The sequence below is a fragment of the Budorcas taxicolor genome, chromosome 16 (assembly GCF_023091745.1).
Source record: "Budorcas taxicolor isolate Tak-1 chromosome 16, Takin1.1, whole genome shotgun sequence".
NCBI classification, from domain to species: Eukaryota; Metazoa; Chordata; class Mammalia; order Artiodactyla; family Bovidae; genus Budorcas; species Budorcas taxicolor.
Window position 1 is genome coordinate 74,544,199 of NC_068925.1, and position 141,381 is coordinate 74,685,579.

Sequence of the window (141,381 nt, forward strand, 5' to 3'; positions counted from 1 at the left end):
TAAAACTATAAAATACTGATGAAAGATATCAAAGATGACACAAACAGATGGAGAGATATACCATATTCTTGGATGGGTAGAATCAGTATTGTCAAAATGATTATACTACCCAAAGCAATCTACAGGTTCAATGCAATCCTTATCAAATTGCCAATGGTGTTTTTCACAGACTTAAAACAAAAATGTTGACAATTTGTAAGAAAATACAAAATATCCCCAATAGCCAAAGAATCTTGAGAAAGAAAAATGGAGCTGGAGGCATGAGGCTCCCTAACTTCAGCCTGTACTACAGATCTATAGTGACCAGGGCAGCATGGTTCTGGCAGAAATCAGAAACAGAGCTCAGTGGTATAGACTAGAATGCCCAGAGATAAACCCATGCACCTACGGTCACCTAATCCCTAACAAAGGAGGCAAGAACATACAATGGAGAAAAGACACTCTCTTCAGTAAGTGGTGCTGGGAAAACTGGACAACTAAATGTAGAAGAATGAACTTAGAACGCTCCTTAACGCCAGACACAAAAACACATTCAAAATGCTTTAAAGACTTAAATGGAAGGTTGGACTCTATGAACCTCTTAGAGGAAAACATAGGCAGAATACTCTTTAACATAAATTGCAGGAAGATCTTTTTTGATCCACCTCCTAGAGTAATGACAATAAAAATGAAAATAAACAAATGGTAACCTAGTTAAAACCTTTTTCACAGCGAAGGAAATCACAGACAAGATGAAAAGACAGCCCTCAGAATGGGAGAAAATATTTGCAAATGAAGAAACTTGCAAGGGTTTAGTTTCCAAAACAGACAAACAACTCATGCAGTCAATACCAAAAAACAAAAAAAAAAAAAGAAAGCAATGAAAAAAATGAGCAGAAGACCTAAATAGACATTTCTCTAATGAAGGCATACAGATGGCCAAGAGGCACATGAAAAGATGCTCAGTATCCCTAGTTATTAGAGAAATGCAAATCAAAACTACAATGAGGTAACACTTCACACTGGCCGGAAAGGCCATCACCAAAAGCTCTACAAACAGTAAATGCTGGAGAGGATGTGGAGAAAAGGGAACCTTTCCACACTTGGTGAGAATGCAAATTGGTACAGCCACTATGGAGAACAGTATCAAGGCGCCTTAAAAAACTAAAAATAAAACTACCGTATGACCCAGCAGTCCCACTCCTGTGCTTATACCTGGGGATAATTCCAAAAGATACACGCACCCCAATGTTCATTTCAGCACTATTTACAAGAACCAGGACATGGAAGCAACCTAAATGTTTATTGACAGAGGAATGGATAAAGAAGATGTGATACCTGTATACAGTGGAACATTACTCAGCCATAAAAAGGAGTGAAATTGTGCCATTTGCAGAGATGTGAATGAACCAAGAGTCAGTCAAGCACAGTGAAGTCAGAAAGCGAGAAACAAATACTTTATGTCAATGCATGTATGTGGAATCTAGAATAATGTACAGTTAAACCTAATTGCAAAGCAGAAATAGAGACATAGATGTAGAGAACAAACATGGGCACCCAGAGGGGAAAAGAGGGGTGAGATAAATGGAAAGACTGAAATTGACATATATACACTGCTAGGCACAAAACAGATAGCTAGTGAGAACCTACTGAGTAGTACAGGGGATAAAAGGTACACTCCGTTTGTAGGACATATATTAACCTTAAAAGTGTATTCCAGTATATATATATAAATGAAGTAAGTGAAGTCGCTCAGTTGTGTCCGACTCTTTGCGACCCCGTGGACTGTAGCCCACCAGGCTCCTCTGTCCATGGGATTTTCCAGGCAAGAGTATTGGAATGGATTGCCATTTCCTTCTCCAGCGGATCTTCCCGACCCAGGAGTCGAACCCGGGTCTCCCGCACTGCAGACAGATGCTTTACCATCTGAACCACCAGGGAAGTCCTCATAAAGTGGCATGTCTGTGTCTATGTGACTTTAACCACACACACACAAAAAACCTTTAAAAATGTGAAAGTCACAAAGAAGACTGAGAGAGATGACCACCCCTGTAAAACAACAGGGACTACAGAGTCCATTACTGTGTGATCCACTGTGAGACCCAGACTGAATGAACTCAGAGGAGTGACAAGGTCAGTGAGGACAGAGAAGATTTTGGTGGCTTGGATTTAACTGGGTTGGGTAGTTTGTCCATGTATAGACATGAGGCACAACCTTCAAAGCTAAAACTACATCAGCATTTCCTGTATATTTAGGGACACATGTAAAATTTATGTAGTTTTATGTATAGGCAAACAAAAATGATAGGCATTGCCTTCTAAACCAAAATCCGGAATACGTGAGTACAGTTTGACAAGAAGCGCAATATTTGAAACTATCCCTCTCTTGGGGAACCTGAGGTTTATGGTTGCAAAAGGTGTGGGGACTGTGGGTGGGCATAGGAAGAGGAATGTGTGCAAAGGTGCGAAAGACCAGAAGGGACGAGGAGGGTCCTGGGGGTTCACGCAGGGCATCAGGTGGGAGGGCTGAGATCTGAGCAGATCGTGGAGACACTGGAAAACCTGGACGGGAGCTTAGGCGCTCATGCCTTTGATGGAGGAACAGCAGGATGAAGGAAGGGTGAAACCCCGGTCCCGCAGTGAGTGTTTTGAGGTGAATATACTAGAGACTGCGGGTGGCGGTTTGAGATGTTGACAGCTGGACCAAGGAGCGGCTTCATCAGTGGAAGAATAATAGAGTAAGAGAGGTGCTTGGGAAGGAAAACGGGAAGAATAAGATGGGGTGAACTGAGACCTTTTCTGGACATTAAAGACGAAGTTGCTGCTGTCGACTCTGTGCGACCCCATAGACGGCAGCCCACCAGGCTCCCCCGTTCCTGGGATTCTCCAGGCAAGAACACTGGAGTGGGTTGCCATTTCCTTCTCCAATGCAGGAAAGTGAAAATTTAAAGTGAAGTCGCTCCGTCGTGTCCGACTCTTAGCAACCCCATGGACTGCAGCCTACCAGGCTCCTCTATCTACGGGATTTTTCAGGCAAGTGGGGTGCCATTAAGTCTCCTTAATACAGGACCAAGTTTCCCATTTTGAAAACTGGGAGAACAGTGGTTTCGTTGCTATTCTTTCGCTTTAAATCCATGTCTTTTCTCTTGATTAATCTCACTGCTCTTTTGTTTGGAGTGATAAAGATAGATTTCAGGCAGACATGCCACTTGATGAGGGGTAGGATGTGAGCTGGCAGAAATAAAGTGAAAGGGTGTGTGTGTTGGTGGCGGCTGGGGGGTGCGGGGGAGCAGAAGAGGGTGGTGGTGGAGGGACAGTCTGGTCAGAGGCAATGGCAGGATCCTTGCTACATTTGGCAAAAATCCACAGCCATGGATGGTGAGAGTGAAATGTCCGTACCTGGTGAGGGCAGGTGGAGAGTGGCTTCAGGCTCCTGCCCCTAGCTACTTCTTTAAGAGCCACTGTTTATCACTTTTTATGCTTATATGCTGAGTCCTACAGAGCCACGGAGACTAGTTATTAGCACAAAAAGGGGACTCAAGCCTGTGATAACCAGTCTTTCCCCCTCTTAAATGAGAGCTTCCCACTGTGATTCAGTTTGTGAGGAGGAAGCCTGGGTGGAGCTAGACATTCAATGAAATGTTCTGGGGAGATCGCCTTCCCTCTTCTCCTCGCAGCTAGCTAGTTTTCCTCCCTGCCCCGCCCCCCCCCCACCCCCCCCCCCCCGCTGTCCTCCGCCCCGCCCCCACCCCGCCACCCCAAATACAGTTAGGAAGGAAGAGCTGTTAACAGGACCCTCTGGTGCACAGGTGTGAGATGGCAAACAGGTTTTCTGCCCTAGAGTTAAACAGCATCTCTCTTTCACTTACTCTAGCTTGTTTATCTTCTGAGCTTGAAATGCTAAGTCTGGTGGGACTTCGAAAAAGCTTCTGTCTTGCCATTCCTAACACAAAGCAAAAATAAATTCTCAACAGGATTACAAGCCTGTAACATCAATATCACAGTCGGGGGGCGGTGAAGCAAAAGTTGCCTGGTCTCCACTGGACGCTCAGTCCACTGGCCTCAGGTAAGACCCCAGCAAGCCAGCACCCCCCGCAGCCCATGCTAGGTAATTGTGCCCTCCTCCACCCCCCTCAGGAATCAGATGCTGAGATATATACAAAACGGTTTTTTATTTCAAAACGCAATCACTGTAATAATAATAACAACAACAATAATATAAAAAGCGTTTCTCCTTTCACCCTCGTGCAAAATGTTAGATGCACTCAGGTGGCTGGAAGGTACCTAGCTTTGGACGTGGCATCTTCCTGCAGTGCTGCACAGCAGCGAACTCAGTCCCAAGCTCCTTTTGGCGGATCCGCGTGGTAGTTCAGTTCTAGAAGTCGGTGGCTTCTCAGAAGCAACTTCAGACAGCACAGCACGCCCACTCGAGCCTGCCCTTCCGACCCTGGCTCACTCGCCCCTCTCCGGGGTCTCTCTTCCCTTCTCTCCGCCGGCCCCCGAGCTCCTAGGAGGCGTGCAGCCGGTTGGACAGGGCCCGGCAGGCCTGGGCGGCCTCCAGTGGCTTGCCTTGCTCCCGCGGGGCCGGCTCCGCCAGCTCGGCCAGGGTCGCCTCGCGCTCCCGCCGGGGGCCGGCGGCCGCGAAGGGGCCGCACACGGCCTCCATCAGGCCGAGCACGGCGCCGAAGAGCGCCAGCACGCCGCCCAGCAGGTACATTCGCACCAGCTTCGCACTGGGCTTCTGCGCCATCAGCTCCTTGGCCAGGGGAATCAGCTCCTGCACCGTCTCCATCTGGGCTGCGGGCTCTCGGGGTGGAGGTGACCTGCGGGAGCAGCGGATCGGGGCGGGCGGGGGGGAAACCTTCAGCCTCCGAAGGCTGGCTGCAGCTCTCGGCTCTCTCGAGGGGAGGCCCGCAGGGAGTGGGGGGCGCACCGGGGACCCCGCTTTCCGCCGCGCTCCGCCGCGCTCCTCCGCGCCGCGCTCACCTACAGGGGCGCCGCCTGAGCTGGGGCGGCGATCGCCGTGTGCGTGGGCCCCGCGCCTCTGCGTTCTGCTTCTCCTCGCCTTCCTCCTAGCCTCGGGATGGGGACTCGGCAACTGGCACCTGGTCAGCGCCCCCGGGGCCGCTTATATTTGTTTCTCCGAGCCCCGCCTCCTGGGCTCCCGGGCCAGCCAGAGAGAGGAGGGGGAAGAAGGGGAGAGGCGGGGCAGGGACCTTGGGGGTGGCGGCCACGAGCTGTGCACACCCTCCCTGCAATTGCGAGCCCGGAGGCTGGGGGCGGGGGCCTGAGGCCGGGGGCGGGGAGGAGGGCCTGGATGTACAAAGGTGAGGACCCGGAGCCCGGGGAGGAATCCGCGCCCATTTCCGACCTCCTTAATGGTGTGGCTGGATCACAGCTTCCCTCATCCGGAGAGGTCTGGAAGGACCCCTGGTGAGGACGCCTGAAAGTGAAGTCAGAGTCGCTCAGGCGTGTCCGGCTCTTTGCGACCCCATCGACTATACAGTCCAGGGAATTATCCAGGCCAGAATACTGGAGTGGGTAGCCTTTCCCTTCTCCAGGGGATCTTCCCAACCCAGGGATCGAACCCAGGTCTCCTGCATTGCAGGTGGATTCTCAAGGGAAGCCGGGGTTCTACTTAACTGAAAAATTAGTTTTCATAAAGTTTGTCATCTTCCCGCACGTATAGGGATTTGAGGTACAAGGAAAGGAGAGGGATCCGGTTATGAAAACAGAAAGGGTCTCCAGGCTCTGCATAAGGAATGAAGTTTGTGCTTATAGTTACATTTCTCTCTGGTCTAACTGGTTTAGTCATGGGCGCTTGCATTGCTAGGGTCACCTGATGGGTAACTATTCATTGAGGCTGCCCTTTATGCACAGATGTGTGTGTGTGTGTGGTGTGATGTTTGTGTCTGTAGGGGTTTGTACTTCTGTGTATCAGAGAACTGCCATTAAATCCAAACTCTCCCCACTACCACTTAAGACGTGGAGTTGAGCACTGGGGCGAGGTGAACATGGAAAGATGGGCCTTGGGGAAAGTTTGCTGGCCTGAACTGCAAATATTTGCTGCGTCCCTCAACAATTATATCCCACTTCCCTGGACCTGGGGAGCAGCACGGCTGTACCAGCTCCATTTGGCAGAAAGGTGAGAATAGACAGTTAAGGTAAGAAGCTAAGGAGTAGAGAATACCCTTGGAAGCATGAAGAAGGTAGGGTCGATTTTAACCAGGATCACCTTAGGCGAGGGAGGGTTCTGGTTTAGCCTTGGTTATTCACATATAAGAGTTAGTTAGCAAGTAGGGGAAAAGGAGAGACCCTGGGCCAAAGCCCTTCAAGCAGAGAAAAGGAGAGGGCAGAGAGAGGATAGGGAAATTGGACAGGCCAGACAATTGCACAGGTCAGTGATGCAACCTTGCAATAGCCTGGCAACATCAGTCAGGCTGAGCCCCGAGGGGAGGGACCCGGAAAGGGCTGTTGCAGGGATTACATATTGGGCTTGTTGGAAGTTTTAACAGTAATTTTTCTTGGGAGTCTGAGGCAATTTCCTGGACAAATGAGTTTAAAAAGACAACAGTAACACCTGCCCTTCACCCCTGTAGTTCAGTTAGTAGGATTTGTGTGTGCAGCTTGGGCAAGGTTACCTGAAGAGCTTATTTGAAATTCTACATTTTAATCTGTACACAAGCAGGCAAGGTGACCAGGGGCCAAATGGGGATGATTCTTGGAGCTCGTGTCCCCTGCTTATTATTCCTTTACCCTTGTCAGGCAGGAAGCTTCTGTAACCAGGGAGATGAATATCAGTCTTGGGCATTTTCTTTGAACCTTTCTTACAATTTTGGTCTTTAATAATCAGCAGAAGTGATCTGTGAGCTTTCCCAAGAACTATGTGAGTCTGAAACACTGTGACTTCTGAATGAGTATGTGCTGTCATCTTAAAATCAGGACTTTCACGTGGTTTCTGCTCTGAGGGTGAGTCAGCCCCGTGGAGATTTGGCCTCCAAAACTCCAAAATTGACACTTCAGTGAGCATTTCCGGTATTTCTGTAACTCAAGAGACACAAGCCACATGTCTCCCAAGGTCAGCAAGCTGTAATTTATCTGGGGTTCCCCTTTCTTGTGACTAACTCTGGCACATCACATCACCTCAGATGAGTTCCCCTGTTTCCCTCTCTGATAACCCAGCCTTGACCCCGAAGGTCTTACCAGCTTGCTGGCCAGAGCTGGGCAGAGTAAAGGAGCAAATGGCAAGGACTGGGGTCACTGGTGGATTTGCTGTTCCTGGTTTAGGTGGTAGCTAGGGCTGAGTGCAAGACGGTGGGAATAGAAGGTTGAGAAATCCAAGGTCACCAATGCTGGGAATTTCTGACTCTGCTTCTCTGTCTGGGTGGGGAAGAGGCCAACCAGGGTAGCAATTTGGCTAACGCTTGGGAAGCTAAGCATGTGATTTGACTGTGCTGATGTCCCTTTAAAGATGCAAAACCTTGTGTTGAATCCTGCAGGTCAGACACAGGGTATTTAAGTCAAGGTCACAGTTGTAGGGCAACAAACCCTTTGCCTAGGGCTGAGGGATTTCTGGAAGATGCTGCATTTGCACTGCTGAAACTGGAACAGTTCCAGGCTATCCAGAGCCTCTTGCTGTTGTTCAGCTGTTAAGTCGTGTCTGACTCTTTGTGACGCCCATGGACTGCAGCATGCCAGGCCCCTCTGTCTTTCAGTATTTCCCAGAGTTTATTCAAATTCTTGAGTTACTTTCATTTCATGGGCATTAATCTTAAACACCACTTTATCCTACCATTCCCTGCCCAATGCCCTGCTTTATTTTCCTTCATAGTGCTTCATGCTTGGATTTATGTTGATGTAATTATGAATTTGCTTCTGTGTTTTCTTCTGTATCCGTCTGAGGATAACCTTTATGAAGACCAGAACTTTGTTTTATTCTGCACTGCATCCCCCAGGCCCAGTATAATCCTTGGCACATAGCAGGTCCTTAATAGGTAACGATGGGATTAATCGAAGAAGGCAATAGCACCCCACTCCAGTACTCTTGCCTGGCAAATCCCATGGACGGAGGAGTCTGGTAGGGTGCAGTCTAAGGGGTTAATGAGTGTCTTCCCTATTGGACTGGCAGGAGAAGAGACTATGTTTATGAAGTTTGCCTGCAGTCAGACTGTTAGTAGATACTCAAAGAAGCATTCAGGGTTTATTTGTGTATTTTTTTTTCTTTGGGGGCAGGTTTTTTTTTTTTTCCCTTTGTTTTTTGTTCTCTGTTTTCTAATCCACATCAAACACTACCACCAAATAAATCTTCCTAAAATTAAGTTTTTATACTTAAGTGCCTCTTGAAAGCCTGGATGGTTTCTCATTGCCCACGTGATGAACTTTTGGATTCTGCATGTTCAGTTTATTTGGTCAATATTCTTGGTTCTAGGAACTCTACTGTCTGATCTTCCCTATTCACCCAACCTCACATCTCATCTTCTCCAGCAAGTTGCCTTTGTTCCCCAGACTGGTTTTGCACAGCCCAAGAGACAATTCCTTCTTGTTGCTCGTGACTCACCTCTGCTGCCCCTCTTCTTCCTGCCTGAGAAGCTCTCCTCTTTCTGCTCTGTCTTCCTCCTTCCAGGTTAGGTGCTCCAAGAGGCCCCTGCTGCCTGTGCCAGCACAGCCTGCCCTCTCCAGCTCTGTGAATTCCAGCTGCCTTTGTGGCTGGAACTGCCCAGGTTGGCACTGCATTGTGTACTGGATTGTAGAGCACTTGCCTTGTGTCCCGGGGGCTTTCCCCCTGTCTGCGAAAGGCCAGGCCTTTGTAACATTCACAGTCCTGACATCTAATAGGAGTCGAATCAGTGCTACTCTCATTGACCTGCAAGTCAGAGCGGGGATAATGGTTGCAAAATGTCAGTAAAGACTCTTTGGGGAGGTTATTTTAGGTACAGTGTTTTGTCCTTGGCTCAGAGCCATAGGCTTGAAATTGCCCATGACCTGGCAACTCGACTGAGTCCCTTCCACTCTGACTCCCTCACCTTTCACTTCCATTTCCAACTGAGTGTCTGACATTGCAGTGATTGGCTCACTCTCAGGCACCCTTCCAACCTGCTCCCAGGACCCCTGGGCCTTGACACATCAATACTGAGGAACAGATCGCCCATAGACATTTTGCTTTTGTCCCTCATGGCTTCTGGCCAAGCAGAGCCACTAGCTGCTGGAACCAGCAGCATGGGCTGGGAAGGGAAGTGCCCTGCCACCCACACAGCACACACCCAGTACTGTACTCTACAAATTTGTTTTTTTTTTTAATTTATCATTTTTTGTGGGCGTATACTTGCTTTGCAATGTTGTGTTAGTTTCTGCTGTACAACAAAGTGACTCAGCTGTATGTATACATATATCCCTTCCCTCTGGAACCTCTCTCCCCACATAACCCCTATACTTTACGAGTTTGAATCCGTGCAAGGAACTTCCTTCAAGCTCAAGTACTAGCTGGACTTAGTATGTGGTTCTGGAGTCAATCAGACTTAGGTTCCTTCAAGTCCTGGCTCCTCTTGCCAGGGTCTGACCTTGGACAAGTGAACTTCCCCAGTCTCCATTTGCTCATCTGTGAAAGGAGGGTGGTGCTTGCACTAGGGCGCTATGGTGGGCTTGGTGGTCTGGCACGAATGAAGCAGTTGGTTCAGCCATTGCTTACTCTTCAGTTGTCTTTGCCTCCTGCTCCACGTCAGCAATCCTCGCGGTCCTTTATCCCGGCCCAGGACATTCGCATTCCCTAGATGGTAATGGCAGCAAGAAGGTCCAGGACCTTTGCTGAAACTTGGCTGAAGTATCAGCTATGTGTCTGATACTATGTCAAGTATAGTTATAAAAAAAAGCAGAGCACAAAATCCTCCTTGTCCTCAAGCAGCTTATAATCAAGTCGAGGACCCCAGATATTAAAGAAGTTATGACGGTCTACTAGAATGAGCACAGCCAGAACTGTGTACCAGGGAAACAAATAGAATGAGAAATGTATGGATCCGATTTGGGGAGGAGATGGTCAAAGAAGGCCTGAGAGTGGATGATGTCTGAGCCGCTTAGGGTATTAAAGCAGGGTCCAGCAGAGTCCACGGCCTGTTAGGAACCTGGCCACACAACAGGAAGTGAGCGGCAGGTGAGTGAGCGAAGTTTCATCTGCTGCTTTTCTTTGCTCCCCATCACTTGCATTACCGCCTACCCCATGCCCTACCAGCCCCGCCCCGATATGTGGAGAAATGGTCTCCCAGGAAACCGGCCCCTGGCGTCAAAAAGTTTGGGGACCGCTGTGTAAAGGATACATAGTGTTCACCAGGTGAGGGAAAGGAGGGGTTGAGGATTGGGGATTCAGGGTGAGAGAGGCCTGCACAGGAGAAAGGGAGGATGCATGAGAGACATCACATGGTCCAAGAGGAGGTCAGCGAGGTGGGTGTTAGAGCATAAAGGCTTGGTTTGGGGAGACAGCAGGAAAGGAGGAGGAAGTCTTGGTAGGAAGCAGGAGGCCGACAGCGAGCAGTTATGTAAACGATCACCGGCTTCTGCCATGCCTGGGAATGGTCGCACACTCCCTTCTTCTAGAGGCACATTCTCCTTGGCTTCCATGATATCAGATTCTCTTAGTTTTCCTGCCATCCTATTATGGACACTCTTTAGTTCTTTTTCTCACTTTTGCTTTTCATCTAACCTCTCAATGTCAGCATTTATCAGGGCTTAGCCCTGGAGCCACTTTTCTTATCCTGCATGCTCTCTTTAGGTAATTCAGGGTGCTCCCAAGCCTTCTATTACTGCCTCTTTGTAGATGACATACAAATCTGAGCTCTAGACCCTTTCTCTCCCTTCCTAGTCTACGTTTCCACTTGGACATCTTTCAGATATCAAGGTTACCATGTCTAAAGCTAAACTCAATATTTTTACTCCATGAATTTGCATCACTATCTTTCTTAATCTAGGCCTTACTATTTACTTAGCTGCTCAGGTCCTAAGCCTGGGAACCATCCTTTGCTCCCCTCTCTCGGTCACCTCTCATTTGCAAACACTCAGCAAGACTTGCCATTCTACCTCTTAAATACTTCTTGATTTTATTTGCTTTGTATCCTCTTAGCTACCCTCCTAGTCAAAGCCCCCATCCTCTTAGCTGGACTGCTACTGTGTCTCCAAGCTTATCTGTCTGCTTTGGGTCTTGATCCATTCAATCCAATCCAATCTAATCCAGTGTAATCTTAAAAAAAAAAATCAAACCATGTCACCTTTTTCCTTAAAACCCTTCAGTGGACCCCACATTGCCCTTTGGATAATGGCCCAGATTCTTGTAAGTTCACCCATGATCTTGTCCTTCTCTGTTTTTTCCCAGTTTCATTATATATACAATTTCCCTCAATCTTCACTCTCTCAATACCAACCACAGTTATGTTCTTTCACAACTTCAGGTCCTTCCTCATGTTGCTCGTGTCTCTTGGAACACTTTCTTCGTGTTTTCCGCTTGATCTTGTGAACTCTTGTTCACCCTTCAAGTGTCACTGTCCCCCACTTCCTCGTGGAGGCGTTCCCTGCTGCACAGACGAGGCTAGCTCCCTTTGCCGCACGTGCCACACAGCCACCTCATGTTCCCTTTCATGATCATTGTCTGTCTCCGTTGCAGGACTGTATGCTCTGTGAGGGTAGGAACTGTCTCTGTCTTGCTCAGTACAGTGTCCTCAGCCTAGTACAATGCATCACTCCTCGAGGTGCGGCGGCGGCGGCCGGCGAACTGAGCGCAGGCGGCGGACGGCGCACTAAGCGTGGTCGAGAGGAGCCACCCCGCGTCCGAGGCCAGGGGCGGCGGCCGGGAGGAGCAACCCCACGCCCAAGGAGTGGTGGCTGTGCGGGCGCAGGAGGGCCTACAGGAGCCATCCCACGTTGAAGGTCAGGAAGGGCAGCGGGAGGAGATACCCCTCATCCAAGATAAGGAGCAGTAGCTGTGCTTTGCTGGAGCAGCCGTGAGGAGATACCCCACGTCCAAGGTAAGAGAAACCCAAGTAAGATGGTAGGTGTTGCAAGAGGGCATCACACTGAAACCATACTCACAGAGAACTAGTCATTCTAATCACACTAGGACCACAGCCTTGTCTAACTCAATGAAACTAAGCCATGCCCACAGGGTAACCAAAGACAGACGGGTCATGGTGGAGAGGTCTGACAGAATGTGGTTCACTGGAGAAGAGAATGGCAAACCACTTCAGTATTCTTGCCTTGAGAACCCCATGAACAGTATGAAAAGGCAAAATGATAGGATACTGAAAGAGGTACCCCCCAGGTCAGTAGGTGCCCAATATGCTACTGGAGGTCAGTAGAGAAATAACTCCAGAAAGAATGAAGGGATGGAGCCAAAGCAAAAACAATACCCAGCTGTGGATGTGACTGGTGATAGAAGCAAGGTCTGATGCTGTAAAGAGCAATATTGCATAGGAACCTGGAATGTCAGGTCCATGAATCAAGGCAAATTGGAAGTGGTCAAACAGGAGACGGCAAGAGTGAACATCGACATTCTAGGAATCAGCGAACTAAAATGAACTGGAATGGGTGAATTTCACTAAGATGACCATTATATCTACTACTGCGGGCAGGAATCCCTCAGAAGAAATGGAGTAGCCATCATGGTCAACAAAAGAGTCTGAGATGCAGTTCAGTTCAGTTCAGTTCAGTCGCTCAGTCGTCTCCGACTCTTTGCGACCCCATGAATTGCAACACGCCAGGCCTCCCTGTCCATCACCATCTCCCAGAGTTCACTCAGACTCATGTCCGTTAAGTCTGCTTTTGAATATACTATCTAGGTTGCTCATAACTTTTCTTCCAAGGAGAGGGAAGAGACATTACTTCGCCGAGTAAAGTCCATCTAGTCAAGGCTATGGTTTTTCCAGTGGTCATATATGGATGTAAGAGTTGGACTGTGAAGAAGGCTGAGCACCAAAGAATTGATGCTTTTGAACTGTGGTGTTGGAGAAGACTCTTGAGAGTCCCTTGGACTGCAAGGAGATCCAACCAGTCCATTCTGAAGGAGATCAGCCCTGGGATTTCTTTGGAAGGAATGATGCTAAAGCTGAAACTCCAGTACTTCAGACACCTCATGCGAAAAGTTGACTCATTGGAAAAGACTCTGATGCTGGGAGGGATTGGGGGCAGGAGAAGAAGGGGACAACCCAGGTTGAGATGGCTGGATGGCATCATGGACTCGATGGACCTGAGTCTGAGTGAACTCCGGGAGATGGTGATGGACAGGGAGGCCTGATGTGCCGCGATTCATAGGGTTGCAAAGTGTCGGACACGACTCAGCGACTGAACTGAACTGATCTGTTTTTCCAGTAGTCTCGAATGGATATGAGAGTTGGACCATAAAAAAAGCTGAGCACCGAAGAACTGATGCTTTTGAACTGCGGTGTTGGAGAAGACTCTCGCGAGTCTCTTGGACTGCAAGGAGATCCAACCAGTCCATCCTAAAGGAGATCAGTCCTGAATAGTCATTGGAAGGACTGGTGCTGAAGCTGAAACTCCAATACTCTGGCCACCTGATGGGAAAAACTGACTCATTGGAAAAGACCCTGTTGCTGGGAAAGATTGAAGGCGGAGGGAGAAGGGGACGACAGAGAATAAGATGGTTGAATGGCATCACTGACTCAATGGACATGAGTTTGAGTAAATTCCGGTAGTTGGAAATGGACAGGGAACCCTGGCGTGCTGCAGTCCATGGGGTTGTAAAGAGTCAGACATGACCGAGCGACTGAACGGAACTGAAATGATCAGTTTGTCTTAGTTGAATTGGTTATCTTATAGGTAGGGGAAATCATTGATGAATTTTAGGCAACAAAACAGTTCTGGCACATTACATCGAGCAGAGGTCCGTGTGCTTTACAATAGGTTATTGTTGGTTATTCGTTTAAAATATAGCAGTGTGTACATGACCTTCCCAAAATCCCTAATTATCCCTGACAATTGTGTTTGTTTTCTAAGTCTGACACAGCTACTTTTAAGAAAGGGAGATTATTCAGATAGACCTAAACTAGCAGGTGAGCCCTTCAAAGGAATTGGGCTCTTCCTGAAGAAGAAATTCAAAGTGTGAAAGGAATTCAAAGTGAGGGAGAATCTCCTTTGTTAACTTTGAAGATGAAGGAGGCAATGTGGCATGGAATGTGGGTGAGAGTGGCTCCCAGCCAACAGCCAGAGAGAAAATGGGATGTGTGTCCTACAGCCATAAGGAAGTGAATTATCCTATAGGGACATCAGCTTGGAAGAAGACCCTGAGCTCTAGATGAGAATGTAGCCATGAATATTAGCCTTGGGAGTCTCCGAGCTGCTGTGCTCAGACTTCTGAGTTACATAAGTGGGAGCTTATAATTGAATATTATTTTAAGCTACTAAGTTTGTGAATTTGCTATGCAGCAATAGGGAACTAATGCAAGTAGCATGCTAGGAGCTCCCGCTGGGATGACGGGAGAAAACCCAATGAAAACTTGATGAGGATTGTGGAAGATTCCCCAGGATAAGGAGAATCTGGCTTCAGTTATATGGCCCATCATCATAAGCACTTTCTGAAGACACCTTATACTTCCTTGCCTTTCTCTGTTTCTTTCCCGTTTACCCAGAAAGATTTAACCATGGTTGGAGTCAGCTGTCTGCTCTGTATCTATTTGCACCCAATAAATTGGAGACATTTGTCCAATTAGGGTGTTTATTTTCTATAAATTTAAGATCACAAATTGAAAATGAGCAGTTAGCTATAACTTAATGTTTTCCTAGTCATTTTTATTATTCTCTAAAAAGACTTTCCCAGACTTTCTCCCCTCTTCTCAAACAGGCTATATCCTCTGCTTTCCTGATGCCTCACACCCTGGAAGGAATGAATAGGAGGAATCAGAGAGGAGCAACTTCATTTTTCAACCACCAAATCTATCTGCATCAACACATACACTCTCTACCTTCTGTCACATTACCAGGGAGGAAGCATCCTCAGTTCTTCCTATAGAGAGCTGCCCCTTCATTTCATCCTGGCTCATCTATTTAAGGTCTTGGAAATTTATGAGTAACTTAGGCTGCTTTGGGCTGCAAGTGAGAATCTAATTCAAAACAGTTTAACAGTAAGAAAGTGCTTTAGTTTCATGAGACAGGGTTTCCAGGTTTAATTCAAAAGTGTGCATGCATGCATGCTAAGTCACTACAGTTGTGTCCAATTCTTTGTGACCTTATGGTCCATAGCTCGCCAGGCTCTTCTGTCCATAGGGATTCTCCAGGCTTTAGTACTGGTGGCTTGCCATGCCCTCCTCCAGGGGATCTTCCCGACCCAGGGATCAAACCTGCTTCTCTTATCCCTGTTGCATTGGCAGGTGGGTTCTTGACCACTAGTGCCACCTAGGAAGCCCTCAGTAGTGTAACATTATGAAAAAAACAAAACAAAACACGGTTCTTTCCAGTGTTCCATCTTCAGCATGGAGATTGCCACAGTCTGGCTCACAAGATATTTTTAAGATAGCTTCCACTGTTCTAGGCATCGTGTTCACTATGACAACACCTGGTGAAAGGACAGAGGCTGTTTGTTTTCTTTTATCACCAAAGAAACCTTTCCTAGAATCTTCCTAGAGACTCACTCTCATTGGTCAGAACTGGACTAAATGCCCATCCCTAAAACTGCATTAAATGGTGATCTCCTGTATTGCAGGCAGATTCTTTACCACCTGGGCCACACAAGGGAAGCCCAAGAATACTGCAGTGGGTAGCCTTATCCTTGCTCTAGCAGATCTTCCTGATCCCAGGAATCGAACCAGGGTCTCCTGCATTGCAGGGGGATTCTTTACCAATTGAGCTATCAGGGAAACAAAAACTACTTATGAAGGAAAGGATAACCATCATGACCTTAGATTCAGTTCAGTTCAGTTCAGTCGCTCAGTCGTGTCCAACTCTTTGCGACCCCATGAATCGCAGCACGCCAGGCCTCCCTATCCATCACCAACTCCTGGAGTTCACTCAAACTCACACCCATCAAGTTGGTGATGCTGTCCAGCCATCTCATCCTCTGTTGTCCCCTTCTCCTCCTGCCCCTAATCCCTCCCAGCATCAGAGTCTTTTCCAATGAGTCAACTCTTCCCATGAGGTGGCCAAAGTACTGGAGTTTCAGCTTTAGCATCATTCCTTCCAAAGAACACTCAGGACAGATCTCCTTTAGAATGGACTGGTTGGATCTCCTTGCAGTCCAAGGGACTCTCGAGAGTCTTCTCCAACACCACAGTTCAAAAGCAACAATTATTTGGTGCTCAGCTTTCTTCACAGTCCGACTCTCACATCCATACATGCCCACAGGAAAAACCATAGCCTTGACTAGACGGACCTTTGTTGGCAAAGTAATGTCTCTGCTTTTGAATATGCTATCTAGGCTGGTCATAACTTTCCTTCCAAGGAGTAAGCATCTTTTAATTTCATGGCTGTAATCACCATCTGCAGTGATTTTGGAGCCCCCAGAAATAAAGTCTGACACTGTTTCCACTGTTTCCCCATCTATTTCCCATGAAGTGATGGGACTAGATGCCATAATCTTCGTTTTCTGAATGTTGAGCTTTAAGCCAACCTTTTCACTCTCCTCTTTCACTTTCATCAAGAGGCTTTTTAGTTCCTCTTCACTTTGTGCCATAAGGGTGGTGTCATCTGCATATTTGAGGTTATTGAAATTCCTCCCAGCAATCTTGATTCCAGCTTGTGTTTCTTCCAGTCCAGTGTTTCTCATGATGTACTCTGCATAGAAGTTAAATAAGCAGGGTGACAATATATAGCCTTGACGCCCTCCTTTTCCTATTTGGAACCAGTCTGTTGTTCCATGTCCAGTCCTAACTGTTGCTTCCTGACCTGCATACAGATTTCTCAAGAGGCAGGTTAGGTGATCTGGTATTCCCATCTCTTTCCGAATTTTCCACAGTTTATTGTGATCCACACAGTCAAAGGCTTTGGCATAGTCAATAAAGCAGAAATAGATGTTTTTCTGGAACTCTCTTGCTTTTTCCATGATCCAGTGGATGTTGGCAATTTGATCTCTGGTTCCTCTGCCTTTTCTAAAACCAGCTTGAACATCAGGGAGTTCACGGTTCACGTATTGCTGAAGTCTGGCTTGGAGAATTTTGAGCAATACTTTACTAGCATGTGAGATGAGTGCAATTGTGCGGTAGCTTGAGCATTCTTTGGCATTGCCTTTCTTTGGGATTGGAATGAAAACTGACCTTTTCCAGTCCTGTGGCCACTGCTGAGTTTTCCACATTTGCTGGCATATTGAGTGCAGCACTTTCACAGCATCGTCTTTCAGGATTTGAAATAGCTCTACTGGAATTCCATCACCTCCACTAGCTTTGTTCATAGTGATGCTTTCTAAGGCCCACTTGACTTCACATTCCAGGATGTCTGGCTCTAGATGGGTGATCACACCATCGTGATTATCCGGGTCATGAAGATCTTTTTTGTACAGTTCTTCTGTGTATTCTTGCCACCTCTTCTTAATATCTTCTGCTTCTGTTAGGTGCATACCATTTTTGTCCTTTATCGAGCCCATCTTTAGATCTCTAGTCTTTCCCATTCTGTTCCTTTCCTCTATTTCTTTGCATTGATCACTGAAGAAGGCTTTCTTATCTCTTCTTGCTATTCTCTGGAACTCTGCATTCAGATGCTTATATCTTTCCTTTTCTCCTTTGCTTTTTGCCTCTCTTCTTTTCACAGTTATTTGTAAGGCCTCCCCAGACAGCCATTTTGCTTTTTTGCATTTCTTTTCCATGGGGATGGTCTTGACTCCTTAGATTAATGATTCTTCCTGGGGCAGGAACAGTGTTACCTGAGTACTCAGGAGAAAAGTAAGAGTTTTTTTTGTTTTGTTTTGTTTTGGAGCCCTACTCCAAACCTACTGTATCAGAAATTCTGGGTGCAGGAGTAGCTATTTGTATTTCTAAAAGCCCTGTAGGTCATTCTGACACATGCTAAAGTTTGAGAACCACTGGCTAAGGCTAATCTTTGAACTGAGGAAAGGACAACAGCCCTGGGGACTTGAAAAGCCCTGGGGATCTTTAAGTAAGTAGGAGGGAGGCTAGGGATTTTGGATAGGAAGTCAACTTCCTGCCAGAGCCTTCCTCTTTCCTGAATAATCATTTTCTCCTTTATTATGGGATCCCATCAACATACATACTCTAATATCTGCGTCTTAAGAAACCTAGTCCGTGACCCCAAATCACTGTCCAGCTGCTACCAGCATTCTTTGCCTCTCTTCATAACTGGAACTGTTTACTAACAGTTGTCTGCAATCACTGTATTTCTTCATCAACCATTCATTCTTTGGTTCACTTCCAAATGGCTCCCATTAGCACCATCCCAATAAAATCTAGTGGGAAGCTTACTAAATGAACTGAATTTTGTCCTTCAACAGATAGAACCGTTTCTTCCTTCTGGAAACATTTTCTGTCTGCTGCAGGGTCACTGCACTCTCTTCTTTTTTGTCCCATCGTACTGTGCTAGTTGCTTCTTCCTAGCTCCTCTTCGTTATATCTTTCTCCTCTCTCAGCCAGTGGTTCTCAGTCTTAAATACCCATCAGAGTAACTGGGTAGCTTCTAAAATTTCTGAAGACCAGGCTGCATTCTAGACCAATTAAATCAGAAATCCCTCTAAGCAGAACCCAGGCATTAGTAATATTTAAAGCTGATTCCAGTGTTCAGCGAAGATTGAGAATCACTGCCCTTGAGATCGGGGTAGCGTAGGGTTCTATCATAACCTGCTTCTCCACCTGTTTTATCTCCGTAGGTCTGGGGTTTTCAGCTCTGACTCTACTTTAGAATCATCCTGGCAGCTTTTAGAAATTACCTTTGGCTGGAAGTTCCCCCAGATGAACTGATTCCTAATTCCTGGGGTGATTCCAATGGGTAGCCAGAATTGTGAACCACTTCATAGAGGATTTCCTGTAATTCCGTGGACTGAGGCACGGTGCTTTCCTGTAGGAATTTCTGTAGTGATGGAAATGTTCTAAATCTGTGCTGGATTTAAATGTTCTAAATCCAACATGGTAGCCACTAGCTTCATGTGGCTGTTGAGCACTTGAAATGTGGCTAAAGTGTCTGATGAACTGAATGTTTAATTTTATTCAATTTTAATTAATCTAAGTTTAAATTAAATAGCCTTGTAAGTGTGGCTGAAGTCTACCATGTTGGATGGAGTGCTATATGCTGACGATGCTGAAATCTGAGCTCCAGGGTGACATATTAAGCTGTCTTGGTAGCTCTTCTTGGGTATCTAATATAGTGTCTTTAATTTAATAAACACATAAAAATGGAACTTTCTGATTTTCTTTTTAAAAACATATTCCTCTCCTAGTCTTCCCAATCTTGGTAAAAATTTAACCACTTCCTTCCCAATTTTTAAAGTCCCAAACATAGAAACCAGCTTTTATTCCCTTCTTTGCCTCATCTCTTTCAGTCAGTTTTCAGCAAGTCTTGTTTGTTTCCAGATATGTAATTTGACTCTGCAAGTCTTGTTTGTTTGTTTCCAAATATGTAATTTGACTCTGCCTTTTCTCCTCTAGCACCTCCCACCTGAGCTAAGCTTCTCACAAAGAGTAGTCAAAGCTAGTCTTTGCATCCTTAATACATGCTTTCTAAGACTGTTGTATGCATTACCTCGTTAATCCTACAAACCACTCTACAAAGTGGGTAAACTACTGTCCCCACTTTTCAGATGGGTAAACTGAGGAACAGAAAGCTTAAGTAGTGTGCTTTGGATCACACAGCTAGTCAGTGGCAGAAATGGGATTCAAAACCAGATTGTCTGACTCGAGGGTCCGTATTTTTCACCTTCATTTTTCTTTTTCTCTAATTGGTTACAAGGCCCCATGTCAGTGGTCTTAATCCTGGCTACAACTTGGAATCACCTGAGGAACTTTAAAAAATGCCAACTTCACAACCCCCCACCCCATGTGTGTGTTACTGTCTCAGTCGTGTCCCACTCTTTGTGACTCCATGGACTGTAGCCCACCAGGTTCCTCTCTCCATGGGATTCTCCAGGCTAGAATACTGGAGTGGGTTGCTTCTCCAGAAGGTCTTCCTGACCCAAGGATCAAACTTGGATCTCCTGTATTACAACAGATTCTTTACCATCTGAACCACCAGGGAAGCCCCCACCCTCCTAGGCCTGGGGTCAGGCCTAGGCATCAGAAATTAAAAAAAAAAAAATTAGGGAATTCTCCTAATTTAAACACATAACCCAGTGTTTAGAAACCACCCCCTGTCTGGGACGTGCCCCTGTCTCCCACCGGTTTTAGCTCCCACCTCAGTCAGACAGTTCTCGTCCCTTCTTCCTACCTCCAGAAGAGGCCACACTCTTTCCAGCTGCAGGAACTTTGGACTTCTCTTTCTTTGCCTGGGACACACTTTTCAGCTTTCCCCTAGGGCTGAGTAAGACTTCAGAGGTTCTAATCCCTGAAAATATTGAGGGCTCTAATCTGCCCTTGTAAATAAAAATAAAAACAGTATTAAACTTTAAAATATATGTAAGGGAGACAGAACTCTAATTCTGCCCAAGGTGCCTATTGCTGTGTCCTTTAAAATATATTAGATTAAAAAATTTTTCAAAATAAATGTTGTTGCCTCTACTTTGCTGACACCTTAGATAAGTGTTTTTTTTTTTTTTTTAAAAAGGAACTCCATCCCACAACTAACTGAGTCTAGGTGGATCTGTTTCTCTAAGTCCATTCATTCACTGGGGACCATCAGTGTCCCAGGGCTGGCACAAGCTTTGAGGGGGGCATTGAGTCCTGCCTTGCAAAGTCCAACCCTGTATCTCTCAGGCTTATCCCAAGGGTCACCTCCTTGGAGAGAATTCTCTTACCTATCCTTTCCAAAGTGATATTTCCAACATTCTGAGACTCCCATCTATCATATCATCCTGGTTTTTAAAAAGTTTTAATAAAAAACACTAAAAGCTTCAGTTGTCGAAGTTTCTAGTTTACTTCTTTATTGTTTGTCTCCTCCGGGAAGGAAGGATCTATCTAGTTTGTCTTGTTTGCTGTTTTTTTTTTTTTGGTCCTAGCCTAGTGCAATGCCCAGTATATGTTCAGTAATTGTTTGTTTTTTAAAATAACTGTACTTATTTATTATTTATTTTTGGCGTTTCTCTGGTTGTGATGCACAACCTGCTCATTGTGGTGGCTTCTCTTGTTGCAGAGCATGGGCTCTAAGGTGTGCGGGCTTCAATAGTTGGGGCCCATGAGCTCAGTAGTTGCAACTTCCAGGCACGGTAGTTGTGGCACACGGACTTCGTTGCTCTGAGGCATATGGGATCTTTCCCAACGAGGGATCGAACTTGTATTGCCTGCATTGGCAGGTGGATCCTTTACCACTGAGCCACCAGAGAAGCCCCAGTAATTATTTCTGAAATGAAAGAATGAGTGAATGCAGGCTGAGGTATGGCGAGTCGTAGTGAGTAGTTTCATTGCAAAGTTGATGGGTCATTTTTGGTTCTTACCGTGTAAATGGCTGTCTTCAGGGGGTGAGATGGGAGAAGTGAGTTCACAATGAGAGGAGACTCCCGACTGGTTAAAAGGAGGGAAGACCCTGGTACCAGCAACCAGGGAAGACATAGAGCTAAGGAGAGAGGTGGCAGTGGGAACCGGCCATAATGTTGGATGGATTCTGGAGACAGTGAAAGCTGAATATTTCTTTTTAGGTTGTAATTTCCCTATGTCATCTTCATATTTTCAGTAAAATCTCTCGAACTCAGCAGCTGTGTCTTTTGTCTTTAGGAGAATGGAGAAAGGACCATACATTCTTGTTTGGGGCCAAAACAGGCTGGAGAGATCAGGGGCGGCATGAAGAAATTGTAAAGAGGAAGCTAAGATTGCTTGAGAACAAGCAGGGACTAGAGAGAATTTGCATCATCTGTTAGCATCTCCCTAGAATTCTCAGAATTAGGGTTGTTTGCGTAGTGGAGGAAAGAGTGACTCGGATAGTGAAAAAAGATGAGATCCCTCTGGCTGCATGATCAATGAGTTATTTGGCAATGATGTGCTTAATGTCTGTGTCCCATGAGACAGTAGTCTCCCTCTGGACAGGGATGCATCTGATTTATTTACTACGGGGTCCCTGGATGCCTGGCATTTGGGTGGGTACTCAGTACGTGTTTATTTTGTGAATGAACAGCTCAAAATGTCTTTGTGTTTCTTGGTCAAAAGTCAGAAGGGTTTGCTGAGACATGAAGAGAAACTGCAAGAAAAGCTCAGAGTCTGGGGATGAGGGCCAGGCAGAAGCTGTGGGCGGAGGGGTGTCAGTGACCAGGCTGCTGTGCCGGAAGGATTCAGACCCAAGCTCAGGCCCCAAGGATAACTGGCAGGGGGTACCGGGTCCTGTTAGAGACCCAGGCAGAAAGGCCAGTAGAGCAGCTGTCAGGATACACAGAGGGATGTAAATGAGATATGTCCCCCTCAATGCTCATGCCAGCCCTGGGACACTGCTGGTCCCCAGCGAATGAATGGACTTAGACAAACCCATACACCTAGACTCAGTTAGCTATGGGATGGAGTTCCTTTTTTTTTTTTTTTTTTTTTTTAAGTTGCCAGTGGTTTTAAAAAAGATTTTTTAAAACCGTGGACCATTTTAAAATTCTTCATTGAATTTGTTACAGTATTGCTTCTGTCTTATGTTTTAGGATTTTTTTCTTTTTTTTTTTTTCTGGCTTCGAGGCATATGGGATCTTAGGCCCCCAACCAGGGATCAAACCTGCATGCCCCTGCACTGGTGAAGTCTTAACCACTGGTCCACCAGGGAGGCCCCTGGGATGGGGTTCTTAATGGACCAGGCTTGACACTCATCGGCCAAGGGTTGAGATAGGCCTGAAACTCCTAGCGGAAGGACAAGCAGGGGCTGACAGACCTTCTGCTACACGTGTCCCTTGACTCTGGAAGTGACCAAGAACCCTTGAATCGTGTTTAGTTCTTACGTCCCAACACCTTCCCTCCCTTTGTGCCCTCCCCTCCCTTGGACCCATATTTACCCCGTTACCTCTCAGGCTTCTTAATGGAGAAGGCAATGGTGACCCACTCCAGTACTCTTGCCTGGAAACTCCCATGGATGGAGGAGCCTGGTAGGCTGCAGTCCATGGGATCGCTAAGAGTCAGACACAACTGAGCGAATTCACTTTTACTTTTTACTTTCATGCATTGGAGAAGGAAATGGCAACCTATTCCAGTGTTCTTGCCTGGAGAATCCCAGGGACGGGGGAGCCTGGTGGGCTGCTGTCTATGGGTTCGCACAGAGTTGGACACAACTGAAGTGACCTAGCAGCAGGCTTCTTAAAGCTTGGATGTCTTGAGGACCTGGATCTATGGCTCAACTCCAGAAATATTTCAATTCCAAACACCGAATCTACTTCCGACTTGACGCCTGGCCATTCTGTCCCCAGGTACCAGTCATGGAGGACGGGGAAGGAAGCACAGCCGTGGAAGTCTGCTGATCAGTGGATCGACTCCTCATGAATTTTCTCAGGTCCTAATTCTTAAGGGGATAAAAAAGGTTTTTCTTTTTCTGGATGATTTTCTATCTATGTTGTCTTGAGGGGGAGTTATAGGATGATATTCATGACATCATACTCTTCAAACACGCTCTGGTAGGTTTTTCCTTGCATCAAGGATTCATACTAGTACATCATGCTAAGTTGCTTCAGTCATGTCCGACTCTTTGCGAGCCTACGGACTGTAGCCCGCCAGGCTCCTCTGTCCTTGAGATTCTCCAGGCAAGAATACTGGAATGGGTTGCCATGGCCTCCTCCAGGGGATCTTCCCAACCCAGGGATCAAAGCTCTTACGTCTCCTGCATTAGCAGGTGATTTCTTTACCTAGTGCCACCTGGGAAGCCCACTAATACATAAGTGTACGTTTGTTGAGCCTTTAACCATGTGCTGACAATGGGGTGCGCATAACTCAGGGGGCAGAAAGAGTGGCCAAGGTTTGCCCTTCTCCTTAAGGAGTTTGCAACGCAGAATTGGGAGCAAATCACAAAGTAAATAAATGTTGAATAGCCTTAAGTATGTAAATATGAGAAAGAAGGGATTTACAAGACAGATTAGAACTGGTTGTTAATTGAATTGTATCTGTAAGGTCTGCTACTGGAGTTTGGGAAGAATTTACAGAAAATAGCAGAGAAGCCACCACCTAACCAGAATCTAATCTGAATCTTGGGTTTAGGATTTGGCCAAGTACACAAGAGGTGGGAAGGGCAATATAGACAGTCAGAGCCAGAAGAATCAAGCCTAAAAGTGGTCAAGGGAATGAAATGGCTGATCAGAGCACTTGTGTAAAGCAGGGCCGTGTGAATTAGGGCCAAAAAGGCAGCTTTTCTTCAGCAGGATTCTGAGAGCCTGACTGTGGACTCTGGACTTTAACCTGGAGATGGTGGAGCGTGGATAGGTCAAAGTGCTTACCAAATCCAAGTTTGCAAATGGAGCGCTAAGCCAAAACTCACAAAACAAAATGCAGTAGGAAAAAGTGCAAAGGCCTGTATGTGCTTCTGTGTGTGTGCGTTTGCGTGTACATGCTTGTCAAGAAATAGCACGAGTTCAAGATGACACCAGACTTGAATGGTTTTAATGATATTTGACTTGAAAAAGATGGAGGTGTTGATGCATCTATAAACTCAGGATGAATCCTTGATGTTTGGCTGGGAAAAGCCTCCTGCACATCAGGGCGCAGCAGTAGAAGCAGAGTCATAGTCTTTTCTTCCCCAGCTCCTCGAAGAGGACCACTTGGCTGAAGTGAGCCAACATCCAGAGAGGAGCTTCCTGAGCCCTTTCCTGTGGGAGAGTTTTATTCTCACGTGCTATTTCCACCCGGGTGTTTCTTGGATGTAGGGCCAACTTTACTTTCTCAGATCACTGTGCATTTTCATGCAGAGATGACTGAGCCACTTGAGATCATGCCTTGAGAAGCTGTCAGGGAGAAAAAGTATCAATGTACAACCAGGTGACTGAGCATTTTTCTGTAACTGAAGGGTGTCCTGGGAAGTGAAACTCAGGGCTAATGTGAGGATGGACTAGGATGGTTGGTTAATAGCATATCAGAATCTTCTCCTTGAAGATTTGCATCCCCAGTGGATTTTCCCTTAGACTCTGGAGTGATGTTAATGTCTCAAAGATATTTACCCTCTGGGTACAACTTGTAGAGATGTCACTGCCTGTGCTTAAGGTTTTTCTATGAGGCCATCTTGTGATGCTTTGTTCAGTCACTGAGTCGTGTCTGACTCTGCGACCCCGTGGACTGCAGCACGCCAGGCTTCTCCCTGACCTTCACCATCTCCCAGAGCTTGCTCAAACTCATGTCCATCGAGTCGGTGATGCTATCCAACCATCTCATCCTCTGTCATCCCCTTCTCCTCCTGCCTTCAATCTTTCCCAGCATCAGGGTCTTTTCCAGTGAGTCAGCTCTTCGCATCAGGGGGCCAAAGTATTGGTGTTTCAGCTTCAGCATCAGTCCTTCCAGTGAATATTCAGGACTGATTTCCTTTAGGATAGACTGGTTGGTTCTCCTTGCAGTCCAAGGGACTCTCAAGAGTCTTCTCCAACATCACAGTACAAGAGCATAAATTCTCCAGCACTCAGCCTTCTTCAGGGTCCGACTCTCACATTCACACGTGACTGGTTTTGCAAATTTAAAGCATTCACTATGGCCGTTTTCCCTACCAGTCTCCTTGAGGAGTCACAGTCTATAAATTATTCTGTCACGAAAATTCCTTTTTTTTTAAAAATGTAAAGCAAATTCTGTCAGTTTGGGGAGGCCAAACATTGTAGTGGAAAGAGCAGGGATTTGGGGAACTTAAGGGTCTGCTGTTGGGTTCTGGTTCCACCACAGACTGGCTGTGGTGGACAATGCTATGTGGCCAGTAAGTCCTATTTCCTTTTCCTCCTGTGGACATGTAGGAAGATCTCTTAGGAGGCCTGGGAGTAGCTCTGCCCAGTAGGTCCTGAGCAGCATGACTGTGAAGCCTGGGGTAACTGGAGAGAGTTCCCCAGTGCCATGTAGCCTTGTTGCCGAGGCCGTAAAGACCACGTGTCCTGGCTGCTGCAGATACGAGATGGCAGCTGTCCCTGGGAAACTGTGGAGCAGAGGCCCCCTCCTCTTGGCGTTGTCTTGCATTGTACTCTGTGCAAGCAGCAAATAAACATTTGTCGGTTGTGTTAAGCTGCTGAGATTTTGCAGTTAGTTTATTACTGCAGTGACCTCATAGACTATAGCCTCTGTCCATGGGATTCTCCAGGCAAGAATACTGGAGTGGGTAAGCCATTCCCTTCTCCCAGGGGTCTTCCTGACCCAGGGATCGAACCTGGGTCTCCTGTATTACAGGCAGATTCTTCACTGTCTGGGCCACCAGGGAAGCCCATATTGGCTAAAACACTAGTTCTGTGTCTTTATCACTTCAGGCTGCTCTAACAAAATACCACGGATAGGTGGCTTAAGCAACATGGTATTCATTTTCACAGCTCTGGAGGCTAGAAGTCCAAGATCAAGGTGCCAGCAGAGTGGGTTCCAGGTGAGAACTGGCTTCCTGGCTTGCAGAGGACTGCCTTCTGGCTGTGTTCTCCCCTGATGGAGACAGACCCTGGTGTCTCTCCCTCTTCTTGTAAGGGTACTAATCCTGCTATGAGGATTCCACCTTCACAACCTGATGTAAACCTAATTATTTCCCAACATCCCCGCCTCCTAATACCATCACATTGGAGTTAGAGTTTTAACATATGAATTTCTGGGAATTCATATTTAGTCAATTGCACTTGGAAACCTTGAACAAGCTACCAAATAATGCTGAGGCTATAAAAAAGGGAATAATAATAAATCCTTCAAACAACCACCCTAAAAGTCTGCTGTGATGCTTAAATGAGCTATTGTAGATGTGATGTTTAGAGTGATGCCTTATTTTCTCACATATTTACTAAGGAACTGTGTTAAGTGCTTTCTTGAAGTAAATCTAACAACCTCAAGAAGCAATACTTCCTAAGAGGGGGAAATCACATGTTATGAAATATACAAAGATGTAGAAAACTTGTAGATGGCTGGGGCAGTCTGTGGGTTTAGTGGACAAAGTTCAGGGCAAAGGAGGGAGCAGAGAGAGGAAAGATGAATCAGTTGTAGGTGGACAAAATCTCTCTCCTTCTCCTGAAAGATTTCACTGTATTTTTTACTGATTGTTCTAGTAAAATAGCCTTATTGTGGAAGATGAGAGCATCAGAGAACTATAAAGAGATGAGAAATGTTAACATTTTGGATATTCTCTCCCTGTCCTCTGTGTATTTTTCCTTTTTCTTTTTAAATATTGAATTATAGTTGATTTACAATATTGTGTCACACACACACACACACACACACATATATACACACATATTCTTTTTTTGACTGTTTTGCATGATAGTTTATCACAAGATACTGAATCTAGTTCCCTTCACTGTACAGTAAATGCTTGTTGTTTTTCTGTTTTATATATAGGAGTGTGCATCTGTTAATCCCATATTCTCAAATTATCCCTTCCCCTCCTTCCCCTGTGGTAACCGTAAGTTTGTTTTCTATGTCTGGATCTGTTTCTATTTTGTAAGCAAGTTCCTTTGTACTATTTTTCAGATTCCACGTAGGAGTGTTACGTATTTGTCTTTCTCTGTCTGACTGACCTTACTTGGTGTGATAATCTCTAAGTGCATGCATGCTGCCTCCGTGGCAGTATTTCATTCCTTTTTTTATAGCTGAGTAATATCCCATTGTACATATGGGCTTCTCAGGCTGCTCAATGGTAAAGAAACTGCTGGTCAGTGCAGGAGCCGCAGGGGCCACAGATTCGATCCCTGGGTCTAGAAGATCCTCTGGAGAAGGAAGTGGCCACCCGCTCCGGTATTCTTGCCTGGGAAAGCCCATGGATAGCAGAGCCTGGTGGGCTACAGTCCCTGAGGTCACAGAAGAGTCAGACACGACTTAGCCACTACGCAACAGCAGCAGCGAGCAGAGGCTCCAGGGAGAGAAGGTGCCTTTTCTCTGTCACCCTCAGACTTGCTGGGCAACTGCCCCGACGTAAGTGACAAGCTGCGGTCCAGACCAGCTTTGACGCCTCTCTTTATCAGGTGTTGGACTCTGGTTTTATTAACTCTTGAAGGCCATAAAGCAATGTCGGTTATGCTCCAGCTTGCTCTTCTGCCCTCTGTTTGTAAACACCCCACCCCGTGTCTTTCCCTGTTTAGGAAGGCCGGAAGTGTCACCTTGCTCTCAAGGAACTTAGCTCATCTGGCCCCCTGAGTGGCCTCTCTTCCCTTGGGGTCCAGATCATTGCTCCTCGAGAATTTTCCTTCGCCCGGGGAACAGAGTGGAATGGGGGACCCGAGGCCTCCTGGTTGGCCCACTGTCTGGTAAGTGAGCTGTCAGACATCTGGATGGAATGGGGTTTGCTTTTTGTTACAAGCAGCTGTGAAGACTGCTGCTCATACCCGAAACCTGTGTGTGTGACGCACTCGTGGGGACAGACTTTGATAGAGCACACAGCCAGCCAGGTACTTTGCTGAGAGTCCTGTATGCATCGTTCCCTTTGATCTTTACAAGGATCCGTGAGGTGGACTGTTATTGGTCCCATTGGATGCAAGTAGCTTTGGCTGTGCAGAGTCACTCAGCTGGTGAGTGCAGAACCAAGACCTGTACCTTCATCTCTTTCAGTTTCAACTCTAGGCTTTCAAGTGCTGTCCTAAACCACCAGCCCCGAAAGCAGGGCGCCCTAAAGCTGGAGGGGGCTTCGAGCATGCTAAGTCGTGTCCGACTCTTTGCAACCCTATAGTTTGTAGCCTGCTAGGCTCCTCTGTCCATGGGATTCTCCAGGCAAGAATACTGGAGTGGATTGCCATGCCTTCCTTCAGGGGATCTTCCTGACCTAGGAATCGAACCCGTGTCTCCTGAGGCTCCTGCATTGGCAGGCAGATCCTTTACTGCTGAACCACTGGGGAAGCCTGGAGGGGGCTTCGAGGGAGCTTTAAAAGCGTTGTCAATGTCCCTGCCCCTCTGCCCACCCTTTAAATCTCTGGCTGGGGCCTGGCCTAAGTGTATGATTTTGTAAGTTCTGCAAGTAATTCTGAGGACAGCCTGGATTGAGGACTGGTAAAATCCAACACTTCTATTTACAAAGGATGAAACTGAGGCCCAGAGCGGGGTTCTCCCAAGTCTGTGCTTCTGTTGAGAAGCAGAAGTGGAGTTGGGTCCGGGAACTGTTCAAGTCCATACAGAGACCCGCCCGATGTGGCCACAAGCACTGAAGGGAGGTGCTGATTCCACGCCTTCAGGTGTGGTTGATTCCAGGCAAGAAGCCAGACACACCCGTGCCCGCTCCCCCTCCAACCGCAAGAGGCTCGTTTGTCCGTACTCAGCCCTCAAACGCCAGTCTGAGCAGTAGGAACCTGAGTTTGTCTCCCGGTGGTCCTTTTAGAGACGCCGTTTGGAATTTTAAAGTCCCCTCCGCTAGTGCAGGGAGCCGATCTCCCGAGGTTGGTTTCCCCTGCGCCCCGACTCTGGTCCCTCTTGGCCATGCCCAGTGGGTCCTGACCTCACCTGTGGCTGCACTTCCCCGCGTCAGGTATACACCTCTCTGCTCTCAGCCACGTGGCCAGCTCCACATGGCAAATTTGTGGCCAAAGTGCACAGAGGTTGGACTTAGGTTCTGAGAACCTAGTTCACGGAGGGCAATGACTGGACCGTAGGGGGAGGGGTGGTGGGGGGTGGAGAGGGGCCGTGGTCTGAGCCAGCCCGTCTGAGGAGGCCTGGGTGCTGAGTCACTCAGTCGTGTCTGACTCTTTGTGACCCCATGGACTGTACCCCCCAGGCTCCTCGGTCCATGGGGTTCTCCAGGCAAGAATTCGGGAGTGGCAGATCTTCCCGACCGAGGGATGGAACCCGTGTCTCCTGTGTCTTCTGCATTGTCAGGTGGGTCCTTTACCACTAGCGCCACCTGGGAAAAGCTCGGGAATTTGGGAGGTCAGCAAAAGTGGCAGAGATGCCGAGATATTCCTCCCTCGGGGGAGCCAGGAGCCAGCCTTCGACCCCACCGCACTGCCGGCTGCACTGGGCTATACCCCTCAGGAGGGGGGAACATTTGGCAATGCACCCTAGGACGTGGGAGATGGGACCTGGAAGAAACTGGGGCCCTGGCCTCAGAGGAGGGGATCCTGCTGGGAGCCAGCATGAGGAATTCCACCCGTGACAAGGTCATGCGGCAAGAGCTCCGATGGCAAGGCTAATCAGACCTCAGGTTTTCCCCCTGGAATTTCCTGAGCATCCACCCCCCCAAAAATAAGAATCTGCCTGCTTTTCCAGGCACTCTTCTGACATTCTCTGGAAAAAGTCAATTCAGGGCTTTAGTTTTCTGCATTTGAAAGAGTGTTTCAATCCAAAAACCCCTCTGATGGCTTTCTAGCCTGCCTGCAGGACTCGCACAGCCGTGCGTGTGATTGTTTGAGGCCTTCTGACCGCAGGAGACATAGGAAGCTTAAAACATCCTAGGAATGTAGGGGCTTCCGAGGAGTCAAAATCTTTAGAATAGGACTGATTAAAAGTTTCATTTGTTGAGTCAATGCTTGCTGCTAAATTTTCATATCCTTTATTTTTAGATATAGTTGGTATATAGAAAAACAAGTAGTAGACCTGGTATTAGCAACTTAACTTTGAGTTAAGTACCTTCTTTGTTATAACCCACTGCACCTTTGTTCTATAGAGATGTAACTTTAACGCTTTAAGGAGATGCAGATTAAAGAAAAACACTTCAGGGGAAACAAAATTAACATTCATTAAGGAAGGGAGCCAAAAAGTGTTAACAAGCCTCTTGGCCAGAAGATAATGTAAATCACCTGAGACTTTTTGTATACAAAATGATATACAGAAAGAGTCTGGGCTGCGAACGCTACAGAATTTTGTATTACCCATTGATCTCTATGTATAATCAAAAGTATAAAAGGCCTTGAAGGACAATAGAAGGAGAGCCAGTCGCTGGACTGGTTTCCCCCGTGTCTCCTCTTTACTCTAATTTCAGGCTGAATTCCCATCTGGGACGTGGAGGCTCACCATGTCTACTTGTCCCGGCTTTTAAGATCCGTAAAAGAGAGAAAGCCCAAAGCGGGGCACTCTCCGATATTCAAACGGGCGCCGGCGGCCTAACGTAGATGGTGCAAGCTCCTTGTCTGGAACTTTACTGGTTTTCCACGTAACCCAAGTTAATCAGCCTCTTCTCTCCACTTAATTTTCTTACTACACTACTTCTTCCTAATCTAATCTTATATTAATAAATAAATAAGTTTTCCTCGCCGACTCCGTCCACCCTTCGAATTCCCTGGATCCACCGGGGCTGGACCCCGGCAGATTCCCCTTCCTCTGGCGACAGGGGAGTTGTGTCAACCGATCCTCACTTTCCATCTTGTTTGTTTACTCTTGTCAGCAATCTGTGCTGTTTGTCTGCCCACCTTCTCTGTCCTCCCTCCCCTGTGGGGCACTCACGTCCTCACTCAGAGCAGCTTCCTGTTGGCATGAGGGGGAGACCCTGCCCGTAAATGCCAGAGGCTCTGAGATGGGGCAGCTGGAGCCCAGCACCTTCTCCAACTGTGCCCACACAGAAGACGTTGTCTGCATGGGAAAACAAACAGGAAGGCACCTTGTGGTGGGTGTTCTGGGTGTTTCTGTAGCATCGGTGTTTCCCCAGGAGTCTCTGGTCCACGTTAGTGCTCCAAAAGCACAATTTTCAGATATCAGGTCCTGATTAGGTTTGGGAAACATCAAGTTCAGAGTCTGGTGGACTCTGGTCAAGGCTTACCAAGTGTGGAAGCAGGGAGTTTAGGCCACTTTAAACTCTAAGTAGTGGTTAAGAAGTTGAAGCTCCAATACTTTGTCCACCTGATGCAAAGAGCCAACTCACTGGAAAAGACCCTGATGCTGGGAAAGATTGAGGGGGAGAAGGGGGTGACAGAGGATGAGATGGTTGGATGGTATCACTGACTTGGTGGACATGAGTTTGAGCAAACTCTAGGAGATGGTGAAGGACAGGGAAGCCTGGCGTGCTGTGGTTCATGGGGGTCGCAAAGAGTCGGCCATGACTGAGTGACTGAATAACGGTGGTGAAGAACATGAGTGCTGAGCAAACTGGTCTGGGTTCCAATGACCACTTATTAGCTGGGGCCAAGTTGTTGAAGATGTGCTTCACTGTCCTCATCTTCAAAGAAAGGATGATAAGTGTCCACTTCATGGGGACATGGTGAGTATGAAATGTGGGGATACATTTATGAGCTTAGAACAGGGCCCGGGGCGCAGTGAGCTCGCCAGAGGATGTCAGCTCTGGTTAACTTGGGCCTGCTGCCGGGTCTCTCCCAGACCTCAGGCCTGGGCTGATCACAGTTCAGGCTGGGAAGGGGAGGGAGGAGGAAGACGGACTCTGTGGAAGAGAGTCACCCCGCGATGGCAGCCCAGGGCCCCATTCTGCCTTCTCCGGGTCCCCGCCCGAGGCTGGGCTCCAGCCTGAGTTCAGAAAGCCCTACCTCCTCTCTCTGGTGCGTGAGGAGTGACCGATTGTCTGGGCGGCAGAGCAGCTGTGGCTGGAGCGTAGACACGCCAGCTTTAGTCACATGGCGGATCCGCAGGGCCCTTCCTGGAGCCCACCCAGCCCCACAGACGAGGACTCAGCCGTGACTCACTGGGTCCAGGTGGTGCCCGAGCCGTGAGTCACCCAGTGTCCCTTCCTCTTACACCTGGGATTCGGCATTCACAGCCTGGACCAGGTTCTCTTGCCTTCTCAGCCTCTTCTCTTCTCCCTCCTTCCCTGCATTCTTTGCTCCGTATGCCTTTCTCTCTCACTCATCAGACCCTGGCTGATCTCCCTGGCAATGTGCACAGCTTGAGCCTGTCAGATGGGTGATGGAGATGGCAGCTTCCCAGGCCACCCCTGAGATGTCATGAGGGACGGCGGACAAGCAGGCAGAGGGCGAGACTTGCCTGCCCTGACCCGGTGTCGTTTCTGTAACCTGGGGGCGTGTGTGCATTAGTCTCTCAGTCACATCTGACTCTGAGACCCCATGGACTGCAGCCCTCCAGGCTCCTCGGTCCATGGGATTTTTCAGGCAAGAATACTGGAGTGGGTTGCCATTTCCTTCGTCAGGGGGTCTTCCCGACCCAGGGATTGAACCCGTGTCTTCTGCACTGCAAGAGGATGATTCTTTACCGTCTGAGCCACCAGGTTAATTCTGTTAGCCCCCTCTGCCTTTGGAAGCGGGAGCAACAGAATTGCTGGATGGACAGACGTGAGTGCGAGAGGAATGGGGGGGTGGGTCAAGGAGAACCCCTTTCCTGAGCAGCGGTTCTAACAAGCCAAGGCTCTGGGGAGCTGAGGGTGGGGGCTCTGGGGCAGGATGGTGGGTGGCAGGAGAGGAAGGGGATGTGGAGAGGAGGCTGTCAGAGCAGTGCCCAGCTTGCCTTTAGTCCTTGCCAGGTCCTACCCTTGCTTCTGCCTCTGTGTTAGATTTCCTGTTTCTGAACAAACTGAGTTCTGAAGTTCAAGGCCTATGCCTGGGGCCCTGCGGTCCTGGCTGGTGGGGGCTGGGGGCTAGATCCCCACTGGGAAGTCAGCGTTCCTGAGGGGTGAGGCTGGCTGGGCCCTCCTTGGGGTTTGCCAAAGCAACGTCCTGGACTGGGCTGGGAATGCGGAATGGGGTGTAGGGGCCCACACAGAGCAATTGGCTTTCCCCTTTGTGAAGCCAAACCACACTGGGACCTGCCCCGGCCTGTGAAGTCTGAGACACCTATTTACCTGGGCTCCTGGCCGCGCAAGGGGAGAGGAGGAGGGGCGTTTAAAGGGCTAGCCTTCTGCCGCCTGCTCGCCCCGCCTGTCTGGGGATCTGGGAAGGCAGCAACTGCTTCTTCTGCTGAGTTAACTATTCCTGAGCTCTGCATCACATCCTCTTCCTGGTGGTGGGCACAGGACAGAGCTCCATGAGGGGCCAGGCTTCCCGGAAGCCCTGCATTCAAGGAGTTGGCAGGGTGGAGAGAAAGAGACCAGGCAGGTGGGCTTAAAGCCCCGGCGGCAGTGTGAGCAGTGACCTTTCCCTGTGGGGGGGCTGTAGGCCGTGTGTGCGTGTTCTTGCTGCAGAGGCAGGGCCCAGGAGGGCCCGCTTCTTGTACTGATACTGGCTTGTTAAGCCAGATTTTATTGGAATGTTTACATGGTTCAAGACGCTAACATGTACGGCAATGTCCATTTTGCTTATTGTCCATTTGCTACTTAGAGTATTTCTCCTGCCTATCAAAACCTCTTGGGCTCTATGAGAGTCTGAGGGTTAGAAATGCCCAGTTTACCATTTAATCCACAAAATCCTCCATTTTGCCCTGAAGGGTTCTCAAACCAGTTTCTTGGACACAACCCTCCTGTTCCCTCTTAGGAGACACTGACAGGCTGGACCAGCTTGTGTAGAATCTCCTTTAATAGAAACTTGGAGGTGACTGTGTCCAAACAATGCCCCTGTAGGCTGTGCCCAGCCAAGATCTGGACTGGGTGACCTTCCGGATCTCTCTAAAAGCCCTCGGACCCTCGCCTGGTGGAGGGGAGGCATGTCCTCCAAGACCAGCCCCTGTGACTGTCATTACAGCCACTTGCAGCCCAAAGCCCTGAGCCAGGAGCCGCCCAGCGTCCCACAAAGGTAGCTGTGTTCTCAGGCCTGGCGGGGGCCCAGGGGAAGTTGGTCCAGCTGTGCCTCAGCCCTCCCTTCCACCCCTTGTGGTCAGATCTGCTTTCTGGCCCTCCAGGCAGGCATTCTTGCCCAGTAGGAAGGGATGGGAGAGCAGCCTTTCCCTGAGCTGGGAGCCGTGACTCACAGGTAGTTACCTGTCCTTGGGCTCCCTGCCAAGGCTGCGAGGGAGCCGGAGGGGAAACATTTAGAGTTCATACCTGTTGATTCCTCCTAAGCTTTTCTTGGGTGGGTTGGGCTCTGACCCCTTCCTGATGAACCATAGCCTTTTAATCCCCCCAAGCCCCCCCGCAAGAAGCAGGGGTTTTCCACTTTTTTGCTTTCCCTTTGGAGGGGTCTGGTGCTTTCCAGGGTCCTCAATGTTTGCGTCTTCTCCCCTTCCAGCTCGCTGACAGGTCTGGAGCTGTAATAGCCGACATGCAAGCCCTGATCCTTCTGTTCTCTGCGTGGTCTTCTGTCCAGGGTGGCCCAGGACCCCAGGAGAGGCTGACCTCTATGAGGCTTGGGAAAGCACCCAGCGCAGCGGCTGTCACAATGCGAGTGGCCATCACCCCCTCACCCCACCGGCCCCCAGGAATCCTGGTCTCCCGTGATCACTCACATTTCCCTGGTGCAGCCCCCACCCACCCACAGCAAGCAGGTGGGCACTGCCGATCTTGCCGTGAGGCCTCCGGACCGCCTCCACCTGCCTGGTCCTGTCTGGGGTGGGGGTAGGGGTGCTGTGACGGCAGACGGGTGTGCCAGCGGCCAGATTCCTGAGTCCCGCCCTGCAGCCGGCGACGCCCAGCCGGGGAGTCTCCAGAGGTGAGGCCGTTGTTTAAAAACTGGGAGCCAGGAGAGGAGACCCCCACATTCAAGGGGAGCGTCTCGGAGAGGTGATCTGGAGAGAGAACCGCGGCAGCACGGAGCAAGGTCTGTTACCTGTCTTCACCTGCCCCATGGGGGCCGGGGTGGGCCCAGGCTTGTGTACCTGGGTGTCTGGGGCCTGGCTGCAGGTCCAGATTCCTTCCTCTTCCTGGGAGCTTCAGTTCTTGAGCCCATTGGGATCCAAAGTCTGGGTGTCGAGTCTACCGCTGTTTGGATTGCTTTCTCCCATCTGATAAGCATCTCGGTGACTTAGAAGAGAGCAAGCTCAGAGCTGGGGCTGGACACAAAGAAGGAAGGAGAGGGCAGGCTGGCCTCTTCTAAGAACTGCTCACAGTGCCTAGTTCCAGGCAGGGAGAGGGCGAGGTTCCAGCCCCTGGAGGAAGCCAGATGATGGGTCTTCCTCTTGGGCGACAGTTAGCTATGTGAGCTCAGGCCACCTGTCTCTTCCCTGGGCCCCTGACTGCTCTGATATGGGATTGGAGGGAAAGAGTTTGAAGCCTCACGATGTTTGATTTAAAGATGTCAGGGGGTCCCCAGTCCCTCCCTGCCCCGCCTTGCCGACTCCCCCATCCCTCCATCCAGGCCAAAAGAATGTGTGGCTGTTGTTGGAGCTGAGTGGGCATCTGATCCGAGGCAGAGGTGGGCGCCCCATGAGCAGGGCGGGGCTTGCCTCAGCAGGGCAGCACCCTGCCTCTAGGACCCTTCGAGTATCACGCCCCACCCCAGCCTCCTTCAGAATCCCTGCTCTGTGGCCTCCCAACCCCCAGCCCTCCTGTACAGCCCCAGTGCATCACTGGAGACATTTTGAGTTGCTCCCAGTTCAGATGAATTCCTCACTCACTTTTTAAACACTTCCAGGCCTCCCTCTCTTTCCCCATTGTATTCCACAACCTGCTCAGCCCAGAGATGCGGGCACCATAGTCTCACCCTCAGGGTGGCCGTGGGAGATACTGGAGACCATGTCAACAGCAGGAGAGGGCTCCCCTCCAGGCCACCAGCCTCTTTGAGCCACTCACCATTGGGCCTGTAGGTGGGCCAGGGCCTGAGAAAGGCCAGTCCTCTTTCCTAGGGTGACACTGAGGCCACAGACTTATCCTGCAAAGAGCCTAGTCCTTTCTGGCTCCCCAACTTGCTCTGCTGACCATGGGGGGCAGGGCAGGGTTGATCCCTCCTGTCTGTTTCAGAAGGGGGAGCTGGAGTCCAGGAGGATGTAGTGACATTCTCCCAGGACAGCCTGGGAGTCACATGCCAGCTGGGACAGGGGCCCAGGTCTCTGGCGTCTTCCAGGTTTTGGCTACAGATGCGCCTGCTGTTCAGAAGTGTCCTAGGCCAAGGCCCTGAGTAAAGGCTTCTGAGAAAACCCAAGTCCAGAAACAGCAAAGGGCTAGTGCAACCTAGGGGTCTGCGTGGCTTCACCCAGGCTGCTTTGCTATGCCCTAGGTGAGGTCCTGAGTGGGGATCACCTCGTCAACTGAAGATGAGGCCGCTCCTTCTCCTGTATTTTGGTGAGTATCCCTTCCTGTCCTTCCGGGCCCTGTCATACAGCAGAGAGAGGACCAGCCATGGGTGGGAGGACAGTCTATCAAAGTGTGAACATCACCCATCACCCGGGGTCCTGGGGTTTGGAACACTTATCTACTGGGGTGCCCATGAGGTTTCTCTGTCCTGGGGGCCTCTGAAGAAGATGAGACTCTTAAAAGGCTCCCAAATGCCTTCTTCCTGCCTGAGGGTGGTCTGTGGCAGCCCCAGTGCTCTGGTGCTGCGTTTATTTTCCATCCTCTCACTCTCAACCTGGTCCCAGAGCCATCATGCCTTGAGTTCCCGATGTTCAGGGAGCTGCAGCTGTGAAGTGAAAGTCGCTCAGTCGTGGCCGACTCTTTGTATCTCCATGAACTCTACAGTCCATGGAATTCTCCAGGCCAGAATACTGGAGTGGGTAGCCTTTCCCTTCTCCAGGGGATCTTTCAGACCCAGGAATAGAACTGGGGTCTCCTGTGTTGCAGGCGGATTCTTTACCAGCTGGTTATTTGCAAAGTGTGGCGGGGCGACTTTCAGAGATAAAGGAGCAGACAGAAGGCAGGTCTCTCCCCATGTCCCCCGGACGGCCAGCAGCCAGCGCTGCTCCGTTAACAGGCGAGGAGAGCAATGGGCAAGCGTGTGTCCGCAGCTCAATTCTAAAAGCCACATATGGATGCCACAGTTCAGGATCAACTTCTGCTTTTTTAAAGCTGAGAGTTACAGACTATAAAATCAGCTTTTTTAAAACCAAACAGCACCAGGATTGCAATTATTCCCACCACCAGTACGTCGGAGCATGAAGGCAAGGAAGAGGGTCTAGCCTTGCTGATGGATGACTGCTTCCCTGGGGGGCACTGGGGTGGCCGGCTAGACTGCCCTCTCTTTAGGCTGCACCCCAGCACCCCCTGAGCCCCCTGTGATTTCAGGCTTGCCCAGCCTCCTGTGTGCCCAGCAAGCCTGTTCCCGCGGGGCCTGCTATCCACCTGTCGGGGACCTGCTCATCGGGAGGACCCGGTTTCTCCGAGCTTCATCCACCTGTGGCCTGACCAAGCCTGAGACCTACTGCGCCCAGTATGGTGAGGTAGGTTCTTCCTCCACAGCCTCCAGGGGCTGGAAGAAGGCGAGCGTGGGGCCCGGGGGGAGCCCACCATCTGTTCACTGAACACTTAGAGTGGACTTGGTGTAGGCCCAGCCCCATGTACTGTGGGGAATGTAAGCAAAGCATAAGGCTGGATCTCTGCCTCTCAGGAATTTCCACCTTCGATGAGCAAGAGAAAACCGTACTCAAAATGCCTTTAAACTGAACAGATCCTTTTCCTCTTTTGCTTAATAAAGCTGGAGTTTTTCTCAGCCCTTGGCCCTGGGCAGGATAGTCGCTGAAATCTGGGGCATAAGCAGTAGTTCGAGACAGGTCCTTTAGGTGTGTGGAGGGTGAGGTGCCATCTTTGATGGACGGAGTCAAGGCTGGTGGCGCACAGATGCTGGGATCTGTGCACGGCTTGTCTTCTTGCCAAAGCGGGAAGGGAGCTGTGCGCCGCCCATGCTCTGTTGCCTTCTCTTCTGCCCGTGTTGGGCTAAGGGTGGGGCTGGAGCTACCAGAAGACTGTATGATTGTAGGCTGGAGGCTCTCCTTCTAGGGTTTGTAATTGTCATGTGTGAAGAGCCAACCTGTTTACCTCCAGTCTCTGCATGTTTGGTCTCCATGTTTCACCACCCTGGGCGAAGCGGGAGACTTATTTATTTGTTTTGCAGAATTTCCTTTTAATTAAAAAAAATTTTTGTGTGTGTGGGATGGATTGGGAGATTGCGATTGACATAGAAACACTGCTGTGGTTAAAGCAGGTAACTGAAGGGAACTGGCAGCACAGGGATCTCTGCTCAGTGCTCTGTGATGGCCTAAATGGGAAGGAAATCCAAGAAAGAGGGGACACGTGTGTGTGCTAATCTAGCTGATTCACTTAGCTGTATAGCAGGAACGAACACGACACTGTCAAGCAACTATCCTCCAATAAAAATTAATAACCATTTATTTTGAAAGATAGTTGCTTAATAATGTTGTGTTGGTTTCGGGTTATAGCAAAGTGATTCAGTTATGGTCTTTTTTAAGTTTCTTTTCCATTATAGGCTATTTTAAGACATGGAGCATAGTTCCCTGTGTTATACAGTAAGTCCTTGTTGGTCATCTAGTTTATACACAGTAGTGTGTATCTGTTAATCCCAACCTCCTAATTTATCCTTCCCCCTGGGAAAATATTCAAGTTGCCATTAAAGGACACAGATCAGTGAGGTAAAGGCAAAGTGACTGGGGGTTAGCAAGAGGGTTCAGCGGTTCAGCTGATAAGGAACCCAGCTGAGCAAAGCCAGACATTGGAACGCTTTGCTTATTTAAGCAACTGATTTATTTTTCAAAGAGCCACTGTGAGTTTTCTGCTTTGCTTCTGGACCTTTCTGGTAGGAACTTCAGTTTTCTTTTCCCGTCAGTTAGTTTGAGGTCTTTCCTTGCTCCTTATGTTGCCCAAGGTGGAAATCACCCAGTGTTTTCTTGTTTCCCAGCTGCCTGTCTCATTTGGCCATTTTTTTTTTTTTTTGGCCCTCAATACATAGATTTAGACAGGAAAGAGTGAGGGAGTTGTTTTCCCTTGAGTCTCTGCATCTTTGGCATTAAAAAGACAGAGCAAGAAAGGGAGTGAGAGGCTGATGGCCGCAAAGGCGGCTTGGGGTGTCTGCGGTTCCCTCTCCCTCGGCGCTCCTTGTCCTCAGGGCCATGCGGTGGCGTCTGACCCCACCTCTGGCCTCTTATCCTCCTGTGTCCTCTTGGCCGCTTGTGATCATCGATGGCCCTGGGTCCTGGCTTTGGAGGTGCTGCGCGGAGATGGCTGTGGTTTCTGCACCTCACCCACTTGGACATGAGAAAGGCCATCTGACAGTGTTGGGAAAGACGGCCAGCAGCAGGCGAGTCCTCCCTGTGGGCCTAGATTACTCCACCGGCATCAGGGAACCTGGCAGTGGGGAGCTCTCCAGACAACAGAATGAGTCCAGCTGCCCCCTTCCCACTCGCCCTCCAATCTTGTACCACTGAGCCATGTCTAAAATTTTCAGGATGTCCTCTGCTGGGTCCTCTCTTTGGGCAGAGCCACCTTCAGGGATGGACACTGGGCAGAGATCCGAGGCTGCTGAGAAAGGCTCAGTGCCAGGCCTGCCTGGACAGCCTCCCTCCCTCTAGGCCACACTCCATCCTGTCCCGCCCTCTGCCTCTCTCAAATGCCCCAGGGAGCCAACTGCCTCCCCCGCTCTTAAGCAGCAGTTTGAGAACACATAGGAGCTTGCAGAAGAGAAGGCTAGACTTTTGCAACCCGGGGGATGGATAAATATCAGCTATTTTGCTGCTGTGAAAGTTGAGATGCATTGGTTCTTTCTTCCCCTCGTCTACCAGGGGAATAAATCCATGTAACCTCTCGGAAGAGGAGAGGATAGGGCATCTTGAGTGTAGTGTGTAGCCCAAAGTCTGCCACTAACTTGTAGTGTGATCTTGGGCAAAAGATCACCCCCTCTTTCGCTTTCCTCTTCCATGAACGAGTGTTAGACCAATGGTCTTTCGTGTCGCTCTTTGCTCCAGTTTTCTTTCGGAATGAGCTGACCATGGGGAACCAGCTTCTCTCCCGCACCTGCCTCCTCTCTGCCTTCTCTGATTTCTCTTTCCTTCTTTCTCTCCGGCCTCCCCTCCCAGAGGCCATTGGTTGCCGGCAGTGAAGACATACGTGAAGGCACGGATACTCCTCTGTCCGAGTGGACCCTAAACCCTCCCTGGGCACACGGGGGGCTGTGTGATGAGAATTAGGAATCCAGATACAACTCTCATGAGTTCTAATTTCAGTTTTCAAGTTTATTTTTATAATTAAATGATATTATAGTAAAGCTATAGTTTATTAAGCACATATTATATGTCTCAGGCATTAGACTGAATCTGTTTTATATAAATTATCTCAGTTAATTTTCACAAGTGTTCCATGAGATATCTCTTATTCTCCCCATCCCCATGGGAACGTCCAGGTGTGTGCTGGGATCCCCCAAACTTCTGATGGAAATGCTTAGGAACTGAGTTTTCTGAGTGGCTAGAGATGGCGCTGCAGTGGCCAGGCCCAGCTGGAGAGGAGGGCGGCATGGTACAAAGCTGCCTTGCCAAGGCCTGCCCCTCAGCCCCGACCTCCCCATCCCTCTCTGCCAGCCCCTCCTGCCATGTATACACCTTACTTGAGTCAGAGCCCCTGGTCAGTGCCTCTGTTGTAGTTTCTTGCAGGGGTGACATGGTGGGGCCTGAGCCCAGTAAACTCACCCGGCCCCTGCCGCCTGCCTGCCTTCTGGTGTGACATTAATGCGAGTGCACTGGGGATTCATGACTCTTGGACATTTTAGCATCGCTCGCTGCCCCCTGCCAACCCTGGGGAAACTCGGGGGCAGTGGGGATGCCTTCCAGCTCCAAACGGCCTCTCCCAGCTCCTGACCTCAGAGTATGGCTGCTTTCTCCTGGCCAGTCTTAGCCTGTTGGCCCATCACCTCTTCTGCCTGCTTTTGTCTCACTGGCTTAATCCTATTGGCCTTTGTGTCCATACTGCAGCCTTGACAACGGACTTAGTGCTCGGCCAGCTTTCCCTTGTCCCCCCACCCCCTGCCCAGCTTTGCTGTTGCGGGTCTCCCTGCCTTGACTACCCGTTAACTGTTTCGGACTTGAACCCAGACTGGTCTTTACCGAAAGAGCCTGAGGCGGAAGTCGCACCCTGTCCCCTGGCTCTCTCTCTTCCAGCTCCCAGGTAACCTCTCGGTGAATTCACTGTACCGTTTCCCCCTAAAGCCCAAGGCGTGGATGAAAATGTCTGCGATGTCTCCAGACCCTCATTTCCTTCTGTGCTTTCCCCAAGCTGTCGATCCGTGTTTGAAAAGTAGGAGGGGTGATAGCACCCCCTTCAGTGGGTTGCTGTGTTTGTGCACGCTGAGTTCCTCCCACCGTGTCCAACTCTTTGTGACCCCATGGACTGCAGCCCGGCAGGCTCCTCTGTCCACGGCATTCTCCAGGCAAGAATACTGGAGTAGGTTGCCATGCCCTCCTCCAGGGTTGTTGTGTGGACCACATTAAAAAAGGAGCTGAGTGACGGTGGGCCTGGTATCTGGAAGGGGCTACATGTCCCAGCCCCTTGCCCATTGGCCTCCCGGGACCTGTGTCTGCATGCAGAGGCCGCCTCACCTATCAGTCATTCTCCTGAGCACTTCTTCTTGGATCAGGACGTGCAGTTGCATAGTTATTGAAGTCAACCTGCCCTTGGGCCTGCCCACTGACCACCGCGCATCTGATTTTCAGTCTGGCTGCTGGATAACCCAGAGGCAGTCGTGGTTAGTGAAGTCGCCTGATGGGGGGTGAAGACTTTCTAGGTCTGGTCCTGCCTCTGACACTTAGAAGAGGAACGTGACCTTGAGAAGGTCATGGCTTCTGTCTGGACCGCCATTTCCCCATTTATGAAATGAGGGAGTTAGTCAGCCTTTGTTGGTTCAGCTCTCACACGTCTGCCAGGCTTCTGGGTGGGCTGCGTGTGACCCCAAGGGTCAGCCATGATCTCTGCCAGGTGGACCCTGGCAGGGGCTGAGCCATGACCTTCAGTCCTCTCTCTGCTGGTCCATGCTGCTTGGGGACCAGAGGGGTTTTGCTTGGAAGCTTTCCAGCCCTGATTTCTGCTCCTGACAAAGTCTCCTCCAATGTTGTGTCTGTTCCCTTAAATGCTTTATTTATCTCCACTCCCTCCCTTTCTGGGGGAAAACTTAATTATCCAGTTTCCTTAATAACAGTCTTACACAGTGCATTCCTCAGGTTAATTAGCTGTGTAAACCAAACAGCTGTCATTTTTATCTCTTGGAAACAAGCTGAGGAGCAGTAGTCAGTTGACATCCCTTCCTCCTAACACACACACAAACACACACACCACATAAGCATACTCACACCCACAGGCACACACCCAACAACCACTGTCTTTCTGTGTTTGACAGACATCTATTTTCTTGACCTCCGGCATGGCTAACGTGTACACACAGAATGTGAGAATGTGTTCATATCCATCCTGAGGTCCTTGTTCTCTGCTCACAGAGGACTTTGAGCCTCTCTCTGACCAAAATATCTGCTCCTGATTCCCAGGAGATTTTAGAAGATCTGAAACTTTCAAAGCTCCTTCCATTGTGAATCTTCATTTGGATGAAACATCGTTGAGTTCTTTGTTTAAAATACAGATGCCCTTGGGAAAGGCGTCATATTAATCTATCATCATTTATATTTCAACAAGGGTTTGCTTATCAGAAAATTAGCTGTGGCTTTTGCAAAGTGTCCCAAGAGAATGAGACCAAGAATGAATAAGTTTAGAAGAGATAGCAGAAAATGAAAAAGATCACTGGGGGAAAGAGTTGCTATCAGAGGGAAGCAAAACTTGGGATGTGGAACGTGAAATTTGGGGGTCCTGGTTGCTTTGGACTGGGGAGTGTGTCTTGTGGGGTTAAAAGGAGGGAAGAGAGTAGAAAGGTGAGATGGAAACCTGGGCACAAACTTGGGTAGCCTCACAACTTTGTTGGCCTGGCTTCTCACACCGTTGCTTCTTGAATCAGGTCCCTAGAAGCTCTCTGGGCAGTGCCTTGCTTCTTTGCCCTCAGCGGCGAAAGGAATCACTGTCAATGGTAGAACTTTCAGAGATCCAGGAATGCAAACCAATTATCTGCACTCAGGTCTAGGAGGACACCTCAGTTTCTGGAGAAGTCTGGGTGGGGAGTGAGGTTGCCCTTACTAGGGGAGAAGAGAAGGAGCATCCTGAAAACCATCTCTAGTCCCTGCAATGTCCCATGGTTGTCACGTGACTGCTGTGTCCCTTGAAGCCCTGCAGGATGAGAAGGTTTGGAGACAGAGAGCCAGGGAGCAGAATTCCTGCTTCTTCTCTTCCTAGTCCTGTGGATTTGAACACATTCTTAGCTTCTCTAGGACTTGCCTTCCTAATCTGTCAAATGAAGATACCCACTTTTGATCCAGTATGCCTACCTCAGAGATTTTGGAAGGATAAAATGAGATAATGTATGTATCATGCTCAGGTCAGAGCCTCAGTTCAGTTCAGTTGCTCAGTCATGTCTGACTCTTTGTGACCCCGGGGACTGTAGCACACCAGGTTTCCCTATCTATCACCAACTCCCAACATGTCTTGTTGAAGCCTGGCTTGGAGAATTTTGAGCATTACTTTGCTAGTGTGTGAGATAAGTGCAATTCTGCGGTAGTTTGAACATTCTTTGGCATTGCCTTTCTTTGGGGTTGGAATGAAAACTGACCTTTTCCAGTCCTGTGGCCACTGCTGAGTTTTCCAAATTTGCTGGCTTATTGAGTGCAGCACTTTCACAGCATCATCTTCCAGGATTTGAAATAACTCAACTGGAATTCCATCACCTCCACTAGCTTTGTTCATAGTGAGGCTTCCTAAGGCCCACTTGACTTTGCATTCCAGGATGTCTGGCTCTCGGTGAGTGATCACACCATCATGGTTATCTGGGTCATGAAGATCTTTTTTGTACAGTTCTGTGTATTCTTGCCACCTTTTCTTAATATCTTCTGCTTCTGTTATGTCCATACCATTTCTGTCCTTTATTGTGCCCATCTTTGCATGAAATATTCCCTTGGTATTACTAATTTTCTTGAAGAGATCTCTAGTCTTTCCCTTTCTATTGTTTTCCTCTATTTCTTTGCACTGATCACCAAGGAAGGCTTTCTTATCTCTCCTTGCTATTCTTTGGAACTCTGTATTCAGATGCGTATATCTTTCCTTTTCTCTTTTGCCTTTAGCTTCTCTTCTTTTCTCAGCTATTATCCTCATGCAGTATAATTTTGGAGTGTTGTGGTATTAATCATTTTGGTTATCAGCTTCAGAACTGAGCTTTCTGAACTTGGTTTCGATGGAGATAAGAGCTGTATGAATTAAGGCTTTGGTCAAGATGTTAGTTCATAACAGTGCTTCGTAGCACTGGGGCTCAACTCCCACCTGGCCCCAAAACAGGCCCTGATTTTTCACCTTTGCTGGAAATATACATTGACATATAAATGATGAGGCTTGTGAATCACAGGAGCTTCCCAGGTGGCTCAGTGTTAAAGAATCTGCCTGCCAAGTAGCAGACTCAGGAGACGCCGGTTTGATCCCTGGGTCAGAAGATCTCCTGGAGTAGGAAATGGTAGCCCACTCCAGCATTCTTACCATGGATAGAGGAACCTGCTGGGCTACAACCCATGGGGTCGCAAAGAGTCAGACATGACTGAGCATGCACACGCGCGTGGATCACAGTGGGAGTCTAGTGGAGACTTTGCTGACCAAGGCCTTCAGGGTCCCTTCTTTCCCTGCTCACTTTGCTGGGAAGAGTGCTTCTCCAGCACCATGTTTGGTCAACATCTTATTTTTCCCTTGCTTCTTTTGCATTCTTGTTTGGAGTGTCTTTAACCTCTGAGCAGATAAGCTGGAGTTGGGGAGAATTCTAATAGCATGTTAGAGCAAGAAGGAGCTTCATTATCTCATCCCACCCCTGCACTTTGCCAATGAGGGAGCTGAAGTAGAGGGAATGTCTTGTAGGCAGCTGCATTTTTTTTTTTTTGATTCCGGCTGTCTTTCTCTCGGCCCTGGCTGACAGCCATGACCCTGAGTCCAGCTCCTTAGATGGACATAGGCCGTCTCTCACTTGCTCAGGGGGAGGGAGCTGGCCATGGCTAAGCAGAGCCTGTTCTCCCATTTCCCTCCAGAATTCGCTCCCTTTTCTGCTAAGACACAGAGCTTTGATTTGCTTTGCCTTCCTTGTTCCACACTCTCCACTGTGATTGAGGCTTCCCGCTGTCTCCTTTGCCCTCCCATAGTTCTCTGGTTTGTCTTCCAGCCAGACTGCTGAGCTTCTAGAAAGCTCCGGGATAAGGGAAGAGGCCCAGCCTTTCCAGACGGAGAATGAGCAGGAGCCAAGCTGGCTGGAGGCCTGGCAGGCTGAGTGGATAATAACACTGCGTCTCTGAGGTAGCCCGGCCAGGGGAGCGCCGGCCAAATGACCCCAGAGAGGGAGGCAGCTGCGGCTGGGAGCTTCCATCTCCAGGAGAGACAGAGGCACATAACACACACGAAGGGAAGGGCCTTGTGTTGAGAATCTCTCTCTCTTTCACACATACACACACACACTCACACTCACACACACACACTCTTACACACGTACTGCATGTAGACATACAGGAATAAAATAGAAAGGGAAACTGAGGCCCAGAAAGAGAAGGAATTGGCAGCTTGTCTTCATGTGGGCTTGTGCCATAAGCCCCCCTAATTTGGGCCTCCATCCCTCCAGCTGGTTGACAAGCAGAGCTGCTTAAAATACCTGTGGCTTAGGCTGTGTCTAAGGATTGAGATAAATCCCTCCTTTAGCTACGTTACTGTGATGAAGGCACGTAGGTGTTCAGCTCATGAGGCCATCTGATCCGTCATCACTGTCTGTCCATGTGGAGGCAGGTGGTGGAGGCCTGGGGTGCCCCAGCCTGACTGTGAAGACAGGGAGGATGCAGGGTGGCAAGCTCATGCTGAGTATCCTGGGCCTTTTGAGTTTGTTTAAAACAAAGGTCTGGATATAAAAGTTAATATATATTCAAGGCATTGAAAGTTATTAAAAAATAACCAAGAAAAAAAGTTACCTACAATCCCATTTCTCAGAGGTAATTAGGTTAAGCTGTGTGTAGTTGCCATTTCGTAGGTCAAGATAGCTGAATATCAGCCATTTCCTTTGGTTCAACCTAATATATTGGTGCATTGCCTCCTACCTACTGATTCCTTTAAAAATATGTATTTGTGATCATGGTGTATATACAAGCTTAGGCCCAACTTTTTTCATAAAACATTATAATTTTTTTTCATAAAACATTGTAAGCATTTCCCCCATGCAATTAAAATCTTTCTGTCAACAGTCTTTTCAAAAGTTACATAATATTCCATCATTTGGGAATATCAAAGGCATCTCCTGAGTCTCAGGTTGGGCTGTTCTAGCTCCTGGGTCCCACGGCCCAAGCAAAAAAAGAGCCTTGTTTCTGGCACTCTCTTGGCCAGAGAACAGGCTGGGATCCGTTCCCAGCAAGCCCAGAGGAGCTCGGATGACAGGTCACCGGAAGGCAGCTGGCCCCTGTCTCTCCGTGGGACATGTGCTGAGCGCAGACAGAGGATGGGTGGTGGAGAAGTTTGCCTCTGAGAGGCTGGGCAGAGTGGGGAGGAGGGCGTGCCTGCCGCCAGGGGCCAGAATAGGATCCTGGAGGAGACTCAGATGCCAGCAAGAGGCGGCTTTTGCCCAGAAAGGATTATTTTAGTTGGTTAGGTATTTGTGTTAGCCACTGACATCCCTGCAGTCTCTGTGCTAACTGAGCGAGGTTAGCATGACAAACCAGCTTTTTTTCCCAGAGCATTTTCTCTGTTGTGGTCAGCCTCAGGGTCAGACTGAGCCCTGTGGGTGAGACAGAGACGGTCACCCTTGACTGTGCTTCCTTCCCGCGACGTTGAAGTGAAGTGAAGTCGCTTAGTCGGGTCCGACTCTCTGCGACCCCATGGACTGTAGCCTTCCAGGCTCCTCTGTCCATGGGATTTTCCAGGCAATATACTGGAGTGGATTACCGTTTGGTTTCTAGTGGAGAAGAGAGAATGGCACAGAGGGAGGGATGGAGGGGAGGAGAGAGAGACAAGAGGAGGGGAGAAGAGAAGGGTGTGGGGAGGGATCCCGTCTGGCGCTGATGCCGGCACCGGCCATCAGTCAACGGGAAAGTCACAGAGCCTCATGGAGCCTCAGCCTTCTCACACCTGCAATGGGAATAATACTACACATAGGGTGGTTGTCAGGCTTACATAGATTATTGCACTGAAACTCTTGATACAGCACCTAGCACGTGGTCGGCACTCCAGTCATTTGTTGATTTTGGTCACCTCCTCACTCCCTCACCCTTCTCTTTAAACTCCCAGGAAGGGAGGGTGGAGCAATAATATAAATGAAAGTGCTAGCCTTTCCTGAGCGTTTGCTGCTGCTGCTGCTAAGTCGCTTCAGTCGTGTCCAACTCTGTGCGACCCCATAGACAGCAGCCCACCAGACTCCTCTGTCCCTGGGATTCTCCAGGCAAGAACACTGGAGTGGGTTGCCATTGCCTTCTCTGTGAGCATTTACTATTCATTCCAAAAGTATCTACAGAGGGCCTACTAAGTGCTGGGCGCTTTGCTCAGCACTGGAATACCGCATAAAGGAAAGTAAGTTCTGCCCTTGTGGAGTCCACATTCTAACAGAGGGAGGCAGATGGCAAGTAAACACTGTGAGCAAATGCATGGACACTCAATGAACAGTATGTCATGTGGAGACACTACTATGAAGAAGAATGTGGCTCGGCAAAGGATGGGCAGTAGCTGCTGTTTTATATAAGGCATGCGTGCCAGCCATTATGTGAGCACTAAACATCTCCCCACAATATTTTTTTTAAGTATTTCTTAATCATTTAAAATTCTTTTTCATTACAGTTTATCATAGGATATTGACTATAGTTCCTTGTGCTATATAGCAGGACCTTGTTGTTTATCTGTTTTCTATGTAATAGTTTGTATCTGCTAATCCCAAACTCCCAATTTAACCCTTCCCACCCACCCCCAACACACACACCTTTCCCCTTTGGTAAGCATAAGTCTACTCTCTATGTCTGGGAGTGCATTTCCATTTTGTAAATAGGTTCATTTATATCGTACGAAAATTATTGTTTAATAAAACACTTTGGGAAGTGATGAGGACACCTCCAAGCTCCAGGAAGGGGACAATCCTCTTGTTTTGCAGATGGGTGGTGGGAGCTGGAAAATGGGGTGGGAAGCAGATTCTCACAGAGCCAGGACTCCTGGCTCCCCTCCAGCACCGTTCACCGTTCCAGGCTTTGCTCAGTGGCTCTGGGGGAAGAGCAGTGTTGGGTGAAGAGTTTCTGTAACTCAAGGCGCAGACTCGGCACGTTACCTCTTCCCTCCGGGACTGAGCTGTCAGCTTCACAGGATCAGCAGACGTCACCTATTCTGATGGATCATCCTCCCCAGCTTAGGGCCTTCCCTGGATGGAACCAAGGTTCAGGGGCTGCAAGGCCTCAGAGACGGCTGGCTGAGCTTTCTCTTGGTTCTGCTGGGTGGAGGCTTAGGGGCATCAGAGGCAGGGGGTGTGGGGAGGTACAGTCGCCTCTGCCCAGAAGGACTTGCAATTCAGGGAGGTTCTCGTCCAAGCCTTGCTTCAACATGTGTGTCAATCTGGAGCCCTCTGAAAAGTGTTCTGCTGGACACGAGGTTTGGGACTGTGGTTACTCAGAGAAAACAGGTTTTGTGTGTGTTGCATGAAGAACCTAGGCAAGGTCATGATGTCTCAGTGGGGTGTGTGTGTGCACGCGTATGTGCCAGGGCAAACACATGCAAACATATGCAAATGTATGCACATTTACATATTATGGACAAACTAAAAGAACAAAGGCCAATCCTCTGGCTGTGTTCTTTTCCTTCATGATCTCTGCCCTGCTCTGGAGCCCATGGGGTTCAGTTCTGTCTCTTGTCTCACTCCAGCACATGGGCAGACCAGGGAAGGTGATGTTTCAGGGGGACCTCCCTGGTGAGGCTGTTTCCTCCTTGGCTGCCCACTTTAACCCAGATCTTCATGGGGAAGAGACCCTGCCTTCAGCCCCAGGGCTGCAGACTTCCTCCGCCTTCCTGACCTTGGGACACCTGCCTACAAAGCTCCATCTGGTTGGACACCCTGAGCTTCTCTCCTGTGGGTCAGTTCAGTTCAGTTCAGTCACTCAGTCATGTCTGACTCTTTGCGACCCCATGGACTGCAACGCCCCAGGCCTCCCTGTCCATCACCAACTCCTGGAGTTTACACAAATTCATGTTCATCGAGTTGGTGATGCCATCCAACCATCTATATATCCTCTGTCATTCCCTTCTCCTCCTGCCTTCAACCTTTCCCAGCATCAGGGTCTTTTCCAATGAGTCAGTTCTTCACATCAAGTGGCCTAAGTATTGGAGTTTCAACTTCAGCATCAGTCCTTCCAATGAATATTCAGGACTGAGTTCCTTTAGGATTGACTGATTGGATCTTCTTGGAGTCCAAGGGACTCTCAAGAGTCTTCTCCAACACCACAGTTCAAAAGCATCAGTTCTTCGGTGCTCAGCTTTCTTTATATTTCAACTCTCATATCCATACATGACTCCTGTGGTTAGGGGATGCCAAACTGGGAAGGACCCTCAAGTCCCAGAGGTCAAGTGCTGGAAGGCCTTTAAGATCATCTAAATGGTACTAGAACGTTGGCTTCCTGATGGCTGGGTCTTTGTTTTGTTCACTATTACAACTCCAGAGCCCAGAGGAGGGTCTAGGATGTAGTACGGCCTTAATGAATATTGTGAAATGATTGAGTGACTCTACTTCAATATCCACTCAATTGACAGAGGAGAGCTAGGACTGGAACCCCAAATTCCCTTGTCCTTTTTTCCTGTCCCCTTTTCTAATCCTAAGAAACTCCACTTTTCCAAGGCTGCCAGGATTCAGTGAGATGAGCTATAAAACTCTCTAGCCTACACCTAGGACATGGTGGTGGTGGTGGTTTAGTCACTAAGTCATGTTTGACCCCATGGACTATAGCCTGCTAGGCTACTAAATCAACGTGAGCTTCTCCTTCTTTCTGCTTTTTGCCCTTAGCACTCTTTTCAGATTTCTCTCTGAGGCAAGGTCATATACAAAATTCATTTTTTACAGCCTCATACCTCTCTCCCAGTCACAGCATATATTTACTATTTACTTAGCTATGTGTTGGGGGCTGACACAGAGGACTTAAAATGGAATGATGACCAGTTAGTCTTATTTTGAGCGGTTGGTCATTCTAAATGTATTGATGAAATCCATGAGTTCCTTAGGGAAGCATTTCCATGGAGAGAATGTTCTAGGCTCTCAGTATACAAAGGGAGAATTCCCAGTATACAAAGGCCCCACCTCTGAGTCTCTGATATCTCCTGCAGTGGCAGATGAAATGCTGCAAGTGTGACTCCAGGCTGGCTCACAATTACAACGGTCACCGAGTGGAGAACGTGGTTTCATCCTCGGGCCCCATGCGCTGGTGGCAGTCACAGAATGGTAAGCGCCTGCCACCGCCTCCAGGAGCCCATGTGTGAGGCTCCCGTAGGATGTGCAAGGCATCCTGGGGCCCTTTGAGTTTTCCCACGTCTTTCTTATGGTGGTGGGACATGGGTGGTTGGTGAGCAGAACCTTCTGTCTTTGTATTTGAGGCCTTTCAGATGTTGTAGGTAGAATAATTTATTGGAGGTTAATGAAAAGGTAAGAAGAGAGAGAAATGCCTTCATTTCATCCTACTTGGTCATAGTGGGCTTGCTGAAGGAACTGGGCTTTAGGAACAGATCTGTGTTGGGCTGAGGAGTTGAAAGTCTAAAGGTTTTAAAGACATCAAGGGACAGTGGGAAGGAAATTTGGCCGAGAAGACATGGGCCGAGAAGCACCTATTCAAGATGCTATAAGTAGAAACATACTGGTACCATGCCTCTCTGAGAGGGAGATGAGAAAATCAGAGTTAGATTTCCTGGAGCCTGGGAAGGTAGACAGTCTCTGCTCTAAAGTTCCTGGGTTTTGTGTCTTTCCAGATGTGAGCCCTGTCTTTCTGCAGCTGGACCTGGACAGGAAATTCCAGCTTCAGGACATCATGATGGATTTTAAGGTGTGTTTCCTGGGTATGGCAGTGGATAAGAGAGGGGGGACTCTGGGCCATGTGGGCTTGGACTCATGGAGAGCCCAGGGTCCTTGTCTCCTCAGGCTGGAGGTGATGGTGCCACATGCGGGGTGGGTCTCCCTTCCTCAGGTTGGGGCTTAACCCTGAGCCGATATCATGGGGACAGCAGAGGTACCACTTCTGGGAGATCAGGCCCCCTGTTATCCTCTACCTTTCTGCACCTCCCATCCTTAGCCCATCTAATTAATTCAGCTCTTCCAAGATCAATTCTACTTATACAGTTGTGTAATAGCCACTTATACAGTTGCGTATTCTTGGTATAATCTGTTTTAATAAGTTTGCTGATAAGATTGAGTTTAACCAACAGCAAGGAACTGGCCAAGCCACATGTGAGATGTGCTTTCAGAGCCATTGGCTCATTCAGTGCCATTACTTGTCAGGTTTTGCTTTGAGTCTAGCCTTTGGAGATATACCTTTTGGAGGGAACATTTTCATTCATTAGTGACAGGGTCTTTGGTTTTCCTTTACAGAGATTTGATTTTATTCTTTCTATAGAAATAGTCAAATATTTAATGATAAAGCTTGGTTGATGAGAATAAATGATCAGGATAAGTAATGTTGAGCTGTGAATATAAAGAAATAGGACCTAATATCCTATATGACTGAGGAAGTTGCTATAAGAACCTCACCTCAAGAATGATAAAAGTGAAAGTGTTAGTTGCTCAGTCATGTCCAACTCTTTGCAACTCCATAGACTGTAGCCCACCAGGTTCCTCTGTCCATGTAATTCTTCAGGCAAGAATATTGGATGGGTTGCGTTCCCTTTTCCATGGGATCTTCCTGACCCAGGGAAGATGCAAGGTCTCCAGGGAAGATGCCTGACCCAGTGCAGGGGTCTCCTGCATTGCAGGCAGATTCTTTACCTTCTGTGTCACCAAGGAAGCCTCAAGGATAGGTCTTCAGTATTTTGAGAAATGCTGGAGCCATTGGAATAAATGCCCAGTCGCTAATGGTGACAACTCTGAAGGGCAACATGCATTTGGATGGATACTCATCGTCTCATTGCTTTGTCATCACCCATTCATTTATTTGTCCATTCTGGCTACACACATAATCTATGCTTTTTAACAGCATTGATTATATGCTGTTTAAAAACTGAATAAAACTAGATCACAATCCTCAAATTGCTTTGGTATATATAGGGAAGACAAAGAACCAGTAGCAAGACAGTGGGACATGTGGTCTGATGTTGGTAGGAAGAAGTACTAGGGACATTAGCAAGGGGGCACCCAGCTTGATCTCTCTTTGATGGGGATGGTCAGAGAATGCACCCCCGGGAAGATGAAACTTCTTAGGCCGGTAATAGCCAGGTGAAGGTTAAGTTCATCCCAGGCAAAGAGAATAGCAAAGTACAAAGACCAAGAAGTAAGAGACAAGAATGTATATAATTGGGGGAGGGGGCAAAAGAATGCACACAGGGTCTGGAAGGGCAAATGTGTATATGGTGGCGAGAGGCAAGGATATGCAAGGCTACAGACTGAAGGGAGATGAGTTTACAGACGTAAATGGGGAGAAGGAGAGTGGATGAAAGATTCATGTATTCATTCAACAGATGTACTGAATGACTACTATGTGCTAGATGCTGGGGGTGCAACTGTGAACCAGCTAGACAGGGGGTGCCTGTGGTTTACTGTCGTGGTTCTCAACCTGGTTATTTTTGGCCATTTATAGACCAATTTGTGGTTGGTACAGCTGTGGGCATGATATTGACTTCTAGTGAGTGGAGGTCGGGGGCTGCTGCTAACCATCCTATAATGATGAGGACAGTCCCCATGGCAAGGCATTATCCAGCTCCAGATATTAACAGTGCCAAGGTTGGGAAACCCTGGTCTGAGGGGAGAAAAAAAAACAGGAAACCAACAAATAAGCAATGGGAAATTGTGGTGACATTTACGACAGCAGCAAATGAGATCCCAGAATAGGAAATGATGTGGTGGGTGGGCAGAGTGTGGGCAGAAGAACGCAGGTTAGGTGGGTATAAAAAGATCTCTGTGAGGAAGTGACATCTAGCTGAGAACGAAAGAAAGAACCCACCAGGGGAGAGGAGTATCCCAGGCCAAGGAAGCCATGTGAACAAAGGCTCTGAGGAGGGAGCAAACGGGCTGTGACTGAGGGCGTGAGGAGATGGAGGTGCACAGTGGCATGGTCAGGGGTTCAGATTTATTCAAGAAGAGCAAGCGGAGGACTTGGATAGATAATCCTCCAAGGAGGGCGTACAGAGGGCCAACGCGTCCACGAAAAGGTGCTCAGCATCGTTAGCCATCAGGGAAAAGCTAGTGGAAACCACAGTGAGCTGTCACTTCACACCTGTCAGAATGGCTATCAGCAAGATCAGGGGCTCCCCGGGCAGCGTAGTGGGTAGGATTCCAGGCTTTCACCGCCATGGCCTGGGTTTAATCCCTGTAGTTGGGGAACATCCCGCAACACGTGTGGCATGGCCAAAATAAAACAGATGAGGTAAGTGTTGGTGAGGATGTGGAGGAAAGGGAACACTTGTTTCCTCTTAGAGGGAATGTAGACTGGTGCAGCCACTGTGGAAAGCAGTATGAAAGTTCCTCAAAAAGTTATTAGAAAAAAACGTCTACCATATGATCCTGCAATCCCACTTCGGTTGTATACTGGAAGAAAATGAAGTCACTGTCTCAAAGAGATGTCTGTAACGCCCATGTTCGTTGCAGTATTAACCAGGAGATGCAAACAACCTAAGTGTCTATCAGTGGGTGAATGGGTAAAGAAAAGGTCACTTGTGCACACACATGCACACACACGTGTGCACACACTACACGCATATATACACATGTGCACACACTTGTGTACACACACCACACACATGTGTACACACACACAGAGACTAGAATATTCAGGCATGAAGAGAGAGGGAGATATTGGGACAACATGCATGGATTTTGAGGGCATTCTGCTAAGTGAGCTAAGGCAGAAAGATGAATACCACATATCTTCACATATATGAAAGAAAGTGAAAGTGAAGTCGCTCAATCATGACCGACACTTTGCGACCCCATGGACTGTAGCCTACCAGGCTCCTCTGTCCATGGGATTTTCCAGGCAAGAGTACTGGAGTGGGTTGCCATTGCCTTCTCCAGGGGATCTTCCCAACCCAGGGAATGAACCTGGGTCTCCTGATTGCAGACGGACGCTTTACCATCTGAGGCACCAGGGAAGCCCTATATAGGGAATCTTAAAAACCTGAACTCATCAACATAGAGACGAAAATGGTGACTGCCAGGGCTGGAGGGAGGAAGAAATGGGCAGGGGTTGCTGCTCACAGAATATAAAGGTCTGAGTATAAGAGGCGTAAGTTCTGAAGATCTAACGGACAAGGTGGTAACAATTATAATTATTAACACTGTACTAGACACCTGGAAGTCGTTAAGAGAGTAGACCTGAAGTGTTATCATGACACAGGAAAAGATTATTATGTAAGAGGATAGACGTGTTAACTCACCTTATTGTAATAATCATTCTGTAATATGGGGCTTCACTGGTGGCTCAGATGGTAAAGCGTCTGCCTACAATGTGGAAGACCAGGGTTCGATCCCTGGGTTGGGAAGATCCCCTGGAGAAGGAAATGGCAACCCACTCCAGTATTCTTGCCTGGAAAATTCCATGGACTGAAGAGCCTGGTAGGCTACAGTTCATGGGGTTGCAGAGAGTCGGACATGACTGAGCAACTTCACTTCTATGACTATCAAATCATCACATTTGATACACCTTAAACTGGCGTATATTGCACATCCATAATATCTCAATAAAGCTTGGAAAGAAACAGAGTGGGGAAGCCGTTGGAAGGTTTTGAGGAGAGAAGAGTCACAGCCCGTTTTACATTTTAGAAAGGAAGTTCTCTTTGTGTGGAGGTTGGGTTTTGGAACCAAAAGAAGTTTTCCAAGCTGGGAGCTGTCAGCATAAAGACAACACGGAAAGCTGTGAGAAATGGATGGAATCACTGAGGGCAGAAGTAGGCCAGTGCAGACCCATCGAAGGGTCTCATGCAGGGAGCGACGTGATCAGATAACCCTGCAGGTGAAGTGTGGGGGCGTGGCTTGGAAAGCCTGGGCGGAGGCTGGGCTTGAGTTCCAGGCTGTTGTAGGAATCTAGGCTCAGCGCGATCAGGGGCCTGAGCTCTGACCATGGATGTGGGAGAAAAAAACGGGAAAGGATAGAATCAGTGTTTGGCTATAGGAAGCCCAGTGGGAGAATGTTCTGGCCTGACTGCCTGGGTGGTGGGCTGAGTAGGGATCGTGCCTTCTGGAAGTCAGATCTGTTTTCTCTCACTTTGCAGAAGCAGGGAAAACCTGCTGGGGCCCGTGGTTTGCCAGGAGGATCGGACCGCAGTGCCCCTGAGCCCACTTGCTCCGTGCAGCCCTCCTTCTCCCTCCTTACTGTGGTTCTCAGGGGCTGCCAGCACTTAAGAGCATCTTTCTGTGACTGTGCCCCCCAGGCGGGGTCACTCAGGCCTCCCCCTCCCTGTGTGTCCCTGCAGGGGCCCGTGCCTGCTGGCATGCTGATTGAGCGCTCCTCGGACTTTGGCAAGACTTGGCAGGTGTACCAGTACCTGGCTTCCGACTGCGGCTCCACCTTCCCCTGGGTCCGCCAGGGCCAACCCCAGGGCTGGCAGGACGCTCGGTGCCAGACTTTGCCCCAGAGGCCTAACGGGCGCCCGAATGGGGCCAAGGTAGGAGAGGGCACCCTGAGAAACAGGCATGGGGAGAGGTTTCCCACTTCCCGTCACTCACGTAGTCACCCAGGCTTTGGGGAATCCGCGAGGACCCTCCCCCTCCTTCGGGCAGAGCTCTGCTGTCTTTCCTGAGCTCCCCAACAGTGACCACTTTAGGAGACGTACGTGTGAGTGCGTGCTCAGTCATGTCTGGCTGCGACCCCACGGACTGTAGGGGTCCTTGGTCCTCTCCAAGCTCCTCTGTCCATGGGATTCTCCAGGCAAGAATGCTGGACTGGGGTGCCATTTCCTCCTCCAGGGGATCTTCCTAACCCAGGGATCAAACCCACATCTCTTGTGGCTCCACGTCGGCAGGCATATGTTTACCACCGTGCCACCTGGGAAGGAGCCCTCTGGACACCCTCAAGACATTTGGCAGGGCATCAAATGGAAAAGAGGACTTCTGGGCTTGGCCACAGCTCACCTCTTCCTGGGTCTCCCCTTACCCCCACTCTCTGCAGGTCCAGCTCAACCTTATGGATTTAGCCTCTGGGATCCCAGCCACACAAAGTCAAAAAATTCAAGGTCAGTGTGGCTACTCCTCTAGCCTGTGGGACTGTGGGTAGAGAACAAAATAGGCTTGCAGCTCAGATCGTGGACATTTCCGAGTCTTTGCTGCCTCTGTCAGTGGGGTTGGATTGAACTCCAGCCCTGCTTAAGCTCGTAGGGGTATGGTGCTGGCCCGGCCACTAAAAAGGCCCCAGTCAGGGTTGTGGGGGGTCTTTTCGTTGTGGGAGGCTTGGGGAAGATGGGTAGTGAGACCAGAGTTCCTTTCCGTATCGTCCTGCCCTAGGAGACTGCGTCTAAATTTTTTTTTCCTTTTTCCTCCATACCTGCCCCCTCCCTCCTTGCTGTTCATTCCCTGCAGAGCTGGGGGAGATCACCAACTTGAGGGTCAACTTCACCAAGCTGGCGCCTGTGCCCCAGAGGGGCTATCACCCTCCCAGCGCCTACTACGCTGTGTCCCAGTTGCGTCTGCAAGGGAGCTGCCTCTGTCATGGGCATGCGGACCGCTGCGCCCCCAGTTCCAGGACTCCTGCCAGCCCCTCCAGCGCCGTGCAGGTGGCAGCCCAGGGCGGGAAGGGAGAGGGGAGCAGGCGGGGCAGACTGTGGGCATCCTCGGGACCCCTGGAGAGGGGTGGGGCACTAGATTGAAGACTTGAGTATTTACTGTTTTAGCGATGGCAAAGATGAGTGTAAATGGTTATCGTTTTCAAGGTCCCATTTGGTAGCACTTCTTTGGACCTGCTTTATTATTTGAGATAATTTTTATTCAGTAACATAGGTGTAAGTATAAGTATACATGTAAGTAGAAGTATATACATGGGTATCGCAGGGAACTTAAGGCATTGATTCTTAGCCCTGGCCACACATCATAATTTCCTGGGGAGCTAAAAAGATTACTCGGACCCCTACCTCAGACACTCTAATTGTATTATTATTATTTAAAGCTCCCGGTGATTCTAACATCTTGCCAGGATTGAGAGCCCCTGGTTCGGGGGATTTTGAAGTCCCATTTAGAGGTGAGATATGGGACAGGAGGAGAAAACAGACGCTAACACAGATGCTAAGTTCACCCCAGAGCAGCTGAGTCAGATGCGTCAGGGATAGAAAGAGAAGCTCCAGCTTAACAAGTGACCCAGGGGCGTTTGCTGGGAGGCCAGGCTTGGGAGCCATCAGCAGAGGAGAGAGACCCTTTTGCACCAAGAAGCAGAGGGAGCTGTCGTTTCATGTCCCTGCTTCTTCTACAATATTAACAATCGGGAGCAGGATACTTGTTCTAGTGATAAAGGCACACGATCAAATCCTATCAAATCCTATCAGGTGGCCTGCTAGGGAAAATAAGGGGACAGGAGCATTGGGCAGCCTTTTCCTTTCCACTTTCTGGGCCAGTGCTTCCCCCAGGCTGCAGAGGAGGCCAGAGAGAGACCGGCGCCAGGGATGTGTCAGCCGTTAAGGCCTAAAAACACAAGACCAGAACACAGGCTGAGTGTGATCGCTGGCGTATGAGGATGTAGAGGAGGGTGAGGGCCTGCCCAGCCCCAGTGGGTCTCAACTCTGGCTACACCATGGAAACACCAGTTTGTAAAGTACTGATGTCTGGGCCTTGTCCCTGAGATTGGATGGAATTGGGCCTGGGCGTTTATATATATAAAGCTCCTCAAATAATGCTTAAGTGTGTCCAGAGTTGAAATCCATGGAGTTAGAGGGAGCAGGCAGGCCTGATGAAGGATGTGCCATTCCAGCTGGGCAGGATCTCGCTGGTGAATAGAGCGAGAAGGGACTTCTAGGAAGGAAGCAAAGCAGCAGTACAAGCCACAAGGTGCGGAGAAGTGGGGCTTATACAGGGAGCAGCCAGTTCAGCTCAGCTGCGCTGTTAGGAGCGAGTGGAGGGCGGGCATGGAGCAAACACAGTGCAGGTCCTGATGCCAGCCGGCGGGTGGTGAGCTTAATTTGGAAGACAATTAGCAAACAATTGCTATTCTATTTCTGTACCTTAATGACTCTAGTAACAATTCATCATCACAGTCTCATTAGCCAAACAACTGCAGTCATAGCTTGTTGGAATATAAATCTCCAGAGGGCCCACAAGAATTGCAGTTTACCAACAAGGCTGTGTGAGCAACCTTCCAGGCGCTGTTTTGCATTGGGCGGTATGGGGATGGCCAAATGCAAGGACCGGGCTTTTAAAAACCCAACAGGAGGAGCAGTGTAGATGTGAATGCATACAAACACACGTGTATGTACACATATGCATACGTGCACCACACAAGCCAGCCTCTGGGAGCGTCAGAGGAGCTCAGTGCAGGCTGGAGGAGCTGGGGTCCGAGCTGGGCCCTGGGGGTCTAAGCCGAGCAGGAGGGTCAGAGCAGAGAGGGCAAGTCTGTCCCTGGGACGCTCCTGTGATGGTTCCTTCTGGTAAGTGATGGCCCCGCCCCCAGGTGCACGAGGTCTGCGTCTGCCAACACAACACCGCTGGCCCCAACTGTGAGCGCTGCGCGCCCTTCTACAACAACCGGCCCTGGAGACCTGCGGAAGACCAGGACCCCCACGAATGCCAGAGTATGAACCTGGGATCCCCCACCTCCCCTGCAACCACTGGCTGGGGTGCTGGCCCCTCTGGGCCGTGATGACCTCCTCTGGGATACGAGGAGAATCTCGTCTTTATTATTAATATTTAAATCTAAACTGAATTGCCCCTGTAACTAAAGCTCTCCTTGCTCTTTGGGGAAGGGGAGGACCTGTGAGTCACATCCTCCCACCGCCCAGACCTCACAGGGACCACGGGCAAGTTCATACTTCTGATGCCACATGCCGTTCATGCTAACCCAGGTCCTCCTTCCTCCAGCCTCTCCAATGCTTTATCCTGTGTAGGACACACTTGGTCTCCCTGTTGTCATTCTTTCTCTTTCAGATGGCTCCCTGGGGGCAGGGCCCTTCCTTCCATAAATGAGGACAGCCAGGGTCCCAGCCTAGAGGACAGTGACCCAGCAGGAGACCCATGGTGGCAGTGGGGGAGGGTTGGCATGGGACATTTGAACGGCTCTCTCTTTGGCCCCACACGGATATCATCCTGGGATGAGTCTACACACTGGGAGTCGGGAGGCCCCCGTTCTCCGTTTTCCTTTCTTACTGGCTGTATGAACTGACATAAATTAGACAAGCCTCCTTGGGCCTCAGTTTCCCCATTTTTCAGACCTGGGCATCTTACAGAGTCAGTGGGGATGCCAGTGAGTTAGCGTGGCGCGTGCTTTGTAGATGCCAACGATGCTGTCTAGTGTTCAACCCCAGGAATCTCCTTTTTCAGGGTGTGACTGCAACGGACACTCAGAGACATGTCACTTTGACCCAGCCGTGTTTGCTGCCAGCCAGGGGGCACATGGAGGTGTGTGTGACAACTGCCGGGACCACACTGAGGGCATGAACTGTGAACGGTGTCAACTGCACTATTTCCGGAACCGGCGTCCTGGGGCTCCCATTCAGGAGACCTGTATCCGTGAGTAGGGGACCCTGGGCCTCATCTGTCTATTAATCTGCTCTGGGCGCAACAGAGCACACGTCCCTGGGGACTCACATGCCCTCAGGAAGCATAAAGACTTGGGGGCAATTGTTTTTGACTTGGCTGTGCCTTCCTAAGCAAGTCACCCAGCCTCTCTGGGTGTCAGTCAATTGGTCAGCTGGTCATTATGTAGAGCTTATTGTGAGTATGCGGCTGCTTAGTCGCTTCAGTCGTGTCCGACTCTGCGACCCCATGGGCTGCAACCCGCCAGGCTCCTCTGTCCCTGTGATTCTCCAGGCAAGAATACTGGAGTGGGTTGCCAGGCCCTGCTCCAGGGGAATCTTCCCAACCCAGGGATTGAACCCGGGTCTCCTGCATTGCAGGCGGATTCTTTGTCATCTGAACCACCAGGGAAGCCCTTTTGGAGCATAGGAAAGAAAAAAGTCAATATCAGATACAGTTCCCGCTGTCAGGAAACACACAGATTGTTTGGTAAATGAGGGAGGAAATGAGGGAGCATTTGGCCCGTTTACCTGCCTTTACCAGGTTGTGATGTGGTTTGCTTATTTTTCTGTTTCCGCCAGCATTAAGAACTCCTCTATGGCAGGGATTATTCTTGTATCCTTGGGCCCTAGCACAAGGACAGATAAATAACTGATGCTCCAGAAATGTTTACTGAAGAAACATAAGTCCCCCAGGAGTGACTACACACGTCCATAATGGTCAATGGGGCTTCCTGGGTGGCTCAGTGGTAAAGAACCCACCTGCAATGCAGGGGCCCCGAGAGATGCAGGTTCAATCCCTAGGTCAGGAAGATTCCCTGGAGGAGGGCATGGCTACCCACTCTAGTTACTCTTGCCTGGAGAATCTCATGGACAGAGGGGCCTGGCAAGCTACAGTTTGTGGAGTTTCAAAGAGTCAGACACAACTGAAGCGACTTAGCACGCATGCAGCAAGGGCCAGTGAGTTTGTACAATTCGAATCGAAAGCACCCTGATTCAGGTGGATTAATCATGCAAAACTTTCCAGAAGAAGTAAGAGTCTCTATTTTGAAAGCTATGAAAGGCGCCCAGGTGTTACGGTGAAAGAAAGTTGGTTCACTTGCTGTTGATATTATCTGCTTATGGAAAGAATGAGAAAGCTTGAGTTTGACTTCTGTTTCCAGTACTACTTGCTGTATGACCTGAGTATGTTATTGGAACATCTCTGAGCTTCAGTTTCCTCATCTGTACAACAGGGATAAGCATGGTCAATTCTCAGGGTTATGATAGGATTACATAAGGCAACATGCAAGAGTGCCCAGCTCAGTGCTGGCCACAGAGTGGTTTGTTCAGTATATCATGCCAACTGAAACTTTCATACTACATAACATGTGCCAAGGACTTCCCTGGTAGCTCAGCTAGCAATGCAGGAGAATCCACATTGCAATGAATTCCAAAGAATCTGCCTGCAATGCTGGAGACCCCGTTTGATTCCTAGGTTGGGAAGATCCCCTGGAGAAGGGATAGAATTCTTGTCTGGAGAATCCCAAGGACAGAGGAAGCTCGCGGGCTACAGTCCCCGGGGTCCCAAAGAGTCAGACGCGACTGAGCGACTAAGCACATCAAGGCACAGCAACACATGCCAAGCCGAGCCCTGTTGCCCCTGCTTTATTCCTCATAAGAGGCCCTATGAGTGTTACATAAGTATCCGCATTTTATAGATGAGCAAACTGAGGCACAGGGGAGCTTAAATAACTTGACTAAGGTGGTCAGGTCGTAAGCCAGGAAGTGAGGGGGGAATAAGAATTTGAACCAGAATGCGCTCCCCGTGCTCTGCTTTTCCTCTCTGCCCCCCTGGCACCGCCTTTGTCTTGCAGCCTGCGAGTGTGACCCCGATGGGGCAGTGCCAGGAGCGCCCTGTGACCCAGTGACTGGCCAGTGTGTGTGCAAGGAGCACGTGCAGGGGGAGCGCTGTGACCTGTGCAAGCCGGGGTTCACGGGGCTCACCTTCTCCAACCCGCAGGGCTGCCACCGTGAGTAGAGGGTCCCAGCCTGCCGTGGGGCAGGGCAGGCGGCCCTGCGCATGAGCTGGTGCAGGCCTGGCTCAGAACGGGGACAGAGCCCGCCCGGGGAGGCGGCCAGGTGCTGGGACTGGCGGGAAAGCGTGGCGGCCTGGTTTTCTAGGTTTTCTGCGGGGGAGCGCCCCGCCAGGTTCATCTCCCTGATGTGTGTCCTCTGGGGGAGGGGTGGGGACCAGACTTGGGTGCCCCCCTCAGCTCAGCAGCCCCCCTTCTGTGCAGGCTGTGACTGTAGTGTCCTGGGCTCCCGGCGGGACGTGCCCTGTGACGAGGAGACGGGGCGCTGCGTGTGTCTGCCCCACGTGGTGGGCCCCAAGTGTGACCAGTGTGCCCCCCACCACTGGAAGCTGGCCAGCGGCCGGGGCTGCGAGCCCTGTGCCTGCGACCCGCGCAACTCTCTCGGCCCCCAGTGCAACCAGGTACACCGCGGGCTGGCCCCCACGCCCCCGCAACGTCCCTCCCGGTGGCTCTCGGCCTTGGCAGGCCCGGAGACGTCCTGGGTCCGACCGCGGAGCTTGCGTGCTGGCGGGAGCCTCTGCGGCTGGGGTGCGCCGGGGAGTCCCGCTGGCTGACCCGGCTCTCCCCCGCAGTTCACAGGGCAGTGCTCCTGTCGGGAAGGGTTCGGGGGCCTGACCTGCAGTGCCGCAGCCATCCGCCAGTGTCCCGACGGGACCTATGGAGAGGCAGCCGCGGGATGCCGAGGTGCGCTGTCTGAGAGGCGGGGACTGGCGGCGGGGATGTGCAGACGCCGTGGGGGGTGCGGGCTCGGGTGGGCTTGTGCTGGGGGGCGTGCGGGTCTGTGGTGTCTGGTCCACGGGGGCTGGGCCCTGGCAGCCCGTGAGAGTACTTGTCCCCTGCTAGCCCATCCCCATGTCCCCGTGTCCCCTTGTCCCCCTGCTCCCCCCGTCCTGTCTCCCTGTCGCCCTGTCCCCCTGTCGCCCTGTCCCCCTGTCCCCGTGTCCCGGTGACAGGAGGGCTGCTTTGCGCCTCTCTTCCCTGAGAAAGAGTCTCCCAGCTGTGGAGAAACCCCCTCCTCCCTCTTCGCGGATGCAGAAAGTGAGCCCCGCGGGGGTCAGTTTGGCAGACCCCAGTCTGTTCCCAGGCCTGTCGCCCCGGGCGGGGTTGCTCCCCCTCTCCGGGCATCGGCCTCCTAGCCTGGGAAGGGGCACCCTGCCTCGGGTGCTTGCGCCCTTGACGGCGGGCGGGTCAGAGGCGCGCGCGTGCGCTCGGGGAGCGAAGCTCGGGGCCGCGCCTGCACGAAGGGGCTGCTGAGTGAGCCCCGCCGCCCTCGCCATGGTTCTGCTCTGGCCTTGACAGCCTCTCTCTGAGCCCTAAGACCCGGAGGCCAGACGTCCTCTCCAGGGCGCTCCCCGGCAGACGCTCGCCCTCCCTGGCCCCCGGCCCCTGACCATCTTTTCTCCCGCCCCAGCCTGTGACTGCGACTTTCGGGGCACCGAGGGGCCGGGCTGCGACAAGGCCTCGGGCCGCTGCCTCTGCCGCCCCGGCTTGACGGGGCCGCGCTGTGACCAGTGCCAGCGGGGCTACTGCGACCGCGCCCCGGTGTGTGTGGCCTGCCATCCCTGCTTCCAGACCTACGACGGCGGCCTCCAGGAGCGGGCCCTTCGCCTGGCCGGCCTCCGCAACGCCTCCGCTGGCCTGTGGCCCCGGCCGGGCCTGGAGGACCACGGCCTGGCCTCGCGGATGCAGGACGCCAAGAGCAAGATGGAGCAGATCCAAGCCACTCTCAGCGACGCCTTGGTCACGGAGCAGGAGGTGGCCCAGGTGGCCAACGCCATCTTCTCCATCAGGTCATTCCCTCTCCCCACTGAGCCGTGGGGGTCCACAGAGCGGCCCATATTGCTTACAGCCCTTTACCATCTACAAAGCCTTTTCCTAGCGCTTCCCTGGTGACTCAGAAGGTTAAGAACGTTCCTGCAATGCAGGAGACCCAGGTTCGATCCCTGGGTTGGGAAGATACCCTGGAGAAGGGAATGGCAACCCCCTCCGGTATTCTTGCCTGGAGAATCCCGTGGACAAAGGAGCCTGCAGGGCTAGTCCATGGGGTTGCAAAGAGTCGGATAAGACTGAGCAACTTCCGCGTTTCACTTTTAAGCCTTTTCATGGACGCCTCTCTTTTTCACCGTCACTGCAGTCCTGGGAGGTTGGTGGGATGGGTGTTACTAAGTCAGTCTTGCCAGTGAGGAAACGGGCACAGCTTGGTGACGTGACAGAACCAGCTGTCCACAGAGGGGCAGAGTGGGGGACCAGGAGCACAGGCACCAGCCCAAGTGCCCAGCACTGCCTGCGGGTGTCAGCTCTGGATGAGTCACCCTGGTGGAGGGCATGTGAAAGGCAGGGCTCCGAAAATAACTTGTGTTTGCCTTTGGAACGGGAGCGGTCCCACACACAGCCCCCTCCTACCAGCAGAGGCCTCTTCTCAGTGAGGTTTGGTTCCGAAGTTTTCATAATGAGTTTTGTCTTCCCTGAGCCCTTGCCAACTCGCTGACCATGGTGGGGCCGAGCCACCCTGGTGTGCAGTTGGCCTTGGTCTCAGAGACGAGCAGGGAGCCTGTGGGTATCTGATGGGCTGGGCGTGCCAGCCTGGAGGGGCCTCCTGAAGGATGGTGCACATGGAGCAGAGGTTGGCCGCGGAGAAGGGGAGGCTAGTGGCAGGGACTGGTCGGGTGGAGCTGCAGAGGGCCGGGGAGGGAGGATTCTCTGCATACTCAGTGACCATGGGTCAGGGCAGGTGACCCCTCTTTGGGCAGAAACGGACCACCGGGTCAGCAGCTCTGGGAGCCCTGGTGGGGAGAGGAGAGACCCAGGTGCCCAGGGTCCAGGCGTGGCTGACGGCAGCCTGTAGGGACCCCAGGAGGAGAGGGTCAGGGGAGCTCCTTGTGGAAGCTGGTGTGGGGATGCAGAGGAGAGCTAGGAGCCTTAGGCTCACACCCGTCCAGGAGGGAGAGGTTTTTCTGGATCTGCCTGCGTAGGGATGGAGGGAGACGATCCCGGCTTTAGCCCAGCAGAATCCTCTCCCGTCTGCAGCTTTCCCTGATGGCCTCTGTTTCTCCTGACTTGGTAGCTGTTTCTCTGGGGGGATGGCTGGGTCTGGGGAGGCAGCCCCTCTCCTGTATTTTAGTGGAAACTTCTCCCCCTACCTTAGGCGGACGCTTCAGGGCCTGCAGCTTGATTTGCCCCTGGAGGAGGAGACCTTGTCCCTCCCGGGAGACCTGGGGAGTCTGGACAGGAGCTTCAATCGCCTCCTCGTCACGTATCAGAGCAAGAGGGAGCAGTTCGAAAAGATAAGCAGTGCCGACCCTTCAGGTGAGCGGGGTGAGGGGGAAGTGTGGAGACCTCACGCCAGGCCAGTCAGGCTTCGGCTCCCCTCTCACTGGTCCTCCGCCTCCAGGCCTGAGGGGTCCAGGGCTGGCTCAATGAACCTCTCTTCTTTCCCTTCCTGCACCAGGAGCCTTCCGCGTGCTGACTGCAGCCCACCAACGGTCATCCCAGGCCGCTCAGCAGGTCTTGGACAGCTCCCGCCGGTTACAGCCGCTCAGGGATAGCCGGAGAGAGGCGGAGAGGCTGGAGCAGCAAGTGGCGGGAGGATCAGGAGCCGGTGGTCCCCAGCTCGCAGCCCTGAGGCTGGAGATGGCCTCCGTGCCTGATCTGACTCCTGCTATCAACCAGGTGACGCCTGGCAGAACCCGACTTTCCCCCTCCGGCCCCTCCGGCCCCACACCAACGGCTGCCCCGCCATTCCCACGGGGGCCATATAGACCCCACTGCCACCCCACCCATCTTGACCCTCAGCCCCTGCCCGGGCTGCTCAGCAGCAACCAAGCCAACCAGTTTCTGGGGGCCCAGTTGCCACAGATATGTCTGTTGGCTGTTGGCTTCTCAGGTGTGGGATGGGAGTGGTTGTTGCAGAGCCTCGGGGACCCCCTTTGACACCCCCATCTCTCCGCAGCTCTGTGGGGGCTCCAGGGAGATGCCTTGCACCCCGGGAGCCTGCCCCGGGGAGCTCTGTCCCCGAGACAACGGCACGGCCTGTGGCTCCCGCTGCAGAGGAGCCCTCCCCAGGGCAGGCGGGGCCTTGCGGACGGCGGGGCAGGTGGGCGAGCAGCTGCGGGCGTTCGGTGCCCAGCTCCAGCAGACCAAGCAGATGGTAGGTGTGGCGAGTGGCGGTGGGCGCCCGTAGTAGGGGGACGCAGAGGGGACAGAGCCCCCGGGCGAGTCAGAGCTCCTGTTTGGCAGCCAGGAGACACAATCCCAGAGGTGTCAGCTGACTTGCCGGCATGGCCCCACAGCCAGCGGGGCATCTCAGGCGACTCTAGTGGTAAAGAACCCGCCTGCCGGGGCAGGAGACATAAGGTACTCAGGTTCAGTCTCTGGGTCGGGAAGATCCCCTGGAGGAGGGCATGGCAGCCCACTCCAGTACTCTGGCATGGAGAATCCCCATGGACAGAGGAGCCTGGTGGGCTACTGTTCATGGGGTCACGAAAGACTCGGACACGACCTGAGCGACTTAGCAGGTGGCACGCATCACAGCAAGTGAGAGATGGAGGCCAGTGCTTCACCATCACTTCTTGTGAGGCCAAACCAAGCTAGTTGCACATCTCCCAGGTGGATCCTGGGTAGCCGATGCCTGCAGACCCCCACCCCCTCAATGGGGGCCACCGAGAGGCTCCCCGGGGGCTTCGAACCCCGCTGACCCACAGCATGTGTCTGCAGATCAGGGCAGTGGAGGAGGCTGCCTCTCAGGTCCAGTCGGACACTCAGCGCCTGGAGATGCAGGTGAGCGCCAGCCGCTCCCAGATGGAAGAGGACGTCAGACGCACGCGGCTCCTCATCCGGCAGGTGCGGGACTTCCTCTCAGGTGAGCCGGTCTTCACCCTCCCCTGGGCGGCTTTCTGGGAAGGCGTGTCTAAGCCATGTTTTGAGAGTAGGACTCTGGGTTAGGCGAGCAGTTGATGGCCTCTACTGGGAGGTCCTTGTGAAAGCAGGTGGTTGGGGAAAATCTCACTTGATTAACCTGCCTGCTGGCCCCCAGGGCCCCGTTCGCTGTCCCCCGACCCCCCACCCCCCACTTCCCATTCCTCCATCAGCGCCTCCTCCCCCTGGACCAGTCCCCATTTTCACCTGGGCAGCTGCTTCCTCTCCCACCTCCTTCTGGCCTGTTCTCCACCCAACAGCCCGAAACATCTTTGAAACGTGCAGGTGGGGTGGCATTCCACGCACTCCTAATGTCCTTCACTCCACGGCCTCTGTCACCTCCTGGGTGTGGCCTGGAGCCTGTCTGTTTGACTTACAAACTGTCCTTGAACAGGTCAGCTCTCGCTAACCTCAAGGGTGCTCTCTCTCTTTCTCCGCCTGGGATGCTCTCTCCAAGGCGACTGATTCTTGCCCTCCAGGTCTGAGTGTACATATCTCCCTCGAGGGGACTTTCCTGATCATCCCCTCCAGTCATCCCCCTCCCCCAACCCCCTCTGGAGTCGGCCCTTCGCCGCTCTGAGCCTGTGGTTGTTGAATTCTTCTGTCAACGAGTGTGTTGCTTGTCTCCGCGCCAGACTCTCAACTCCAAGAGGCCAGGGATGGCCGTGTGTCTTATTCACTGTGTCCCTGAAAAAGCACCCAATGTTGGTTGCGTGAGTAAAGGAACCTGGGGCACTCCCGAGCTACCCTGGGGAGTGGCAGAGATCCCAGGACAGGACTCAGGAAATTTGTGGAACTTTGGGCAAGTTGCTTTCCTCTTTGCCTCCATGTTCACTTCTGCCAACCGAGATGAGAGTATTTTACAAGTTTATTCTGGGCATCAAGCAACTGATGTAAAATGTGTTTTGAAAAATGAAAGGTGCCTCAGGAAAATGAACCGATATTATTAGATTTCTGGTTCCTGCCAGGGTATTTGCTTGGCTGGGAGCCGAGGGCTTGGTGTAATGACAGTGTTTCCTCCTGCTATTATTTGGGTGCCTTGGCTCCAGGAGCCCGGAGCTCCCTCCTGAGTGCACGTGGCAGGTTGGAGAGAAGCAGGAAGGATCTGCCTGAGGTGCCCTGAGTGGCCCCAGGCCAGGCTGCAGTCAGCACCCCCTGGAGATCCTCAGAATGGGGACGTGCCAATGGGGCCTGAGAGCAGACGAAGGGGCAGGCCAGAGTTTAGGGCTCCAGCCCCCGAGTGAAGCCAAGTAAGGCTGACCCCCCTCCTGCATTGACCCCAGCCAGAGGTGAGAGGGGGTCGGGAGCCTCTCCTTGGGGTGCTGCCCTGGCTCCTGTGAATGGGCAGGGAGCTGCCAGGCTGTGGGGTGCCTGCTGCCCCCTCAACTCAGACTGAGTCCTGAGACAGGAGACAGGGCGGAGAGGAGGAGAGGGGCCTTAGCCAGGACAGGAAGGAGCCGGGGCAGTTCTCACAGCCTCCAAGGCCATGGGTTCTCGTGTCCAGGGTCCTACTGCAGGCGGCACGCGTAGCAGCTGCTGTGGGCATGCAGGGTCACCCAGCGAGGGTGGGAGAGCATGAGGCCAGAGGAGGAGGGTGGGGACCCCGTCTTTCCCAGGTCTTCAACAGAAGTGACAAAAATAATAAACCAGGTGTACGGAGTTCTTACTAAGTGCCAGGCCTTGTTTTGAAGTGCTTCACGTATTACCTTATTTAATCCTGCATGCCTGCCACTTTGTAGATGAGGGCGCCAGACACAGGGAGGTTAAGAAGCCTGCCCACGGGCACCCAGCTTGGAGCGGGTGTGGGTAGGGCTCGCCCAACTCCAGGGTCCACACTCTAGATCATTGCACTCTGAGATGGAGGCCCCCCTCCTCGCCACACACACACACACACACACACACACTCGCTTCCTTGTGCTTGCTCATGTTCATCTTCTCCTTGCTCTCTCTCCCCTGCCCTGACTTGCACCTGCTAATTCCTAGTCACCCTCTAAGCGTCCTCTAGGTATCTCAGTCTCCAGGAAGCCTCTCTAGACCCGTCAGAGCGGGTTAGCCGCCCCTCCAAGGGCGCCTAAGTGGTTAGATGCCCCCCTCACAGGTGCCGCCCTCACACCCCGTGCTTGGCCCCATCACTCAGGGTTGTGCTCCCTTGTCCCGCTAGATTCCAAGCTCCATGAAGTCAGGAACCAAGTCCAATCTGGTTTGCAGCCTCTGTGCCCCATGTCCTGCTGCTCAGAGCAGTGAAAGTTTGCTGAGCCCACCCTGAGACTCAGAAGCCCACAAAACTGTGTGACTCAGACCAAACCCTCGGGCACAGCTGAAGTGAAGCAGAACGGAGGAAGGGCAGGCGCTAGGTGGGGGTGTGCTCGCCGTGGGCGGCTTTCTGGGAAGGCGTGTCTAAGCCGTGTTTTGAGAGTAGGACTCTGGGTTAGGCGAGCAGTTGATGGCCTCTACTGGGAGGTCCTTGTGAAAGCAGGTGGTTGGGGAAAATCTCACTTGATTAAACTCAGCTGCAGTCATGGCCTGGGCTCCTGTGGTGTGCTGCTGTGACCCCGTAAGAACCCAGTAGCAAAGAGGCATGGTTTCCACCTTCCAGGAATGTCCTTCCACCTGGCACAGGGAGGGGACTTGGTCTGGGACCTGTGTAGCCACCTGGTCAGGAAGCTTTTGATTGCAGAATAAGGCTATTCTTACCTGGGGCCCCCAGAAAAGTTCCAGTCACAGGGCAAACCATCTGGGTAGGCGATGCCCCCTTCCTTCCCACAGCAGTACCAGTGGAATCTGTAGAGTGACCATGGGGAAGGCGATGCCACCTCTGTACGTCTGATCTTACTCTCTGACCCGGAGGTGGTTTGTGAAATTCCTGATAATTGTTTCCTATCAGCTCCTTTCACAGATCAGAAGACTGAGCTCAGAGAAGCTAGCTAACTTGGCCTCGGTGGCTTGAGTAGAAAAGGGGAGGCCTGGGTCTGGAGCCCCTTCAGCCACTCATTCGCTGTATACAGAGTGCCTCTGGGTGCCAGGCACCGTGCGTGGGGCTGGGCTATAGCCATGGCTGAATGGCAGTCCCTGTCCTCACGTTGCTCACGTTCTAGTGAGGAGTCAGATGGAAGAGCCAACAAATGAGTAAATTGTTTGGCATGTGGGTGGCGATAAACGTTCGGGAGAATGAGGAAGCGGAGAGTGAGGAGAGGGAACGTTGGCAGAGGGTGCAGATTGCCACCCTCGATCAGATGGCCGGGGCCCGCCTCCCTCAGAAGGTGACATGTGAGCAAATCCCCGATGATCTTGACCCACCTTTGGACAAACGAGCCCTCTGGCCCGAGGTGGAGGGGGCACATGACAGGGGTCTTATAGCCAAAGAAGCAGTTCCAGTTCCTGGCTGGTGTCCCCGCTCCAGGCATTGTTTGGGGCCAGCTGCCTGGCACCGCCTCCTCCTCCCAGCCTGCAACTTCCTGCGGTGCCACATAGCTGCCACAGCTGTGCCAACACCCCTCCTCCTGTGGCAGGGCGCCCGGAAATCCTCAGAGCAGGGTGCCTGGGAGGGGAGGGCAGCAGCTCTGAGGGCAGGCTAGATGGAGATGCCACGGGTGCCGCTGGGCCTGGGGGAGGCCTCTGACCTTGGAGGAACGTGGCTGGGCTCCCCCAACCCAATGGGCGGCTTGTCTTCCAGACCCCGACACCGACACGGCCACCATCCAGGAGGTCAGTGAGGCCGTGCTGGCCCTGTGGCTGCCCACTGACTCGGCCACAGTCCTGCGGAAGATGAACGAGATCCAAGCCATTGCGGCCAGGCTCCCCAACGTGGACCTGGTGCTGTCCCAGACCAAGCAGGACGTCGCTCGGGCTCGTAGGCTGCAGGCCGAGGCCGAGCAGGCCAGGTATGGCCCGGCATCCTGAACTCTTCTCCCAGGACCGGGCTGGGGTTTTGCTCCCCGGCTGTGTGGCTGGAAGCAAGAGAGGAACCTCTGTAACTCAGAGGGGTCCTGGGAGACAGGAGGGGTGCTGACTGTGGTGGCAGATGGTCAAGTGATGCCCAGTGTCCAGGCACAGGTTCACTCAGCATGGCCCCGCCTTCCATACTGGACTGCGTCCCCAAGGGCCGCCTCAGCTCTTGTGGTTGGGGAAGTTCAGTTCAGGTCAGTCGCTCAGTTGTGTCCAACTCTTTGGGGGGACTGCAGCACGCCAGGCCTCCCTGTCCTCACCAACTCCTAGAGTTTGCTCAAACTCATGTCCATCGAGTCGGTGATGCCATCCAACCATCTCATCCTCTGTCATCCCCTTCTCCTGCCTTCAGTCTTTCCCAGCATCAGGGTATTTTCCAATGAGTCAGCTCTTCACATCAGGTGGCCAAAGTATTGGAGTTTCAGCTTCAGCATCAGTCCTTCCAATGAATATTCAGGACTGATCTCCTTTAGGATGGACTGGTTGGATCTCCTTGCAGTCCAAGGGACTCTCAAGAGTCTTCTCCAGCACCACAGTTCAAAAGCATCAATTCTTCGGAGCTCATCTTTCTTCACAGTCCAACTTTCATATCCATACATGACTACTGGAAAAACCATAGCCTTGACTAGACAGACCTTTGTTGGCAAAATAATGTCTCTGCTTTTGAATATGCTATCTACGTTGGTCATAACTTTTCTTCCAAGGAGTAAGCATCTTTTAATTTCATGGCTGCAGTCACCATCTGCAGTGGTTTTGGAGCCCTAAAAAACAAAGTCAGCCACTGTTTCCACCGTTTCCCCATCTATTTCCCATGAAGTGATGGGACCAGATGCCATGGTCTTAGTTTTCTGAATGTTGAGCTTTAAGCCAGCTCTTTGACTCTCCTCTTTCACTTTCATCAGGTGGTTGGGGAAAGCCCGCTTTATTAAACTCAGCCGTAATCATGGCCTGGGCTCCTGCAGTGCACTGCGCTGGTCCCCAGAGGAGACAGCAGTAAAGAGGCTTGGTTTCCACCTTCCAGGAATGTCCTTCCATCTGGCACGGGGAGGGGGCTTGCTGGGGTCCTGGAATGGAAAAGCTACTACCGAGTTAGTTCTTGGCCTCTTGCCTTGGCCGGAGAAGGTACTGTCTGGGACTGGAGAGCACCTTCACTCAGAGCTCTCCCCTGAGTAAATCCTCCGCCGTCCCTTGTGCCCGTCCCGCCCCAGGAGCCGGGCCCACGCGGTGGAGGGTCAGGTGGAGGAAGTCCTCGGGGCCCTGCGGCAGGGCACACTGGCGCTGCAGGAGGCCCAGGATACCATGCGGGGCACCCGCCGCTCCCTGCGGCTCATCCAGGACAGGGTCGCTGAGGTAAGTGGCATGGCTCCCCCCGCCCACGTGGGGGAATGGACCTGCACACCCGGGCGCGAGGCAGAGACAGTGTCAGGAAGGCACCTGGCTGGGAGCTGAGACGGGGCCCAAAAGAATCAGGGGCTACAAGCCTTGGACCTGGCTTCGAGCTTGTAGTTTTCTGGCCTCATAGCTGATGCAGAAGCAGGGGTGGCCTCTGGGCTCCGGCAGGAGTAAGGGGGGATGGTTAGCTGAGCCGGTGAAGGCTGGGAGGCTTGCATGCTGGGGGCAGTTAGGGCATTGGATGGGGGTGATAGTGATGCCCTGATTGGAGGCATCAGTTTTTGTGGCCCCAAAACTGGAAAGAAGACCGAAGGTCGCTGCCTATGAGACCCACCCCAAACCCCCGGTCTCTCTTTTCCCGCAAAGGTTCAGCAGGTACTGGGACCAGCAGAAAGACTGGTGACCAGCATGACGGAGCAGCTGGGGGGCTTCCGAGCACGGATGGAGGAGCTTGGCCGCCGGGCCAGGCAGCAGCAGGCACAGGCAGCCCAGGCCCGACAGCTGGCAGAGGAGGCCAGCAAGGAGGCGCTGAGCGCCCAGGAGGTATGAAGAGGGCAGAGAGAGCCCGAGGAAGCACTGTCAGCGGGAGCAGGAGGGGGCTCTGTACGCTTGATAAGACCATGGCTCCAAAGTACTTTGCATGGGCATGGTTGCTTCAGTCCTGTCCGACTCTTTGTGACCCCATGGACTGTAGCCCACCAGGATCCTCTGTTCATGGAGATTCTCCAGGCGAGAATATTGGAGTGGGTTGCCATGCCCTCCTCCAGGGGATCTTCCCGGCCCAGGGATTGAACCTGTCTCTTATGTCTCCTGCATTGGCAAGTGGGTTTTTTACCTCCAGCATCACCTGGGAAGCACCCCCACCCCAGAGCACTTTAAGTACCAGTTACTCTGAAATATATCTGGGGTTGCGGGGTGGAGCTTCTGGATTCTTGCTCCTTTGGCTGCTTTTGGTGGAGCCACTTTGGGGATGTCGGAAACAGCTGGTCCAGTTCCTCACCTTTCACAGACGAAGTGGATTTTGTCCAGGCACAACACTCGTCTACAAAGCAGGGCTCTTGACACCCGACCCAGAGCTTATCCTCTGTCTGTGGCTTCCCAGCCCAGACAGGCACTCTTGATTTAGCACAACCTGAGCCCCATCACTGTCAGAATTAGATCAGAGAGAAGGTCAGAGAGCCATTCTTAACATCTATAGGGTACCGGTGGTCCCGGTACAATGGCCAAGCGGCCAAGCACGCTATTAAGTAAGTGACAGCCGTGTATCCGGCCCTGCGCTGGCGGTGAGCTGGGAAGCGACAGGCGCTGCGGATGGAGGGAAGTACAGAAGTTAAGGAGCAGTTTGTGGCCCAGGGGCTTTTATAGAGCAGACCCACCCCATGGGGGATATTAAAAGGCACCTCATCTCCATGTCCGGATGTGGGTGATAGCAACTCCTTTAGCCCAAGGCCTTTAGGACTTTGGATGATGGTGATGATGGTGATGCAGAAATGGTTTTTCCTTTTTTCAGGGATTTGAGAGAGTAAAGCAAAAATATGCTGAGTTGAAGGACCGGTTGGATCAGAGCTCCAGGCTGGGAGAACAGGGCAGCCGGATTCTGAGCGTCAAGACAGAGGCGGAGGAACTGTTTGGGGAGACCATGGCAATGATGGACAGGATGAGAGGTGAGGGAGTGGTCCAGAGCCTTGGACCGTGGGGCATCCCTGAAGGCTGCTTCCAACCCAGGGTTTCTGAGGCCCACCTTTTGGAGCTAGGAGTGCTAGGGGAGTGAGAGCAATTGGGGTTTCCTGAGTGTCTAACAGGAACAAGGCCTAGAATGGGGCCGTGAGGAATGTGGTGATGTTCACAAAACTAGGCCTGCCTTCGAGGAGCTTGGGATCCAGAGGGGGGCATTTTTTCCTGTTGGCCATTAGCTTCATGAAACTGTATTTAACCACACAAGGAGGTCTGTGGTGAAAGCCTGAATAACAGGCCCTTGAGGGGCTCAGAGGATACACAATGTCAGAGAGAAATGGTCAGTGACGGTAGTGTTCAAAAAAGAAAAAAAGATCAGATTTGAGGTGGGCCTGGAAGGATGAGGCTGTGAGGAAGAGGAGGGGCATCAGGACAGGGTGGTTAGGGAGACACCAGAGGATGTGGGCAGGACCACCCTCCTGGAGAGGAGGGTTGACGAGGACAAAACCGGTGGGAACGAAGGAGCGTGGAGACACCTGGCTGGTGCCCACGGCCGACCCGCACACCAGGAGGAGGGGGACAGACACAGCCCCGGAGGGAGAAGGAAGCCATCCAGCGAGTCGCAATGAACGGAGCTTTCGAAAGCGCTCTGAGGCTCCCCAGAAAGGCGAACAGGGGCTTCCAGGCTCACTCTCTTAGGATGTGATGATGGGGTCATGGCCCTGGGGTGCCCTGTGAGCAACTCCAGAGTTTCTTTGAATTTTGGAGAAAGCTTTTGACAAAATTCTGTTTGGCTAGCCAGACGGACGGAATGGAGAAGGGTGGGCTGGTGAGTCGACAGTGAGTGGATTCGAGGCTGTGGCCAGCTGCACCTGAAGTGGGAGGTGCGAGGGGCTGACCCAGATGGAGGAGCCCAGCCCTGGGCCAGTGCCTGCCCTGACTTTGTCCATCAGCGTTCTGTATGAAGACAGAGAATGTGCTAATCAAATCTGAGGATGGCAGGTAGCAGATACACTGGATAACAGAACTAGCTTTCTAAGTCTCAGAAGGATGGGCTGAAACTAACAGGATAAAATGAAGTAAAGAGAAAATTCTCTCTCAACCTGGCATTGTCTGAACTCACAAGTATAGCTCAGGTAAGGGCCAGCTACTCAGGGGCTAATGTAGCTAAAAACCTTATAACTGGTAAGTGATAAACACTTACAAATTGTTACTCACCTGAAAAAGATCCAGGAATTTTGAGATAAGCCAGAAGTGCCTTGCTCCTGACAGAAGAGCTAATAAACACAAAGCAGCCAAAATATGGGGAGTAATGGCTCAAGGGTGATATTAAAAATATTTAGTAACTAAATATTTAGCACACCAGTTGGTGTCCCCTGCACCTACCACCCGCCAGAAAAAAACTCACTGAAGCAAGCATTTACCTGCTTGCTGGAATTTACCTTTAATTGCAGGGTTATGGGGAAGATCATGCATAGGGAGCCCCTAGGAACGAGAACGGAGGAAGAGGACAGTGGCTATTAAAATGTCACTATTTTATTATGGCCCATAGGTCCAAATGGGGGCCTACTGGCTGAATGTCAACCTGGTAATAACCGCTGCTACACTCCACTGATAGCCTCACCTGGGAGATGGGGTTCAGTGGGGGCCAGTACATCTCCAGAAGAGATACTGATGAACCGGTGTACATCGGGGGTCAGGGCGGGGGTGAGCAGGGGTGGGAAGTAGGGAAGGCCTGGTGATTCTAGCAGGTGAGGCATGGAGGAAGGAACTAGGGCGGTTTCCTCTGGGGAAGACGAGGCTCAGACACGTGAAGGACTGCCACGTGGGAGGCATAGCAGATCGAGTCTTAAAAGCCCAGGAGACAGACCCAGGACCACGGGGTGGAAGCAAGATGTGCTCAGATTCTGGCTTAATGAGAAGACTTTATAATGAGGACTGCCTGAGGATGGAGCCTTGTGAGGCAGTGACCCCCACTGCCGCCCTGCTCTGGGAAGGTGAGGCTGAGGCTGAGTACCAGCTCCCGTGAATGCCGACAGGAGGTCCAGGCTGGACCAGATCCCTTCGGAGTCCTTCACATCCTCCACACATAACCTGGGAGGTGGGATGCGGAATGAACCAGCGGGGCAGGACTAGGTATATCTGGAGTGTCGGGGGGAGAAAATGGGGAGGAATCCAGCCTTCCAGCTCTTTTGCCCTGGTGCCCACCGGGATCGCTGGTGGGATGGTAGCTGACTGGGTCCATTGCAGCGAGTGTCTAACCTTGGTGCCGGGGCCTCCAGCATTGGCCTGGGACTGCTCCACCTAGAGCCGAGGAGAAGTGTAGGGGCAGGGGACCCCCGGGTCCAGTCCCGGCCCGGTTTCTCTAAAAGTGGGAGAGGGGGCTGGGGAGAGCTGCCCTGGAGGGCCAGGCTCCCCTCGGGGTGGAGGTGGTTTCTCCGGCAGGTGCAGCTCCGGGTGGGCGGAAGGGGACGGAAGGGTTGGGAGTCTCAGTACGTTTCACCGGCTCCTCTCCCTGCTCCGGCTGTTCCCTTGGCCCTCAGACATGGAGTCAGAGCTGCTTCGGGGGAGCCAGGCCATCGTGCTCCGCTCGGCGGACCTGACGGGGCTGGAGCAGCGCGTGGAACAGATTCGGAACCACATCAACGGGCGCGTGCTCTACTACGCCACCTGCAAGTGAGGCGGGACCCCGCCGCCAACCCCTCGACTGCCCTCTCGGCTCCCGGGGGCCTGGCTGGCTGGCAGTACTTTCCTGCTCCAGGAGACTTACGTAGCCTAAAGCACAGCCGGGACCACCCCCAGGATGCAGCTGAGCCTGGGCTGGTGGGGCAGCTACAGCTGGGGGACGGCGACCATGGTGGCGGGCCCATGTCAGCATGACCAGCAGTTCTCGAGTGCAGGGCGCTTGGCTGGGCAGTGTCCTTGCCCTTCACCCTCCACTGAAGCTGAAGTCCTGGGTCCACACAGGACTATAACTAAAAATGATGCACAAGGGAAAAGTCCAATAAAAATCTTGGGAAAGGAGCCTGGAGGTCCAAAGAGGGGAAATATTCTGTCTCCCTGTTACATAAACCTTTCTCGCCTGTTTCTGTCTCTGGTCTGGGGTCCCCGGGTACTCCCCTGCTCAAGCCCAAGGCCTGGTGGTGTATGAAGCATAGGCTGGCCCCCTCTGCTCTGTCTAGCTGGTGCACCACCCAGACTTAGGGAGACGGGGCCCATTTGCTCCAGGAACTGATTGAATTCCTTCCTTGAGAGGCCAGAGGAGCCGTTTTCATCTTTGAACAACTATCCAGTTTCTCATTTGTAGATGAAGAAAGAGAAACACAGACACGGGGAGGAAGTTGTTCGAAATCACACAGCTCCGAGAGGCAGAACTAAGACTAGACTTTGTGTCTCTTGGGATTTTAAAAAGAAGCTGTAAACGGATGTGCGTGTGAGTGTGCGTGTGTGTGTGTGTGTGTATGTATGTGTCGGCGGATATGCAAGTGGCACAAATATTTATGTGTTAACCGTGGTTCAGGCACCATGCTAGCGTTTTAGCTACATTAACTGCTTGGTTGTTACTGATCACGGTAATTATTTATGGAGCGTGTGCGTTTTATCTCATGATATGGGTGGCACTGTTGTTCCCATTTGATAGGCAAGGAAACCAAGGCACCAAAGGCTCACAGACGTGGCAGGCAGGGCCGAGCTGAGCCTCAAACCCACGTTCATCTGTTAGAGGCATTAGGATGGATGCTGGGCTGGGCTGTCTGGGTTCCAACGGCGCCTGCCTCCAAGGGGCTGTTGGAGAGGAAAATGAGTTGTATAGCTCACAACACTGGGTGCCTGGCCCACCCCCCAGAGCTCCTGCCCTCGCGAGGTCCCGCCTGACCTCCAGCTCTCCATGCATCTTCCACTCCGCAAAGCCCAGAAGCCCCTGAGCCACTTCTGACTTAGAGAAGGACCAAAAGAAGCCTCATAGAGAAAAATATGTCCATTTTATTCAGCACAACACAGAGCAGGAAGCTGGAGGGGGCGGAGGACAAGAAAACGGGCGGGACAAAAACAATGTGCCTGATTTTCAGGGAGTGAAAGGAGCAGAAGCAGCCTTTGAATGACTGGCTGAAAGGACAACAGTCCACTTCCAATTTTTACTTAATTGAGTGTGTGTGTGCATGTGTGTCTGTGTGTGGAGGGCGTCTGGCCAGGATAAAAAGTGCTTACAGTACCTAGTGGTGGGTTTCTTTCTGTTTCATCTTGGAGGGTGGAGTACTGCTTTTGGATGGGGGTGGAGGCATAGGCCGATCAGAAGGGGATCATCCCGGAGTTCGGGAGCTGGGAGGTGAATTCGGAGAGCTCACAGGCAGACTGCGATGCTGCCTGTCACTCATGCAGATGGGCAGGCCCCTCCGTCAATGAGAGGCAGGAGCGAGTGTGTGCTGAGTGGGGAGGCTGGGTAGCTGCTCCATATGGCTTTGCTCGGAAATGGCAACACAGATGGGCCAGCCCGTTAAGCTTTTCACAACGACACAGACCTGGGCACGAGCTGTCTACGCACCCTGCGCAGAGCCACCCCGGCAGGGGTGGGCGTGTCGGGGCGGGGGTGGGGGGGCATCAGGCAGGCCTGGGAGGATGCCACTCCTCCTGCCCGCAGCTTCCTGAAGCTCCACCGCGCCGGGCTCGCTCCCGGGCCTTCGGGGAGGCTCTGCCCTGGGCGGCAGCCGGCTGCTGCGTCCGATCAGGTCTTGGTCTGCTCGCTTTCCCTCCCTCCCGCCGCAGGGTGGACTCCAGGTCTGGAAGGGCTGAGAAGAGTTGAGTATCTCTCCTGCAGAGGAAAGGGTTGAGGGTTGGGGTTGGGAGGGCGCTGCCTCCTCTAGTACCCTTCGTACCCCATTGTGGAGACTCCCCGGCAGGGCTCTCCCCCTGAGCTTGAGGCCTTCCTTCCTCTAGTCCCCTCACCTGAAAATTGTAGTGAGACAGACACGAGCCCCAGGAATCACATGATGAGACAAACTCCAGTCTGCCCCACCCGGCAGTGGGAGTTGCCACCGGCTTTCACTGGTACCATGACTTCCGATTTGAAGTTCCTGGAACGGAAACGTCGCAGCAGGCTGTGGAGTATTTGGGGAAGGAGGAAGGGCCGGGGTAGCCCTCTGTGCCTGTGGCAGCCACTCAGACCTCCCTTCGTGAGGTGCAGAAAGTACAAGCCTTTACAGAGAAGACGGACGAGATAACCAAGCCCCCTAGTCCTCCCAAAACACAGTGTCCCTGGAATCTAATCCCCGCCACTCACAGGTACACACTTTCCTGCAGGCGTTTATAGTCCCTGATGCCTCACTAAACTCTGACAGCAACACTGTAGGGCCTCCCTGGTGGCTCAGAAGGCAAAGAATCTGCCTGCAATGCAAGAGACCCGGTTCGATCCCTAGGATGGGAAGATTCTCCTGGAGAAGAGAATGGGTACCCACTCTGGTATTCTGGCCTGGAGAATCCCATGGACAGAGGAGCCCATTGGGCTATCGTCCATGGGGTCTCAAAGAGTCAGACACAACTGAGAAACTTTCACTTTTCCTGTGGGGCAGACTGAGCAGGTGTGACCCAATCAAACCATTTTATAGACAGGCAAACTAGAAACACAGATGCAGATGGACACGTTGGTGGCCACACAGCTGGTGACTGGGCTGGAGGCATCTCAATTGACCCCCTTGACCCTTCCCAGAGCTTTTCTACACCACAGAGCTGCTTCCAAGTGGGAGAGGCTCCCGGGTCTATTTCTTGTAGCTCCATTGCCCTGAGTTCTTTCAGCCCCAGGTTGAGCAGGGCTACACCTGGGGCTGGAAATACGTACTGTTTTTTGTTGGCCTTTTTGAGCAGTGTGGGCTCCGAGCAGTAGGAGGTGTTTGCTTTGGCCCCAACGTTCGTGCAGCTGGAGCAGCAGCCGCAGGGCCCGACGGCCAGGGGCCCCTGCTGCATGGGCACCAAGCTGCTGCTGATGCGGAGGGAGCCATTGATCAGGCAGTTGAGGGACCTGCCCCCGGGGGCCGCGGGCTGGGGGCCGTGCCGGCAGGGCAGCCGGGGCGGCACGGGGGCCGCCGCGCTCGGGCCCGGGGCAGCGGGTGTCTCAGTGACGGTGATCTCCGGGGAGGTGGGTCTCGAGGCTGCAGGGACGGGCGGCCTGTTCTCTACCTCTGGCCGGACCCCTGGGCTATGCAGGTTCATGTGCAGCTTCCGCATGTGGTGGACCACGGCCGCTGCGTTGAAGGCTTGCTGGGGAGACACAAGACCCATCTCTGGCCTTCTCCACCCCAGAGGGCCTCCAGCCTTCCCTCTGCCCCATGGACGCTTGAAACCAACGTGCGCACCTCTCATTTCCCAGAAGGGTCCAGGGAGCTCCAGCGTCTGCCGGGAGACCCCAAGGAAAGCCCCCTCACCCTAGCTGCCCCAGCCCAGCCTCCAGGTCCCAGACAGCCTCTCGCCTCCTGGAGAGAACAACTCACCCTCCACTTGCTCTTGGCGAAGTTCTTCTGGATCTGGAGGCTGACTGATGGGTAGATGTCCCGGTGGAGGGCTGTGTTTCCGTTAATCCTGTGGATGTGGAGGGGACACCTGGCTAGTGGTGGTGATGGGGACTCTGTCAGGGGTTGGGCAGGGGCTGGGCATGCAGATCCAGGGTAAGCTGCCTGGAGATCCCCAGGACAAGGGCTGGAACCCTCTGAACAGGTCATGGGGGCCTGTGGCTTAGAACGGCTTCCTAGGTGGCTCAGATGGTAAAGAATCTACCTGCAAGGCAGAAGACCCCCTGGAGAAGGAAATGGCTACCCACTCTAGTATTCTTGCCTGGAGAATTCCATGGACAGAGGAGCCTGGTCGGCTACAGTCTATGGGGTCTCAAAAAGTTGAACATGACTGAGCAACTAACACTAGTATTACTATGCTTTAGAAACTTGCTTTCAGGCTGAGTGGGCAACCTATAGCCTGTGGATCAAACCTACTCATGGCCTGCCTTTGTAAGTAAAGTCTTACTGTGACACAGACACGCCCATTCATTCAGCTATGGGCTCTATTGCTCCTACGCTGCGACAGACAGATTGAGTAGTTACCATGGAGATGATATGGCAGCAAAACCTAAAACATTTGCTATCTGGCATTTTACAGAAATAAAAGTTTACTGATACCCCATCCCTCACCCCTGGCCCAATGTCAGAGGGCATTTGCTTGTTACTATCCTCTGACTCTAAACTTTGCACAGAAGCCAACTCCTCTCGGTAAGCCTTCCTCTATGCGGCCACCCCTACAGAGTCTGCCCGTTCCGCCCTGAGCCTCTTATCCATCCATCTCTAAGTGTCCTCAGACACTTGCCTTGTGAACAGTATTTTCTAGGTACTAAGGGACCTGGAGAAGTAACAGATGTGGCCCTGCTCGCTGGGGGCTTACAGTGCAGGTTGGAAGCCGTGTTTCACGCCATGAACTAGAGTAACTCATGGTGAGCTGTGTGATTGTTAAAGAGAGAAGGGAAGGTCTGTCTGGACTGCAGGAGCCAGGGCTTCAGAGGACACAGACAGCTCTGGATCCTGAAGGATGTGCATCCAAGGCAGGGCCCTCGAGGTGGTGAACATGGTGTGACCCAAGGTGAAATGTGGAAAGAGCTTGGGATGGAAGAGGGTAGGAGAAAGATACAGTCATTAGGCCTTTCTGGAATAGAGAAGGTGTGTTGGGAACCCTGACAAATGAAGTTGGGGGTGACAGGCCAGGCCAGATTAGGGAAAACCACGGCTTACTGCAGTAGGAACTGGGGAGCTTGTAAATTTTCCAGCAGGTGGGTAGCACAAAAAAAGGAAGTGTTTCAAGACTTTCTTTACCTGCTTTGTGTGTGTGTGTGTGTTAAGCCGCTTCAGTCGTGTTCGACTCTTTGAGACTCTGGACTGTAACCTGCCAGGTTCCTCTGTCCATGGAGCTCTCCAGGCAAGAAAACTGACGTGGGTTGCCAAGCCCTCCTCCAGGGGATCTTCCTGACTCAGGGATCGAACCCCCATCTCTTGCATCTCCTGTATTGACAGGCAGTTTCTTTACCAGTAGCACCACCTGGGAAGCCCCTTACCTGCTTTACCAATTGGTTGCTTTGTGATTGTTCTCAAAGCACCTTGCATGGGACAGGCTTTGACCCGAGTAAGATGATGCTCTTAAGGAGAGTAAATTTATCTATCTGGCTGCATCTGATTCCCGATTCAATGATCCAGCTGCTACTCTTGGATCAGAATCCACCTCATTAAATGCTGTTTGTATCTCTGGCTTGATCTGATCTGTGCCCTTTGGGTGCTATACCAGTAAACAGCTCAGGGCAAGCAGACTCCAGGGAAATGCGTTGTGAAAAAATCAGCGTGGTGTCTGGGGAGCAGCAGCGAGAGTCTAGAGCCCACCCGCGCCTCACTCACCAGGGGTGCCTCAAGGCCTTCTCGCAGGTGTACCGCTCATTCGGGTCCTTCTCCAGCAAGTGGCAAATAAAATCCTTGGCTGTAGGGAGCAACCAGAGACAACAGCTAAGGACCAGATCTCATGACTGAGGGAGAGTCACTGCCAGGCTGGTGGGTGGCACAGAAGGCATGTTTAGCTCATCTTCCAAAGAGGCAATTTTAAGAGTCTTGAAAGAGAAAAAGAATCCAAACCACCGAGCAACAACCCACCTGAAACCCCCAGAGTGGCTCCACGCAGCTGTGTCACCACACAGCACTGCAGATACATCTCTGGTCACGAGGCATCCATGTGCCTGACGCCGCGCGGGTGCCCGCCTGCACCAGTCAGGGGCCAGCACCGCACATGGGCACACGCGTGAATGCTGGCTTAGCTCTGGTCCCCACTTAAATGGACCCAAGGACAAACACTGATGGCCGTCACTGACACAGACCTTGCAGGCTCTCAGCTGGACAGGTGAAAGGCAAAACTCGGCCTTGGTTTTGCCCCTCCTGCCTGGAACATGCCCCTGGGCTTGTTCTGCCCTCCTGGCCCCTCGTCTGAAGTACCTCCCTGCTTTTCCAGGCATCCCACGGTTCTGCCTCCAGGAAAACAAAAGCAGGAACCTTAGATGCGAATCATTTATTTGGCCTTTGAACCAGATGCAGATTTCTCCACTTTCCTTGGCAGCCTGTTCTGTCAGATTCCCCCAGGACTGAGGTTAAGAGCCAGGACTGTCATCCTTTGTTAAGCTCTCTTTTCTTGGCAGCCTCTGCCTTGAGCCTGTTATTTTGTCTTTCCCTCGGACTGGTCTTACCTGACTCAGAAATGTCATCCCAGAATGGAGATTCAAACTCATAGTAGCCTTCCTTGATCTTCTCAAACAGCTTAGACTCAGTTTCTTCATAGAAGGGGGGATACCCACACAGCCTGCAGTGGAACAGCAAGGTATATGCTGCTAAAGGACCCTGTCCTGGGCCAGCCGCTCCCCTCTGCCCAGCCTCCGCTGTATACACGGGCAGGCAACAAGAGTCCCCAATCAGCAGTGTGACCAGTACATGGGTCTGCCCCTGATTCACGAATGATGCATGCATGTGCTAAGTTGCTTCAGTCATGTCCAGCTGATGCAGGAATGATGCAGGTTCCATCAGATGTTTATTCAGGAACCAAAGTTTGGAACAGGTAGCCCTTTGTACATGATATTCCCCAGACCCTCACTTTCTCCCTTCCCCTGACTCTTTGCATGTATGCAAAGTCACTTCAGTTGTGTGGGACTCTTTGGAACCCTATGAACTGGAACCCACCAGGCTCCTCTGTCCATGGGATTCTCCACCCAGGAATACTGGAGTGGATTGCCATGTCCTCCTCCAGGGAATCTTCCTGACCCAGGGATTGAGCCCGTATCTCCTGTGGTCCTACATTGCAGGGGTATTCTTTACCACTGAGTCACTGGGGAAGCCCCCATGACTCTTCAAAAGTGAAAGTGTTAGTTGGTCAGTCATGTCCAACTCTTTTTGATCCCAGGGACTGTTGTCCGGCAGGCTCCTCTGTCCATGGGATTCTCCAGGCAAGAATACTGGAGTGGGTTGCCATTCCCTTCTCCAGGGGACCTTCCCAACCCAGGGATAGATCCCAAGTCTCCTGCGTTGCAGGCAGAGTCTTTATCATCTGAGCCACCAGGGAACCCTGACTCTTTAGATGACGTATAAACTATCTTTAAGAAGGATGGTAGAAATGTCTACTTGAATGTAACTTTCCGAGGGATTCTTTTTAGGCTGTTTTGTTCTTCATTCTTTAGACCCTAAACCGCTGATTGGCACAGAGGAGACAGCCAATGACAATTTGTTGAGAAGATCATTGAAGTGAAGAGTTATTCAACATACATTGAGGAAATAGAGAAATGCATCCATACTGAGGAGGAAATGATTAATTTCAGGTTATTTTCCAAGAGGAAAGTTTGCTCTCAGTGAGAAGGAATGCTGGGCAGGGGGTGGTGAGCAGATTTGGAAAGGAGAGCCTGAGAACGTGAGGAGAGGAACCGTGACCAGGTTCATCCAGACCATCATTTTGCCTTGGGCTGACGTTACCAGGAGAGAAATCTGAGATGTGAACATTGTGCCCCTTTGGCTTCTAAGTTTAGGATGTCTCCTCCCTCTTTAACTGCTCATTCCATAGGGTGGGACTCAGTACATTTATATACAGTAAACGGGGGTGGGATGCAGAAAGCGGGAATGCCATGTGGCTGCACAGTGGGTTCACACTGAACTCTGTTTTTATAACCGGGTGGCGATCAGGACAAGATCTTCTGGAGCTGTGTGCATGAGTGAGTGTGTGTGTGTGTGTGTGTGTGTGCACGTGGACATGCACATGCTTTGGAGGTGGATGCTGCTTGAGGTGCTGAGATGGGGAGGAGAGAAAAAAGGGTGAGCAGGCGCTGAGACTCCTCAGGAGCTGAGCCAACGCCAGCTCTACTTACAATATGTAAGTGATGACGCCGATGGACCAGCAATCCACAGCCTTGCTGTAGGGTTTCTGGGCCAGCACTTCTGGAGCTGCAGTAAACCAAAGGAAGAGTCAGGCTGAGCAGGAGCAAGAGCAGAGGGTGAAGGATGCCCGTCAAACATCAGCAAGAGGCTTAGAGAAGAGGATTAGGGAGGCACCTGGGATGGTGTTGATGTTTAAGGCTAAACATTCTCCTACAACACAGACAGTGTCACTCCCAGAAGGCCAAATCTTTCTCCGATACACTGGGAGGTCCCATGCCAGGGCCCATGGCTCCTCCATCAGACTGGGGATCTCCAGGGCTTGGTTTCCTCCTTTAGGCTGAGTACTCCGGAGGCAGGGTCTGTAGCTTTCCACTCAGATGGGAGACCCCCAGGGCAGGGATCCTTAGACAGGGAAATCTGCAAGGTAAGGACTTTTTCCTCTCACGAGATCGGGATCTCCCTGGAAACAGAGGTTCCATTAAATGAGGAACTTCCAGTGGGCAGGTAGGAACTGTCCCATCAGTCTTTGTTACCTCCTGAGGGCAGGCCTTACTCTTCCCCATCAGCCCAAGAGCCCCATGAGAAAATGGGCCATGTCTTCCTCTGACTGGCAGCTCTGGGGCAGTAGTGAGCTGCCTTTGGTATTTATCCCAGATACGAGGGATTTGTATCCAGTGGACTCAAAACCTGTTGGTTGCCAGGAGCCAGCGTGAGGAATCCCACCCGTGACAAGGTCATGTGGCAGAGATCTGATGGGCAAGGTGAGTCAGATCTCAGGTTTCCCCCCTGGTATTTCCTGAGCATGTACCCCAAAGAACCAAAGCCTGCTGGCCTTTGTACTCCGCTTTTCCACTCTTCTGACACACTCTGGAAAAAGTCAACTCAGAGCTTTAGTCTTCTGCATTTGAAAGGGTGTTTCCATCCCAAAACCCCTCTGATGGCTTTCTAGCCTGCCTGCAGGACTCATACAGCTGCGCATGTGATTGTTTGAGGCCTCCCGACTGCGGGAGGCACAGGAAGCTTAAAACATCCTAGGAATGTAGGGGCTTCCGAGGAGTCAAAATCATTACAATGGGACTGATTAAAGGTTTCATTTGTTGAGCCAATTCTTGCTGCCAAATTTTCATATATTTTATTTGTAGAGATAGTTGGTAGTAGACCTGGTGTTAGCAACATTAGCTCTTTGAGTTCAGTACTTTCTTTGTTATAACCCACTGCTCCTTTGTTCTACAGGAATGTAACTTTATTTAGTACTTTGAGGGTGATGCAGAGTAAAGAAAAAACACTTCTAGGGAAAAGGAGTTTTCTGGTTGATAGACAATTATCCAGGAAGAGAGCCATAAAAATGTCAACAGGCCTCTGGGCCAGAAGATAATGTAAACCACCTGAGACCTTTTGTATACGGGAGGGTATGCAAAAAGAAAGCCTGGTCTCAGTGAGGGTCAGGACTGCTGCCCCTGCATAACTCTGCATATTCCATTATTTCTTTATGTACAACTTGGGGTATATAAGCTGATTTTGAAAGTGGCGTCTTTGGAGTCTTGCACCGATGCTGGGCTTCCCCATGTCTTTCTTTTCTCCCCTTTTTCGGCTGAATTCCCATCTGGAGCGGGGAGGCTCACCAAGTCTACTTACTTGCCCTGGCTGCTAAGATCCACGTGAAAGGGAGACTAAGGCAGGGCACCCTTCGATATTCAAGTGGGCGCTGGTGGCCTAACGTAGATGGTGCAAACCTCTTTCTTGAGGTTTTATTGGTTTTCCCCATAAACCAAGTTATTCAGCCTCTTTTTCTCCACCTAAATTTCTTACTATACTGTTTCTTCCTAATCTAATCTTATATTTCTATATTAATAAATAAATAAGTTTTCCTTGCCTATCCGTCTCCCCTTCGAATCACCCTGGATCCACCGGGGCTGGACCCCAGCAGTTGGTAAGTAACCAACCTCTCTTTTGGGGAGAGAGGAGATTCCCTGTCTTGAGTCAGGGTTGTACTTCCCACTTCCAGCCCCAACCAGGTGATGAGTGGCCGAGAGAGAAGGAGCAGACGTGGATGCTCTGAGCTTTGGCTTTCTCCTTCTGAGAGCCCAGGAATGCTCTCTCCTGGTACCCTGCCTGTTGTCACCTTTTGGGGGGCCCTGGAAGCTTACAGAGCTATGAGGCAGGAGGCCCCACTTCTGCCAGTTTCCTAGGGTATGTCCTTGGGTGTATATTTGGGTGCCCATATATAAGTTCCTCACATTCAAACTCAACACTGCACCTCCAGAATGCCAGCAGTTGCGGGGCTGAGGTCTCCTCCAGACTGGGAGAAAGGAGAGAGCGGGGCTACTGGCCAACCCCTCTGCTACTGATCTCTGGGTTTGAGGTCTTGTTTCGGTCCCTGTTCTAGGTGAAAAAACAAAAACAGGAAGCCTTGCTGCAAAAATGAGAGCCAGAGTATAGACAGGACAGTGGGAAGGCTCAGGGGTAGGATGTCTTTAAAAGATGTAGGGTTTGGGAGCAGGCGGAGGAGTTTCAGATAGATTGAAAGTGACAGTCGTGTCTGACTCTTTGTGACCCCATGGTACAGTCCATGGAATTCTCCAGGCCAGAATACTGGAGTGGGTAGCTGTTCCTTTCTTCAGGGGATCTTCCCAACCCAGGGATCAAACCTAGGTCTCCCGCATTGCAGGTGGATTCTTTACCAGCTGAGCCACCAGGGAAGCCCAAGAATACTGGAGTGGGTAGCCCATCCCTTCTCCAGCAGATCTTCCTGACCCAGGAATCGAACTGGGGTCTCCTGCATGGCAGGTGGATTCTTTACCAACTGAGCTACTCAAACCTTAGACCAGATAGATCAGGTGGCCCTAAGCCTCACATGTGACTGCTGTACTAGGATCCCGCTGTCTCCTCACAGCAGTCTTTTTCTGTGAGTAATATCCATGCGGAGGAATGTAGCCAACTGGTCAACCTCCCCCCTGTCCCCAGACTCACCCACGTAGCCTGGGGTCCCGCAGGCAGTGGACATGACGCCACTCTGCTCCATCTTGGAGAGACCAAAGTCTGTGATCATGATTTTAGAATTCTCCTCGGGGGTGAGGTACAGGAGGTTTTCAGGCTGCGAGGGAAGAGAAACATCATGTAATGTAGGAGACAGTTGCCTGAAACATGCATTTATTTCCTTTCCCCCATATCTAATTTCTTAGGAAGCTGTATCCTGGGCTCCTGACTTTAAGGCCAGACTTATTTCCCTCCATTTTTCCTATCTTCTTCCTACCTGGACCTTCATTTACCATAACTCAGCACCTTGTATTTTGCTTTTGGCCCTGACTTTACTTAGCTTTATAGCTATTCATGTAGTAACCCTTCCTTCTTCTCATCCCCAACTACCCCAAAATTGTTTCATTTTTTGAGGAAACCAACCCTTATTTTGTCTGATCTTTCTAAACTCTGGTACATGACTGGTGCGATGTTGACTCTGAAGAAGTATTTATTAAATACTGTATTCAAGGCTGTGTTCAAGGAATAGCATGGATTTTCTTGGTAACCTCGTAGGGTGAGGATAGTGAAAATCAGAAAAAGGCTGAGGTACAAATTAAGAATGATTGTTCAGTCACCCAAGATTTGTTCTAGAATCCAAGAGTGAAAGGGACCTTAGGGGTCATCTGGTTCAACTCTCTCATTTTACAGAGCTTAGACTGCCCACGATCCATGCAACTTCCCAAAGAATCCTCCATGTTTCCCGGAGGGCCCCGTCTCAGCACCTTTAAGTCTCTGTGGACGATGCCGTTCTCGTGGAGGTATTTCACAGCTGACAACACCTGCTGGATCACCAGGCTGGCATCCTTCTCTGTGTAGACACCCCGTTCCAGAATCCGGTCAAAGAGCTCCCCACCAGAAACACTGTGGACACAGGGGCAAGTGCAGGAATCCAGCCCTTACTTCAAATCAAAGGGATGTGAATGCCTTTGTTCTGGAGCTCTGGGGACATAGAGCCCTCTGATGGAGTAGGCATGTTTCCACCCACCATCGTTCAAGTGGTGCTGGGGGAACTATTCCAATCTCAGGATACATCCTTTCGAGTACCTGGAGTGCTATCATTAGGGAGTCATTTCTTTTGGCCAACCATTGACCTCTCTCTGGAAACTCGGTTTTTAAATGCAAAATACCACTGTTTAGGGTTTTGCAAGGGGTCAATTTTCAACTAATACAACATTGTAAATCAACTATATTCCAATCATTGCTTCCTGTGGACATATTTCACCGCTGCCTTCTTTCCTGGCCTGGGACGCAGGGAGCCATGATAAAAGGGAGAAGTGAAGCTGAAATCAGACAAAGTAGGAAAGAGAAGGAAGTCCAGATGAGGCTAACTGGGCTTCTGCCAGGATTTCTTTCCTCATTTTGGAGAACTGAGTTACCTAAAGCCGAAATTATGAGGTGGAGTCATAGTAGTGTTTTTGGGTTCACGTGGTACAGTATCTGAGGGTTCACAGGAGCTTTAAGATCAAGTCCAACCCTCACGCCTTGATGTTCTCTAAACTACTTTTACCAAGTTTTCTGTCAGTACTGAAACACATCAGTGGCACAGAACTCCCTCCCTCCTAAGACAGATTGTTTTATTTTTTTGTCATCGTCTTAATATTTCTATGTGTTACGATGGAACTTGACTCCCTGCAGTTTCTGCAAGTGACATTGCTTGTGGATATCCACACACGACAGCACCATGCCGCAATAAGGGGGCAGAGATTTCTGTAATCAAAATGCACACCATCCTGTTCCTTCTGTCTCTTCCTGAAGCTCTGGGCTCTGTTGTGGGAGCTGGAGGCTCATGAGAAAGACGCGCTTTGCCCGTGACTGTGGATTCCTGACTCACAGCAGCCTGGGTCCTAGAGCTGGTGCTCTAGAAGCCTTGGCAGTGCTTTGGGCATCCGTGTGTGCTTGATCACGTCTGACTCTTTACCCTGTAGCCTGCTAGGCTCCTCTGTCCATGGGATTTTTCCAGCAAAAATACTGGAGTGGGTTGTCCTTTCCTCCTCCAGGGGGTCATCTGGACCCAGGGATTGAACCTGTATCTCCTGCATCGGCAGACAGACGCTTTAACACTTGAGCCACCTGGGAAGCCCGTGACAGTACTTTGGTGACATCTAAACCTGCCCACCCTCCCACCTGGGTGACTGTGTGCTAATTCTGTTGACTTGGTCTCATTAAGATGCCATGTGATCCCTGCTTACTTGTTAGTGCTGCTCTGGGTCCCTCTAAGCTCACTCCCTTGGCTGCTTGCTACCACTATTCACTGGGCCTCACGTGAGTCCAAGAGTTACCAGCCTCAGTAGACTCAATAAAACTCCCGGGGAACCAGCCTATCAGTCAAAAAGACTGCGTCTACCTTTGCTGAGATTGCAGGGTTAGCGTATTTGTGTGTGTGAGTGTGTGTGTGTGTACCTTATACACAGAAGCATCTCTGAGCCTAAGGATGAGCCCTCAGGGGCACTGACCAGCCCTACAGCAGTCACTCTCAGGCATAGCTCTTATCTGGATGTTACCATCACTTGGACACCTTTGTAATGTGGCACCATTTCTATTGACACACGGACACATGCAGTACAGTCTCAGCCTATTTTTAACACCGGGTGGCTCTCTTTTGCGAAAGTCATTCTTCCTATTGAATTGCTATCTATCTACCTAAGGCTTCGACCTCCATGGTAATTTTACCCTGGAGGGATGCTAAAATATTTAATACCCAGTTTAGAGAACATGGGGGGCTTCCCCAGTGGCTCAGATGGTGAAGAATTAGTCTGCAATGCAGGAGACTCGGGCTTGACCCCTGCATTGGGAAGATTCCCCTGGAGAAGGGAAAGGTTACCCACTCCTGTATCCTTGCCTGGGGAATCCCATGGATAGAGGAGCCAGGTGGGCCGCAGTCCATGGAGTCGCAAAGAGTCAGATACAACTGAGCAATTAACACTTTCACTTCATTTTCTTTAGGGAACATGGACTGATGGGTCAAAATGGACTCAAGCCACGGTGCCAGAGGAAGGTTCTGGAGGCCTCCTGCTATGCTGGGCGCTACCCTTTCCATTGTAGGGTTGTGAGGCGGTCCAGAAAGTAGGGAAGGATGGACAAGTTAGGGCTACAGCCATTTACAGACTGGCATTTCAACAAGTGGTAAGGCTACACTGGTACATACCAACTCAATTATCAGCCCTAGTTTTAACCCTCGGTCGACTCAGAACACATCTACAACCAGAAAGAACTCTTGGCACGTCAAAGCCTCTTGGTTTGTCTTTTAATCACCATCCTTCTCTTACCGCCAACAAACCTCTTCTAGGCCTTCAAGGCCCCACCAGACATGTGTGAGGGAAGAGGGTCGCCATGCACTTACAGCTGCATGACCAGGTAGTAGTGAGTGGTGCTCTCATAGATGTCCTCCAAGGTCACGATGTTCTCGTGCTTGATCCTGAGGAAGAGAAAGGGTCACCGTGAATGACCTATGGTTCACGTGGTCCAGACACAGAATGCGGATCTAGCCTAGATGGACTTTGACTTCTTTCAGAGACTTGATGACAATGATTAGGAAGATAGGATCCTTGTGACTCCTTCCTGATAAGTAGGCAGTCACAAAGAAATTCCAGAGAAAAGATTCCCAGCATGGTATTCAATTCGTATTTTTGAGTGGGTAACTGATCCTCCTGACTTCAAGGAACAAACACCTCACTGTTACTCCAGGAATCTCTTTAAACTTTACCAAGAGAGAAAGCTAAAAGAACTGAGGGAAGCTGAGAGATCTGTGATCATTAGTTTATTCTACAAAATGGGGCTCCAGGTCTCCTTCAGAAACATCCCATCATGTGTGATCCCTCAACAGCTGGGATGTAGGTTAGCTAAGCCTCCTCATGGATAACCTAGGAGGAAGCTTTGCAAGATGATTGTTCCAGGATATTGTGAGTAAAACATGCTCATTTTGAGGGTCAGTTCCGTGGGACGCCTTAGATCAGTGATTCTCAAGCAGGGGCTCTTTTGTCCCTCAGGGGATCTTTGACAATATCTACTGATGTTTTTCTTTGTCACAATTGGGGATGGGGGATGTGTTCCTGGCATTCAGTAGGTAGAGACAGGAATGTTGCTAAGCACCCTGCAATGCTTAGGAGAGCCCTCAACACAACAAGGAATTAACTGGTCTAAAATGTCAGTAGCACCTAGGCCAAGAACCTCTGCCCCAGACTACCTCTGTCTGGGATTACTCAGAGGCTGAGTCAAGCAGAATAATCATGTTAGCTGAGGGGTTGGTTTGCAAGCAGCAATTCTGTGCATGCCCTTCCAGGAGGAAAGTCTCTACCCAGGGGGAGAGGTAGTTTTACCCAGGGCTGTGCAGTACAAGGATTAACTTCAGCTTGGAGACAATTGGACCCGAGTTCAGGTCCATTTGCTACTTGGCTAATCTTGGCTGGTTTACTCAAATCTTTCAAACCTTGCTTTCCTTGTCTATAAAGTATATCTCTTCCATAGAATTATATCAGGATGAAAAGTGATAAGACATGTAAAATGCTTAGTACAGGGCTTGGGGAATAGTAAACACATCATCAAGAGTAGCTAGCATCTTGAAGATATTGAAAAAAAATACAGGCTCCATGCAGTGACTATGTGATGGATTCATCTACATTTATAAGCTGATGATGCTAACAGTAATTTATCGATGATTTACTCACTGAACAAATATTTATTGAATATCTATGCTGTTAGGGACTGGTGATACAATGTAATGATAAGAAGGACCAATGAGCCTATAGTCTCTCTCTCTACCCTAATCTCTCTGGAGCCCAGACCAAGACTTCTACCAGACACTTCTATGTAGAGATAGCTGGATATATTTATTCAATATGTATAGAGGCAGGTGGATATTTATATTCAATATACTGCAACCCACTGCTATTACGTCTCAGCCTACACATCCTTTTCATTTGCTGTCCTAAGCAATGAATGATATGACTGTCCACAGAACAGCTCCATCTCAGGGTCTCTTTAATGCTTTTTTTCTTTTATTCTCCTTCCAGCCAGCCCCAACCACCTCTCTCTCTGAAATATCTCTGGGACTCAGTCTTCTTGCCACCACGTGATCTTGCCGCCACCTCTGGTCCTCATCCGTTGCCTCAGTGATTGAGAAAGTTGGCAGTTGGTCTTCTGCCCTCTAGGCTGGCACCCTTCAATCCATCCACCACTATGCTTAAGAGGGATGGCTCTAAAATATAAACCGACCATGGAAATTTTGCCTTAAAACCCCTTGATGACTTCTCTCTGCTGATAGAATAAAGCCAATGTTCTTTCTCATGGCATCCAGCACCCTTTATTATGAGGTCCCCTTCACCATTGCTTCATCTCCTCTCAGTTCACAGGCTTCCAATTCTAACTCTTCCCTAATGTCCCTTGCCCTTCCATGATCCTATGTTAATATTTACGCTACACTTGACCTGACTTCTCTTTCTGCACTGCCCTTCCTGCCTCAACAAAATTCTACTCACCCATCAAGGTCTGTCGTCTTTGAAAATGTACCTAAAATTCATACTCACGAAGACACACATACAGGCAACACGAATCTCTGTCTCTGCTGCTGCTGCTGCTGCTAAGTCGCTTCAGTCATGTCTGACTCTGTGTGACCCCATAGACGGCAGCCCACCAGGATCCCGCGTCCCTGGGATTCTCCAGGCAAGAACACTGGAGTGGGTTGCCATTTCCTTCTCCAATGCATGAAAGTGAAAAGTGAAAGTGAAGTCGCTCAGTCCTGTCCGACTCTTAGCGACCCCATGGACTGCAGCCTACCAGGCTCCTCCGTCCATGGGATTTGCCAGGCAAGAGTCTCTTCTACACTTTGCCTTTTGCTAGTGTGGCTCACAACCAATGGGACTGGCATTTGTTATGGGCGCTTCTGTCTCTGCTAACAAAGATGTGAGTTCCTGAGGATAAGAGTTTTTTGACTTCATCTTTGTGGTCCTGATGCCTAAGCACTTTTGGATTACTGTAGGAGTTCCATAGGGGTTTGGTTTATGAGTCCCGTTGTAAACATTTGATGATTTGTTAGTGCTGTCTCCATCGTGATAGTTGGAACGCTGAACCTACATCTGCGTTAGAAGAAATCGAGGCTCATTTCCAAATCTTGTACTACTTCCTTAATTGTTCCTTCTTCCTGGTGTTGACTTTCAGTTGATTTTTGGTCCTTTGAGCTAATTACTTTGTGGTCTGTGTGTGCAAACCAGCTCTGCTCTCAGTTGATCACTAGTTGATTTGATGAAAAAAAAAAAAAAATCAGCCAAGACAACTGTCTGGCTAATATAGCTGATGGATCAAACTGACTCATCAGCTCAAGCAAAGGGAGTTAATACCTATGGGGGTGGAAATCCGACCTCAGTCTCTCTCAAAGGTAATTTGTGAAGGAAAGGTTGTGATCCCCTGGTTGCCCTTGACCAACACTAAGACCCACTCACTTTTTCAGCACAGCGATCTCATTCTCCAGGCTGCTGTCCCGGAAGGCAGGTGACTTTTTGATGCACTTCAGGGCAAAGAGCTTCCCAGTTACCCTTTGCTTCACCAGGAAAACTTCTGAGAAAGCTCCTCTGAGTAGAAAATACCAAGAGATAAACATTAGAACTGGCAGCCTAGGGAACATTGCTGGAGACAAAAGCAAAGGGCAGGTGAAAGAAGGTGTGGCTGGTAGTTTGTTTCATTGTCATCATGGGCACCATGGCAGATCCAGCTAGAGGGCTGGTTGCTCTTGGCTAGTTCCATGATTTGGAAATGATTCTCAGAAACTCTGCTTTAAGTTTGCAAACTTCTCCTCTTGGCAAACCCATTAAGGAGAGGCCACTGCCGATCTTAGAGAGGCAAATTCTGTAAAGAAGTGCCCAACTATACGCTTACAACCCCAGCTGCGGAAGCTTTGTGGTTCCCCAGTCAGGGCAGCTCTTCAGGAGCTCCTTAGTAAAGGACTCACTAAGCTGCTTTCAAAGCACAGAGCTCAAGTAATTTACACCAGAAACACCAATGGTGGAGACATTCCAGCTGCTGGTGAAGATGCATGAACAAATGCTACAACTGTATATTCTGAGAAAACTTAATAAAAAAAAAAGAGAGAGAGAGAGAGAAGTCGCTACAGAGTCAGTTTGATTGTCTTCTCCCAACATGGTGTGGGCTTCCTTGATAGGAATAATTAGTCCTGAATATTCATTGGAAGGACTGATGCTGAAGCTGAAAGTCCAATACTTTGGCCACCTAATGTGAAGAACTGATTCATCTGAAAAAACCCTGATGCTAGGAAAGACTGAGGGCAAGAGGAGAAGGGGACAACAGAAGATGAGAGGTATCACCGACCCAGTAGACATGAGTTTGGGTAAACTCTGGGAGTTGGTGATGGACAGGGAGGCCTGGTATGCTGCAGTCCATGGGATCGCAAAGAGTTGGACACGACTGAGCGACTGAAATGAACTGAACTGAAAGAATCTGCCTGCAAGGTAGGAGACTCCAGTTCAATTCCTGGGTCAGGATTGTCCACTGGAGTAGGGATAGGCTACCCATTCCAGTATACTTGGGCTTCCCTTGTGGCTCAACAGATAGAGAAATTCACCTGCAATGTGGGAGACCTGGGTTCACTCCCTGGGTTGGGAAGATCGCCTGGAGAAGGAAAAAGCTACCCACTCCAGTATTCTGGCCTGGAGAATTCCACGGACTGTGTAGTCCATGGGGTTGCAAAGAGTCAGACACGACTGAGCGACTTTCACTTTCAACATGGTTGTTGGCAGTTAGAAGTAGCACTGAGAGATGGGGCTCTAACATGAGAGAGAAAAGACTCCTCTATCAGCTTTAGACGCTGATGACTACTGTGAGCCAACCGTGAGCGGCAAGGGGGCTGAGCATCTGCTCGTTCGGTGGTATCTGTGAAAACAAAAAACAGAGCCCAGCTGCTCTGGGCAGGCTGTCTGAAGATGGAGAGGCTGGAACCCAGTGAGAACACAGGGTAGGATTCCAAATTGCAGGCTTCTTGGTTTAAGGGCAGTGTTGGGGGCAGTCCTCTAAAGACAAGGCCATAGCAACATTTAGTGAACAGTGGATGCTGGAGCCTGATGTTAGAACCTCAGCTTTGGGGCAACAAGTCATATACCCAGTTTCTTCATCCGAAAAATGAGAATGTCAATAGTATCTGATTCATAGGGATGTTGAGAAGAGTATGTGAGTTAGTAGGTGTAAAGTGCATGAACGTGTACCTGACATCTAGTTAACTATGCATGTGAAATAGTATTATCGTTATAAGTACTATTTTAGGGAGAACACAGGTTAGTAACGAGAGTAGACAGAGTTTAGCTGAGGAAATAGCTGAGCCATCCTCTGCCTGCCATCTGGGGGTTCTAGCGTGGAGGCCCAGTGGCAGCCCAGCTTCCGCAAGGACGTCCAGAATCTGCACTAGAGAGCGCTGGGTGTTTCCGGTGTCTGTTTCCTGTTTCCCCCAGCTGCACTTGGAACCGAGTTAATTACAGCCTTCAGAGCTTGCTCTATTCATTCATTCATTCACCCATCCCTCCAATCAAGATTTATTGAGCACCTACTGAGTCTTAGACACTAGAGATGAAAAGGAAAGTTTTTATTTTGCTCTTAAGCAGCCTGTAAATTAGTGAAGAGCCCAGACAAATGAGCAATTAGCATTCACTTTGAAAAATGCTATTAGGCTTTCCATGAACGCTGGTTGAGCTGACAGAACCTCTCTGTGTCAGGCCCTGGGATTAGTACTGGTCTGCCTTAGAATCTGGTGTGAGAAACAAGGCACAGACAGACCCACAGGAAGTGCTATGACCCCACAGGAAACAGACACGTAAGAGAGGGCCTTGGCTGTGCTTGGGAGGGTGGGTCACATACTGCGCAGCCCCAGCAGAGGCCATCGCCTCAGAGCCACTGTATCTTTCAATGCAATAATTACAATAACATTTTTGCTCTGGACCGCAAGCTAGAGAAAAGGGCCTTTTTTCCCCCTAATGTGTACAAAGTGACCTTTTGGGTCGGCTGAGAATCACATCATTCGTGGCCCTCTGACTTAAGAACATGCTGAACTCAGTTTCAAGGGATCAGTGAGGCTTAGCCCAGGGCAAAAACAAGTTGGAAGTGATGTTTCAGGTGGGGGTGGGGAAGAAGCAGGATTAAAAAGCCTGGAAGGTGCAGAAGAGCAGGGCAGGGTGGGGCTGCTGGAGGGTGGTCCAGGCCCTTTGTGATGGATGAGGCAGAGAGCAGGGGAGATGGGTGTGGAGGGACACCGGGGGTCCTATGCCTGGCTTTGGGTGGAAAATGCTCATGTGTTTGTGTGATGGATGGATGGAGGGAGGGAGGTTGGATGGGTGAATGGATAGGAAGTTTGGACTGAGATTATCATTGTGTTCCACTCATCGGAAGACCTTGCTTTCCTTATTGTAAAAGGAGAGTCGAACCACATGGCCTTAAAGATTCCTCCCACCTGTGATGTTCTCAGGTTTGCCTTCAGATTTCTCCTTTTGCCTGTATCTTTGGAACCACATGAGGATGGTTCCCTGATTTTAAAGCTGACACCCTCTCTGAGTGCACTTGGAAAACAGATCAAACTAAGAGCTTCCTGGGGGATCTATCCTGCAGTGAGCGGCATCTCCTAGGGTTGTGTAATGTTGTGGGAATTACTGCTCTTCTGCTCAGGCTGTTTTATGCATGTTGTGTGTTTGTGTGTGTGTGTGTGTCTGTGGAGCAGGGGCAGAGGAGAGGGTTTAGAAGACTTAATTGTGCTGTCTGCCAGACTGGGGAGCAGAGAGCTAGTTTTGAGTAGCCAAGGTTGCATGGGTCAGGAGGCAAGAAGGCCGAACCTCTAAGAGCACTTGCCGTGATAGAACTCGGTTTGCATTTCCTGCTCTGAACAGCCTTCTGCTCTTGCTGGGAGCAGGGGTGCTAGAAGAGGAAGGGAGGAACCAAGAAGAAAAATCTTCTCCTGGGCCGTGAAAAAAGGAGGCCTGGCGCTCGAAGACATACCCTCTGTAATGGACGAGTTTTGCCAAGTGTCCCTACAGCTGCCCAGGGCCCTGGAATTGTGGGTGATTCTGGACAGATTTCACAAAAGCCCATTTTCCCCTGATGGGTGGTTCCAGTGGAGCTGAGGACTAGAGGACTAGAGGCCTTTATCGTGAGATCCTGGCGCTTCCTGAACAGGGGAAGTTGGCGCTGCCCAGCTGCCCCTCTGAGATCACATGACCTGGCTAATGCCACGGGGTCTGCAGCCTGGGGCTGCCTGTCCCCATCCCGAGCACCACAGAGGTGTCTTCTGAGCTTCTGTTCAACCTTAGCTGCTGCAATAGCTGTGACTTGCCCCCGTCTTGTCTGTCTGCTCCCCTCATATTAGCGCTGGGCTGGGTACATGAGAGCCACCAACAATACAAAATATAGACGGCTGGCCGCTGGGTCCTAGCCCCTTTAAATTTCAGTTTAGTATTCTGAGACCAGGAAGCTGTATTTTTCAAAAATTCCCTAGATTGAAATGAAACTAGGAAATGATTCATTCTCTTGACTGTGACAGTGATACTGTGGATATAGGAGAAGGTGCCTTTGTTCTTAGGTGGTGCAGACAGGATCCAGACGTGATGTGTCATGATATATGCAACTTGTTTACAAATTGTGCAGTGAAGTGTGTGTGTGTGTGTAAAGCAAATATGGTGAAATGTTAACAATTATTGGATTTAGGTGATGGGTATAGCAGAGTTCATGGTACTATTATTTCCCTTTTACGTAACATTTTCATAGTTAAACATTAGAGGCATGATAAGCTCCCCAGGTGGCTCCCCTGTCCCCTGGGGTTTAGAAGCTGCCCGGCAGACTTCACTGAGCTCCTTGAGGGTGGCACGCCTCTGTCTCCGATGGTCCTGAAGCACAAGTCTGAGCAGGCGGTGAATACACTCTTGTCAACCTGGGCTTCTTTTCCCCTCTTTCTCTGGATTTTTGGGATGCTTGGCAAAGCATTTTTGATTCACTCATGAGCTGTCTTTCTTTCCTGCCCAAACGCCCCGCTAACCACCCCTGTCTTGACAAAGGCCCTTCATGGAGAGCGGGTGCTCTGATGCCCGGGGTGGCCGCTGAGACCGTCCTGTGTGCTGAGTGCCATCCCTGCCTGGGATGGGAGGGCCCAGAGGCCTCCTCTCAGGGTCGAGCCGGCTCCTCTCTGGTTTCAGAGACTGTGTGGACAGCATCACTGCCTGAGGTCCCTGCCTCCTAGCCAGGCGGAGGGAGCTAAACTTAGCCAGAGTTGGCTCAAAGGAAAGCTGGCTTGTGTGGACAGCCCATGAAGGGCCCCTTGCATCCCCGGCCCAATTAGCCCAGACTAATTAGCTGACCAGCAGGGGTTTGGAAGCCATGGGAGCCGGTGGCCCAGAGCCGCCGCCAGCCTGCGTCAGAGGCCGCGGCTTCCTGGAGGCGAGGCAGGATTAAGTGGAGAGTCAGCCCCAGGCAGGCTGTCTCTGCTCCACCAGGCATGCAAGCGCCGTCCAGGGGCAGGCACAGACACCCCAGAGGCGGGCAGGAGCTTGGCTAGGACTCGACTTTATTTTTCCAACATGATGCTTCAATATGGAGCCAAGAAGATGGTGGTGGCAGTCGCGGACATGCACTCAGTCATGTCCGACTCTCTGCGACCCCATGGGCTGCAGCCCACCAGGCTCCTCTGTCCATGGGATTCTCCAGGCAAGAATCCTGGAGTGGGCTGACGTGCCCTCTTTCAGGGGATCTTCCCAATCCAGGAATCGAACCCAGCAGACGGATTCTTTACTGTCTGAGCAACCAGGAAAGTCCAAGAATACTGGAGTGGGCAGCCTATCCCTTCTCCAGGGGAATTTTCCTGACCCAGGAATCGAACTGGGGTCTCCTTCATTGCATGCCGATTCTTTACCTGCCGAGCTACCAGGGAAGCCCCAGAGGATGGTGATGGTGGGAGGCAATTCAGGTGTGTGTAACCCATTGGCTTTGTAGCCTCAGAAGCACCACCTTCTGTAGACAGCAGTCAGTGGGTTTGCCCTGTTTACTGTGGGGGTAGTGGAATGAGGAAGGCAGGTGAGGAGGCCCAGGAAGGTTCAGGTCACTGGATCCCCGGAAGTGCTCCAGAACTCCTCTTCCCTGCAACCAGGGCAGGACTCACAAATTGTGATGGATCTGGAAGCAGGGCGGGGTCTCGGGGGGTGAGAAGGCAGAACCTTGGGGAAAGGGCTGAACTGACCTCTGTAGCACCCCAAGGCACCTTTCCCTGAACTACCCCTCAAAGCCCCTACTCTGCTCCTGCGACCTGTTGAGATGGTGTATCATCTGCTGCTGGCCCAGGACGGCTGTCTCCAACTCACCCCCCCGCCCACCCCTTCACCACCCGCAGGCAGCCCTGCTGCCCCAGCCTCGGCCCCTGGACTCACGATCCCAGCACTTCCATGAAGATGAAAGTTTTCCGGATGTTGGTGGTCTGTTTCTTCCAGGAACTGCAGTCATCCTCTTCCTTTCTACCCATCGCCTCCAGAGTTGAAGCTTCTGGGGATGCTTGGTTTGCGGAAGGGAAGCAAGGATCTGATCAGCTACTTTGTCCAATAGGATGAGAACAAGTTGTAGAAAGAATCTATAATACTCACATCCTTCATGTAACAACTAGGAGTAAGGACAGGGAGCAAAATCTGGATAACTGGCAAAAATAGGTTACATTTCCATAACAGATTTTATTGACAGTCCACTACGTGCCCATTGAGCTTGTCCTGTGGTCACAGGGTTTAGACTCTCATGATGGAAACTCCCCCTTGTACAAATGTTTTTAAGGACAATAACACCTTTACAAATAGATTAACATGGGACTATCCACCTTTGGAGAAGGAAATGGCAACCCACTCCAGTATTCTAGCCTAGAGAATCCCAGGGATGGGGGAGCCTGGTGGGCTGCCGTCTATGGGGTCGCACCGAGTCGGACACGACTGAAGCGACTTAGCAGCAGCATCCACCTTTGAAGGGATCTGAACTGTTTATGATACCACTAGAGCTTCCCTGGTGGCTCAGACAGTAAAGAATCTGCCTGCAATGCCGGAGACCCAGGTTTGATCCCTACGTGGGGAAGATTCCCTGGAGAAGGAAATGACAACCCAAAGTTTTTTTTATTGATTCAGACTACCGAGTCAGCCGGACTTCTCTCTATTATCACAGCTTGGCTGCCTCCTCCAGTCATTACTGTTCTTAACTTCTCTCCTACTGTTCTGAGTTAAATGAATGAATAGTAGATGAATGAGCATCGTGTTTCCTCTGCACCTCCCACAGCATTTAGCACAGTGCTGTAAAAATAGTTCCTCATTAAAATCTGAATTGAAATGTGCCCTGAGTTCATCTTAGGTTTTTCTCAATACTGAATACTCTATTTATTCGACGGTCAACACCTACGATGTGCCAGGGGCTGTGTGTACCCGATCTCATTCCCCCTAAATGGTACCTTTGGTAAACCCTCTTCATCCGTCAACGTGTGCCATTTGTTTTCCTGATTGACGCAATGAGAACTGGAGAACCAGAGAAGTGATCTTATAGCCTAGTGCAGTAGATAGAGCAGATCTGTCTTTTACAAGGGTGATTCAGGATGTATCTGAAGATCAGATCATGTAGCCAAGATTATAGGGCTAATGATTTGCATTCTAGATTTCTTACTCAAGATTAGGAACAGAAGCTATGTATCTCCTACTGTATTACACTGCATTCTAGCCTTTTGACACTTAGCTCTATGGTCTTATTTAGTGGTTTTCAATACATTTCTAGACAAATGGGTTCCTGTTATATTTTACTGCAAGGTAACGTTGCTTATGGTACTCAGTGTATAACCCAGGGGTCAGATGAAGAACATAGGTGATGGTCCTGGCTTTCAAAGCGCCAGAAGACTGGAGAAGTCAGGAACCAAGCAAGTGAGCTAGTATGTACACAGTTAGAAAGCCTGGGTAAACCATGAAGGAACAGAACCTGAGCTTGTTACAGAGACGATCAGGTCTCCCTGGTCTTCTTTAGGTGAAGGTCAAGGAGGACTCATGCCATAAAGTAGCTTCTAGGTTCTTTTCTGCCTTTAAGTCATACCTGGGAGGCTTAAGACCCTGGAAATAAGAAGAATGTGACTAAGCGTGGTCCTTGGTAGGAGGAAGAGGCGTGGAAAGACTGACAATTCTGGCCCAAGTGGATCCTGAGAAGGAGATGGGGAGACAGACGGTGTAGTTGGCAGAAGCACACATCTTGGTTTTTAACCCTCTTGGAGTAAGCACCCATTTAGGAACAGAGGAGATCAGGGACGTGGATGGCTGGGCCCCCCAGGACCCTGATGCTGGGAGACTGCAAGCCTAGGAGGAACTCTGACTGCAACCGCCTTGAGCAGTCGCCTCTGGGCAGGCCAGGGATGGGTGGCAAAACAGCGTCACGTGGCCTGCAGCGACTCCAGAAGTTCCCCAGGGCCTGAGGGGCTGCAGCTGGCTTGGACAAGCTCATGATGCCTAACCATGCTCCACGCTCGGTGGCCTCATGTTAGCATGGAATCAGCCACCATGGGAATATTTACACCATGGAAACAGGCAAATGCTACCATCGGGGCCTCTCTTCCACTCCTTCCCTCAGCCCCCAAGAACCAGACGGTAAACATCTACCAGCTCACCTCTGCCCACGGCCCTGGAGAGGGGATACTTAACTACCAGAGCACCTGTCAGCCAGAGTCCAGAAGAACAGACAGCTACAATCAGGGCTTCTAGGATGGAAGCAAATGTCTGGGGTCAGGGCTTTAGTGGAAGGTGTCCTAGGGGCCAGATGGAGCCAGGTGCACTGCAGAGGTCACTGGGCAGCCTCTGGCGAGATCCCCGAGAGCCGGGATCCGAGGCCCCTGATAAGTCTGGGGCCCCCTTCTCCCTGCCACTAGCAGGCTAAGTAAGTACCTCAGTAAGTACCTCAAACACAGAAGGCCACCTTGAAATAGAACAGGGGGAAGAAAAGTCATCGCAAGGCTGTATGTTTTCTTCAAAGACACTGGATCGGCTAAATGAGACTCTATTAAACATGAGGTCATATGTTTATGGACAAGGTTATAATGGACAAGGTCAAATGTAAAGTTTCCCTTTTTGCTGTCTGGTAAGGCTGGAGATTATGGGGAAGCTTTTATAGGAAATAAAGAAGCTACATTTCCTTTGTACATTTCAGTCTAGTGTGTAAATGTGCAACCTGGCTATATAATGCATGCCAAGTCACTTTAGTCATGTCCAACTGTGTGCAACCCTATGGACTGTAGCCCACCTGGCTCCTCTGTCTGTGGGATTCTCCAGGCAAGAATGCTGGAGTGGGTTGCCATGGCCTTCTCCACCCAGGTATTGAACCCACGTCTCTTATGTTGCCTATGCCTACCTTGGCAGGTAGGTTCTTTACCACTAGCGCCACCTGGGAAGCCCCATAGAGGCTCTTATTATGAAAGACACATGTGGGCAATGATAAGCATTCTTTAGCACTGGGTCCAGCCAAATGTAGGCCCGGTGTACTCTTCCTTCATATCCCTAGGCCCATTGGTTGATTTGTTCATTTTGGCAGGATGGCAGCCAAGAGGGACGACAGCAGCTGAGGGTCCAGGCACTGGCCAGCGGAGGACCCACCAGCAATGTGATGGGCTGATCTTGAACTTTGAGAGCACAGCCTCCAAGGTGGAGACAAATGAACACTGACTGGCAGAGACTGCTTTGGGGAAGATGAGATATTAGAATAGAGGGCTATCTTTCAGTTCAGTCGCTCAGTTGTGTCCGACTCTTTGCAATCCCATGAATTGCAGCACGCCAGGCCTCCCTGTCCATCACCAACTCCTGGAGTTCACTCAAACCCATGTTCATCGAGTCGGTAATGCCATCCAGCTATCTCATCCTCTGTCGTCCCCTTCTCCTCCTGCCCTCAATCCCTCCCAGCATCAGAGTCTTTTCCAGTGAGTCAACTCTTTGCATGAGATGGCCAAAGTACTGGAGTTTCAGCTTTAGCATCATTCCTTCCAAAGAATACCCAGGACTGATCTCCTTCAGAATGCACTGGTTGGATCTCCTTGCAGTCCAAGGGACTCTCAAGTCTTCTCCAACACCACAGTTCAAGGGCTATCTTTAGCCAGGTACTATTCTGCAGATTCTTAGCCCCAAATCTAGCAGCTTCCACTTATCATAGTTATTGGCAGCTGGACTTGGACCAAATGCATCTTACTGTCTAGACACACAACAGCTGAGAAGTTCTGAAGGCTGTAGGGGATGAGGGTCAAGGCTTGGATCTTACAAGGAGCCAATTAACAGCATTAGTTTGCGTGACTCCCTCTGTGTCTCCCCCTCCACAGAACAACAGGCCTTCAGACGCCCCTTTTCCAAGCAAGGAGCCAACCGAGAGCCTTCTTTCCAGTGTGCACGTCCACCATGGGGGCGTGCATCACTCCCCTTTCTGGAGCCCCCGTTGGATTGACGGTCTCACTCTCCAGGAGGCATCACCGCCTCATTAGCAGCTCTGTACTCACTGTTCCTTCTTTCCCATTGCTCTTAAATAGCTTAAAAACACAGTATTCTTAGCCTAAGCTCAGCTATAAGAAAACATCTTTCCCGCCCACCCCTCCTCCCATACACTCCATCCTAACAATTCAGTTCCATCTTCCAAGCCACATGGAAAGCTCAGGGCCCCCATCTGAAACCCCACTGAAGTCCCACTTCATCCCCTCCTTGACTGTGTAGAAACCTCAGGACCTCGCTGCCCCTGTGCTCTGGGGGCCTCACTGTGGACTCTGAGCTGGGGCGGGGCGGGGGCGGCGGCGGCCTGCTATTGCTGCTTCTTGCTTCTTTGCCTGAAAATCCTCCCCCTCCTCTCTAGACTCCTGTAATTGAGGCCCTTTCAGTGGGGAAAAAAAAGGAAAACAAATTCTAAGGAGGTTGAAACTTCAATATTGTTTTCACTTGGTTCTACAGTGATCCCCGCAGGACAATGCCTGGCTTTTAGTTCCTGCTCTGTGGAGTGGTCTTCCGCAAGACCAGTGGCCTGCCTGATGGGAGAAAATTTCATAGCTGGGGGAAGGGAGGGAGCAGGGCAGGAAGACCACAGATGGAAAAGTTCTTCCTAAAGGCTGCACAGCCTTTGGGTGGGCACTGCCCCGGATCGTGACCCTTTCTGAGCTTCTGGGCTGGTGGCATCCAGCATGGCTATTTATGAGATTCTGGTGAGAGATGCTCAGGCTGTGAGCCTGGAAGGCAGGCATGCTTCACATACTTCTTCCATGGAACACTGCTGTCCTTCTCTCCTTCCCAGGCTCCATCTGGTCACGGCGGGGGGGGGGGGGGGGGGGGCGGGGGTGGGGAGAGGCAGTACTAGCCCCAGACAGAACTCGAAGGCGGAGGAAGCTTATCCTCACCATTGTCGTCACCATATCCCAAAGGGATCCAGTCACCTCATGACCCCATCCTGCCCTGGGCCCTCTATCCCTGGACCCTCATTCTTGTCTGCGCTGGTCTGCATGGCTTCCTTAGCCGAAGTTTTCTACTTTGAGTCATAGCCACTTAAGACTCTGCTCCAAGGTGCCTTAAAAAAAAAAAAAAAAGAATCAGAAGGGCTAACTGCTTCAGAGTGTCACCCCACCTGATCGGATGTCCCCAGATCTCAGGGGCACCACAGTTGAATCCAGAGGCATTCAACGCAATCCAAATGTATATCTCCCAAACCAACAGTAGGTGTCTAAGCCAGACGTGAGTAAACTGGGGGAGATGGACACCTGGAAGGGGAGAATCTTGGAGCAGCAGGTCTGCCGCCTAAACCCACAGATAACGGCTCTCAACTCTGTTTTTGCGAAGTGCCTTCTTCCCCAGGGTCTCACCTGAGGCCTCTGAGCAAGGACGTGTGGATGCCTTGGGGGCATGCTGGGCAGGCCTCAGAGCCTTCCTGTGGGGCCAGGTGTGGCTCTTTCACAGACCCCAGAGGGATCAGCCCACCCTAAGACAGTTTCTGGGGTTTTCCACTCCTTGAAAGCATGACTCAGAAAGGGCTGTGGGTCTTAGGAGGGAGGTTATCAGTTGGCTCATCTTTCATGAGAATGTACTCTCGGTCTCCAGGCTGGGGCATACAGAACCAGAGGAATATATACATTGTTTGAGCTTCCCTGGTGGCTCAGATGGTAAAGCATCTGTCTGCAGTGCGGGAGACCCGGGTTCAGTCCCTGGGTTGGGAAGATCCCCTGGAGGAGGAAATGGCAACCCACTCCAGTATTCTTGCCTGGAAAATCCCATGGACAGAGGAGCCTGGTAGGCTACGGTCCGTGGGGTCGCAAAGAGTCGGACACGACTGAGCGATTTCACTTCACTTTGGCCATAAAGGGGCTAAAAGACCAAAGCTGGGACAGTTTCTGGCCCAGGCCCCACAGTTTCCTGGACTAAACTGCACTTCTCATCATCCCCTGGACTGAGAAGTGCAATGGAAAGAGGTCAGGTTCTGGCTCCAGTCTTGGTTTGGCACCAATGAGCTGTGCAGCCCTAGGCAGAGTTCTGTACATCTTTGGGCTTTCACCTTTTCCTTAGTAGAAACAGGAAGATGAACTAGATTGGGGTTCCTTGACAATTTTTTTTTTTAAGAATATTCATCCCAGAAGACTCTGCAACCAAAGTGGATTTGCTATCTGCCCCTTCTTGGAGAGTCAAGATCCATGTTAGCTTATTAAAGGCTCTGAGAGTTTTAAAGACACCTGCTTCATGTTCTGTAAGCTGGTGTCTCCCAACTTTACTAGACTGTAATTGTAAATTCTTTCCTTATGCAACTCCTACAAGCATCCAGAAGATCTAGGCTTGCTCAGAGCCTGCTGGGGAAAGTGGGGACTGGGCCAGCTCTGGTGCTCTGCGATTGCATACTTGAGCAATACGTGACATTTCCAGCAGCTGCTGTCATGGCTCACAGCCCTGCTCTCCTGTTGGTGCGCGGGCATGTGGCCAGGCCTTGTGTGTGCTGTCAGAACCTATCTCCAACCATGGGCTGCAGCTCAAGTGGCTGGTTTGCTTGCCTGGGCCTGGGCCCTGGACCCGAAAGGCCCCTGGACACTTCTTGACGGACAGACCCTCCCAGGAACACCGGCTGCCTCCCCAGCCCTTCCCCTAATCTGGTGCCTCCAAAGCCAACTCTGCACACCAACTTCTGTCCACCCCCCCAAATCACTGACGAAGGTTGTTTTTCAATTGTCTCCTGCAGTTTACTTCACTCTCAAACCCACATTTAAGTTCAATCAAACCCTGCTGCACTGACAAGCCAGAATTCACAAGCTGCTTGAGGTTTCTTGTGTGCCTCTTGCAGAGGAAATAAAGAGGAAGTAGGGGCTTGAGTTGGTGGCTGAGGGGTCCACACGTGAGTCACTGGAGAGAGCTGGGCATGTTCCCGACTCTTCACGCGTTCGGTCTCCTCTGCTGAATGGGGCTAACAATCCCTGCTGTCTCCATTTCCCAGAATTCCTGTGGGTGTCCAATACATCAGCGGGCACAAAAGCATGCTGCAGCCTCTCAAGCCATGAGCCCACTTTACAGGCACAGGCATGAATCGCTGGGGGTAGGGGGAGAGGGGAAACAATTGAAATAGGGGTGAGCGCACAGCAGGAGACGTGAGTCTGCTGTTTGCCCAGCGGGTCTCGGCTCCCACGTGCCTCTCAACTGTGACCCCTTCTCACTGTGATTCTAAAGTGCTTGAGGACACATGACGCTTCATACATCATGGTCCTGAAATGCAGACCAATGATTTTATCTGCTGCTCTCCCAAAAAGGGATCTACTGGAGCACAGAGGGGACCGTGCCCGAGCTGGGTTTCTCTGTGGGCTGATCTCCATCGGGGCTTCTAGTTCTAAGCAGCGCTCAAGGGTCTCATTATATTTTAATTAATTAATTAATTTTGGTTGGCGGATAATTACTTTACAATATTGTGATGGTTTTTGCCATACATAACCAACATGAATCAGCAACAGGTATACACGTGTCCCCCCCATCCTGGAGCCCCCGTCCCACCTCCCTCCCTACCCCGTCCCTCTGCATTGTCCCAGAGCACTGGCTTTGGGTGCCCAGGTTCAGGCACTGAACTTGCACTGGTCATCTATTTTGCATACGGTAATATACAAGTTTCAATGCTATTCTCTCACATCCTCCCACCTAGGCTTAACTGTGTGCCTGCCACACTTTGCCTTTAAGACCCATTTCCACAGGGGAGGTGAGGGGAGCGGGGCGGGGGATGGGGGCGTCATTGGTACCCAAGTGGGGCTCACTCTACTGCACCCCTGGGAGGGTGAGAGGAGGGGTCGCTGGGAGTGGGAGCAGGAGGAAGGACCATCTTGAGCTCACGATGGCGTGGGTTACACCACTCGAGAAGCTCTGAGTTATACCACGCTTCCCCTTCCCCACCTCCACAGCCCCCACCCACCCCCCAACCCCATCGCTAGCTTGCTTTCACTCAGGAGGCTGCACGGCCCCAGCCCCTCGCCCTTGACCGTGTGGTTGTAGCGCCGGCTCGCAGCCTGTTTGCAGACAGCCGCCCTCCCTCATTCACGCTGCAGCTCATTCACTCCGCTGCCTCTGGCAGGCTGCGGCTGGGCCCCAAGGCTTATTTATTTCTGGCCGCGTGTCTGTGTGTGAATGGGGGACAGGGAGCCAGGGAGGCGCTGTCCTCCTAGAGGGGGATTCATCTCGCTTGCCACCGCCGGGAATTGCACCCAGACCCTCAGGTGTTCACTGCTGCAGACATCACCCTGGGTGGGTGATGCCTGTGCTGGGCACTTTACCAGCATTATCTTGTTTAATCTCTCAAGGTGGGGATTGTTAACCCTATTTTGTAGTGGAGGTACTGACAGGTGGAGATATTAGGAAAAATGAACTAAATCTAACACAGGAAGGGACAAAGTGGGGCACAAGCCCCAGCCCTTCAGATCCCCCCACAGCAGTCTCCCTGTCCAACCCCCACCCCTCCCCACATGGAACCTGTTGCCTCTTTCCTGGAGCTGGTTGTCGGAATTCCACTTACCTCCGACCTCATCCGCAGGGTGCTCTCCTGTAATCCCACCACCAGACTGCCCCTGGAACAAGTGGCTGGCTCCCATGATCCGGGAAGCCTGGATCTCTCAGCTTTCTCAGATTTACACCGACGCTGGACGTCTGTCTAATGCCTAAGTGATTCCTGGCTCCAGCTCAAACCTTTTCTCACTCTAACCTTGAGCTTCTTTCCCAAAGTTTTGCCCCACCTTTCTAAAGAGTGCTCTTAATACACATACAAACACTCACACCCACACCACAGCTATCTGCAGTGTAGTATCATGGAAAGGTCTCTGATTATATCAGAAGATCTGGGTGCAAATGCCGCTGTCATCAAATGGATACAACCGTATCCAGCTTTGCCTGATGAAGCCTCAGAAGAAATGCGATTCGCCCCACCAACCCTATGGGCTTGTCTTAAAGATGATTAATTAAAAGCACATTACTCACTGTCAAGTGTGGTCCCCATATCAGGTATTACTAAGCACTTTGTGCTATGGCCTGTGGGGTCTTGTCTTTGGTCCTAGATAAAGCTTCAGTCAAGTAGGACTGCCGGGGGTCGGACTGTCTCCAGCCTCTGATATAAGAAAGATGGTCTCCTTACCCAAGAGGGAACCCTCTTGACTCCCGTGACCCTTCTCAGAGATTTTCCTCTTCATCGGTTGATCTGATTCCAGAACAAGCAGCTGGCCAGCCATGAAGTGCCGCCAGGGCAGCGGCGAGAGAGCCCCGACAACTGCCTCTGGGAGCTTCAGGGTTAATGATCGTGCGTCAAAGTTACGTGGAGAGAAGGGCCCCAGAGTGGGTGGGGGTGGTGGTGGTGAGTCCAGATGTCCTGTGACCATCCTGACTTGAGAACTGAACTAGGGAAGTTGAAAGACGGAAGGGGAGACAGAGGCGCCCCCGGGGAAGGTGAGGGAGGAGCCGCGTGACTGACAGCGGTGCCTCCGCTGGGTTCTGCATCCTAACGCAGCCCGGCACCGGCCAGGAGGGACTGAGGGTGGTCTGCCTTCCTTGGGTCTGTGGAGCCACAGGCTGTTTACTAACCTCCTCCCCACCCCTCCCCCCCCCGCACTGGCTCTCTTAATCCTCACAACTGAACAGGAAGGGAGGACCAGAACAGGGCATTTGACAGATGGGTCAGAGGTTAAGAGATGCAGGCAGAGCAGGAGGGAGGGCGGTGAGGATGCTGGCGGTCCTGACACCCTGCACATGGACGGCTCCTCCAGGCACAGAGCTGACAGGGCTGCCCCTGGAATGCACGCAGGCATGGCAGGCCAGGCACATAGGAATGTTTTGCTCCCCTTTCTCTGCCCAGAAGGGCAGAAGGTTCCCACTCAAACCAGCCCTGAAGTTATGGCCAGATGACTGCCCCCCCACCAGAGATTCCCTCCCAGACTTCCATTCAGACTTATCTTCCCAGGCAGCTACAACTTCTCTCTGACACCTCCAGAGTCAGGCAAGACAGGACCTGGGGCTGAAATAAACACCCAAGTTGCTTGCAAGAGTGGCTGTTCAAACCCACTCTCTTGGTGCCAGCAGCCTCCGGCTAAGCGAAGAAGGCTCCCCGGACCAAATAAAGAAGCAGGTTCATCTTACCCAGGGATTCCGAGAGAATGGTCCTCGTGGTCCTCCCACTCCAGCTCCTACAGGTCTGGGAGGCTTAGCGGGCTCCAGCGCTTCCACAATACACTGAATTAAAGGGGAGGAATGCAGAGGTTTTCTTTCCCAGGACCGTAACCAAGCAGCCTTAAAGGGGAGGAAAAGGAGCTAGGGCGGCTTGCTCCTTCGTTTCCTCTGCCTTTCCTTCCCTCTGAGCAGATCCAGAAAAAATCCTTTTGCCCAGGGCCCCTTTTATGGTGTGTGTGTGATTGTGTTTGCGTTGACATGTGTGCTGCAGAGAGGGGAGGAATCAAAGGCAAAAACAAAATGACAAAGATTTCCATCAGCCTGAACGCGGCGGTAACAGAAAATCAGAGACTGCCTGCCTCAGTCTCCCTCTTAACCACTCCGTAGCTGGTATATGTTGTTCCAGATACCTTCCTGAGCAGTAAGACATGGATACTAGTTGCAGGTAGAGCCCCCCCGGGTCTCACTGAATGGGAGGAGAAGCACTTGGATGTCCCGCAGGGGGACCCAGGGCTGGACGGCTTCACCCGGTATCGGTGATACCGCCCCTGTTTCTAGAAGCAAAGCATTCCGATCCCTAAGTCTGCCATCCTCTTTTCAGTCCTAACCTGTTGGCCCCCAAGGAGACCATTCCCCTCCTTCTGGAAACTCTAGGCTCTTAAATTGTGCCTTTCCAGTTTTTATCACTTGGGTTTTTTGAATAAGCAACACATTCCTATGGGTCAGCAATTAGGATTCTGTTGAAAGCCATACATAAAGGTGTCTCACCGCATCCCCTCCCCACCCGCCCCTTGCCCCCACCCTGCCCTCTACAAGTGGTCACTTTTGTTTCCCCTGTGTCTCTCCAGCATTTCATGCAGATACAAACAACAGAATATATATATCCCCTGCCCCCTTTCTTATGTAAAAGGCAACATCTATTTTCATCTCCACAACCTTAATTCAGATCCCCTTCTCCTCTCTTGGGTACTGTTGTAATAACCTAGATTCTAATTGGTCCCTGGGTGAAGCAGTCCATTGGGATAGTTAAAAGAGGCTCTGGAGAAGGCTTCTAGGTTGGATGCCTGGGTTGTCTATTAACTGGTTGTGTGACCTTGGACAAGTGGCTTAACCTCTCTGTGCCTCAGTTTTCTCATCTGGTCAATGGGATGATCACTGACCTTATTGCATGTACTAGTCGAGCGGAGCAAGGTAGAAGGCTTAGAACAATGACTGGCACTTGGTAGGTTGTCGGTAAGTGTGAGCTACTATTATTCTCTCTCCAACTTCAATTTTTGGTAGAATGATCACCTCAAAAATATCCACTCCCTATAGAATAAAATACAAACACCTCACCCCATCATTGCAGGCATTACAGGAGCTGGCATGATACTACCCTGCACCCCACCCCAAGCCCCTCTGTCCACCCAGCCGATGCTCCAGCCACATCATAGGAGACACTGATTTCTAACACACCGCTGATTTCCAGAGCTCCCGACCTTTGCTTCTGCAGCTCTATCCAGGTAGAACGGCCTTTCTTCATTCTCTGCCTATGGAAATGCTATAGATTTTAAAAGCTCACATCAAATGCCATCTCATCCATGAAACCGTCTATGATTTCCTCACCTCTTGAGAAGTAATCACTCCCTCCTCTGTGCTGGTTCCCAAAACTTTGCGCCTACCGCTCTCTCTCTCTTACTCTTTTTCTGCCTTGAATTCTAGTCTGTGTTCCCACTGCTGTCTCCCTGCTGGGACTGAGAGTTCTTAGCAGAGTGATTTCGCCTCTCCTCCCACCCTCTTGACCTCCTTTCCCTAACCCGCCTGTGTCCCAGGACACAGGGTAGGCACTCAGCCAGTGTTTAGTGATGAACCAGATAGGTCCCACCAGAAGTGGAAACGCCTTTGAGAGTCAAATAAATAAGACAGGACTTCTCATGGTAGGTATACTAGTCAGTACTCAATAAATGCTAACTCATCAGTACTGGTCACAAGAATAACAGCATATTATTGCTATGGGTCTAGCTTCCGCTTAGCGCTTAGATTCTCTGGGTGTAGCATCCCTGATGGGCAGCTCTCCTTTTCCTGCTTGGACACTGGAACCGGGGAGTTTATTGCTGTGTGAGATTATCCGGTAAGTTCCATGGGCACCAAAGATGTTAGCAGCTTTGTAGGGAGCTGAATTCTGCCTCTCTGAAGTCTCCCCCAGCATGCACATACATCCCCTCACTCCTTAACTGACTCCTTAACTCCAAGCACTGACTCTGTACTAGGGATCGAAGATGGAAGTCAGACTCAGAATCCACATTCATAGAGTTTCTACCACCCAAACAGGAGCCAGTCCGTTCTGTGCTTTGTAAGTCAGAGTGTGTTGTTCTGTAGTGCAGAGTACATTGCATTCTGATACCACTTTGAATCGGGCAAGGACCTGTCTGTGAGCATCCGCTGGCCTCCTCCTGCCAATTCTCTCCCATCTACCTGCACACTGCTGGTGCTGGCGAGCCACAGCGCTGGGGCTGAGTTCTCAGCTGTGCAAACACAAGTAGGTTCAGCAGGTGTTAGACTGCGTGGGGCACAGTGTCACCTCTTTATGCCGAGTTCAGAAGGCAGGTACTGACTGGGTCACACGCCAGACATCAGAGGTCAGAGCGGGCTCAGAACATCCACTGCTCTGGTACTGACAGAGGTGACTAGAAAATGTTTCCCAAGGAGGTGGAAGAGAGCTTTGGGCCTGATAACACGTGCACACTTATGCACACACACATCCGTGCTTGCAGTTAGACCCCCTTCAGATTCTTGTAAGGGCCTTATCCCTATGTTTCCCCCAATCAGCAATTCAACAAAATGTTTATTAAGCATAAACTAAAACACAGACAACAATTGGAGATGAAGCAACAGCAGCTAGGATGCTATTAACTTCCACTGTCACCAGAGATGCAGCCATGGGGAGCCAGCTGTGGGCTCGAGATTTCAGGACAGGTTTCATGGAAAAGTTTCATGGGAGTCAGCCTGGGCCTTAAGGATGAGTAGGACCAGATCTGGGAGCTGTGGTGGGTGGGAAGGGATTAGGAAAACATAGAGCTTGGGACGTACAAGACGCATGCTGGAGATGACAGCCTGCAGTGCAGCAGGAAATTAGATTGGCCAGGCAGGGTGTTGAAACAGCGGGGGCTTTGGGCTTGCCCACCAAGGCAGCAGAGCGTTGCTGCAGGTTCTGAAGCGAGGGTACTGATGGGAGCCCAGTGGTGATATGCTTGATGCTGGGAGAGATCAGAGCCTGGAAAGCCAGCAGAGAAGCTTTGTGGTCACCAAGACCTGAGGGAATGGGGGCCAGAAGAGGGAGCGGGAGTGGGGAGGAGGAACTGGCCTGAAAGGGGCGCCCTTGTCAGTCAGAGAGTGTCCTCTCACCCCGCAATAGCTGGTGGGTCTGAGCTTATCAAGCTGTTGTTAAGTTCACAGTGACATTGGCAAAAGAAGTGGTCAGGTGTATCCCCAGGTCCTCACCTCTGCTGCTTCCACGTGGCCACCCTTATCCCTCAAATGAACAAAGTAAGGGGTCTTCCTGTAGTTAGGGTCATAAGGATAAAAGGGAGGTGCGCTCATGAGGACAGAGGAGTCCTTTGCCTGTCAAAGAGGCAAAGATTCTTTCCTCCCCTTGGTCTGTGCTGTCTTTTATATTTTTTATGCTAAAATGGCTATTTTTAACTTTTGCTTAAAGAGTTAACATGCACTGCACCAACTCTGTTACTAACTGCCTCAAAGCACAAAATGAATTTAGTATTGTAGGTAGAGGAATCATACAGCAAATAAAGGAAAAAGATAAATTCAAAAAGAGGAAATAACAGTAAAGGTCAAGAAATGAGATAGTGGGGGCCGTTCGTTGCTATTTGTCTTTTACATTTAATTATATCTCAGATTGTGCTTTCTGGAAAACAAATGACAAGACATGATGAGGTGCCAGGGTGGAAAAGGGAAGGGAAAACAATCTCCATCCATTCATTCATGCAGCGAATATTTGTGAGCTCCTTCTCAGTCCTGGGCAATTAAGCTAGGCTCTGAGCATACAGTAATAAATGCAATAGGCACAGCCTCTCCCCTAATGAATTCTGTGAATTCTGTGTTCCAGCAGTAACGTCAGATATAGACAAGTACAATTGCGATAAGTACTAAGAACAGTTTAGGGCATTAAGAAACTGCTTAGGGGGATCTTACTAGCCCTGAGGAAGGGCATTTCAAACTGGAGTCAGAAGAAAGAAGAATGAGCTAAAAGAAAAGAACAGCATGTGTAAAGGCCCTGGGGTGGGAAGGAGCCATGCCTATTGAAAAAGCAGAGAAGTACATTGTGGCTGGGCCGGTGGAGCAGGAGGGAGAGGAGCCTCAATTGCTGCTGGTGAAGGCAGAAAAGGAGGAAACTGTGTGAATCTTCAAAGTATCATGGGAAGGATAATGAGCAGGGTGGGGCCTCCAAGGAACAAATCCCACTGACATCATAACACATTCCCACTGAAGTTGGTTAATAGAGACCAGAAAGAGCTCAAGCAGTGGGAATGAGGGGTGGGGGCATGTAAGGAGGGAATGGAAATGACAGGACAGCAGAGACAGGCTGGCACACAGGTGCGAATCAGTGTGATACCTGCTACTTTAGTCTTTATGTTTTTAAAAATAAGACGCCAGATTTCTAGTGCTTCCAGGAACAGGCATGGACTGCATTGCTCCTGCGCCTGTGGTGTGCTCACTTTTCAATTTGAAAGTGAAAGTGAGGTCGCTCAGTCGTGTCCAATTCTTTGTGACCCCATGGACTGTAGCCTACCAGGCTCCTCCCTCCATGGGATTCTCCAGGCAAGAGTACTGGAGTGGGTTGCCATTTCCTTCTCCAGGGGATCTTCCTGACCCAGGGATCGAACCCAGGTCTCCTGCATTCCAGGCAGATGCTTTACCCTCTGAGCCACCAGGTGGGCTTATAAAAAGTCTTCTCATCTAAACACCTTTCTTTGGGTCCACAGGCAAAAGGGACCACCCTCTCTGTTCTCCCAAAGCCCATCTCTACATGGGCATCCAGCTTGCTCCATCTGGTACATGTCAAGTTTGGCCCATAAGTGACAAGTTCTCTAAGGGTACGAGCCTTGCCTCAGTGACCTCTATAGTGACCCTGTTGCCTGGCAGAGAGCCGGTTCCACAAATGTCTTCAAAATCAAAGCACTGAGTAAAACCTAAAAGGAGAGTGTTCTGGTGTGTCCTGAGTTTGACACCATTAATGATGGGCAGAGCAGAAGTTCAGCCCATTAGTAACAGGCTACCATGAGCTGCCTCACGCACACGCAGAATCCAAAAGAAGATACCAAACAGTTCTTTTCTTCTGGTTTTGTTGCATCTTGCAATTTCTTTAGGGTCCGCAGAATTGGGTGTTGTGTGGCCTGTTCAGTCAGCGTCTCTGGATACATCCCCATGCCCCCTCCACCTAGGGAGGGAGGTATCAGTCCATGACACCTGGGCTTCCTCTTTCTTCTTTCCTCTTCCCCACGATTCCTCCATCCTATATACCCTTCCCTCACATCTTTCTATCCTTTTCTGCTTTCTATCCTTCTCAGGTTCAGCAAGTCTTCAGTTATATCTTGCTCTAGCCTGGGTGTGGCTGGGGTGGCTTTGGATCCTGTGGGTGGAATGCCTACAAGGTGAGCAGATTTTCACCTAATCCCCTCCTCACATGCTAGCTGTGTATCTATGGCTGAAAGGATCTGTCAGCTTTATTGCCTTGAGTCATATTCCCAAACGAGCCCAGTCTTGGCATATGCCCTGTTCCAGGAAGAAATGGGGGACAGGACAAAGCCTATTTCCCCAGACTTTGGATTTTCGGCTGATGACCTAGTCAGTTTCCATGTGGGAACTTGCTTCTGGTCCCCGGCAGAGATTGCAGGACACTTTGTCCTCCGTGTCCATCATTATCTGCAGTTTTTCCATATCCATAGCTGGTGGAATCAATCATGACTCTCCAAGGTCACCAGTGTGACCTTGAAAGACAGTAGGGGGAGGGGTTAAGGGTAGTGGGTAGGCAGTCATGTGTATCATTTGCCCGATTCAAAGTTTTGTTAAGGCTGCTTACAAAGCACCCTATTGTGCAATTTGATTTTAATCTCCTTTTTCTGTTTCTTCTTAACCCTGCAGGGGATGGACAAATAGACTGGCATATAAAAATTATGATGGTGAAAATTTCACTGAAGAATTCAGCCCATATAACCACATTTACAGAGATGCCCCAGACTGGGGATTAGGTGACCAAACATTGGTCCCCAAAGCATTTTTTCTTCTTTTTTTTTTCCTATCTAAGCAAGCTGGGATTAGTTGAAATCTCAAGGATCTTCCTGTTCTGCTCTGTGAAATTGGGCTAACAGTGTCAGTCTACCCCATGAGTCTGTCAGGGTCAAATGACATGAAATGATGTGTGTGGAATATGGAAAGTAATGCTGTGTCTATTTCCGGTTGAAATAATGTGTCTCACACCAGGTCCCCTGCCTTGGGCAGAGTTACAGTACAGCAGGGCTGCTCTTGGCTTCTCCGGAGGGAGGTGGGGTAGCCGGGCTCCCTCTGTCCCAGCGCGAGCTGCCACTGCCCTCTAGTGACAGCCTTCTGCCCAAACGTGCTGTCCACCCTCTGGCTGACGGGGAGAGCAGACCTCTTCCTGTAGGACTGTTTCTGACCCATCCTTCGTCAATAAATCCTCACCTCAAATTCTCCATGTGTGTGCTCTGGGTGGGTGAACGCTGCTCTTTTCCATGCTATTCTACGAATTGACGAATATGTGTCAGGAGTCTGCTATGGGGGTGGGCAGTGTCCGGGGTCTGCTATGGGGGTGGGTTGTGTCCGGGATCTCTTATGGGGGTGAGCTGTGTCCGGGGTCTACCATGCGGGATGGGCAGTGTCAGGGGTCTCCTATGGGGGTGGGCTGTGTCAGGGGTCTCCTATGGGGGTGGGCTGTGTCTGGGATCTCCTATGGGGGTGGGCTGGTCAGGGGTCTACTATGGGGGTGGGTTGTGTCTGGGGTCTCCTATGGGGGTGGGCTGTGTCCGGGGTCTGCTATGGGAGTGGGTTGTGTCCATGATCTCCTGTGGGGGTGGGCTGTGTCTGGGATCTCCTATGGGGGTGGGCAGTGTCAGGGGTCTGCTATGGGGGTGGGCTGTGCCAGGCATGGAGATGACTCCCCGCCTCGCCCATGTTCTGTCTCTTTGAGGAGTGGATGATCTCACACCAGTTATCCGCAGGAGGTCAACCTGCTGGAAACTTTCCTGGGGTGATAACTGAGCCTCCCGCCATGTCCCTTGGCCCCCCGTCTAGGAAGGGACCCGACAGGACCAAAGAGATGACCTGCTGACTGTCTCCATCCCCCAGGTGCCCAGCACAGAGGCGTTCTGGAATGACCCACCTACTGAAGAATCTGTCTGCTGAATGAATAAATTGACCTTCAGGAGTGCCTTCCTGGATACACCCTGAAATTCTCTAACATGTGTACATCTCCTTGAGAGTCACAGTGAGGAAGCTAGGCGTCAGATGGGAGAGAAGACTTGGAACTGCCTTTTAAGTGTCTGATTACGAGTGGTGTGGTCCTAGGCACGTTTGTTAACCTTTCTGTTTCTCTTATGCAAAATGCACCCAAGGGAACCACCTTTCTCGGCTAGAGGAGCCTAAGAATTAAATGAGACAATGTACCTGAACTCCCTGGAAAAGAATCTGCGCTCAGGAAGTGGATCCTTTCGGGGTGTGAGAGAGAGACAGGGCAGGGACCCACACAGAGAGGAGGGCGGCCCAGAGGCTGGGCGGATGGGGAAGGGGCCGTGTCCTCGTAGATGGTAGGCGTGACTGCGCGAGTGTGCTTTGTAGATGGTAGGCGTGACCGCACGGCTGGGTGTGCACTCCTGCAAGCCGAGCTCTGGGCAGAGGATTTCCACATCCAGGGAGGTCTCAGCTTAAGATCCTAAGGTGTGCCCATGACAGGTCTTCTACCCTCCTGGGATAACTGTCTCGTCCAGGAAGAGCAGCAGTGCTGAGCGCCAGACCCCTCCAGTACTCAGGCAAGCCCGGTGTGCGCCCTGGGTACGACTTAGTTACAAGCGGGAGAAGGGCTCTGAGACACCAGACCTTTCCTTAGTGATGGGCCAGGGACAGTGACACCAGGACTCTCATACCACTGAAATGCTAGGACCTAAGAGCTGGACAGCGTTCTGGGGACACACCCACCCCCAGTGCCCACCGCAAAAGTCGCCACAGAAAAGCTCGCCTTCCAGTGGCCCTCTGTCCACCCCGGCTGAGGGTAGCTGAGCCCCTTCGCCCTCCCTGCATCCAAAATTTCGGGCGGGGTGGGGTGCTCCCAAGGCTGCTGGCAGCATCACCCTCCAAATGTTCTCATCTCCCATTGTTCCTGAGATAGAACACTTATTTAATAGAGCCGATGATAAGTAGAAATCAGCAGAAATCGTTTAGTCCTAAGGAAGAAAACCATTGGTTGATTCAGAAGCCGGATCTCTTGTTTGACTGTTCGCAGTGCTACGGTCCAAATCTGACCTTGGGAGATGCGCTGAGAGCATCTTGTGGAGGGAGAGAATGCAGGCAGGAGGCCTCCAGGGCCAGGTCTGTGCGCTGAGAACAATGGCCGGCCTCATCTCTGTCTCTGGGCCCCGCCCTGGGAACAGACACAGTACACTCCACGTCCAAGGCTAGTTTCTGTACCTCGGGTTGGAGGCGAGTCTGCAGCACGGGGCGGGGGTGGGGGGAGCAGGCTGGAACAGAGGCTTCCTGTTATGCGGTGTTTTGATCTCAGCTTTCAGCACTGCTACCTCCCCTACAGGTGGGAGGAAGCAGGAAATGGTCTGCCGGGGCTTTCCAAAACTCTGGGGAAAGCAGCCAAACTGGAAGCTTACCGACGGAACAAGAGCTTGCCTTCTGGTGCTGGCAAGGCCAGCGTACTCGGTAGCACTGGAAAATGACCGACTGACCTCGGGCTGCAGAGGTCCTCAATGAGCCTAAAGGGTCACGCTGGGGGCCCAGGTCTGCAAGATGAGAAGTGGGGTGGGGAGGAGGCATTTCTTCTGTTCCTCTGCTGGACGAGGGCACGCAGATCCCAGGGGTAGGAGGAAAGGGTAGCACCAAAGGCAATCCTTGTTCCTTTTCCAATCCTAGGAAGCTTTGGGAGGAACAACCCCAGGAAGGAAAAATCCCAGGAAGCTTTTTGAAACAAGGCAACGTCCGTCACTTTGGACCTTTCTTTGTAAGGTAAGGTTGACCTCATGGCAGCCTGTGACCAGCTGAGAATGGGAGGATTAGGGACCAAGGCAGAGCTCAGTATCTAGAGAGGGGGCTGATGGGTAACAGCTGGTGCATCCCGCAAGAGGCCATGTGTGCAGGGCGCAGCAGTGGGGGTCCAGGAGCAGGCTGTTTTCTGAGATTGTCCTGCCACGTGCCTTCGTGTGGGCCGGCTCCTTTGCCTGAGTGTCCTCTCCTTTCCTGATGGGAAGATTACTGACTGTGCTTTAAAAACAGCTCACATCTTACCCCCTCCATGAAATCCTTCGTGACAAAGTGATTCATTCTCTCCACAGTGTTGGCAATCTCTTATTCATTTCTGCTATCATTTTCAAAATGCTAAATTATTAGATGAACGTTATTTCATGAAATATTGAGCCCTTGGAGTAGATACTTGGTCTTTAAGTGCTTCCCATATAGCAGCTAGTAATTTATTCATTCATTCAGCAGACATAAATAAGGATTCAGGGGGTCAGCTGGCTGGCAGCACAGGGGTGAGATTTGATGGGGGTGCTATCAGGGCAAAACCCGGAAACCCAAGATGAAGGTGGAAACAAAAGCAAGAAGTGTCCTTGTCCCCCCGGGAACTGGACACTGGGTAGAGTTCTGATGCAGGGATTCCAGCACTGGAATCCAGGTTGGAAATGAGGTCCAGGAAGGAGAATTCACTGCAGCAATGAAACAGGGACTCTGTCACCGAGTTGAATGCTTGCCCTGAGAAAGGCTGGATGCTGACTGAGTTTCAGGAACATTGAGCAAAAGGATCTTCTAGGCTTCTTAGTGGAAGGCAGTCCTGATGTCCAAGCTGGGGTGGGTCTGACTGAGTCTGCTGCTGGGGGCTCAGGGTTGAACGGATCTCAGTTGCAGCTGGAGGACTGATGCCTCAGCAAACCAGAGTCTGGACCATGGCTTTGTCCTCTCTTCTTCACGGAGGGAACCCAGGTGTCCATTGCCAGCCCTCCAGCCTAGAGCAGCGGAGCGCTGGCCCATCCGACGGGATCCCTGGAGAACTGACCCCTGCTCCCTTGGATATTAGACATGCCACGTGCAGCCTGTGGAGGCGACGCCTGCAGAGACACACTTACTGCCTGCCTGTGTTTTCCGCAGAGCCTACTTCTAGTTTTAAAATTCAGTAACAGTTCTGTGGCTTTTGTCTTTCCATGGGGAGCATCACACACTTTCTCGATCCAGGAAAAATCTCCTAGGAGAGATCTTGCTCCTAACCCATGGATTAGAGAAGGGGGGATTAGAGTCAGGTGTGCTAAACATGTCTGTGGGTGGTGGTTAATCATCACCAAAGCAACCAGAAAGTGAAGTGGGCAAGTCATCTAAGTTTTAGTCTTGAAGACATTTCAGGTCCTAGCAGCCCTTTGCAAATTCTCATCTCATAGAAGAGGTTTTCATTTGGGGTGACTTCAGATAAACCTGAGCCTCAGTTTCTTCAACTTTACAATGGAGGAATAATCTTGTAATTTTTGAAAGTCATCTTATAAGTGGGCTTCCCTGGCGCCTCATTGGGGAAATAATCCAGCTGACAATGCAGAAGACACAGGAGATGCAGGTTCGATCCCTGGGTCAGGGAGATGCCCTGGAGGAGGGCATGGTACCCATTTCACTATTCCTGCCTGGAGAATCCCAAGGGCAGAGGAGCCTGGCGAGCCACAGTCCACAGGGTTGCAAAGAATTGCACGTGACTGAAGCAATTGAGCATCCAGTCCTGTAAGTAAGCACTTGTCAGTAAGTAATCCTGCCTGCGTTCAGGTTCCTATTAGAATAGAGGATACAGCTCCTGTGGGGTCTTCACAGCCCCCTTTGTCTTTTCTGGGTACACCCCTTTTCTGCTGGGAAATTCTCATTTTCTTGTCATATGGGTCTGATGGGAACCATCGTGAATATGGAGAACCTACCCTTGGCCACAGTTGATGGATCAGTGGTGAGTACAAGTCAATTATGTTTAGTTTTGTTCCTAATGAGCTTCAAATTTATTTTTAAAAAAACGTTTTCTTTTGGATTTTCTGGGCTTTGTGGATTTTGTAATTGTAGATAATGGGTGGTAGAATTATAGGTAGTTGAGTCTACACATATTTAGATCACACATGTCTATTTTCTCTATTAGAATGTAAATTCCTTAGGGAAGACATGAACACCACCCCCAGGGGTCCCACACCCTCAAGTTCATCATGTCTAACGTGAAGTTAGGAGTAGGAAGAGTCAGGGGTGATAGGGAGCCAGAAAACTAAACGTGACATTGTCTTTCCACCTCTGGAAAGACAGAGGTCCCTCTGCCTGCATCCTGTCTTACCCTCTTGGTCATCCACCGGGTCCCCTGAGTCATCTGGGGTCCCCCAACCTCCCTCACCCTTCCCTATCCAATAAGTCTCCTAGTCTTACTGATTTCACTTCCTATGAATTTGCCCTTTCTTCTCCATTCCTTCATGACTTGACTCCATCACCTCTTGCTTGGATCACAATAAGAGCTCTGAACTGGTCTTACTTCCTCTGGTTTTGTCTGTCTCCCATCCCCATTCTTTGCTAGCCCTGCTAGAGTGCTTGATCTGAACATATCACTCATTTAAGATCTGCCCTTAGCTCCCCGCTGTTTGCAGGACCAAATCCAAGCTCTATGGTACAGCACAGATATGGCTCAACTCCCTGCATGTACCTTGATGTTTCATGCTTCATGGACGTTTTCGTGCAGGACCTCTCTTTTTGCTTAGGATACCCGTCCTGTGTTCTTCACCTTTAAAAGTCATCTCAGGCTTCCACTCCTTGAAGAGCCTTCTTTGGACTAGGTAAAAAAGTCTGTAACACTTTATCACTCTATTTATGTACCTTTATCACTCAGTACATGATTTTGTGTTGAAAATATTTTCCTAATGACTCTCCTCAGCTGGACTGCAAATCCTTTGAGAACAGGGACTGTGCCACACTCATCTTTGTAGCCTTAGTTCTTACTTAGTGCACGGATAGAACTTAGTAGATTCTTAAGACGTGCTGAGGAAGATATGAGTGTGAGAAAGATGCTTCTGGGCTCATCAGGGAACCTCACGTGGTTACCTGCCAGTGATCTTCTTGCATGGAGGTTGAGTAGATTCTGAGAAAGCACCTCGGTGTATGTCTGCTGATGGGGTCCAGATATAAGAGGCCACGTCTTAGGAAACCAGGATTGTTCTATAGAAGCCTACATGCAGAGGAGCCAAGGAATGCTCTGGGAGAAGCCACTCTGAGGCACGATCAGCTTGCTCCTGGGAAAGACACTGCTGGTTAGATGGGAAGAGCATAGTCTGGTGGCAGTCACTGGGAATCACCTTGGCTTGGTGCTAAAATGTGCTCTCAGAAGAAAAAGCGCTTTTTACTGAACCCAGAAAGTGTCGTTTCAGCAAACTCTGTAAGCCGTTCCGGCCACAAAGAGCCTCTTAACAGTGTTCCATGAAGGGGAAAGAGCCATTTCCAACGGACTCCTCTTCATTCTCAAACTGGCTGTGCACAACACGATAGGTTACTGAGAAGGTCAGGACCCTGGAGAAGGTGTGATGGATCAGTGATGGTCACCAGGGAGGAGCTGCGTGGCTCAAAGCAGGTGAGATCAGAGGGGCAGGTGCAGAGTCCCCAGGCATCTCAGAGCAGCAGCAGCAGACATGAAACAGCCCCTGAGGATTTGCAATAATACTTGGGGCAACTTTGCAGAAGGCTTTCCTTTTGATGTGAACTGGAGGGTGGAGTCGAAAAGGAGGGGACATTTGGTTATTACTCAGGGAGATTTCCACTCTGTACTGATAGGCCAGCAAGCTGGAGAAATTAAATCTAGAATCTAATTAATGAGTTGTTCTTTTTCTCTTTATCCCCTGGACATGGGCACCCCCATCTGGCCTGGCAGATGAGGTCGGTGGTTGTGGGAGGGTATACCTTCCTGTTATGGGTTGAATTGTATTTATCTCAAATTCATATATGGATTTTGAGATTTCCTAACATACCCCACCAACCACTGCACCACCACCACCCCCCACCCCCCACACCAATGCCAGTAACTCAGAGTGTGACTTTACTTGGAAATAGAGTCCCTGCAGATGTAATTAGTCAACATGAAGTCATCGGGGTGGGTGCTAATCCAATATGACTGGTGCCCTTATAAAAGGGGACATTTGATCACAGATATGCACACAGAATGTACACCATGTGAAGATGAGGGCGGAGATCGGGAGGAGGCCTGGATAAGCCAAGAAACACTAGAGACTGCTGGCAAACCAGCAGAAACTAGGACAGAGGCAAGGAAAAGACCTTCCTTCACGACTCCCTGAAGGAATCAACCCTACCGACCTCCATGCAGAAGGCTTTCAGTTTGATGTGAATTGAGGGGTGGAGTGGAAGTGGTAGGGACATTTGCGTTAGTACTCGTTGAGGTTTTGAACACATAGCCTTCAGAACTGTGAGACAGTCCACTTCTGTTGTTTAAGCCCCTCATATGTGGTCCTTTGTTACAGCAGTCCTAGCAAATTAATGTGATTCCCTGGTGTAACTCAGCTGGTAAAGAATCCTCCTGCAATGCAGAAGACCCCGGTTTGATTCCTGGGTCTGGAAGACTCCCTGGTGAAGGGATAGGCTATCCACTCCAGCATTCATGGACTTCCCTGGTGGCTCAGATGGTAAAGAATCTGCCTGCAATATGGGAGACCTGGGTTTGATCCCTGGCTTGGGAAGATCCCCTGGAGAAGGGAACGGCTACCCACTCCAGTGCTCTGCCCTGGAGAATCCCCGTGGACAGAGGAGCCTAGCGGTCTTCAGCCCATGGGGTCGCAGAGTCGGACAGGACTGAGCGACTAGGCCCAGCGCAGCAAACTGCTACACCTTCACAGGGACGGATGGGACTGAACTGGGGGTCGGAAGCTCGAGCAGCTGGATAGGGATGAAAGCAAGGCTGTGCCGGATCCACCTGCCTACCACCCTCTCCGCCCGCCCGCAACACGGGCAGGAATGCGAGTTGGGGAAGGTCCAGGTCTGCCTCTGTTGTTTTGTTCTCTCAAAATGTGAAATCCTCAATCCTTATTTTTCATTCTCAGTCTGGAGTCAGAGCCCCCGGGGTGCCCTCCAGGAGCTGTGTAGGCAACATGCTTCCGTGTCAGAATTAGCTGACAAGTGAGTGGTTATCGCTTGTTTTTCACCACACCATTCCCACTGCCTGGCCCATCTGACTCTTGCAAGAAAGGGAAGACATGAGCTCATGCCTTTGCCCACCTGGAGCTTCAGTCAGAGACAATCGCTTTAGTCACTGCTTGACAGCACTGTGCCCAGGAGTGCCAAGCGCATCCCTGGGCAGGCTGAGAGCCTCCAACGCAGGCCTTCAAGGTGGGGTGGCTCATTTGAGCACTTAGTCGATTCTCAGTCATCTGTCTTCGGTCAGACCCCAGGTTGTAGACAAAGGCTTCAACTGTTAACAGAAATGATGGCTGTTCAGTGAATGTGAGTGTGTGTGTGTATCTGTGTGTGAGTGTGTGTGTGAGAGAGAGGGAAATGGATGGAATAATTGGCCTTGGATCTTTGATAGCTGTCTAAACAAAATAGCCAGTATTTTTAGATCGCCTAGAAAACTGTAGTGTTTCAAAAATCATTGCCAGGGAGATTTTGAAGTTCTATTAAGAAAAACAGGAAATGAGAGAATTGTAAACCCCAGGGAAGAAATCTGACATTTTGAGGCCAAAGACTGACTCCCTTTGATGCACTAACAAGGATCATTGAATATCCTGTGGTTGGGTTTAACAAATCCCTCTGGATGATGTAACCCTAGAAATGCCAGGAGTGACCTGCTACTGCTAAGTCACTTCAGTCGTGTCCGACTCTGTGTGACCCTATAGAAGGCAGCCCACCAGGCTCCCCCGTACCTGGGATTCTCCAGGCAAGAACACTGGAGTGGGTTGCCATTTCCTTCTCCAGTGCATGAGAGTGAAAAGTAAAAGTGAAGTTGCTCAGTCATGTCCGACTCGTAGCAACCCCATGGACTGCAGCCCACCAGGCTCCTCCGTCCATGGGATTTCCCAGGCAAGTGTACTGGAGTGGGGTGACTGCTGCTGCTGCTGCTAAGTCGCTTCAGTCGTGTCCGACTCTGTGCGAAACCATAGACAGCAGCCCACCAGGCTCCTCTGTCCCTGGGATTCTCTAGGCAAGAACACTGGACTGGGTTCCCATTTCCTTCTCCAATGAATGAAAGTGAAAAGTGAAAACGACGTCCCTCTGTCATGTCTGACTCTTCGCAATCCCATGAACTGTAGTCAACCAGGCTCCTCCGTCCATGGGATTTCCCAGGCAAGAGTACTGGAGTTGGGTAAAGGTTAAACCGAAGCGCAGAATTTGAAGCTCTCGAAGGCCCTGGACTAGCGCCCTCTGCTGGCCATTCTTGGATCAGCCGAAGGCCCTCTCTGCAGCCGAGTCCTATTTCACTGTGAGGGAAAAACCAAACTCTGGATATCTGTCTCCCAGATGTACTTTTTTCTAGCTCCTCCGTTCCCGATTTCTTGTGAAATTGGGACTTAAGTTTACATAGGGTTAAAGATTTATTTATTATTATTTTTGGCTGCGCTGGGTTTTTGTTGCAGAGAGCGGGCTTTCTCTAGTTGCTGTGAGTGAGGCGGGCGACTCTTCATTGCAATGCATGGGTTTCTCACAGTGGCGGCTTCTCTTGCGAAGCATGGGCTCCATGCGTCCGGGCTTCAGTAGCTGTTGCCTGTGGGCTCAGTAGCTGAGCTTCACAGGCTCTAGAGTGCGGGGGCAGTAGTCGTGGTCCACGGCTGAGTGGCTCCGAGGCATGTGGGATCTTCCTGTAGCAGGAATTGAACCAGTGTCCCCTGCCTTGACAGGTGGATTCTTAACCAGCAGACCACCAGGGAAGCCTGAATGTGGGTCTTTGATAAGGCACAATAGAGGAACGGTTTTCATTGGCATCACCCATGATGTTCTGAGAGCCTATCACTATCAGAGGGAGAAAGGCTCATTTTTCATGTAGGTATTCTAACCTGAAGAGCTGTTTTAGTCACCACTCACTGGGATTGCCCTTCAACAAGGCTAAGACTCAAAGCCTGCTCCTACGATGCTTTCAGGTAGGAGCAGAGCTCAAAGGTCATGAAAGGAGGTGCTGAGACTTTGGTGTGTTGGGGGGGGCTCACATCACAGCTGGCCATGTTCCTTCGGGTGGAACAGGGCCAAGGGGAGGGGTTGGGGGTAAAGAGGGACAGAGTGAGAGTAAAGACATCCCTGGGTCCCCATTTTAGGAGGACCTGTATGATGTGGGAGGCAATTCTATGAGACAAGTCAAGAGATGTCTTATCTCATCCTTTTGATCACTGAAAAACTACTAGGAAGACTCTGTTGTTTGAGGGGAACTTCCTTGGCCTTTTGGACATTGTGGGGCATCAGTGAGGGCCTTAAAGACCCTCTGTTGGAACTGGATCCCATATTAATATATCCGGCTTGAGCCAACTCCATATATCAGTAGCGTTACTGGTGTGGTGCTGCTCTCTGTAGAACTGTTTATATTTAGAATAGTCTGAACTATCAGCTTATCCAGAAACTAGGCCTTCCGACTAGAGTCTCCTCCACTCTCTCTTCAAAAATAAGATTAACTGCAGAGCGAAGGAGCGGAAGAGTGGTTGAAAACCCGGCCTCTAGTGTTGGACTGGCTGGGTGACAATCCCAGCCGCGTGTCTCCCTACCTGTGTGACCTGGGGAAACTGCATCACCACAGGCTGTTTCAACTTCCTCATTCGTAATGGAAGTGTAAAGGGTACTTACCATTAGTGCTGTTGTGAGAGACAAGTGAGTTCATACACAGAAAGCACTTAGTTCCTGGCACATAGTAAGCACTCAGTGGTTATTGTCTAGCATCATCACCACCACCACCACCATCATCACCACCATCACCACCACCACCATCATCACCACCATCACCACCATCACCACCACCACACCATCATCACCACCATCACCATCATCATTATCACCACCATCACCATTATCACCATCATCACCACCATCTCCACCACCACCACCGCCATCACCACCACCACCATTATCACCATCACCACCACCACCATCATCACCATCATCACCACCACCACCACCACCACCATCACCACCACCACCATCACCACCACCATCACCACCACCATCATCACCATCATCACCAACATCACTACCACCACCATCACCACCACCACCACCATCACCATCACCATCATCACCATCATCACCCCCACCACCACCATCATCTTCACCATCATCACCATCATCACCCCCACCACCACCATCATCTTCACCATCATCATCACCACCACCATCACCATCACCATCATCACCATCATAACCACTATCATCACCACCACCACCATCACCACCATCATCACCACCATCATCATCACCATCATCACCACCACCATCTTCTTCCCATCATCACCATCATCTTAACCATCATTGTCGCCATCACTGCTCTATGACCAGCATGTGAGAAGCTGAAAGTGTGTCCTGATAACCACCGTTTCATGTTGACGAGGTTGCACACATTCCTGTGAGTGAGCACGTGTGCTGGACGGGCAGGGTTGCAGCGCAGGTGACCCCCAGTATACAGCCCAACTCCCTCTCCCTCTAGGGACATGGCAGGCTTCTACCTGGAACATGGCAGGGCTTTGTGAGTAATTGTGGCTGGTGAAATGTGAATGCGCATAATTAGTGTCCTCACTTCTGGGCTGAGACAGTTAAAAGCCCAAATGTGATTCTTCACTTTCTTTTCCTTTGTCACAGCAGCTTAGAAGGTGAGATGTTCCAGAAATTGCAGCTATAAGATGATGAGCCATCTGTTGACCCGAGTCCTCCAGCGACTGTGTGTAACGGAGATGCGCTGACTCGTATTCCATATGCAGCATGAACAAGAAATAAACTTTCATGGTGTGAAGCTACTGAGACTCATGAGTCATCACTGCAGCACAGCCTAGCCTGGGAGTTCTCAGTCTGGTCTGCTCACCTGGGATCCTGTTAGAAATGCAAATTTTCAGGCTCCACTGCACACATACTGACTCAGAGGCCGAGGGTGAGGCTGGGTTTTAACAGCCGCTCCAGGTGAATCTGACAGGTCAAGTTTGAGAACCACTGCTCTAACTGATCCTGAATAACACAAGTGGCAAAGGCCAGGGGAAAAGGAGGCCTGCTCTCTCAGCTCCCAGTTACACAGGCACTTTGACCCTCTAGGTGGCCGCTGTTTGGGATGATCCCTTCTGCTTCACCCTTTCCCACTGGTAGAGATATTTAAGCATTGGCTATCTCAGAGATGGTTGGATGGCATCACCGAGTCAATGGACATGAACTTGGGCAAACTCCGGGAGACAGCGAAGGACAGGGAGGCCTGGCGTGCTGCAGTCCATGGGCTTGTGAAGAGTCAGACATGGCTTAGTGACTGAACAACAACATCTCAGGAGAAACACCAGACAGATCAAGGCCCAGGGTTTTTCTTGAAGTCAACGGATCTCTTCATTTACTTGAAGTCAATGGGTTCACTGTTGCTTTAACAAGGCGAATGCTTTCTAGTTCTTTCAGGTGTGTCTGAAACCGTGGGGATTTATAGCTGTCTTTCTCACTCTCTGCTCCACAGCCCCTCCTTTCCCCAGGGAAGACAGAGTCTGGTGGTTCCCATTTCACCAAGGAGGAAAATGAGGCTCAGCAAGCTCAAGTTATTTGTCCATGGAACGGGATCACAGCGTTGCACTACAGCCCTGGTGCTCAGCCTCATGTGAGCAGGGGCTCAGCCAGTGGCTGTAGAACAATAAAGATACAAGGACGTTAGCTCGCCTAATACATTTATTTAATTGTCTGAGCTCAGCTGCATCTCAGTCCTGGTGCCCATCGCTGTGCCTGGATGGGTCCCAACAGCACTAAGGAGGCATCTTGGCAATGCGCAGCACAAGAGGGGCAAAGCAGATGACTGAGCAGGAACAATCTGATCCAACACTTCCCGAGTCTTTTGCTGAAGAGCTGTCTCAGAGAAATGACAGCCTGTGGTCAGCAGAGAGCAGTATTGTTCTAACAACTACTGGGATGCCTGCTCCCATCCGCCCTGGCAATACTGATGGAATTGACAGAGGCCAGAGGGTGCATTTAAAGAACAAAAACAGCAAAAAAAAATTTCATATACCCACCATATTATTAGACAATTAGCATTGCGTATATAATTCTTTCAAATTTCTGTCTGAAAATTTTCACATTAAAACGTTAAAAGAAGAAAGAGGATAAAGCCCTAAGCTGGCCCAGCTCAGTCCCATGGCTAGTAAGTAGCTCACCCATCTGGACCCGTCCCACAGCTGCAGGATGGATGTGTTGGCATTGGCCTTCATTAAGCATCTTATTCTTAACATTCATCATATTCTCACTGCCCAGAGACCTGCCCCCCAAGAGCTCCCTTGCTCTCTTTCCTTCCCTGTCTTTTCTTTCTTTCTCTTCTTCCTCCCTCGCATTTTCTTCTTTACCCCCTTGGTGTGAATCTAGGCAGATGGCTGATGGGGTAGCAGGGCCAGGTACCAGGAACCAGGTGTGAAAAACACAACCAATCCTTTCCCTTAAGAATTTATGTTCTTGGCAAGGCAAATCCACAGAAGCAGAACTTTGAAGAGGAGAAGCAGGAGAACATTTAAATCCTGTTCTCTGAGCCAGAGGAGAAGCCTCAGACTCAAGTCTGAGTTCGAGCCTCAGACTCAAGTCTTGGAAAGAGGATCTGAACTTCTTCAGGTCTTCACCACCATGAACTTCCAAGAATGTACCTCTTCCGTGCCTCCAAGCATCCTGCAAGGTCTTCCAAGGTAGATATCCCTATACCCAAGGGATAAAGGGACGAACTTCTTAATTTGGCCGTGAGAGGGCAGCTCAGCTTACCCCAGAGGTTGCAGATACCCTTCCTCCAGGGTTATTGGAATCCACTCTTACACCGCCTGAATCACTCCAGGGCTCCTGGTCCACGGATGACCTAGCATTGGGGCAGGCCTCCTAGGGCCGCTCCAGCCAGAGGCAGGGCTCAGCTGGGTTCCACACCAGCCTGGCTCCCTGTCCCCAGGCACCGGCTGAGGCCTCGAAGAAGGAAGCTGTTTCCTGCTGTTCTGCTGCCAGAAGGAGCCAGGACATCCCCCCGCTGCCCCCCGGGAACTGGGTGCTGGGAGGTGAGAGCACCATTAGCAGCTGTGGCTACACTGGCATTAGGAGATTAATGAGGCTTTTTGAATCAGGAATGTAGCTACAGCCAACTGTTGGCAATTAGTTAGAGCAAAGCCATGCTGTGCTTTGGATCTGTCAGCTGGGACCCCCGCAGGAGCAGAACAGCAGGAAGGGCTAGACAGAGAGGAAGAGATGAAACTCCACCTTTCCCCTCCTAGGCCAGCGCTCTGGCTGTTATGACCCCAAGCTAAGCCTTCCATGACCATAGCCATCTGATATCTGCCATGTCGACTGGGGACACACAGAAGGCAATGAGGGTTTTTAAGGGGTCATCTTGTCCACCAGCCTGCCTCCACTTAGCAGCACGTAGCAATGCTTCTCAAGGTCGGATCTGGGTCTAGATGACCTGGAATCCTGGAAACCTTGCTCCCAGGTGATTCCCGATGCTTCTGGTCCAGGTTGGGCACTTTGAGTAGTATGGCCCAGAGCGGCTGGGGCTGGGGGGGGGGGGGGGGGGCGGGGGCGAGGGAGAGCGTTTGTTTCATTAAGCTGAGATCTTAGTGTTTATCCTTCACCCATCATTTACTTGTTCATTCAACAGTGTCCACTCTGAGCCAGGCAGCTGGATGCACAGGTCCAAGCACAGAGGTAGGTAAACGTAGCCTGGAGTAAGCAGAGTGATGCCCTGGGGGCTAAGAAGAGGAGACAGGTGGGGGGCATGGTGGGTGCAGGCCTGGGCACTAGGGAGGGCTGGGGACTCTCCGAGAGCCCGTGCCCCTCCTCCCTGCTGAGGAAACCTCCCTGATGTTGCAGTGACTGCAGCCAGCAGCCAGGCAAGCAGAGGGGAGAGAGAAGTAATGCTCACACCATCTTCTCTGTAAGAGAGAAAATGCATCTTAAAAGCAGTGGGAGCTAATTTGCTCTTCTGTAATCAATCACCCTGGACAGAAAACAAAAACACATCACAGTAAGCTGGGAATGGCTGAGAGCAGGCAAGGTTGGCAGGCAGGGAGGAGATTTTTCTTTTAATGGGTTTAAAGTAAAATGACTCTTAAGGACATTCGGTATATGTGTTCATGTGTATGTGTGCGGGTGTGTGTGTGTGTGTGTGTGTGTGTGTGTGTGTTTCCATGCCGATCTTTTTCAGACTTCTAAGCAGTCCATCCCAAAGGAAATCAGTCCTGAGTATTGATGCCGAAGCTGAAACTCCATATTTTGGCCACCTGATGTGAAGGACTGACTCATTGGAAAAGACCCTGATGGTGGGAAAGATCGAAGGCAGGTGGAGAAGGGGACGACAGAGCATGAGATGGTTGGATGGCATCACCAACTCAATGGACATGAGTTTGAGTAAACTCCAGGAGTTGGTGATGGACAAGCAGGCCTGGACTGCTGCAGTCCATGGGGTCTCAAAGAGTCCGACATGACTGAGCGACTGAACTGAACTGAAATGAAGCGATCTCTAGCTCTCCCCACTGTCTGGCCTCTTCTCTGATGCATGTGTGGGCAGTGGGAAGTGAGGACTTCAGGCAAGGCTTCTCTGTCCCTCCTCCCTCTGGTGAAGATGCCTGGGAGGCAGGGAGCTTCCCCTTACCTCTGCCTTCTCACTCGTAGCTGGATAGATGCTGTTCCCTCCTGAGCCTTAGTTTTTCCTCCCTGTAGAGTGGGGAGGCCCAGATTGCTGGGCCGAGAAAGAGGAGGGCTGCGACTGACACTGGTGAGGCAAACTCCAGGAGACCTGGTGCTCTGGCTGTTTCCATCCGGATCGTGGAATTGGGGTGGGGGAACAGCTCCAGCTCCAGAAAGAGCACCCCTTCAGAGCACCGCGTGCGCCCTGTGCTGCCCCCAGCTGTCGCATCTCGCTGCTCAGAGCTGTGCCCCAGCCAGCTCCTTTTCTAGTGCTCGCCCTCCTTCCCTGTCCTTTCTTCCCCTCCCTCCCCTTTCTCCCTCACACTCTGTCTTTTACATCTATCTGTGCAACCGCATTTTTCAAATGGAGGTTGAGATATGGTTTGACTGTGGTTCAGAGTAGTTGAAATCTGGACATTCACGGGCACCCTAGAATGTGCGATCCGTCTGTTGCTGTGGTTTAGTTGCTCAGTCGTGTCTGACTCTTTGCGACCCCATGGACTGCAGCACGCCAGGCTTCCCTGTCTGTCACCAACTCCCAGAGCTTGATCAAATTCATGTCCATTGAGTCAGTGATGTCATCCAACCATCTCATCCTCTGTCGTCCCCTTCTCCTCCTGCCTTCAATCCTTCCCGGCATCAGAGTCTTTTTCAATGAGTCACTTCTTCTCATCAGGTGGCCAAAGCATTGGAGTTTCAGCTTCAGCATCAGTCCTTCCAAGGAATATTCAGGACTGATTTCCGTAAGATGGACTGGTTGGATCTCCTTGCAGTCTAAGGAACTCTCAAGAGTCTTCTCCAACACCACAGTTCAAAAGCATCAGTTCCTTGGTGCTCAGCCTTCTTTGTGGTCCAGCTCTCACATCTGTACAGATGATCACTCTAAACACTCTAGTTTATCTTTCCTCCTTTGCCCTACTGCTGCTCTGGGCTATAACTCCACAGCCATAACATTCTGAGTTGTGGTCAACGTGATGCCAAACATCCAGACGTTTAGAAGTGTCCAGATGGTAGATTTAAGTTTTGCAGTTTTGCTTACTCTGGGTGCTTGAAGCCCTTTGGACACAATTCAGTAAAACAAATAGGTGAATAAGTAAAGATAACCTCTATAACCCAAGCAGTGAGTTGTTTAGCATCTTGTTTTCAAAATAACGGGGAGACATATGGGGATTTTTTTCCTTCTTGCTGGCATTGTTTGGGTGCTGTACGTCACCTAAGCTGTCTCTGATCACACTTTCTGGGGATTCTCCTAGAAAAGAGAGTCTTCCAATAGAACAATCTGAGAAAGAAACACCGTTGCTTGGTTTTCTGGAGCCACAGAGGCTGTAAAGAGTGTAGTTTCTCATCCAAATCCTTATTACCTCATGCTTCCCTCCACCCATCCACTCTTCTACTCTTTCATCCCCTCTCCATCCATCCCTTCATCCATTCATCTATCCACACACTTCCTGCTTTTCTTTCCTCTCTACGTTTATGCTTCCTGCCTTCCTTCCTTATTTTCCTCCTTCAAAACTATGTTCTTTGCAATGTACTTGGTGCTAGTCCGAGCCTGCTGGGCCTCACGGTGTATCGGGTGAGACAGATGAGCACACAGCTGTCAACACACAGTTAGTTGTAGTGCATGTACATTTTTACCCAGATCCGTCTCTGGACAATCCCTCCATCTCTCTCTCTCCCTTCGGCCTCACATTTCCTCTTCTTTCCCTGACGGGCATTGTCTTCAGGAGTTCACAGAGTCCTACAAAAGGGCCGCTCCTTTGTTAGCTAGATCTCCTTCCCAACAAGTACGGGAGGCTGGAAGGAGTGATGTATATATAAAGGTTTGAATGGTGTCCTTTTCTCTCCTCTTCCTCTTGACTTCTTAACTCATGCTTCTGCATGGAACAGCAGCCCTCCCGCCAAGGAGCACAGTAAACTTCCGATGAGGTGAAGGACATTTCTTCCCTGCAAACGTCCTGCCCTCACTTCGCCACCCTGAAAAGGGAGCAGATGGACTGGGAGGGACAGCCATTTATTCATTTCAGTTCTGGCTGGGGTCTAACCTGACGGGAGCCTGTAACCAAGAGGAGAGAAGCCTTGTGGGTTTTGGAGCTTATTTAAACATATTTACAAAACCCAAGCCTGGTTAACCGGGGAAGCAGAGAGACAGAGGTTCGTATTGCGTTATAAGATTAATAAACCAATTAAATAAAGATGGCAGCAGCCTCGAAGCCCCACTGGGGCAGGAGGCGAGTTTGACAGCTGCTCTTTTCTGATGATTGCCACACATTTTAGAAGAAAAGACAGCCTGGGCTTTCCCCCTTCCGTAAGAGAATACCCCAGGCTGTTGTCTTGTCTAATCACTCACACTGCTACTCAAGTTGTTTTCTAAGCCTGTAGGTCAAATGTCATGGTTAGCCAACTGGGAAAAAAAGAAAACAAAAGCTATTTCTTCTCTTCTAATCCTTAAAAAAAAAAAAAAAAACCAACGCAGCAGTATGAGACCATTGATTTCTCCCTGTGATGCACATTCCCAGGTAGGCGGGGGAATTCTGGGAGTATCAGTAGGCAAACCCCAGCGAAGTCTAGCCTTGCTCCCTCTCCATCGTGCGAGCTCACCTGTCCGCAGCTCGGGCTCCCCCAGGGTTCAGTCTGGGTGTGGCATTTTGCGAGTATTACATCAGGTTTAAATGTTCCTCCCGTCCCCCTATCTCCCAGCCATTGCCTGGGGCATAATTAGTGGAAAAAAATCAAAAAGCCCCTTTTGCAAAGTCCAGTGAAGAACCAAGTATCCTTCAGGCAATGACAGCGAGGGGTGAACCCCACACTCCTCTCTTTTCTCGAGACCTGTAGGCACGCCCCTTTCTTGGCCTGGGGATGGAAGGCTTCCTGATTAAGACTGAGTGAGACTGTAGACAGATAGGCACCCCCCGATGGGACGGGGCAGTCTGGAGCCCTCGCCTGCACTGCTGTCCGAGAGCACAGAGAGTGTGAAGGGCTTCCCGCCCGGCCCAGCTGTGCAGCCCTGCGTGCTCTGGGGGCCCCGTTCCGTCAGCCGCCTTGGCTTCCTTTTCACAGCTGTCAAATGTGCTCCGATCTGGAGTCTGTCAGATGCTGGGGGTCGGGGCAAGTTTCAGAGAAGATTCTGGGTGGTTTAGTTTTCTCATTTGCAGGAAGAAAACAAAAAGTGAGGGGTAATAATTATAGAATGATGATAATTTAAAAATCAATTATGAAAAAGAATAATTATAATAAAATCAATTCTATCCACATTATGAAATTGGCGGAGATGCAGGATGACTAATGTATTTGGAGAATTCTAGTAAAAAAGGAGTATTTGTAGTTATCAGGAAGTGCCTGGATGCTTTTCTGGAACAAAATAGGGAGTGAATCAGTCAGGTTGACCTGGGACTTAGCGATTTCTACCTGCCCAAGTTTAACCCCTCTGAGTGTCTTTTTAAGTGGGCGTGACAACACTTAAGGTCAGAAGTGTGGACTTTGATGTCATGATCAGGCCTTTCCACCTACTAGCTGTTGATTAATATTGAAAGATTTATTTGAGCCTTATTTTTTTCATATGTAAAATCGGAATGATCGTAACTCTTGCCCTGTAGGATTATTGTAAAGACTGATTACGATCACTCATGTAAAGTTTACAATTTAGTGTCTGGTATGCGTTGGTGTGTGCCTGTCAGTCATGTCCGACTCTGCGAACCTACTGACTGTAGCCTACCAGGCTCCTCTGCTTGTGGAATTTCCCAGGCAAAAATGCTGGAGCGGGTTGCCATTTCCTATTCCAGGGGATCTTCCCAATCCAGGGATTGAACCAGTGTCTCCTGCATTAGCAGGTAGATTCTTTACCACTGTGCTACCTGAGAAGCCCTTTCGTGTCTTGTACATAGTAAGTATTCACCATAATAATAATTATATATCGTAACCTTAATTATTCCTATTAATAAGTGAAATCACATATATATAAACATCCTGCACAGTATCTGGCACATGGTAGATGTTCAATAAATCAAAGTCCCCACACTCTCTCCTTCCTAAATGAATACATCAGTCTATGCATGAAAAACCTGGCTTAGAGGGGCTTCCAGTTGAACAGAAAGACAGCTGTAATAGCGGACAGAGCCAGAGGGGGTCCCAAGCCTTTGAAAGCTCTTGGTCCACAGAGTCACTGCTTTCTTTAGAAAACAGAATTGCCCCTAAGGAATTAGGTAGAAGAACAAGGCAGACAAGCCTGACTCTGCAGGAAACCTAGAGCTGGCCTCTGCTGCCAGGACCCCTCCCCACCCCCTGACTCAGAGGCAGTGCCCTTCCGTTTTGCTCATACGCCTTCCAAAAATGCACCCTAAAATCTAGGTGGCGCCTCCAACATCCTTAAGTAAATATCTACAATTTTCTCCATAAGTTGAAATCATTTCAGAGGGTATGATTTCAGCATATCATAAATATGGATGCTTTAAATGAAACTATCATCACTTGTTAAATATATTCTTTGGAATCTAAATACCATAATGATTTGATATCCACCTTCATCCATTTAAAAAGCCTGTGAGTAAACTTTTAACAGTAAGAATTTTATTTCATTCTCCTTCTTACACTTGTCTTTCTGTTCTGTCTCTCTCAGAATTTTATTCTAATGTAGTAAGTTTTTGTATTGGATAATCCTTTATTGACTATTGACTATACATTTCTGAAATAATACTATATCTGTGTTATATATGTGTCAGGAATTTAAAAAAAACTTATTTTTAATTGTGGTTAAAAAACATATAAAACTTACAACTGTAACCATTTTTAGGTAGTGTTAAATATATACACATTGTTGTATATAATGTTTTTAATATTAAAATATTTCCATAAAGCTCTAAATATTAAAATTGTTTCTTGAATGAGTGATCATTATAATTATTATCAGTGCACCAAAAATCAAAATATAGTATATATAACATAAATTTTGTCAATAGTAAATTAAATAATAAAAATTCATTGCGGCTACACTTCTTAAAGTGGTTAATGGGATTGTCCTAGTTGGATAACAAGTATTACATATTGCTAGAATGAAAAAGGGAGCCACATCAATGCTATTTTTTTAAATTAAAGAAATAAATTCTATTCTTTTCTGAAGACTATTTGCTTTGTTTTTCTTAGATGTGAACACTGACAAATCTTACTAATGTGAGTAAGTGGATAGGAACAGGAGATATTTTGATAACTTCATTAATTATTTGAAATCTTTTTGGATTAAATGCCCCCAAAATCACACAGTGATCCATCTTCAAAAATTATTTTCTCCTTCAATTTTGTTGAAAAAGAAAAGGCTTCCTAAGGCATTTGTTATCCATCATTAGGACCATTCACTTTTTCAATTTCTGAGACTATCCTAAAGACTTTTCTAAAATTTATTCAATGACTATTAACTACATCTGCTATTTTTTCACCTTGTCTAGTTCAATTTATTTATAAAAATTGGAAAATTAAAATATCATTAATTTCAATCCACTTTTCCCAATGCAATTTTAAGAAATAAAATACTTCTATTTTATAACATGCTTAAATACATTTTGGCTAAAACCTTAGAGCTCAGATTTAGCCCTTTTGACTTATGGAAAATGCATAATCTATTTAGCAACACTAGTCTTTCTTGTCAACCCAATCTACAAAAGAGATTTACTTTCTCTAAGAACACGTCTGACAAATTTTTAATTCAAATCAACATTATAGTACGTTTTGGGGGATATTATGAAATCTACCATAAAAAAGACTGCTTCTAATCTTGTAAAAATGATTATTCAAAGCAGACAAGATGAAGGTCATGACGAATATAATTAATCTATTTCCTGAAAAGTTGTAGAAACAAGAATAAACTCATTCACTGTTTTTCATCAGTTTGTCATAATTCAATGTTTTGTGCCCAAATTTAAGTTATTTATGAAACAAAAAGCATGATGAAAAAGTGTGGCATTTTCTGAGTAATTCTGTATGTACTGAACTTTAGAATTAATTTTTGGAAATAAATAAGAATCTTATATGAAAACACAGAAATAACTCCTTTAATTTCGTAGACATTGAGATAAATTTTCTAACACATTTAATGAGAGGAAAAGGTATATATTGCTAAAAATGAGTGTATCGGCAGCTAGCATTTAATTTTCTTTCTTGATTAATAGTTGTAGGAGGGAAAATATTTAAACATCTTATAAGGTGAAGTAATCTCAGGATTGATTGTAATTGGAACACATATCTCACTATACTACTTGATAAAATAGATTTTAACAACCTACTAAATAATGCACACTGCATTTAAAAGAAATCACATAAAACTTTTATCTGTGGGTTATATCCAGTACAACTTCCCAACTTCAGTAGCCCCTGGAAACACTTCAGTTGTGTTTAAAAGAATCCGTGTTACAAACCTGTGCTGGTGCGGCGGCTCAGAGGTTTTGTTGTTCTTTGCTGTTTGGTTTTGGCTCATCCTAGAATTGAGTATTGAGAGAAGTTGGGAAGGATCACTTTTCTTTGCTATGGTGGGTGAGGGAAAGCCATTTTTAGCCTTCAATAGTGCTTACAACGTTGTCTTTCCTTCACTCTCCCCAGACTCTGTCAAAGCCTCGTAGTTTTGACAAGACTTAAGGAATGCAGAGCTGCGGTCCTTACCCCAAATGCCAGCATACCCACTGCGTGAATTCCGCAATGCGTCTGACGACTGCCACTGATGAACCTGTCTGCAGGCAGCAACAGAGACAGAGACAGAGAACAGACTTGCAGACACGATGGGGGAAAGAAAGGGTGGGACAAATTGAGAGAGTAGCAGGGAAACATACCTGTTACCTGTATTGCACAGGAAGCTCAGACTGGTGCTCTGTGACAACCTGGAGGGGCGGGGTGTGGTGGGAGGTGGGAGGGAGGCTCAGGAGGAAGGGGACGTAAGTACTTCTGTGGCTGATTCATGTTGATGTATGGCAGAAACCAGCACTACAGTTATTGTAAAGCAATTATCCTCCAATAAATTTTTTTTTTAAAAAGTCACTTCTCTAAGGATCCACCATATAGGATGTGGCTTTCTTTTACCTAAAGAATGGATGAAACAGGGAAGGGATGGAAGTCCCAAGGTGAGGTTCTTGTGCCTTCATTCACCAAACTAATATCTTTAACTGTCCTTTTTGTTTGGTGCAGTGAAGGATTTTACATCCTATAGAGAACACCATAATGGAGTTGGGAATGGGTGAAGGAAACACTTTTCTTTTGTAAAAGCAGGAGAAGGGTGATTAAAATGGGGGAGGATGAAAATAGGGAACCAGAAATTTGAGGACTTGCAACTGATAAAAATAACCATATCTGCGGACCCCTAGGAAAACCCATACACGTTGAATGTCTTTTTCCAACATCTATATGCGTATGTACACACGTACACATGCACATAGCCTTACAAGCTCATATCCGCTGTAAACTCCCAAACGTTCTCTCACACACCTTCACACTTACACGTACTCTTGTACTCACACACAAATAGGACTCACAGACTCACAAATGCAGAAAAATCCATATATACTCACAGTCACTCACACTGACTTACATACTCATATACATCCACACACACCTACGCTCACACAAAGTATAGAGGGTGGTACTAGGCCCGAAGAGGTCTTTTAGTTGCCTTAGGTCACACAGCACATGGAGAAGGAAATGGCAACCCACTCCAGTGTTCTTGCCTGGAGAATCCCATGGATGGAGGAGCCTGGAGGGCTGCTGTCCATGGGGTCACAAAGAGCCGGACACGACTGAGCGACTACACCACCACCACCACACAGCACAGTTGTGTGCTTCAGCTTTAAGATTACTTTTCTAAGACATCATCTATAACTCTCCTCACCTAGGCTACAAGTTTTGCCTGTCTTCTAGGAGACTGGGAGTGATCGGATTGTTGAGGTGTTTGGCCCCTCGCCTTGCTAGGATGATAAGGTGGCAGGTCTTGGCAAGTCAAACCGAATCCCCTGCTGCGTCAGTGTGCTTGCCCTCAGA

General features: G+C 50.3%; 3 protein-coding genes across 4 annotated transcripts; 1 reads left to right on the forward strand and 2 right to left on the reverse strand.

The window, feature by feature from the left end:
* Window positions 1-4,283: 4,283 nt before the first annotated feature.
* Window positions 4,284-5,070, reverse strand: G0S2 (G0/G1 switch 2). 2 transcript variants are annotated; one of them, XM_052654105.1, is made up of 2 exons: window positions 4,966-5,070; window positions 4,284-4,802 (listed from the first exon to the last, which is right to left on the reverse strand). In XM_052654105.1, the coding sequence occupies exon 2, from the start codon at window positions 4,769-4,771 to the stop codon at window positions 4,487-4,489; it is 285 nt and encodes a 94-aa protein (XP_052510065.1). In that variant the 5' UTR covers window positions 4,772-4,802; window positions 4,966-5,070; the 3' UTR covers window positions 4,284-4,486. The 2 variants fall into 2 exon arrangements, with proteins under 2 accessions (XP_052510065.1, XP_052510066.1); XM_052654106.1 differs by having other exon boundaries at window positions 4,284-5,064.
* Window positions 5,071-37,085: 32,015 nt separating this feature from the next.
* LAMB3 (laminin subunit beta 3) lies at window positions 37,086-77,559 on the forward strand. Its single transcript, XM_052654022.1, has 22 exons — window positions 37,086-37,113; window positions 38,053-38,207; window positions 51,205-51,319; window positions 51,841-51,914; window positions 56,488-56,679; window positions 57,183-57,246; window positions 57,590-57,783; window positions 59,664-59,784; window positions 60,530-60,718; window positions 62,580-62,735; window positions 63,003-63,199; window positions 63,371-63,482; window positions 64,210-64,588; window positions 65,944-66,104; window positions 66,247-66,467; window positions 66,748-66,945; window positions 67,512-67,656; window positions 71,386-71,593; window positions 72,866-73,007; window positions 73,416-73,592; window positions 74,560-74,713; window positions 77,267-77,559. Exons 1-22 carry the CDS (start codon window positions 37,086-37,088, stop codon window positions 77,401-77,403), a joined length of 3,519 nt encoding a protein of 1,172 aa, XP_052509982.1. The 3' UTR covers window positions 77,404-77,559.
* A 2,142-nt stretch (window positions 77,560-79,701) lies between these two features.
* CAMK1G (calcium/calmodulin dependent protein kinase IG) lies at window positions 79,702-110,516 on the reverse strand. The gene is made up of 12 exons (XM_052653967.1): window positions 110,276-110,516; window positions 101,053-101,173; window positions 95,092-95,220; window positions 91,998-92,072; window positions 89,380-89,518; window positions 88,610-88,733; window positions 85,630-85,705; window positions 83,971-84,083; window positions 83,138-83,216; window positions 81,203-81,290; window positions 80,554-80,972; window positions 79,702-79,792 (listed from the first exon to the last, which is right to left on the reverse strand). The coding sequence occupies exons 1-12, from the start codon at window positions 110,514-110,516 to the stop codon at window positions 79,702-79,704; spliced, it is 1,695 nt and encodes a 564-aa protein (XP_052509927.1).
* Window positions 110,517-141,381: the final 30,865 nt, after the last annotated feature.

What these genes read in the sequence shown, in the direction of transcription:
- G0S2 (XM_052654105.1), bottom strand. Translation starts at nt 4,771, where the DNA reads ATGGAGACGGTGCAGGAGCTGATTCCCCTGGCCAAGGAGCTGATGGCG.
- CAMK1G (XM_052653967.1), bottom strand. Translation starts at nt 110,516, where the DNA reads ATGGTCACAGGACATCTGGACTCACCACCACCACCCCCACCCACTCTG. An exon ending in TACTACCTGGTCATGCAGCT is followed by an intron (nt 89,519 to 91,997) that starts GTAAGTGCATGG and finishes CTGTGTCCACAG; the next exon opens with TGTTTCTGGTGGGGAGCTCT. An exon ending in AAAAAGGCCAACAAAAAACA is followed by an intron (nt 79,793 to 80,553) that starts GTACGTATTTCC and finishes TTTCCGTTCCAG; the next exon opens with GAACTTCAAATCGGAAGTCA.
- LAMB3 (XM_052654022.1), top strand. Translation starts at nt 37,086, where the DNA reads ATGAGGCCGCTCCTTCTCCTGTATTTTG. An exon ending in GCCCCTCCAGCGCCGTGCAG is followed by an intron (nt 57,784 to 59,663) that starts GTGGCAGCCCAG and finishes CCCCGCCCCCAG; the next exon opens with GTGCACGAGGTCTGCGTCTG. An exon ending in TGACTCCTGCTATCAACCAG is followed by an intron (nt 66,468 to 66,747) that starts GTGACGCCTGGC and finishes ATCTCTCCGCAG; the next exon opens with CTCTGTGGGGGCTCCAGGGA.